The 144,179-nt window shown below is 35.8% G+C and overlaps 1 protein-coding gene and 1 pseudogene across 4 annotated transcripts; one reads left to right on the forward strand and one right to left on the reverse strand.

Moving 5' to 3' along the window:
• Positions 1 to 19,237: 19,237 nt before the first annotated feature.
• On the reverse strand, positions 19,238 to 87,450 carry LNPK (lunapark, ER junction formation factor). Of its 4 annotated transcripts, none has more exons than XR_008528214.1 (14): positions 87,320 to 87,450; positions 82,086 to 82,174; positions 80,508 to 80,549; positions 79,541 to 79,728; positions 69,738 to 69,796; positions 62,316 to 62,356; positions 51,697 to 51,780; positions 51,563 to 51,614; positions 36,086 to 36,298; positions 31,886 to 31,991; positions 30,612 to 30,682; positions 29,635 to 29,805; positions 21,550 to 22,659; positions 19,238 to 19,651 (listed from the first exon to the last, which is right to left on the reverse strand). XR_008528214.1 is itself a non-coding variant. In XM_054562519.1 (14 exons), exons 3-14 carry the CDS (start codon positions 82,110 to 82,112, stop codon positions 22,421 to 22,423), a joined length of 1,293 nt encoding a protein of 430 aa, XP_054418494.1. In that variant the 5' UTR covers positions 82,113 to 82,174; positions 84,773 to 84,827; positions 87,320 to 87,450; the 3' UTR covers positions 20,288 to 22,420. The 4 variants fall into 4 exon arrangements, 3 of the variants coding, with proteins under 3 accessions (XP_054418494.1, XP_054418493.1, XP_054418495.1); XM_054562519.1 differs by lacking the exon at positions 19,238 to 19,651 and adding an exon at positions 84,773 to 84,827 and having other exon boundaries at positions 20,288 to 22,659; XM_054562520.1 differs by lacking the exon at positions 19,238 to 19,651 and adding an exon at positions 28,044 to 28,126 and having other exon boundaries at positions 22,524 to 22,659.
• A 40,847-nt stretch (positions 87,451 to 128,297) lies between these two features.
• LOC129061907 (40S ribosomal protein S4-like) lies at positions 128,298 to 130,097 on the forward strand (annotated as a pseudogene).
• The last annotated feature ends 14,082 nt before the right edge of the window (positions 130,098 to 144,179 follow it).

A 144,179-nucleotide genomic window follows, 5' to 3' on the forward strand; every position in this document is an offset into this window, starting at 1 on the left:
TTATCTAGGACTCTTTCTTTTAGCCCCTCTTGATGGTAAGCAGCTCACCCTTTTAATCTGTTTTATTCAGCACAAAATATGAAACACAAAATAAAGTCAGTGATTGCCTTCCATAACTGCCGTTTGTTTTACCTTGCTGCCCCACTCCCACCCTGTTTGAATAGTACTGTATCCCCTTCACATTCCATTCTTTTTTTTTTTTTAAGATTTTATTTCTTTATTTTTAGAGAGAGGGGAAGGGAGGGGGAGAGAGCAAAACATTGATGAGAGAAACACTGATAGGTTGCCTTTCACATGCCTCCAACTGGGGACCTGGTCTGCAACCCAGGCATGTGCTCTGACTGGGAATTGAACTGGCGACCCTTTGGTTTGTCATAAAATGCCCAACCTACTGAGCCACACAAGTCAGGGCTGCATTCCATTTTTAATGAGGTTACTTACCTTGCATACCTAATGAGATTGTACAATATATAATAGATTCTCTTCTCTGAGATATGCCTGAGAGGGCAGCCTACTCAACTATTTTAAAAAATTAACCTTTTAACTGAGAGTGGTCTTAAGGTTGGACACAATTTTCATGCTGAGCTTTCAATTACTTAAAGATGTCAGCATAATATACATTTACACATACTAGTAGATTAGCCTTAAAAATAACCACTCACTAACTTTGCAAAAATAGTTAGTAAAGAAATCTCATTTGTTACTACATGTATATTGCTCTTGCTTATGTGTGTTAATGAAATACAGCCATGTTAATAATACAACCTGGAAAGTAAAGATTATAATTTTTAATGCATTAGTGTTACTATCAATTATGTGTGTTAATAAAATAAATACATGGAGGTACAATCCATATAGACCCTTCAAGTTTCCTTTCAGCCAATAATTGTTCTCTTCTCCTCACAAAACTTCTTACCCTAAGTGATAACACTGGCTACCTTATTGCATCTTCTTATATTGTCATCCCAGGAGGGAAACAGTAACAGAGAAATGACTGAAGTCTAGAAACAGAAAATGTAGGAGGAAAAAGCAAATGGCTTGGTTAGTCTAGCATTTGGACAAAAAATTTGGCTTTGCCTCATCAATGGGGTGGTGGTAGAGGTGAGGGGGGAAGTGGATGGTGGTTAGAGGTTAGGAAAAATAGGAAAAAAATTTCAGTTATTTAGACTTATATAGATCAAATGCTTATATTGCATTCGAAAGTAATATGAAAAAGAATTTTCATAAATCTTTTCTCCCTAAAATCCAGGTAATTTTGTATTATGGCACATTGCACTCTCAGATTCTCATGCACATTATTACCTACTTGATTAGTGTACTTGATTAGATGTTATACTGATCAATAAAGGATCTGTTTGTGGTGGTATCCAAGGCACTGGAAAACCCCTCTCTTAAGTCAAAACAACTTGGATTCTATTCTCAGGAAAGGAGTAACTGAAAGGAGAATCTCCTCTTGGACATAAACCATCTTGTCCATCTCTCTTGCAAAAGTCTCAGAAAAATTTAGCCTATTTACTAATATTCTGGGGTTCATGGATTACTGACTAGAGAATATTTACTGATACTCTACCAACTGCTAGGCAATGAGAATACAGCAAGAAACAAAACAGTCAGAAATCCCTGGCAACATGGATTACTTTCTACTGGGGGAAGGGGTACAGTAAACAAAAATGCAAAATATACAGTAAGTTAGATGGTAACAGCATTGTTACTGAATATTAGTGATAATAGTGAAATTTTAGACAATTTTAATGGAGGGAAAAAAGCAGGAAAGGGAAGTGTAGGGATATTTTAAGGAGCATGTTGTTAAGTCAGGGAAAGCAAGTTGATATTTGAGTAAAGAACTGTTGAAGTGACTGGAAGCAATAGGCTAGCCCATTTCCTCATCACTCTCCTGGGAGGGCCTGATCTAACAGCCCTAAACTACTTCCTTACCTGTGTTACCAAACATCTGGCAATAATGTCTGACAGCAAAATGTGTTAGTAGAAGTTTATACAGAAAGCATACTCTTTGTGAAGAGAACCATCACAGTGCATGAACTACATATAATAAACAGGAGTCATGAAAACTACATGGAAAAGGCATAAGGACTAAGGCAAAGGTTGATACCCACCTGAGATTCAATAGGAAGACATACAAAGTACTGGTGATGCAAGTTCTGAGTGAGCACAAGATGATCACAGAGGACGGATGTGAGAGGAAGTCAGGAGAGAAGGGCCACATAAGGTAGCTGACCAGTATGGGATCCTTTGTGGTGCCAGTACCTCTAACAAAAAGTTGAGTGAAAAAAGGCAAGCTGCTCATCAGTGCCTGGACATCTAGGAAAAGCCGAAGGAGATGGGAACGGTAGAAAGCAGCAATCCATACCCTTACCATCCTGGCTTCGGTAGAAGACCTAGAGGACTTCCATTCAAGATGGCAGAGCAGGTAAACACAACACTCACATCCTCCCACAATCATATCAAAATTGCAACTAAACTACAGAATAACCATCATTCAGCTGCCTGCAATCTAGCTGAATAGAAGTTCTACAACTAAGGATATAAAGGAAAAGCCACAGCAAGACTAGTAGGAGGAGCAGAGATGTGGAATGGTCAGGTCCCACACCCACATGTGGTAGATAAGAATGGGAAGGGGTATCTCAGCTGCAGAGGTCCCCCTGAGGAACAAGGGGTTCCAACCCCACATCAGGCCCTCAAGCCCAGGGTCCCAGTGCAGGGAAGAAAAGCCCCCATAATTTCTGGCTGTGAAAACCAGCAGGAGTTTAGGCTGAGTGAAATAGAGGGTAGCTAGAGTCCCAGGCAGTTCCTCTTAAAAGGTCCACACACGGACTTAATCAGACTCACTCCCTCGGAGCCCCAGCACTTGAATAGCTTGAAGGGTACCAGGGACATATGAGAAGGAGTTGAATTGTCCAGCATTAGGGTGAGAGCAGGGGACATATTTCTCCCAGACAGAAGTGCTGGCAGAGGCCATTGTTCCTTTGATGAACCTGCCCCAACAAAGGCAGTAAGTGGGCACATATCCGAGTCTCCATTAACTTGGCTGATGCTGTTGGTCCCACCCTGGTATTCCCTGAGACCTTGCCCCACAAACTTTTGGGCCCACCCAAGATGTCTCTAGTGGCTTTTCCATATGAATGGATTGTCTTGGCTCATGCTTCAGACTTTCCTAAAATCTCTCAAACAAGCAGCATCTGTCTTCAGCATGCCCCGTATCTATTGTTAAGTGGCTCCAGGCCCAGCACTAGTGGCAGCCAGCCTTGGTTCACAGCTTGGCCTATACTAGGCACCCCACAAGCCCAGCACAATTAGCAGCCATCTGTAGATCTGCAGTAGTTCATGGCACGTGGCCCTGGGCAGAACAGCAGCAGCTGACCTTGGCCAGAACCCTCCACCCCGGGAGGCCCCAGAGCCAGCATATCTGGACAGCTTCAGAGCATGTTGAAGCACCACCCTCCCACCTCCACAGTGACACACTCTAGGGGCAGCCTCAGCAAGCACCAGAACCCCCCTGAAGTCAGCCTTGCTCTGTAGAGTGGGCTGCCATACAGCTGAACCTCCACAGTAATTGGTAGTTAGAGACAGTCCTTACAGCCAATTGATCTGGGGATAAATCCCTTTCATTGATGTGCTAATAGCAATCAAAGCTCAAGTAAAACAGGAGAGTGTACACAGCCCACAAGGGGACACACCTGGAGTGCCCAGCTTGGGTGATCAGGAGGCTGTGCCACAAGGTGCTATAGGACATCAACTACATAAGGCCATTCTACCAAGCCCTACCTAAATCTACCTAACACATAGAAACAAAAACAGGGAGGCTGACAAAATCAGGAGATAAAGAAATATTCCAAAATCAAAGAACAGAACAAAACTCCAGAAAAAGACCTAACTGAAATGGACACAGCCATCTACTTGCTTGCTTCCATTTTGATACCGAGTTCAAAAGACTGTTTATAAGGATTCTCAATGAACTTAGGGGAAGAGTAGTTGAACTTAGCAAGATATTCAACAGCATAAAAAAGGACATGGAAACTATAAAAAAGAACCAGTCAGAAATGAAGGACACACTAACTGAAATGAAGAATAATTTACGGGGAACCAATAGCAGAGTAGATGAAGCAAAGAATCAAATCAGCAATTTGAAATATAAGGAAGAAAAAACACCTAATCAGAACATCAAAAAGAACAAAGGAATCCAAAAAATGAAGATAGCATAAGGAACCTCTGTGACAACTTCAAGTATACCAACATTCACATCACGGGAGTGCCAGAAGGAGGAGAGAAAGATGAAGAAATTGAAAACCTACTTAAAAAAATAATGACAGAAAACTTTCCTAACCTGATGAAGGAAACAGACATACAAATCCAGGAATCACAGAGAATTCCAAACAAGATGAACCCAAAGAGGCCCACACCAAGACACATCATAATTAAAATGCCAAAAGTGATAGTCAAAGAGAGTCTCTTCAAAGCAGCAAGAGAAAAGCAGTTAGTTACCTACAAGGGAGCTCCCATAAGACTGTGAGCTGATTTTTCAACAGAAACTTTGCAGGCCAGAAGATATAGGCAAGAAATATTCAAAGCGATTAAAAGCAAGGACCTATAGCCAAGATTACTCTACCCAGCAAAGCTATCACTTAAGTCAAAGGACATATAACGGGCTTCCCAGAAAAGGAAAAGCTAGAGGAGTTGATCACCACCAAACCAGTGTTATATGAAATGTGCATAGGTCTTCCTTAAGAAGAAGAAAAAATATAAAAATTATGAATAATAAAATGGCAATAAATACATATCTATCAACAATGGAATCTAAAAAAAAACCCCCAACAAAATAAATGAACAAGCAGAACAGAAACAGACTCACTGGTACAGAGAACATTTTGATGGTTGCCAGATGGGAGGGCAGTTTTGGGGGGACAGAAGAAAAAGGTGAAGGGATTAATACAAATTGGTTGTTGCAGAAAAGTCATGGGGATGTAAAGTACAGCACAGGGAATACTGTCATTAATATTCTAAAAACAGTGTATGGCATCAGATGGGTACTAGATTTATCAAGGTGATCACTTAGTTATATAATGTCTAATCACTGGGGTGTATACCTGAAACTAATATAATATTGTATGTGAACTGTAATTGAAAAATAAAAAATGAGTTACAAAAGTAGAAGACCTAGAGGTACAAAGAAAGTCAAAATGGAGGTTTCTTCATTCCATTCAAGAATTCCAAATTTCAGAGAAGGTAAGCACCTATATCAAAGGCACAGTGTCCTGCTAAGAATCAATTCAACAAACACGCACTGAGAACATACTGTTTGCCAAGCACTGTTCTACGTAGAGAATTGACGGTACCTAAGACACAATTAGTCTCTCAGTAAATGTACAGTCCAGGAAGAAGTCTATATCCTTTGTATAAACCAAACCAGCATGTGACATGTGCTCAGAAGAAAACATTTTGATAGACAAGAAATATTAGTTATTTTTTTAATGCTTTCACTGAAAATATTATCGGAAAGACAAATTTTTACATGGCACAGAATAAAAAATTTAGATGCTGGTTTTAGAAATTCACTTAGTATTAAAAACAGAAGTATAATTTATGTACTGAACAACTTATAATCATCTTTTCTGCTGTTGTCACAAATCAACTCAACTCTGCAAGGTGTCCCAGAAGAGACACAGCCAACAGTGGAAGGGGAAAGAATGCACACTGCACCTTACCCTGTGGGGGAGAAGCCAGCAAGCAGTACGATATTCTCGTTTCAGCTTCTAAAATAAAAGTTAACATCTCCAATAGTGTTTTGTAAAATCAGGGAAAAGTCAGGAGTAGCCATTCTTCAAGATATTCTTCAGAATATTAAACAAAAATATTACTATGGAACATTTTTACAGGATATTTTAATCATTTAAAACATACAAGGTAAAGACAGTATTTCTGTCTACAACATTTGCTATAGCTAGTCAACAACCAGCTATAACAAATGAGTAAGATTGGAGGTGGTGTGATACAGTGAGACATTTATAAATCAAGCTATGTTCCAATCCTGCCTTTGCCACTTACTAGCTGTGTGACCTTAGATGAGTTAATGAATTTATATGAACTTCAGATTCCTTAGCTATAGGATGGAGATAAAAATTACCTATTTCAAAGAATCTTTGTAAGGATCAAATGACAATGTGTATATGAGATGTCTTACAGGAGGTTGGGTATGTATTCTGTCAACTATCATTTTCCATTAGGAGACCAGTATATCAGAGTGGCCCCAGGTACTGCTATACATAATTAGATACTTAAAACAACTATGCATAAAGTAAATATTTCTATAAACTCTATTTTAAAAATACTATAAACTTACCTACCTAATCTTCTAACTCAGGAAATTCAGTTTCATCTCTATCACAAATTATCACAAATTTTCAGTTTGGAAAGCTAGAATCAAATTTTGCTATAATTGCTATCACAAGACAATTGTGGACCAAATTGCACTATAATGAATTACTACATACTGCATTGTGACTATTTCTAAGTGTTTATCAGAAACCAGATTTGGGGAATTATTTGAATATCCATAAGAAGCAGTCTCAATGTGAACTTAGTTGTAAGATTTCCAAGAATATATATTAAGGGAAGATCAAAGATTATGGTGAGATATTGTGTATAACAAAGCTATTATTTATTAGAAGATAAAATGATTGATTCATTCTTTTTAATTAAAGAAGTTAATGAGCTATATATGTTTTTATATGTGCTTATAAAGGGAGATGGAGAAAACAAGTAAATGGGGGAACTTTCATACCACTCTACAAGCTGAGTACACTTTATTTAAACTGCAGGAAGAAAAAAAATTAAGCCTATCAAATTCCTTCCTAATTTTTAAGTTCATGTCATTCATAAACCATTCACATTTCTTCTTTATTCCAGGGTAAAAAAAGGTCTCTATACTATTATTGCTTAGATACTCATTTTTTTCCCTCTTTATTTTAAATTTGAACATGTCAACACATTCTCAAGACTTTGCACATATGAAAATGTTCTGAATTTGGGAGTAATTGAACTATAAACTTGAATTTAGAAGTATGTAATAGTGATTTCTTGTATGATTCTAGGTTTTTTAATTTTTCCTTTAAAAATCAGCATTGTCAAAAGTAATATAAATTTTTAATATTCAATTTGGAAAATTAATAAAGATAAAAGTAACCCATATTTTATAAACCAAATATAGTTAGTTAAAAGTTGCTGTACTTCCTTTTTCTTTAAAGATCTAATTTGTTTTATTGAGCAATTCATGAATCAGGCAGCATCCCATCTAGCAACTTAAGGGCCTCTGAGGGATTGTACAAAATGGAAAGATGTTATCGGAAGAAGGCGGGGCAGAGGAGCTATTATATACAGAAGGAAAGATTATTTTTTGACCAAGACAGCTCCTTTGGAGGGGAAGGGAATGGCCAAAAATTTTATCATGCAGATAGGGTGGGAGTGGGAGGGGCAGATAGATAGGGTACAGGTGGGAGGGTCCATATTACAGATTATCTTACTGGCGCTTGACCAGAAATTTCCAGAGTGGTTGATTAAGATTACAGTTCTGGGAAAGGTTGAAACAACAATTAGGTCAGGTATTAAATCTAGGTTTGGTATCATGGGCTTTAGCACAAATGACACCATTGTGGACCTGCGGTGTCCTCTTGAACACTAACACTCCTGTCTATACCCCAGCCCCGCAAGCCTTTTTTTCAGTTGTGAAAACCCCAGTGTCCACAGGCCCAACACACAGGCAGTGCCCTCTATTTGGAACATCCAGCCCCTCCCCCTTTGCTTATTTAGCTCATTTATTTATTCATAATTTAATCATTCAACAAATACTTATGAAGCACCGAGTATGTGCCAAGTACTGTTTAAGTGGGAGGGGCAGCATTGAATAAAGTTAAATTTCTGTTCTCATAGAGCTTGCTTTTTCATGGGGAAACAGAAAAAAGTAATTGAACAATAACTATTGAAAAACTCAATGTCGAAATTTCTATGAAAATAAATAAAGCAGGGTAAAGGACTTGTGAGAGAAGATGACACTATTGGAAGAGGACCCAGGGCAGCTCACTCTGAAGAGGTGACACCTAGGCAGAGCACTGAAGTGAGAGAATGAGCCACGCAGGTAAATGGAGAATATCGCAGGCAGACAAGGCAGCAAGTGCAAACATGTGAGGAGGGAATATTCAAGGGTTGTCTGAGGCCCAGCCAGGAAGCCAATGTCACTGGAGTTCAGCGGGCAAAGGAAGGAGTGACAGAATATGAGGGCAGAGAGAGAGCCAGAGGCAGACCATGTACAGCCTTGCAGACAAAGGTAAGGAACCTGCATTTACTTTACATGTGCCGGGGAAGCCTTGGGAGGGTTTTGAGCAATCGAGGGAAATGATCCACTATGAAAGAAGCCCTCTGGTTGCTGTTGGATAAGAGAGAGTAGGAGCAAGAATAAAAGTGGGAAGCCAGTTAGGAGGCTGCTGTCGTGGCCCAGGCAAGAGACAGTGGTGGCCTGATCTACAGCACTGGTAGCGGAGATGAAGGGATTTAGGATATGTGGTCAAATGCTACAGTTGGCAGGATTTCCTGATGGACCGAATGTGTGAGAGTAGGATGACAGATGGCCTTTGCCCTGACTGACCTGCGTTCTCAGCTCTATGATTCTTCCATAGGGAAGGTCTTCTCTGGCATCCAGACTAGGTGAAGTGTGCTGTAGAAACGGGACATATCCTACATTTACAGAATATTAAACTGTAACCTGCACATTCCTGTCTTTGTCAGCACTGTATTTCTGTGAGCCATGCAAGTATTGATTCAGGTATGCTGATAAAATCTGCCAGGAGCCAGAGCCTCTATTCTGCTCTCGTCTATTTTTTCACACATACAGGAATGCTCATACCAACATGTGGCAAAAAATCACACAGGGAAGGTGCTATTATTAGCTCCATTTGACTCATGAGGAAACTGAAGCTCACAAAGTTTAAGGAATCTGTCTAAGGTCACAAAGCTAGAAGTGGAAGAGCTGGGATTCAAACCTGGATCTGACTTAGGCTGAGAAGAGACAGAGCACTCAGAGGAACAGAGGAGTCAGTTAAAGAATAAATAGGAGAAGATAGGACAAGTTCCTAAGTACACTCTATTCATCCAAAAATTTAGGCATAAATTTGTAATTTCTCTTTTGCTGTTTTACAATAGATGACTTCCCGTAAGCAGCAGGTGAACTAGGAAGGCACAAATCAAGTTATTTCAAAACCTAAACAGGCAAAGCAATCTTGAGACACCATATTTTTGGCTAATTCAGTGGTAAAATTAAAAACAAAACCCTGAAAACCACCATCAGTGCTGCTGAAATTATTGGAAAACTAGTTTTTGCCTCTTGTCAAGTGGCTGTATTTTTAATTCACACTATTTGTCATTTTGTAATTTATACATTTGTATGGTGATCTGATTAATGTCACTCTCTTGTACTAGCCTGGAAGCTACATGAGGGTAGGGCCTGTGCATACTTTGCTAACATCTAACATGATGCTCCTAGAGCCCATCTCAGTGCCCAGCACCAGTAGATACTCAATTTGTAACTGTTACATAAATGGATGTTGTTGTCACAATTAACTTTTTGGAAAGCAAGGGGCAATATATACCCATAAGATGTAATATTATTTGAATAGTAAACCCTGTGGGGAAAATACTCAACAAAAGAAAAAGAAAAACATGAAGATACTCATTTCTGTATTATCTATGAAGGTAGACAAACAACTACAGTCAGGATTCTATGCATGTGAATAGTAACATTCAACACAAAACAAAAAAGCATGTTCTCAGTCCAGCCATGTGAGTGAGCAGAGAGGAAACTGACATTTTTTGTTGATGGAACTAGACCCTAGAACTGGTGCTTACTAGCAGATTCCGGGCCCGGGACCACCCTTGACTGCAGCAGAAGTTGGAGCCTGTCCTGGACTTCTGCCCTACAGCATCTTGTGGTCGTCGGCCCAGGGGAAGTGCCCAGCAAATACCCACTGAACAGGAAGTTGCTATTTACGTCCTTCCACTCTTTGGTGATTGGCCTCCAATACCTCCCACTTACATCTACTCCCCAGTCAGTTAGGAAGGTCTATCAGTGGCAAATTGATTCATCTGTCCAACAAGCATTTGCTCAGGGCCTACTGTGTGCCCACTACTCTTCTAAGTGCTGGGTAAGAGAAATGACCTAAGCAGACATAGTCCTTCTCTAATGGAACTTACATCTTAGAAGAAGAAACAGGACTGTTAATAAATAGACACATATATGACCTCAGGCTACCCCCTCCTTTCTGTCACCTCCTTTCTGTCACCATAGTGGGACAGCCTTCAGATATTTTTGCTCAAAATCAGGGGACTGACAGCCGTAGTGTAAAGTGCAAATCAGAGCCCCTATATCCTGATTAAAATACCATCGAGGGCATTGTTTAAATTTCTTATAACGCACAAGCAGGCCTTCAGGATCCCCCTGCTTACCTCTCCTGCCTCCTCCCCAGGCACGCACACAACCTGCACACGGAGGCCTTTTCACGTCTGCCAGCCGCCTCTTTGTCCACCAAACACCTGATGAAAAAGGTGAAGGGGTTAAGAAGTACAAATTAGTAGCTAGAAAACAGTCACAGGGATGTAAAGTACAACGTAGGGAATATGGACAATAATATAACCATGTATGGTGCCAGGTGGATACTAGACTTATACATGTTATATAACTATGTAAACACTATGCTGTACACCTAAAACTAATATTGAATGTTAGCTGTAATTGAAAAAATAAATAAATAAAAATCAGAGAACAAAAACAACAGCAAACAAAAACACCTGAGTGCCTACGTGACATGCACCTGCCGGGCTCAGAGCCCTTACCCCTCCGGGAGAGTTTTCTCCTATGCAGCCGCATCTCCAGCTCCTGGGAGGTACGGCGTGCATCCGCCCGTCCTGCAGTTCTATGTGTGGACCAGTGCCGTCCCTCGGTCCCCTCTCTGCCAAAGGGCAGGCACCCAAGATTCATTTGTAGGGGGAATGTAAGAGTTATCACCGAATTCTAGAAACGACGCTAAGATTTCTGCACTTCCGGTGGGCGGCTGGGTTGGCCCCTGAGGCCAAGAGAAGCGCCGCTCTAGGAGCAGGGCTCCGTGGCCCGGAGGACCCGGGGAGGGGGCGGGCAAATTTGTTACTTCTTCCCAGTCTCTTTACATATGTGTACACACATATATGTGCATGTGTGTGTCCTTGCTTATGAGACCAGACCTAAATATACTGTGTAACCATATAGCCAAGTTTCTCTTACTATTAAATCACAAGCATGTTCTTACATTATTAAAAATTCTTTTAAAATGTTTAAATGCATTATTTAAACACTCTCCCACTCCTGAACATTTTGGCCATCTATTTTTTTCACTGTCCTATATAAATTATATAATGAGCCACATTGTACAATGCAACAGGTTTAAACCTAAAAAGCAAATAGTTGTACAAACTCAAACTCAAAATATATCCTGAAGGAGAAATGGAAGAGGAGATACTTGGGAAGGGAGTGAGACCAGGCACCCAAGCCCTCAGCATGCCAGAGTAGGAGGGGGAAAAATCTCATTACCACTTGACAGCTGCTCTGTGGTCTGTAAACAGTTAAGGGGTTCAATCCTCTTCCAATGAACAGAAGTTCATGGCTTCAGGTGCTACAGAGTGGCTAGTAATTGACTCAGGAGTCCAACCACAGTTTACCTGGGAGAAGCTTCAGGAGGCTAGGACGCCACACAGAGAACCTCTTTCAGACATTGTTTGGTTTGAGGATACAACTGTGTATATGTAATCAATTTATGAAGCATATAAGCCAAAAGGAATAAAGACTAAAAGAAATCTAAGAGAGAACAGTTAATGCATTACAACGATAGAATGCAGTGAAACAGATTTTAAAATTTTTCTCTTACAGAAAATAAGCAGATGTTGGTGAAACAAACTAATTTATGACATTATTACATGAACAGGAGTTTCAGTGGGGGAAGGTGGTAGAAACGAATGGAACAAGCTGGGGCAGTGGTAGAACTATAATATTTATAATATCAACATTCAGTAAGATACACTGTGATTCCTTGCAATACCACCATCTTATTTTTACAATTCAACTTCACTAACCTGACAAGTTTTAAACAATTCTCATATCTAAAAGTGATTATTGCTAAAGCTATCAGTAGTCTTAAAAACAAGCAAGACCCAGATCCAGAACTACGGTTTCGTTTTTTATACCAGTTTTGCCACTCACATGACATTGCTGCTTTCTATCTGGCATATAGCTTCCAGCCATGGGGATAATTTGAAGGGTTCTTTAATGCCCAAAGAAAAGGTACTTGAGATTCAATTGATTTTTTTTACATCATTAATCCCAATATTACAGTAATGTTAAGTAATATCTTTGATCGTTAGCTATTCTCCTAGAAGGGAGCTACAGCACGCCTGCTCTACCGACTCACGGGCCTTTGAAAATTAGGTGAGAGTCATGTATTCTCTTCCTGGAAAAATGTGCAGACACATATACAAAGTCCTGCAGAAAATTTCCAAAGGCATTTGGACTCCCTGACTCCCTGTTAATAACCTCTATACCAGAAAAAGAATTTATGAAGAAATAATAAACTGGCTGACTGAGAGGTGTAGAGGGAGATAAAGGAAAGATGAACAGTAGAAAAAAGTTTTTTGTTCTGGGTCAGACTTGGTCTAGGGACTTTCCCTATTCTTTACTTTTCACAGAAGCTCTGTGCACTACAGATTATTTTTTTATATTCAGGAAATTAAGGTTCAGAGAGGTTATATAACTTCCCCACAAGGTCATACTGCTGGAAAGTGGCAGAGTTAAAATACAAACCTGGTCTTTTAAGTCAAATGCACATTTCACTGTGCACTTCCTGTCAACTTACTACTTTTTCATCTTGGGACTTCTCAAGATAGAACTGAACGGTGAGACTAAATGCATCTACTCGATTGTGAACTCCCTGAGCGTCGTGTCAATGTCTCATTCATTTAATATCTCTGGTGCCCAGTACATCGGAGGCACCCATTAAAGGAGAAATGAGTGTGTGAATTAAAACACCGGCGCAGCAGCCCCACAGACACTGGCAGGAGCTATACTCGGCCCTGTGTCTGCCACAACTCGAAGGCCTTCCTTGTCAACATGAAACATTCCCTTGCATGACCCCTGGACACAGACTTCAATATATTTTAAAACATACATGGTAAAACTGTTTTGTTCAAAAACAGCATTTAATCCCTTTGAAAAATAAACTATTCCCAAAACACAAAGTAGCTTTACAACTATCTGCCTAATACTCTCAGGTCAGCGAGTAACATCTTTTGGTCGTAAACTACCACATCTAATGAAAACCAAACTCGTGTTGAAAATGAGTGCATAAATTAGGACTACTTCTAAAGACACTTAGTTTTTCAATTTTCATAATAAGAACTTAAATGCACTTTTGGTGTTTGCAATAATTGCTCTGAAGATGAAAACTAAAGCACCATTTCAATGCAGTAAAGGTAATTGCTGCATTTACTGCTCGTGCCACGTTGATGTATGACTATGTATCAAAGGTCATCCTTCTGTACTCATACATTATCAAATTTGAAAGCACAATATTTGATTCTGACCAACCTTTAAACTGCCCACAATGTTCGTGAAAAATAGATGGAGTTCTACCTTGGGTTTTTAAAAAAATGAACCCATGTTTCGGAAGCAGAAGGGTTAGGGAGCCAGTGGCTAGGTTAGATGTCAGCACTATGAATCTCATACTGTCGTAGCTTATCAATGAGGCCCAGTACAATGATCACAAGCTAAAATTGCTGTACTAATGAAGACAAAGGTCTAAAAAATTAGGTAGACCCAGCCCCTTGACAGAGGGCAGTGCCTTGTGGACAATAATGCAGAAATAAGGACATAAATCACTCTTTAGAGATAATAAAACCTATAATGCACAAATTGAATTGTTTACATGTCTATCGGAGGCACTGCTAAAAACAGAAGTGTCAGTCACCATACCTCTTGTTAGTCATCTGAACCGCAGCAGCCTCAAATTCAGCCACTTTATTAGAAGGCAAGTCATCTGCTTCCTACTTCTCCTCTTCTAACTCCAAGAACACAGCACTCTTGTCCTGACACACAATTTAGTAGTCTTGTGCCATCCTGACCTAAAAGGAGTGCTGGACATTCAGGTTTGCTTCAAACTATTACTTTCAATTGTTTGCTGGGTGGATAAATTGGTCTTATCAGAATCTACTAAAACCTGAACAGCTGCTGCTTGTCAGGGAGGGGAGTGGGTGGCAGGGTATGAGAAGGGGGAGGACATCAAGAAAGAGAAAATCCCCCTCCTCAGTAATGGTGGTGATTGTCCTTAAATAAATAAAACATCATTTGATTTCATTAAGCCCGGCCACAGGAGGTTGCCTTATTGGAAAGATCATACAACCATACATAAAGAATCCAGGGCTTCAAAAACCAAAAGTAAAAAATGTGCCAAAAACAATCCACAACATCCCCCCAAAACATGTTTCAAGCATATTAATTTTATTTTAGATTGTACTCGGTTTAGATTATTTTATAATATTCACAACATCCTAATCTGAAGATTCATGTATTCTTTGGCTGTGAACACTCATAATTGAGGATATAAGTTCATTCCCAAACTTGATTCCTTTTTGTTCCTAGGAAGAATAATTTTTTAAAAGGAAACAACTGTAATTTCATAAAATGTGTCAACACTTGGCAGATAGGCAAAGGTTTTAGAATTCTTGCTATAGACAGTAAGGCACAAGTTACTTGTTTCGCTTTCAGAAAAAAATGAATAACCTGGGTGACTATAATTCATAAAATATACCGCACTAGTGCAGGTTTTAATTATACTTGCCATGACAGTATACATTGTCTTCTAAATTTTTTAAGGCAAGTATTCAACTTTAAGGTTTGAATTCTTATGGCCTATATACTGAAAGCAAAAAAAATCTTATTGTGTGTATGCATGCTTTGTATGTATCCAGGCTCTACCACATAGTATCAAAAAGCAACTCTTCCCAGAAAATTCCTAACTTTATACCAGCTATAACATTAAATGGGTCATAAATGAGATAATAAACATAAAAAATAGAAAAAAAATCTTTTTAAATACCCCACTCCATAGGTAAGTAAACTATGAGACCGGGGGAGTGTAGGAATCAAGCATGGGAGCTTCTTAAACAAACTCGAATTATTTTATATACAGTTCAGAACCCTTGCCCAAATGATGAATTCATGTGAATTAGGAGAGTTCCTACACTGTAATACCACCCTAGCATATTGGCTCTTATGTCATCTCCAGTTCAGTTTATTCAATTATTGAGCATCTATTTCGGGGCACTAAGACAGCAAAAACAAATGACTCCCCCCTACCCTGAATGTGCTGAGAGTTGCCATATTCTCATCTCTTGAGCTAGTCCTTCTCACTTTCTAGTCCTAATTACTTTATTTATAGGAGTGTCAGATAGAAGTAGCACACCAACCACTACTAAGTGCTGACCGAGCCAGGTCTAATGCTTATTTATATGAATCTACTTTCTAAACAAACATGTAGCAGACACCATACCAGGTTTTAGTTTCATTATAATTTGTGTTGTTTTGTTTGAGGAGAGCAAGAGAATATAAAACTTGAGAAACATGGCCTACCTTCAGTTGTTTACAGTTAAATGAGGAGGGCTGATAATAACAAGAGGTAAGGACATTACAAGCTACATATAGTGTATAAAGTACAAGGGGAACAAAAAGCAAGTAACTGCTTAGGAAAGCTGAGAAAGATGTCACTCAGATTGCAGATAAAGCTAGGTCTTAAGGAAATGGAGCTTAACAAGAATAGCATCATAGAAGATCAATGCTGAGCATCTCTCAGAAGTGTGAAATATCTCTGGATATTTCCAGAAGTCTGGAAAAGTAATTTAATTTCTGAAGAGCATCCTTACATGCCACCTAAGGAGTCAGCAATCCACAAATGAGCGTTAGAATATTTTTTAAAATTTGTGTTTTAGAAAACTCTAACAGCAATGTGAATGACGGATCAAAATAAAAAAGAAGACAAAGGAGTCCATTGGAATTTGCCTAAATTATGAGTAAAAAATTTTCTGGCCCTTTCCCTACTGAATAATTCAACTAATTTGAGATTTGCAAAATTCCCCAAACTATAAAACCTGCACTATGACTACAGCAGTATTTCCCATTCTGCATGAGTGTGCACGTGCATGCATACTGCCTATTCAACAGATAATTTGTTTTCTATATGCCAGACACTAGGAATGTAATGATGAACAAAAACAGATATGGCCCTGCCTTCATATTATGAAAGAATTTCAAGGGGAGGGTGTATGAGTGGAGAGTCTGACAAGTGTTAGGCTAAGAGAAGACTGCCCTGATGAAGTAACACTTGAGTTATCACAAAAATATGAGAAACCCAAAAGAGCATTAGTCTATTTCTTTCAGCTACCAAAGGAGAGAGCTCATAGGTAGTGAAAAAGGCAAGGACTTAAAGATTTTAGGTTCCAATTCCATTTACAATATCCACAAATTAAGAGCTCTTGAGGAATTTTTTAATTGAGTTTATTGGGATGACATTGGTTCACAAAACCAGACAGGTTTCAAACGTACAGCTAAACAAAATATTCTCTGTGCACTTCATCACGCACCCATTACCCCAAGCAAAGTCTCCTTCCGTCTTCATCTCCTTTTCCCACCTCTACCTACCCCTACCCCCTCTCCCTCTATCACCACACTGTTGCCCATATCTATGTTTAACACACACACACACAAATTTAAATCGCTTCACCTTCTTTCATCCAGCCCCCTGCGCCTTCCCCCAACAGCTCAGTCTATTTCACGTATCCATGGGTTTCCTGCTTGATGGGATTCCATCTCCTCACACGGTTGTTGTGAGGACTATAAAGTACCTAGGCACTTACAGCACAGTGCCTGACCAAGAGGTATTCAAAAAATGTTCATTTAATTCCTCACTTTCTTCACCCTTCAAAATCAGACTAACTAGGAATATTTATTTTCATAAAAACAAATTATTTTTTCCAGTTTTCCTAAATCAAGTGCCAGGGATCTGGTAAAAATCTTTGGCAGCTGAAAATTTGGCTTATTCTCATATAATCCTGGAATAAGAACTTAAAAAACTAATTTATGAGGGAGATTTTTGAGAACACTTTTTAATCTTCTCAGAGTGCTTCCAACTTCTATCAAGTTTGCTGCCAAAGAAAAAAGGATGGTATGTTTTTTAAAAACCTAGAGACAAATACATAAAGCAGAAAATCTAGGTTTTAAAAAAACATCAAATAATATAGAACTATGTAAGTGGATAGTGTTTTCTTCTCCTATAGCCCATGAGTAGCTTTACCCACATACACCAGGATCTCTGGAGGAGAAAGAATGGAAAACTAAATGGCACCTAAGTTTCACACAAGGCAAACTGGAAAAGGGCAATTGGGGGGGTGCCTACTATCCAGTAAGTGCGACAACTTCTAAAAAGGCAATTTTTTAAATAGTATTAAAGTATAAAATGTGTATTAGTTTCTAGGAGGAAAGAAATTAGGCTGAGACAATAGTTTGTAGATTGATAGAATTTAATAAGGTTTTGATTCTGTACTTGTTTAATTTTTGTTTATATTCTAATAAAAGTACTTTTATATTTTTATATATTTATTTACCTAAACTCAGAACCTGGATATATTTACTTATTAACTGGATGGAGTTAATACACTTATATTTAATCATTTTGAAATGAGTCAAAGTACAAACTAAGATTTGGCGAACCAGCAATTCACAACCATCTCTACCTTGCTTCATCTTTACATAAGTACAGGAATTATTTTTAATAGCTCTTTAGTAGCTCATGAACTCTATGTAAGTCTCATAATTTTTACAATACAGTTATATTAGATAATTACACTACATTTTCTCCCAATTTCCTAAAGCAGCTGTTTTCCACAATTGTTTCAAAATCTATCCATAATTCTGTAAGCTATCACCATTCTTTGACCCTTTGACTGATTTGCACATAATCCAACAGGTAATATTGTAATTGTGTAAAGTAGTATTATAAGAGAAATTTTTTTCAAGTTTTAAGAGTGTTACATAGTTTCCATCAGCAGGAAATATAAGTAAACATGTTACATTTTTAAAGTAATTTTTAACATCAATATTGATTGGAGTGTAAAATTGGTGTTTCAATATAAAGCATCAGGCACTGAGTTGAGATCTGAGGTTCTGGCTTATCTGACATGTTAGTTATCCCTATAATCTTTTGTAAGTCACTTATTTAGTTTCCAACATTCAGCATAGAACATTTAATAAATATTATTAATTAAAACCTCCCCCCCAACTGTCACACACACAGGAAGCTGTACCTCTCCTGATTCAGTTACATTCTCCATAACAGTAATGATTGTGTTTAATGTATAAAACGAGAAAGACCAATTTCAAGAATAAAACGCATAATTGAACAACTAGCAGAATGGCCAAACTTGGGTTCTAACTGCAACTACTTCAATTTAACAACTATTTATTGAGTGTCCCTGTGCCTATGTGAGTGGGAGCACATCGCAGGCAAAGGAAGGGCATAAGGAGGTTGGGGAATTAGGAAAGTTTGCATATGCCAACCACAGAAAATATCAGCATAGCTACATTCATTGTGTGGAGAGGCAGCAGGGGACAGTGGCAGTGGCTTGTGGCGAGATATGCCAGAGGTAATTAGTATCAACATTATACAGGCTTTGTAGGCCATATCAGTAAATTTAGACCTCTTCCCAAAACCAAAGAGGAATCATTAAAGGGTTTCAGCAATGGTGTGGTGGTATAATTTAATCTCTAATTTTGAAAACTCATTCAGGCTACAGAGCACAGAATAGACCGCAAGAGCCAAGACTGGAGACAGGGAAACCAGTTAAGAGGTGGCTTTGAAATGATAAAGGCGTGAGTTAGAAGGCAGTACAACAGTAATTAATAGTAAGACTTCTGAAGTCATTTACCTGCATTCAAAACCCAGATTTTCTACTTACCAACTTGCTTATTCCCTCTACACCTCAGTTTTCTTTTCTATAATCCAGAGATAAAAGTCTTCACAGGATTGTTGCCAAAGAACAAATAAAATAATACACATAAACAGCATGTTGCTTGGCACAGAGTAAGAATGCAAATGTTTATTATTAATTGTTAATGGGACAGAAATGAGAATAACTGGAAGATGTTTAGGAAACAGAAATTGAGTTAAGATACAGGACAAAAGGGAAAGGAAATAGGCAGACTCTGGTTTCGGTTTCAATAGTGGCTCTATTGATGAGATGAAAAACACAGGTGGTTTGAAAGTTTTGAAGGTTTGAAGAAGATAGTGTTCATTTTTTAATATATTGCCTATTAGAGACATTCCAGCAGGCAGGTGAATACAGTGCTGAAGTGAAGGAAACAGATCAAGGCTGGAGGTGTGAGAATCGAGAGTGACAGGTGGTAATTAAATCCATGGAGGTTGATGAGAGCCTCGGAAGGGTATGTAGAATGAAGAAATACTGACACTACGTAGAAGCTATGCAACAGCAACATTTAAAGGATGGGCAGGGGAAGAAAAGCCTGCAAAAGACAGAGAAAAGGGGGAAGCTGAGACAAAAGAATAATGTGGGAACTCAAATCCAAAAGAAAAAGTGTTTGAAACAGAAGGGAGTGCTCAGCAATGTCAATACTTTAGAGCAGTGAGGTAAGGATTGAGAGCTTTCACTGATCTAGCAACAAATTATTAATTCACAGAATAAATGTGTCAAGCACTGTGCTAGGCCATGGAGATGCAGTAATAAGTAAGAAAAATAAGAGCCTTGCACACACCGACTTTATGTTGTGAAGATAGACTGTAAACTATTTAACAAAATACTTTATTTGGAATGGTAGAGATAAAGTGACATAATAGACAGTAAAAAGCTCTTTAGACAGTCCACTTTAGATAGAGAATTTAGGAGGGCATCTGTGTGAGGAGGGAAGGTTTAAACTGAGACCTGAAACAGGAAAGGGCTTAGCATGGTCAGAAAATTGAAAGAAGTCGTTGAGACTATAGCATATTGGTGGAGGAGGGATGGAGAGACAGAAACCAGATCATATTTTGTAATTATGCTGACAGCACAGTGAGAAAAGTTTAGATGATGACCTGTTAAGCATGTAAATAAGGAAGTTACGGTCACTCTCGCTAACAGAGCTTAGTTGTTTGCTTTCCCTCATTTGTACTAGCCTTAATAATCAGAAATAAAACATTTCACCACTCTTTCAACTATTAACTGTTTATTACAACAACATCAGAATAAACTTTTCTACTTTAAAGGGTACTATATGATTATGGCATGCTACTTGTTACATTCATTTTACTAATCCCCTTTTAGCCTTCTATATTTCTTTCAAAGATAATTCTCATAATATTTGCTTGATTATATCACTAAGTTATATTTCTCTGCGGTATTTTCAAGCAATGTGCACCAGAATTTGAGTGTTTTATAACAAGAAGAATGAGCAAGGTGTTACTAAAATCTGATGAAATTCATAAAAAAAAGATGCTATTCCATAGAGCTTATATTCCATAGTCTTAGGTTCGTATTTCCTTAATCTGTATAAGCTATACACATGTGTGTGATAGAAGTTGATGCAGAACACAATGGCTTGATTCTGAGCAGCTGAATTAAATGCTCATATTATTTTTTCATTTACTTATCTCCAAGAGGAAGAATTTACAGCTCTTTCATATTTCACAAGGTTATCAATAATATAAAATACTACAATTTACTTAATATCTATTATCAGGCAGTGAAGTAGGCACATTACATACATTATTTTTAATCATCCTCATATCCCCAAAATAGGAAGAATAGGTATTCTTCTTCCTATTTTACAAAAAAACAAAAAAACAAACAAACAAAAAAAACAGTCTTAAGAGAGATCACGTGACTTGCCCAAGACTTCAGAGCTGGAATTTAAGCCCAGTTCTGTAATCTCAAAAACTCTGGTCACTATACCATGATGCTTCAGACTATTAACAGATACATGAATTTTAAATAACAAATGTAACTTTATTAAATTTTTAATAAACTGTACAACTTAGAAATATTGGCTATATACACCATTCCTATATATCCCTGCTTTTGTCATAATAATTTGATTTCAATTTTTTTAATAATGGAGATGAGAGATAAAAGAAAGAAAACATAACCATACTGTATTTAAGGTCCAAGAATTACCATTATGGGTCAAATTTTTTTCCCAGTAAATCTTTAATACACATTAAATCCAATGAACTACCAGTAACTAACTGCCTATTCTCACAAAACTTATATATCTCTCAAAATTAAAAATTACAAATGGCGTATGATTTTCTGAATCAGAAAACCAAATCTCTGATTAGAATCTCTAAATGTCACTACTCGGAATTCAAAAGGTAACAAGTCTCCATAAAAGCATCATAATTTGCCCTCAGCAGTTATCGACAGATTTACCGTATTGTGAGCTTTTCCTAAGATTTTTCAGGTAGCTGTCATTCACCAAGATTCTGTCTGAAGAAGTCTAGATATTTAACAAAAAGAAATTACTGCCAGATCATCTTTATTTCCTTAACAAAATACACACATGAGCACAAAATTCACTTATAATATCACCATTATTTTACAAATATAAATAATGCTCAGAATTCAAGTACAGTCAAGGGCAGAAATATTTCCTATATGTTATTATGTAAACATAAGCTAATTATATACATTATGTGCCTTTGGCCCAGCTGCAAAATAAGAGACATCAAAAAGAAACACTGCACTTGACTCTTCAACTGCATTCTTACCCAAAATTTGTACCAATACCTAGTTACAGTTAAAACTTTCATACTGCTTAATGTAAATGCCTAAATAGACATTTTTCCCCCGGCAAATATCTTGAGAGTAAAAATTCTATCCATTTTTAATGATGAAGTATTAAAAATCTTAATTGAGTTTCATTCCTTAAAACAAACACTATTAGAACTTATTCCTAACCAAAGTTCTTCCTATGTCAAAATGGATATTATTTACAGGTCACACATATAGAAAACAAAAATGCTATCAGGTTTGTTTAATTTTAGAATGGAAAAATTTTCTAAAAGCTGTCTAAACAGTGTGGGTCTTTGTACATTCAAAAGGATCTTACTTTACTGATATCACTTGCTTTTAGTTTTAATACCTAGTAGATATAACCCTGACATATTGAAAGTTAGGCAATCTGAATTCAAATGATATCAAGCATATCCTTAGAGAAAAAAAAAAAAAGCACCACCTAAAAAGCAGTAACTGACATCAACAAAACTACAAATATCCAGTTGAAGGCACATGGAAGAATTTACTACATTGTCATCAAAGATTCTCCACTTAGTTCAGGATCAGGAATAGAATCAGCCCCGGGAACTGTTGGTTTGGCTTCATTCATTGAAGTTTCCTCATTCTCGGTCTCTTCTTCCTTCTCCTCTCGTTCCTCTGTGCCAGATGCTTCTTCAGTCACTCCGCTTGTCTGTTCTGTATCTGTTACTTTGTCCTCTGTCTGCTCTGTAGTACTATCAAAAACATCTTGTTCTTCTACAGATTCTAAAAGGACAAAGAGTCAAGACTTCAAAAAATACCCAAATGTTAAAACTGCTAAATAAGATAAGCAAAAGATAAGCACACACATACATGGACTAAGAAACAGTAGAATGATCTAAATTTTTTTAATTCTTTTTTAAAAAATCACTTATAATATATATATTTAACTTCCATTGGCATATTATATATGAATTGATATGAATGAAGGAAAAAAACAATTTGAGAGAAACGAACCCATAATATACTTTTATCTAAAGCCCCCTATTTTCATAAAATTTAGGAATTTTCCTAAAGATGCTTTTCAAAGCTGAATGTCAAATCAAAGTCCCAATAGAATCATGTGCTATGAGACAACAGCCTGACAAACAAAGCAAATGTATGAACTCTCAGATTATGTTTCCTGAAGGAACTGTCTCCCTTGTGCCCAGGCAAGCCTGCAGGCAATGTGTAAACGCATACCTTTGCCTGTTTGTAGGCAGTGCTATTTCCCACGCTGATTTACATCTCTATTACCCAAGGACTTAGAAGTCAGTCAGGATCCACCTTTTCCAAAGGCCTGACAAGCCTCCCCTCATCCCCACTGTGCAAGACAAATCCTCAGCATTTAAACCTCTGGGTCAGAATATGCTTCATATCTACAATGCTAGGGAGAGAAAGAGAAGGGTCTTTTGTCCCTGTCTCTATAATGGAAACTAATTAAAAAGTCTTGGTCCCTATCCTAAAATTTGTTCCCTTTAAACTTTTGAGTTTAATTAAATTCAAATCCCTTAATAATAACTTAATAATAACAACAATTTTATTAAAGTCCCTATAATTCTTTAACGTTGGGAGAATGGGATGGAGGAGGGAATGACAGGAGCAGCTTTGTTTTTATAATAAGTAGCAATTAATATTCTTGCTAGCAAAAATATGATTAAACCACATCAGCTAAGCAAATAAGCAGATTTACCCTCATAGATCTCTTATAAGATACAAGTGTTACTGATTCAAAATTTCTGGAGGAAAGACCAAGCTACATTAATAAAAAGCTCTAGTTTAGTTACTTGGATAGTACAATGTGCGTGTATGCATGCATGTTTTGATAAATAAATATAATTAACAGGTTTACAAAGAAATCATGTGCTATGTATACACACATGATAATGTACAAGTTTTATAAATTCACGGTTTTACCCTATCAGTTTTAATAAATACAAATCATATCTCACACACTGTGCCAAAACAATTTTAAAAGAATTATTTCTATAAACAGATATTTTAGAGTCTAGTTTACATAATTAATTGCAACTTTTTTCCAATTTTTATATATAGGATGAAGGGCCAAAATTATAGTTAAGAACATCCAACTTAATGAGGTTTTACTATATGAAAATGTCACATAATCACAAAAAGTAGTAAGGAAGAGTTCTCAAATTGTATTGTCCCAAATGTCACAAAAATGCTATTTTTACCTTAAAAGGAACTTAAAATGGCATTGCTGTAACACTTCAGATCTCACAAAAGTCCAAGGTAAAAAGCAAAAAATCATTTGAGTTTGTTATTTGAATGTCCCAGCGCACAAAGGAAAAGCAGTAACTGCAAATGAAATCCTGTTGTAGATCATTTCTGTTACGTGGGCAAGGTCTTTAGTAGAAAACTTCAGGAGTCACCAACCATTTGTAATTCTACCCTCAAGGAATTTATCCAGGATAGAATTTTAAGTCCAGAACAGAATTTTAAGTCATGGTTTTCCACAACTCTGGCCATAGAAAAATACTTACTTGCCAAAAACCTTACAATTTGTTATAATTTAGGAACCCTTCTGAAACAAACCAATAAAGCCACACAAAATGAAAAAAATAAAAAGCTCAGAATACACAACTCAACTTACCAATAAACGTGTTTAAGTGAACACAGATAGGCCCACATTGTTATATTCTGCCTGACAGACTTTCTCAGTACCTAAACAGGAGCAGTTTCAAAGCTCATGGTTTATCATATTAAACTTCTGTCATGTAACTATTTTCAGAAATAACATTGCTCCTCGAATTCATTTGATTGTAAAATTCTTGGATTTTAAAAATGCAGTTAATACAAAGGGCAGAATTACCATACTTAAATTTTTAAATGTCTATAAAGGTGAATAGTAAGAAATACCATTTGCTGTCATAATTATAAAATGATTTTATATACAAAGTTTGACCATCAATACTGTTATATTTCAGAGACCATATAGAAGACTGAAAATTGGGGAAATGATAGGTAGGGCTTAAACATAATCAAAAAGCCTGTTAATGACTACTTCTCTTTTCCCAGGTTACTTTGCAGAAAAGTAATTTTGATAGCAGCAACACTACAAAAAACTGGTTTGTGCCATCATGCCTATAATGCAGATATCGGCCAGTCTAAATGACATAACTATTCACTGTTCGAATGTCAGTGCTATTTTGTGAGTCATCCAAACAAGATTTAAGTGAACCAGGTGTACAAGAACAAAGAAATACTTACCAGTTTAATAACTAAACCACAGAGCTTTATAATATCATTAAGTGTATTCTAAAGAGACTTTATTTCTATGGGAAAGTATCATTTGCGTGTTCTAGTAAAAACAATTTTTTTTCCTGTGAAGTTGTAATTTAAAATAACTTGGTTGTATATTTTAAATACATTACAGAAGATGTCAACATTTGGGCATAAAATACTAAAAGAGAAACCAGCCTTTGGAGTCACACCAGTTTAAGACTAAAATTAAAACAAAATTAAAACAAAGTTATCTCAATGATCTAATTCCATCTGTAAGAAAATTCTGAAAATCAACTTTGGCATCTCTAATACCAAGAAAACAATACACTGCAACGTGATAAAACAAAAACAGCTCATGAAATTTCTTCCTGTCCCTACTCCTACCCCCTGCCCCACTCCCTCCCACTGCCCCACTCCCATCCCAGTAGCCTTAAGAAACTTTCCTACCAAACTGGCCTCCAGTTGTTTGGGAAAAGCCTCTACTCAGTGAGACAACTCAAAATCATAATACTGAGTATAATTGTAAAACTAATACCACTGCCTCACCTAAAGCCATACACATGCAAAACCATGTAAGGACATTAACTTACCTTTAGGATTTTAGTCTAGCTCTTAAGAGAATAATTTTCTCAGAAAATTAAATAATAGTCTGACAAAACAATTTCATGCATTTCTAATGGAAATATATAATTTTCACAGAAAAATATATGATTCTACTTAGATTATGCCTTTGAAAACTCCTCATATTTTGGTGAAATTCACTTACTTTATATTTTATTCCTTTATACAATAACCAAAAAGAATCTGCCTAGCTGATATATCAGTATTTACTATAGAGTATAAAACTTGCTCAAAGGAAACTGGTTACATTAAAATAGAAAAATTGTCTTTGAACTTACAAAAGTTATTACAAGATTTTTCTGTCTTAAGGAAAATGGCCAACTTATTTTAAGGAACAAGACATGGATTTCATCTCAAACTCAACCCAGTGGATCAATGAATAAACTTCAATTAAATAAGAATCATCTATAAGAAAATAGCTCATACTCAATGCAGAGAATACTATCTATCTATTTACCATTGGTGAACAAATCTATTACATGAGTAAGAATGTCATTATTATGCAATGATATAAAACTATTCAGTGAAGGTGGTTTAGAAAAGTGAATCCAAGGGCCAAAAATTCTCTATGTCTAAAGCATGCAAAAACTTACTACAGTTGTTTGTATCTTGAGTAAACTGTACATAATTAAATATAAAGATATAATCTTTTTAGATCTGGTAAATATACAGAACGCAACAAAATTTACATTATCAAATAGTTCAATCTCCAAGAGCATTGTAACAAACAATACTACAAATAGAACTTTCCCTAGTTCAACATAATCTAACAGTAACAGTATATTACTTAAAAGAAAGGAAGAGCAGAAATCAGACCTTATATAAATTGTACTTGTTATTTTTGAGAGCATTGGTTAGATACCATGAAGTTTATTATTAGCAAGTTATTTCCAGTTAAATAAAAGCTACTTTCTTTTTTATTTAATCCTTATAATATTTTTTCCATTACCATTTAGTCCCCTTATACCTCCTCCCCTAAAAGCTACTTTCTCCTAAAATAATTATATAAAACCTAGACAAATACAACTGAGGGATGAAAATAATACTGTTTTTCAAGCATGCTAGCCTAAAATCACTACACTAGTATACTAACAATGTAGAAACCTCATACTCTTTTACCATATTTACAGAAAAAAAATTGCTATATAGCAGGTATTTTGGAATGCATTAAAAAAAAAAAAAAGGCAAGACTGATAAACCACTTTAATGTGGCTTAACAGAGATTCAGGTATCACTGCACTATTCATTTAACCATAAAAGAGAGGAACCAAAAAGCAGTTCATCGCTTTGGCATACCATATCTAGTATACTCTTAGATAAAAAGAGAATCCATAGTCCTAATTTCTTGTGTTTCTCTAATACTCCATTACCAAAGCATTTTCTATACACAATTCTATAAAAAAATTCTAGAAATTCAAATAAGCAATTAATTGGGGAAGTTTCTTCTAGGTCTCCTTCTTTGATGAAAACTTTCCAAGATTTTATATGTTGTTCCAAAGGGTGATCCAAAAATTTCAAAAGCCTTTTGCCTCATCCTAACTGCAAAATCTTCCAGTAGCAGAATCAAGACAAAACAATTTCTTAGTCTCACATCATCTATTTTTTTAAAAGATATCTTCCATTAATTCTAGATTATTCATATAAATGGTTTTAGAATATCTGTTAAAAGGAAAATTCAGATGGAAGAAAGTTACCTTTTCTCTTCATCTGTAAAGTCAATAACCTAATCTATACAGCTTTTGCTGCTCTCAAGAAGCTATTTCAATACTTAAAAAATACAAAAATTATAGCAGGAAAGTTTTTTTTCAAACCTTAAGTTTCTTACATCAAGAATGTAGAAATCAGAAATCTAAGCCCTCAATTACATTGCCTGTCAGCATGGAGAGCAGATGATTGAGATGATATGATCTTACTTAACAGTTCAATCTAATCATAAAGATATGTCTCCACTCTTCAAAACAAATACAGCCTCTCTGTTGATCAGAAATCCTTCCAGTCATTTACTAAAGGAATCCAGGGTGGAGTTGGTAACTGTATATCATACTGTTGAGATAGGAGTCTTGGAAAAAAGTTCATTCAGTCTTCTGGAAAGCCAAAGAGAAGTAAAAGGTGCTCATAGCTATTTTAATGAATCCAAAGAGAAGTATGAAAAAGTTACTACTCTAAAGACTACCTTAACCAAATGGAACTGTTGCTTCAGATTCTAGCACTATGTGACGTTATCAGACCCTGCCTCAAATTTTGTCTTCACCTATTAATATTACCTTATTAGGGTTGAATATGAGCCAGTTAGACTTCATTCTGGAGATTTCAGACAGAAAATGAGGCCTCTGAGGTATTGCTCCTCCTAGATTAGATGAGAAGGAAAGATATAGCTGGGCGTTGTTTGCTAACTATCCGTCTTGGCCTTAGCAGAAGATACAAAGCATTGGACTCATTAGCAAGATTTTTATTTTGTTGGCTGATTTTTCTTTTTCTTTTTTCCCCAACTATTGGCTTTTAAATATTCATTTTAGCTTTCATAAGCAAGGTTACTAATGGAAAGAACTTCAATTTTTCCTCTAGGCATCTTCAGTATGAAACGCTTTCATTTTTCAGTTCCAAGAGGCTGCAATGGCCAGGCAGATGATTTGCATGTGACAGCATGCAGCTCAGAGCATGACTTAAGCAAAAGAAAAAATCTGGTAGTGTGTTTGGAGTTGACAGTTGATGCTGCAGACTTGGAGGAGATGAATGCATTGATTCACTTTTTGAATGTACAGGCCTCTTGTCATGGCTACCTGTATTTAAATTCATTCTGGTATTTGTTAGTAGGCCAATGGCCAAGCCCATCAACATAGGTACTATAGGTTCATTCTTTAAAGTTAAAAAAAATACACAAATTTTCATAATAAATGTGATATATGACAGTCACTATCTCATATTATTCTCAGTTAAAGCAATTTTGCCCAAGCAATTTTGCCCCACCCAATGCTTTTATAAAGAAATCAAATAGACAAAAGATAATCCCTAGAAATGAAAAGGATGAATATTAATTGCTTAATAAACTATGTGAACTAAACTTCCAATATAAATTTTTTCCTATACCTGGTATAGCACCAAAATATCATGACCTGTGTCATAATTTTAGCAATCTTCGTAATTCAGAGCTGCTTAACAGTTACTCATATTAACAGCAAGAAATAGTTGGCAATTAAAAGTCAAATCTTCCAACTCATCTTTTCCATTTTTTAGTGAAACTTCCTCAAGAATTCCTAAAGTAGAATTACTAAATGAGATCTAAAACCCCAACAAATTCTGATGAATTCTTTTTCTCCAAAATAAGGTTGTTTACATCAAGGCATGTGCAAGCAATGTTAGTCTCATGAACCAAGATAAATTATTTGTTTCAAAGGAACAGCAGTCTGATCAACAAACTCATCTAAAGGATGCAAGGATGACTTTTCAAATCCAAAGTTTCCTGCTTTCTGGTAACTTCTACCACTGCAAATTTTGTAAGGATTTTACCCTTAGAGTTGTTTCATAATTCTCATAACCTGTTTTATTTAAGTCAATTGAAAAAATGGTTCCATAAAAACATTACTAGTCAAATCTCCCAACAGTTACTAGAAGAGGTAACTCCATAAACAATGTTTACCTAGCTATTGCTGATTATTGCCTAACAAAGTATAACCTGTATTTTAAAACTAAAACACATTATACCAACCACATAGGAAACAACAGTATCAGAACAACAGCTGATATTTGCATGCTGCAAAACCTGATAAGTCCATTCTTATTTAAAAGCATTATGCTGTTATTGTTAAATAGCAAACATCATTAAGACACAGAACTTTTTAATTAACATACTCATACCTTCACTGATCTGATTCTCTGATGAAATCACACTTCCTGAGAGCAAGGGACCAACTGAACTTGGGCCGTCCACCACCTGCCTCTTCTCAAAGCTAAACTCTGGAAGTCTTGGGGCCTGGGGTCTGGTTTTTCTTGCAGGATTCAAGAAAAAACAGTAGGCACATCGGAAAGCTGCAGAGAATTTTTAAAAATAAACAAAACCACAAACTGAAGAAAACTCAAGGACTAATCTGATAACTCTCAAAATTACTTTTGCATTTAGTCAAAGAACCTTTCAAAAGTTATTTATCCCTTAGGAAATTACATATGGCTTTAGTAATACTATTGTAGGTATTCTAACCAAAGCTAATTTTAAAGCATACTTTCTTTTTCTTTTTTTTAAAGCATACTTTCTAAGTATTATTAGAATATTAACTTTAAATCAGAAAAGTTATGTAGTAGGTTAACTAATAACAGCAAAACAATATTAATAATGACCTATATGTATTATAGAAATTACATTTCTGGTCACCAGAATCATTAGGTATTTTTAAACCGAGAACCTAACTCATTTGCTCAAGAAAACGTAATGCATCATATTTGAGAGGTATAATAAATTTAGCACAATATCTTTTAATAGTGGCTACACATGAGAATCATCTAAAGAGCTTTAAAACCATGCTGATGCCTAGAACCCCACCCCAGATGATTTAAAGCAGACTTTTCATAGGTGGGCCGGGACATAATTTTTAAAAGCTATTCAGGTGATTCTGATGCACAGTGAAGTTTGAGAACAGCTAGCCTAGAGGTTATACATCATTATGAGAAAAACATGAGTTGTCTTTTCTGCTTCATTCTATGTTCTAAAATAAGGGCAATATGTCTGAACAATATATACAGAGACAGTACCAAAAGTAAAATGACATTACATGGGAACTGGCATAGAATGAAATATTTGAAAATAAAATGTTTAAATCTAAATGCCCAATAATTCTTACCAATGTATTCAAATTCTTCTTTCAAAGCCATGCCATTATGAGAAAAGCACTGCTGACATATAAGGGCATACCTATACCAAAAGGAAAAATAAACAAACAAGTTACAAATGCAAACAAAGCCCATGGGAGAGGCCACTTTAGCCATCACAGCTAATTTATATTTTAACATAGCTAAATATGTCATAACAGATTAGATGTTCTTAGTAAAAAATAAATAATACTCTCTAAACAAAGCAATAGCCAAAATTTCAACCGTTTTAAAATATAATTTATACATCAAATTAAAAACAAACTAAGCAACAGTCAAATGACTATATCCTTATTAAGTTTTAGCAGAAATATTTGGTAATAGAACACTTAAATTTCAGTGTTCCCTAAAGTATATTCCTGGGGATGATAGACCCCAAGTGTGTGGTCAGATAAGACTGAACCTCTTAGAGATTCATAGTGAGTATTCTTGTAGTAAAGAAATTAATTTTGTTTAATTTAGTCCAAAGATTAATTTCTGTACATCATAATTCCTGTACCTATCCCAGTTATGCTTAAACACCTTCCTCATTTTCTATTGACTCATTCTATTCTCTGTGTATGTACTTAAAAAAAATTTGTTCCTTTTAAAAGACATTCTGTTTTGAATAAAATACAATTCATTATATTAACTTTAAATTCTATTCCTTCATTAAATTGATAATATTAACCAATAATCTTGTCAAATATCTACTATTCTAAAAATTTTTTTACTACGATAATTGCTTCACTCACATCACACCTATCTTCCTACAATTACCGTAAGGGTAAAATAAGATAATAATTGGAAGAGTATTTAGAGACCTATAAGTGCCACATACATGTAAATTATCCTTGTGTTATTATCACCATCACCAAGTCCAGTACTGACATCTATAAAATGCCATTTCTTACAACCTATTAAGTTTTCACTATCAGTGTACTCTTCAAATATAGAAGTTTTAGTGAAATGAATCAATTTCTCTAAAAATAACCTTAGGGTAAGATTATAATATAGTAGGGTTACAATATTTTCTCTATTTTATATATATTTTTTCTACATTTTATCTAAACTGCTACTTTAAAAAACAATTGAATCTGTACTCTTTTGTAAGGCTATAATTACAATACTACTACATTCTGTTTTAAAGGAAGGAAACAGGAGCCACAAAACTACAGAAATCTAGTATGTACACACCCAACATATAAGCCATGGCCAATAAACTTTTTCTTGATTTTCATGTATTTACCACCCTGGTAAACATTACCTGTTTTGTGGACCATCACCAACTAAATATTCAACAATTCTATCCAAAGCACCTCGCTCTCGGGGGAGAATGGGTCTTGCTAAAGGTGGGCCCGGAGGATGAAGACCTAGTAAATAAATAAATACACAAGAATTTATCTATACAATTCAGTTACCAAGAAATGCCTATGCTTGTCAGAACTTAAATGATTTTAACAAAACAAAAATAATACCGATTCTTATAAATCTCTATAGAGGATTCAAATTTTCATTAGAAAGGCTGTACTACAAAATTGTGTAATGTGCACTTTTTGCCCAAATTTTTGAGGGAAAAATAAGGATGTGCATTATACATGGGTAGTACCTGAAATGCCTTGTATCTTTTCTTATGTTTTGTAATTATTTGTTACATAAAATTTCTTGTACCATAGTATGTTCCAAAAATGCTAAAATTCCTTTATAATACAAAAACAAGTACCTAAATATAAATAAATAAATAATTGAATTTTAAAATTAAAACAAAAGAATTTTTTCCTCAAAATTTGGTCCAAAACATAGGTATGCATTATACATGGGAGCACATTATATATGGCAAAATATGGTAATAAACATCTAAATAATCCAGGGTTCAAAGAGAAATTATAAAGTATTTTTAAATAAAAAAATTTTAACATATCAAATTATGATATGCAGCTGAAATAGTAATTAAAGGAAATTTTATAACACTAAATACCTATAACACTAAACACCTACCACAAAAGAAGATAGGTCTAAAAACCGTAATTTCCGTTTCCACCTTAAGAAACTAAAAGCAGCCCTGGCTGGCCTGGCTCAGAGGATTTAGTGCTGGCCCCGCAAATCAGAGGGTCACCAGTTCATTTCCCAGCCAGGGCACATGCCTGGGTTTCAGGCCAGGTCCCCAGCAGGGGGCATGTGAGAGGCAATCACACATTGATGTTTCTCCTTTCTCCCTCCCTTCCCCCTCTCTAAAAATAAATTTTAAAAAAAAACCTAAAAGCAAAGAGCAAATAACCAATGTAAACAGAACAAAAGAGATAATAAAGATAGAGAAAACAAATAAAACATACAAAAATAATAGAGAAAAACTGGTTCTTTGAGAAGATCATAAAATCAGTAAACCCCTAGCAGACTTATCAGAAAAAGAGAGAAAACACAAAATACTAATATCAGGAATGAGAGAAATGGCATAAATCCAAATTGTAAAGATATTAAAAGTATAAGGGTATATTATGAATAAATTTAAGCAAGGTAATTTTATGTAAATAATCACAAACCTAAAGGCTGCTACCAAGTAAAAAAGGGCAAATGATATTAAAATTATAGTTATTAGTAAAAAAAATTTAGGTTCTAGAAAAAGTTCTTACTATTACAAATCAAGTACATTTTTTCCGATTTTATTAGAGAGTTGTTTGTAATAACATTCCATCATTATCATAAAAAAGTAAACTTTAATGTAGACATTAAGTGTCATCTCTTATCATAAAATTTTCAAGTTAAATAAGCATGCCAAATTAGATTTTGAAAGCATTTAAGCTAACTTAACTTTTGGTGGAATATTTTACTTCCACATGTTTAAAATGATAATGTCCATTAATATATATAATGGACTCTGAATATATAAAATAACAATTTCAAATATCTTAAACCCTTTGCATCCTTAGTAAATTTTAAAATAACAGATCTTCGTACTCATGCTGTTAAGGATAACAGTAATTAATACAAACATCAAGAGCAATCATTGTAGGAATACTGGTCATTTTTACACAGCTTGGCAAATTATCAAGTACCTGCTGGTTATTAATTTTCAAACATATGGGAGCCCTGTGGTAATACACATTAAATTGATTGTCTTCTACAAATATGGCATAATGAAAAAAGTGAATTATTAATCTTCTCTACAAGAAATCACTTAACTCATTCATATTTTTGGCAATACATAACTTAAATACAAAGCCTTTTATATAGAAACTAATTAAAAACTTTAGTAAAACATGTTATATTGAAATGATCACGAAATTTAGGCCATTATTCCTTCTAACCCTAGTCTTATATGTGCAATACACTTATTACTGTATGTAAGTTGCTAAACTTTTATTTCTTTAAAACTAGTTAGATTCACAAATGTATACAATACATGCATTCTCACACAAAAAAATGTAATTTCATTAAACAACTAATAACTTTACAAACCATGGGTATCTCAAATCAGATAACAAGTAAAAGATGAATAATTTTTAATTTATTTTTTCTCAATTTCACAAAATATATGGCTACCTTAAGGGACATAATCATATGTCAAGTTTAAAAGTGCTTTTTCAATAATTGTTTTAAAAATTATGATTTGTATGTATTTCATTTGCAGCCAGGTTTCTTAATGTTTATAAATTAATAGTTTTCTAAAACCTAATGCTGCTTTTTTTGAAGGAAGAGCAGGAAAAAAAATCTACTGTAATATTAACATTTAGATTGTTTATTGATTTTATTACATAAATGCTCTGAATACCTGAACCAACTACTGACGTGCCTCAAAATCATTACAAATTATGTTAGTAATTAGTCATAAAAGTACCAAAATAATCTAAATTAGAATTAAATATCCTAAAGTAAGATAATTTACAATCATATTCAAGAACCCAGCATGAAAATCTACATAAAATAATGTGATCTGCTAAAGCAGTGAACTTCCAAGCCCCAATGACATCCCAAAAGAGAACTGCAAGGTAATAAAATCTATTACACTCCAAAAATGGGACCTTCCCCTAGTGATCTGTCACTCTAAAAAAGGAGAGTTCAAAGGAATGAAATAGTAGTAAATGAATATATTAATACGACTTTATGCTAAATTATCTGTCAGAAAATACTTAGGTCCTTTGACTTAAAAAAAGAGATAACATAATAAAATATAATTAAAATTTTAAAAAGATGACTTTCTTCAAAGACAATATATAGAGGGCCAACAGACATGAAAAGATGCTCAACAACACGAATCATCGGAGAAATGCAAAGTAAAACCACAATGAGATATCACCTCACACCTGTCAGAATGGCCATCATCAATAAATCAACAAGTGCTGGCAAGGCTGTGGAGAAAGCAGAACCCTTTTGCACTGCTGGGAGTGCAGATTAGTACAACCACTGTGGAAAGCAGTATGGAGATACATCAAAAAATTAAAAATGGATCTCCCTTTTGACCCAGCAATACCACTTCTGGGAATATATTCGAAGAAATCCAAAATACTAATTTGACAGGACATAAGCATCCCTATGTTCATTGCAGCATTATTAACAATCTCCAAGATATGCAAACAGCCCAAGTGCCATCAGTAGATGAGTGGCTAAAACAACTATGGAAATTTACACAATGGAATACTACTCAGCCATAAAAAAAGAAAATGATTTTAAAACTTTACAACAGGAAGGACAGACCTGGAAAACATTATGCTAAGTGAAATAAGCCCGTCAGAGAAAAACAAATACCATGTGATTTCACTTCTATGTGGAATCTAATGGACAAACTGAACTAACAAGGAAAATAGAGACAGACTCATAAACAGAGAGCAGGATGACAACTATTATGGCGGGGAAGGTTAGAGGGTAGAGGAATAGAGCAAAAAGGAAAAAGGTCTCACGGACATGGACAACAATGTGTTGATTTGCAATGGGGGGAGGGATATAAAGGGGTTAAATGGTAATGGAAAAATAAAATAAAATAAGTTTTTAAAAGAAGGCTTTAACACCAGTCTACATTAACAATGAAGGAATATTCTTCCTGAAATATGTTAAGTAATTTTCATGTTTAAAATATGTGAATGGTGTAGCAAAAAGCATACATTTTTAAAAAATCATAAATACATTCCAAAAGTGTTCTCTTTTATCCCCATTTTATAAAATCTGGAGCCATTCTAAAGCTGAATATAAAAAGATATGCTATACTGTTGACTACAGAATACTAAAAAATTTTATTGCCATTTAAACAAAGAAGCCATAACAGTTAAATGAGCTTAAGAAATAGGTTTCAGTATCACAAGGTGCCAGCTGTAAAGAGTTATGGCTAATTGAATATGGAACTCCTGCTTAATCAGATAACTGCTCTGCTATTTCCAAATGAAATGCCATTTCCATACTGTCTGAAAATGGCCCGTTTTATTGGTAACCGGAGAAAACAATATAAACTGTAAATAACATTAAGTGCTCTGTTTACCCATTCCAGGCACTGAAGTAGCAGGGGATCCAAGACGTCTCGGTAACACATTTGACGATAGGGCGGGAGTAACAGTTCTTTCTGGGGGTCCACCAGGGGCTGAAGTGTCCTTTGCTGGTCCAGGAGATCCTGGACCTTGTGGAGGAGGGCCCTGGCTAGAGCTGGCTGGGTTTGGAGAAAGGTTTCTTTGAGCTGCAGTTCGCTGACGAATCTCTGAGAGTAAGAATGAGAAGTATGTATGAGATTTAATATCCAATATACCACATCAGCCAATATCACAAGTATTACTTACATTTAATAAAGTTTTGTGCCACCAAAAGGGATCGGTAGGGCCAACCTGCTTGTAATAAAACAATCTATAAAATGTAACATTAAAAACTGACTATAACAGAGTACCCCATTTCTCACCCTACAAGTCAGCTGCATGTATTTACACAACAAGCTTTAATCTCATTCTTTTACTAATACTTTTTAAACTAAATTCAAATGAACTCATCATCCACTTATGTGTCATGTCCTTTACAGTAATCCTTCCCAATTTATGATAAAGTTTATCAGAACTAATGAAAATTGCAGACTTGTTTCAAGATAAAAATAATAGTAACTCTAAGAAATGAGTGAATAAGTATATTCTGGAATTATCAAATAATTTATGAAATAATCTAAGTAGTCATAGAAATGCTGCAAAAGCATTCTTTTTACTATTACTGCCCATTCGCCATCATACTATTGCTATCTTTTTTAGTAAATTTCTTTTTGCCAATACATTCAAAAAAGGAAAACTTCCACTCAGCATAATGTATCATCATAAGTAAATCTTATATTTAGTTGCAGAAATTACAAGATTTTCTGTAACAGGTTGGCAAATGTGCAACATCCAGGCTGCTGCCTCTTTTTTTTGAATTTTTACTGAAACACAATGATGCTCTTTTGTTTACATACTGTCTACGGCTGATTTAAAAAAGAGTTGAGTAGTTACAACAGAGACCATATGGCTCTCAAAGCCGTTTACTATATTTACTATCTGGCTCTTTACAGAAAGTTTTACGATCCCCTAACTCAATAACATAAAATTCAATTCTATCATTCCCCATTCCCACCAATACCTTACTTGAATGTTGATGGTAACATCTCAAGTAAAGAAGCACTTACAGCTTTTTGAATTCTACATATCACAATGAATTATTACAAATCTTGAAATAGTAAGCTGAAACTAAAGAAGTTAAATTTTAATTGGCGTGAGTGGTAAAAATGCACATTTTCACAAGCAAAATACTTTAGATTTGGACTTTATTTGACAGTTAAAGATTTTTATGAAAAGTTCATTGCAATCAAAAGTACAGCTCTAGCATCAGATTTCAATTTGCTACAATCTAATCTACTAGTTAAGAACCTGGGCCCTGTGGTCAGAAAGGTTTGGTTAGAATCCTGGCTGTTGCTACATTACCTCATATGAGTTAAAGTCATTAAGTCTATTCTTAATCATAGGATTGTTATGAAGATTAAATAAGATAATGCCTGTAAATTGAAAGCTCACATTTATTGAATACATATTATTTCATGTGATCGTGTTTTCACACAATTAAATATTTTCAAATAACCTGTTAGCTGTAATTACTGGAATCAACTAATTTTCCATTGATTCTTTTTTTTTTTCGAATGTGATGGGTTTATTTTAATTTGCTCTGATGCAAAACCAAAGACTCCACTACAGCAAAGAGATCAATGTATTAAAAGGTCATGAAAAAGTAGTGTGGGACACGCAGGACATGACGTACAAACTGGAAGAATGGGTTATTTCCTTTATAACAAGACACTACATTGTCACTGAGGAACACATGTAAAATAACACTGTGAGCCCTGGCTGGTGTGGCTCAGTGGATTGAGTGCTGGCCTGCGAACCAAAGGGTAGTTGGTTTGATTCCCAGTCAGGGCACATGCCTGGATTGCAGGCCAGGTCCCCAGTAGGGGGTGCGCGAGAGGCAACCACACATTGATGTTTCTCTTCCTGTCTCCTTCCCTTCCCCTCTAAAAATTAAAATAAAATCTTAAATAATACTGTGGAACTGAACTGAAAGGCAGCACAAATATAACAACTCCAGGCATGTCTTCCAGCACCTCCCTTAGGATGGACTTGCTATCTCTAGATGTCAGTGTGCAGGAGGATTACAATTTCTCAGAAAAATAAAAGGTTCACACTTCTGAAATTTCTGAAGTATTTGAAGGCCAAAACATAGTGGGTCATTTCTCTTCATCTCCAGGGAGAAACCTGATGCTTTATTCAAAACCCCATTAAGCTTCTAGCTCAAATCTCAACCCCAACTTGTGAACTCCTGCACTGAAGTTCTTTCCATTGATTAAAACCGCTAGGATCAGTTTGACTTCTGGTCAAACAGTCTGAGTATAACCCAGTCCAAGAAAGAGAAGTTGCAGAGAGAGAAGTTCTACAATTCAACTTGTATTTAGCAGTGATGCCAAAACGAGTGTTGTTACTGCCAGCAATACAGCCTCTACCCTAGCCACTCCATCAATGAATTGCAAGCATGTCATCATTATATAAATAGAACTGTCTTTATATTTGGTTGTTTTCGTGCATTTTATATAGAAAATTTCAGATTTTACCTGGACTAATTGTATCCTATTATCTCCTGCAAATTAGCTAGTCACTTAATAATCACACGGAATGTGGGAACAAGGAACGCCTTAAAAGGTAGTTACTCATTAGGGAAGGGATTAAATACCACAAAAGGTAGTGAGATCAATAAAATCATATTAAAACATTATCATTTAAATTAATTTTAAAAAACAAAGCATCAAATATTATAAAGCATTTTAGATGATTTTCAGATAAAACATAAAAAATGACATTTTCTTTCAAATAAAGTTTAACATTTATTAGACTATAACAAAAGCAGCTATTATCTTTTCACTTCTTGAACAAAGACTTGAGATTGCTTCCTCTGAATGTGCATTTCCCTGTGAAAATTAACCAAAGCACACTTTTTTCTTTTAATTTTTATTTTTTGTTCAAATACATTTGTCTCCACCTTCCTGCCACCACTTTCCCCTGCTCCCCTCCCCCACCTCCCTCCCTCAATCCTTCCCCACTTTGGCTTTGTCCAGGGGTCCTTTATACATGTTCCTTAACTTGACCCTTCCCTTCTCTTTCCCTGCTTCCCCTCACACTTCTAACAGCACTCATGTGCTACTGAAAGGTGAGATTTCTAACTAACTAGTAAGCAAAGAACATCATGTCTAGCATTCCGTAAGAGATTTGGTGTAATAACTTCTAAATTTTAATTTAGGCAGACAAGGGGTGGGAGGATGATATAGAAAAGGAGAGGAAAAGGGAAAAAACAGCTTCCTCATCTTCAAAGGAAAAGCAGGTAACAAAGACAGTATGATGATTACCAGAGGGAAAGAGGGGTTGGGGGCAGGTAGCAGAGGGTAAAGCAGAGATAAATGGTGAGGGAAGGAGACTTGGCTTTGGGTAGTCAATACACAATATAAAGATGATGTATTATAAAACTGTACACTTAAAACCTATATAATTTTATTAACCAATGTCACTCCAATAAATTCAAATATTAAAAATTACAATATCAATAGTTAAAAATAGCTAGGGTTACAATCTAAGTTTATATCTGGAAAAGTGTTATGAAATATTTTGGTAGTCTTAGTTTAAAATATCTAAGATTTCTCAACTTTTAGTCACTTGCCATTCACAAATGCCTTATAACTACTCTGAAAAGTTTCTAGTACTCACCAAATTAGTCATATTGGTTATAGTCAACATTTCTTGAATTTAAATATAAATATAACAGCATCATCCCCCACCCCACAAAATATTTACCAAGCATTTCACATCAATCTAGTATAGGATCATAAGGAGATTCAATAAAGTCAACTCTTTTTTTAAAGACTTTATTTATTTTTAGAGAGAGGGGAAGAGAAGAAAGAGGAGAGAAACATAACCCGGTTGCCTCTCGCATGTGCTCCCCAACTGCAGGCCTGGCCTGCAACCCATGCATATGTCCTGAGCAGGAATCCAACCGGTGACTTTTTGCTTTGTGGGACAATGTTCAACCAACTGAGCCATGCCAGTCAGGGCCCCATAAGGTCAACTCTTGACAGGAGGATGTTTTACCATCCTTATCAATGGGCCAATCAATAATTTGATAAAAATCACACTCATTAAATATGAGGACATGTCTACATTTTTAATTCAAAATAAAGCAAATAAAATCAAAATATGATTTAAAAACTACTACATTATGATAAACAAAAGGAGGAAAAGTTTAAAATAAAGATAAAACAGGATAGTTGCTGAAGCATAGACTGCAGGATCAAACTGGTTTGATTTAAATTTTAGCTCCACCCCCTTTATTAGATACGCATGCAGATTTTTCCAAGTTGATAACATCTATCAGTTCAGATTCCTCATAATGAGAATATTTACCTCTCATGGTTTTTATAAAGATTAAATGAGGTCATCAATGCAAAGAGCTTAGCCCAGAGCACAGAAAAATTACTTAATAAGCAATAACTAGTAGAAGCAGTACACATCTAAAGGTTCCAGAGATTACAATAAATCAATAGCTAAGCAATCTAGAATTTCTAAGTCAATTATTAAAATACAGACATCAATTTACAAATTAAATGTTTTCCTAAAGTTATCTGTGAACTTAAGTGCTTAAATTCATAATTTATATAAAAACTTAAATCTAGAACCCTAGCTTGTGATATTAAATAATTCTTGAAATAAATGTTCTATAATACAAATAATTGCCTCTTAATTTATCAGATTTTTTTTAAAGATTTTTATTTTTTCATTTTTAGAGAGAGGGGAAGGGAAGGAGAAAGTGAGGGAGACAAACATCAATGTGCAAGAGACACAATGATCGGTTGCGTCCTGCATGCCCCCAACTGGGGACCTGGTTTGCAACCCAGGCATGTGCCCCGACTATTACCAGATTCTTAAATACTGCTTCTTTCCATACTGGTAGAAAGTTTGTGTTTGTTTTGGTATTGAGCTCCCTAGTATGAAGAACACCAGACACTGTTCAGGAGGCATGGATTTTCATCCTAGCTGACAGCACCTGTGAACTAAAAAGTCTTTTGTCCAGTCTGGGTTTCAAATTTCTTTAAAGACGGTTGGCAGAACTACAAATACAGTGGTACCTTGGTACTTATCGTTAAATTGTTCCAGAACTCGTGACAAGTGCTGAAAGAGTGCTGAAACCCACCAGTATCCAGCAAGCGACAAGTGATGAAGCATTTTTCTCTTGTGGGGTGGCTCATGACTCAAACAAAAATTTGTAGCAAGTGCCAAACTCCCAAGCAAGCACCAAATGCTGAGACTTTTTTTCTCATCAAAATGCAACAAGTACAGGGTCTGAGGAGTTCTGAAGCTGACCAGTACCAAGGTATGACTGCACGATCCTCATTATTTTCCTTAGTACAGGCCAGGTGTTCTGTTCTGTTCTATTGTGTCTGTTCTAAGCCTCATAAGAAAAAATTTCAGTAAGTCTTAGTAATGAGAAAAAAAATCTTTATGCATATATGGAAACTTAAATTTAGGGTGAATCAGGCTTTTTATAAGTATGACTGAGATATAGTTAGGTGGGGTATGGGGATATATCTTCAGGAGAGTTTCTATTTTTCAATTTATATAAATTCAGGTCTCAATGTTTAAATTTATATAAATATAATATCCTTAACTAACAAAAATAATAAAGACCATGCATCTGACAGCTCTTCCTTTCACTTTCAAAATTTTCTGAAGTCTACATTCACTATATCATCTTCTTAACATCCTACTCATACCAAGCTCCTTTAAATACAGCTTCTGCCCTACTTCTGTACTGAAATTATTTTCTTAATAAGTTGATGGCTTTTTGTTAACAGAAATGACTTCATAACATCTTCCTCTCCATAGAGGCAAAGCTTTACGAAAAAAGAATAAAGAACTTTCTAAACATTTCACTCCTCAACACAACACAATCTGGTTTTTGTGGTCCTTTGTAGCTACTACAGTATCACCCACCACTGAACCATTGCTTTGGTTACATCACCATTACTGTTATTATCAGAGCTGCTCTTTATCAAATCCCTGTTATCTGCTAGGAACTATATCAGGTGCTTTATGTGAGTTTACTAATTTATGTTATATTTAGATCAACTCTTTTCAGTTTTCAAAAGAAACCAAAACTCAGAAACTAAGTAACTTGCCAAAAGTCTGACAGTAAAACAAGAGCTGGAGCTAAGATTTAAACCCTAGTTTTTATGGCAAGCAACAATGTCCTCACTCTTTTATGTAACACCTCAAATGCAACAAGAGGTTATAAACTTCTACTCATTTGTCCTCTATTTACTCGACTCTTTCCAGACTATGACAGTGGATGCCATCTCCACGACACTTCAGCTTTTTAGATGCCAGTTTAATTCTGCTTTTAACTCCGCTCATTCCTTCTGTCTTTCTCCTGGGCTCCTTTCTCCATCTATCCTTACATATTAATATTCCCTGAGGTTCTGCCACAGATCCTCTTACTCTATTTTCTCTTCCTGGGCAACTTCACTCACTGCCAAAGTTTCAACAACTGCTACCTATATATACTTCCCAATGATTCCTAATCTGTATCTACAACCTCAACGTTTTTCCTGAGCTCCTCATGAAATGATCAACTGCCTATAAACCACATCACCTGAATGTAATTCCCACTCAACAGATCCAAAAGCAAATTTATTACCTTTTACACAAACCTACTACTCCAATTCTTTTGTTCCTTACCTTGCTTAAAACACTAACATCTAACCAGTCACCCAAGCCAAAAACCTAGGCAATACTTTGACACCTATCCCACTCCGCACTTTCCAAATCTGATTGCTGCCATCAAGTCCTGTCAATCTACTCTTAATCTCTTCCTTTTTCAACTCCTTCAGCACAAGTTTACCTAGTGCAAGACTTTATCCCTTAATCTATGTTAGATGATATCCTAACTGATCTCTTTGTCTTCAGCCTTGCTCTCTTCAATCCATTCTCCACATTAAAAAAAAAAAGAAGAAAGCATTCTTTCTTAAATGCAAGCTTGATCTAAAATGCAAAGCCTCCAGTGGCTTTCTATATTGCCTGTAAGATAAAGTCCCATCTCCATAATGTTATATACAAAATCCTTCATAATTATCCCTTCCTCACCAAAACCCTACTGCTCTTTTTCAGGCATTTGGCACTATGTACAGTCCCTCTAGGTACCAAGTTGTTTCTCTCTTCTTGCCTTTGCATGTGAAGTAGACCTGAAGAGTCTTTCCTTCAGGTGTGTTCTCAAAGCAAATGGTTATTAAAATTTATAATGTACTGTGATTCGTGCTTACCCTCACTGTGGTCCTTTGCATGCTAAGAGTATTTACATGTGCCTGCCCCTTTTTAAACCAAGAGCTAATGGGCAAAAACTGCATTTCTGCAGTCCCAGGATATGGCAAGGTAACTGGCACAGAGTATGAGTTTTATAAAGGTCTAAGAAACAAATGTTTTCCTCCTGCATTTCAATATCAAATTTCCAACTGCTTACTACCCAACTTACATGATGTAGTAGTAGGCACAATAATGGCCTCCCAAACACATCCACTTCCTCATCCCCAGAACCTACAAATATGTTACATGCAAGAGGAATTAAGGTGGCAGACGAAATTAAGATTATTAATCAGTTGAATTTGTATTGCTAGCTGCACCGAGAATTTCAGCCTAACTTCAGTAGACCAGAACAAATGTATCTTCAAGCAGAAAACCTGCTTATCATACCTCTTACTGGCCTTTAGTTGAGTCTTTTTGTTCTGCTTTTTAAATTAAGAATACACTTTGCTTTATAGCTCTTTATCTCAATATTTACTTTTTTTCATCAACTTGATGATTTCTTTCTACTCTGGTTCATCTCCTACTGCTCTCAACTTTAAACCACCTGCACCTTTCAGTTCACCAAGGTCTCATTTGGTAAATTGCTATTTTATAACATTTAAACAAAACTCAGGAATTCAAAGTTTCCTTTTATTTTCTTTGGCTTAACACATTTAGTAAGCAACCACTATGAGTAAGGCACTACTGAATGAGATTCAGCACTGCATACTGATGTGGCAAGCAAAGATAATACAAAATTATGAAGTACATGCATGCAAGGTAAGTGCCATAAAAAAGGAACCAGCAAAGTACCATGAAGAGTTCAAGAAAGGGGCGATTAAACTCAGTGATGGTATGAAGAAAGGGTTCATGATAATGGTGGCATTTAAGATGAACAATGAAAATGGATGGGAATAGAAATGCCTTTGTTAACTGTATGAAGGTTTGTGTGGCAGTTTAAAAATAAGAGTCCAAAATTCTTTGATTTGCTGCCTATCAAATAGAGGAAAGACGATGTATAGGTCCCCTCCCTTGAATCTGTGCTTTGTTACTCTTTGACCACAAAAATATAAGTGTGCCAGTTTTTAGGACTACTTTCTGTCTCTTGAATTGCTTACTCTTAGAACCCAGCCACCATGTTAAGAGCAATCCCAAGTGTCCCCGCTAGAGAGGACCACGACATGAACCAACAGCCAGCACCAACTAGTTAGCCTGGTAAAACATCTTGGTAATAGACCCCCAGCCCCTGTCAGGTAGCGCCAATCAATATGGCATGAGCTGATTCTACCAAACCTGCCAAAATTACAAATTCATGAACAAAACAAATGAATGTTGTTTTAAACCACTTAATTTTGAGGTTGTGCTACATAATAGATAACAAATAATAGAGATATGACATGTAAGTAAAGAATACCCAAAAATAGTGAACTTCCTCTTTCAAAAGGTGTTTACCAAATTTTCTTAATCAAATGTACATCCCCCCCCAAAACAGGAAAATATGAAGTACCATTCAATTTGCTACCAAGGTCAAAAAAGATTTATGATTTCTACTGTAATCTTCCATATGTGCCATGGAATACAAGTGAGTAAACTCTAAAAACCTACTTAAATAAAAAGTTGTAATCTATTTGCTAGAGCCATTAAAGTTTTCTGCAATACGTATTGATTTCAAATTTAGCTGTGGCGGGATACAACGGACTTATCTTTTATTAATTTCATTAGTAGAGATGTAGTGTTATGCACAAAGGTAAAATAAAATGCATAAGTGGCTTCCTTTGAAAACAAAATATAGAAGGGTCTGTTTAGAATTTATTTCACCTAGCAGATGGCATCCTCCAATAAGCCTATCAGCCTCCCTACTTCAGTAATTCACTCCTATCTATGGTCATAATCTACTCGTATATCCTTGCCATTAAGGACAACTGCATGACTCTCAAGTTCAACAATCCCATTCTCGAACTACATTTAACTTCTCAAATATTTTGTAAAGTATCAGACAGTAAATGTTTTACACTTTGTCAATCATCCATGGTTTCTGTTGCATATTCTTATTCTTCTTTGTTATATTTTAGAACACTTTAAAAATGTAAAACCAATTCTAAGCTCAAGAGCCATATAAAAGAGACTTAGATCCAGATTTGCAGGCTATAGTTTGCAGACCCTTCTATTAATACTACCTTCCAACACCTTCTGACTATACATCATCCCCTTCTCATGGCCTTATTTCCCTCATGATCATCCTAGATTTCATAAAACAGTATTATAGTCACTCCCTTGTATTCACCTCCCTACCCCTTTATCAATTTATCCAATCCATTAGGCAAAATTTCAGCCCTGGTTAAAGCCAATTCTCTCCCTATTCCATGCCAGGTCCCCATACAGCTAAACACAACTCGAAAATACAACCATGCTTTAAATTCATGGCCATTAATTTGAAGTATATGTTAGTGTCCCCTGCAGTCCTACATTTTCCTAATCCATTTACTCTCTTACTCTCCTAGAGAATTATTTTATATCTTCTCTTCAAAACTCCAATATTTGCCCTAACCAGCATGGGTCAGTTGATAGAATGTCATCCCTCAAAGTGAAAAATCACTGGTTCAATTCCCAGTCAGGGCACATGCCTGGGTTGCAGGCCAGGTCCCCAGCTGGAGGAGTGAGAGAAGTAACCAATAGATGTTTCTCTCACACATCAATTTTTTCTCTCTCTCTTTCTCCCTCCCTTCCCTTCTCTCTAAAAATTAATAAATATTTTTTTAAAAAGACCTCCAGACTTCCAGTCAAATGGAGGCAATAGGTAAATACGGCTCGTCTCCTCACACAACAAAAGCAAAAATTACAACTAAACTACAAAACAACTGACACCCAGAACTGGCAGAAAATCGAGCTGTTTGGAAGTCCAACAACCAAGGAATTAAAGAAGTAACATTCATCCAGACAGGTGTTCGAAAGTCTGTGAAAGTGCCTGACATTATTGACGCATTTGAAGAGGAATCAGAAAGCTGGAAGTGAACAAACTGTAGAGCTGACGGATATGATGCTGACAAAAACTTCCCCACCATTATCACCTGTATCATCTTTACACAAACTTTAAAGAACTGAATAAAATATAATGTGAAGTTACATTTAGGGCCATAACGATGAACAATGATGCCTTCTGGAGCTTCCGGCAGTTCATCAAATTAAAAAATGAAAAAGAAAAGCATCTCAAGAAAGCATTTTTAGACTTCCAGCCAAGATGGAGGCATAGGCAAATACAGCTCACCTCCTCACGCAACCACAGCAAAGATTACAACTAGACTACAAAAGAAATATTACCCAGAATAGTCAGAAAAATCAAGCTGTATGGAAGTCCAACAACAAAGGAGTTAAAGAAGCAACATTCATCTTGATGAGCAGGAGGGGTGGAGAGGCACAGAGATGCAGAGACGCAGAATGGGCGGTCTCAGATCCACCTGTGGTGAATAAAAATCAGGAGGGATACCTCAGAGACAAGGGATCCCAAACCCACACCAGGCCACGCAGCCCAGGGTTCTAATGACAGGAACCTAAGTCCCCATAACTTCTGGCTATAAAAATCAGTGGGGTTTGGGACAACGGAAGAAACTGTGGTAGTCTCAGGAATCTGCTATTTAAAGGGCCCAAAATGGACTTAGGACTTATGCAGACTCCCTCCCTCTGGGTTTCAGCACTAGGGCAGTAGCTGAAAGGGCAGCAGTGGCATATAGGAGGAAACTGAAGTGTCTGGCATCAGTGCGAGCGCCATGGGACAGCTTCCTCTCTAACAGAACTCCAGAGGGCAAACAGCTGCATTGTCTGCTTTCTGAGCCATCTCCCCCACACAGAGCCACAGAGCTGCAATACTGTATCAGACTCCAGCAACCTGATTCACACAGGTTGCCCCACCATGGCAATTACCTCAGGCTCTGCCCCACCCAGCCTTTCTAAAATAGACCATGCTACTAAGACAGGGTGTCAAAGCAGCTCTACCTAATACATAGAAACAAACACAGGGAGGCTGCAAAAATGAGGAGACAAAGAAACATGGCCCAAATGAAAGAACAAATCAAAACGCCAGAAAAAGAACTAAACAAAATGGGGGTAAGCAATCTATCACACGCAGAGCTCAAAACACTGCTTATTAGGATGCTCAAGGAACTCATTGGGTACTTCAACAGCATAAAAAAGACACCCAGGCAAAAATAAAGGTTACACTAAGCGAAATAAAGAAAAGTTTATAGAGAACCAACAGTGGAGTGGATGAAGCCGAGAATCAGATCAGTGATTTGGAACATAAGAAAGGAAAAACATTCAATCAGAACAGCAAGAAGAAGAAGAAAGAAGCATCTCCCCTCCCCCCTCAAAAAACCCCTCCCGCAAAAAACAACAACAACAACAACAAAAAACACCTGGCAAAAAACACAGATAGGCTAAGGAGCCTCTGGGACAGCTTCAAGTGTTTGAACATTCACATCATAAGGGTGCCAGAAGGAGAAGAGAAAGAGCAAGAAATTGGAAAGCAATTTGAAAGAAAAATAAAAGAAAACCTCCCTAAGTTGGTGAAGGAAATAGACATACAAGTCCAGAAAACACAGGTTCTAAGAGGATCACACCAGGAAACAACATAATTAAAATGCAAAAGGTTGAAGAGAAAGAGAGAATCTTAAAAGCAGCAAGAGAAAAGCAGATAATTACCTACAAAGGAGTTCCCATTATTTCACCAAGCTATTATTATATGAAATGTTAAAGGGACTTATTAAGAAAAAGAAGATCAAGACTATGAACATTAAAATGGCAATAAATTCACAACTCTCAACAACTGAATCTACAAAACAAATTAAGCACACAAGCACAACAGAAACAGAATCACAGATACGGAGATCATTTGGAGGGTTATAAGCCATGATGGGGAAGGGGGAGAAGGGGGAAAAGGTGCAGGGATAGAGAAGTACACATTGGTAGGTACAGAATAGACCAGGAGGATGTTAAGAATAGACTAGCCAAAGAACTTATATGCATGACCCATGGACATGGACATGAAATGGGGGTGTGGGGGGGGGTGTCCAGGAGACTGCTAGAGGCAATGGAGGGTACTGGGTGGAGAGCAGCAAAGGGGGAAAAATTGGGACAACTGTAATAGCATAATCAATAAAACATTTTTTACTCCAACATCTTCCCCATCCTCATTAAGAAAGTAGATAAAGACAGAAGAAAATTCCCACCACCTACCAATATTTATCCATGTCTTCCCTCCTCACTATAGAAGAACTGTGCACACTCCTATCAAAAGCCACTCTTCAACTTGTACCCTAAATCCCATCCTTTCTTGCCTCAAGAAAAGTTCTCCAACAGTTGTCCCCATTCCCTCCTTCATCATCAAATATTCCAGATCCTCCAGGACATCCCTAGTAACACGCAAACATGCTATCATTTCTTTCTACAGCATGTTGACTCATACATGCAAATGCTTCTACCTCCAGCTACACATTTTTACACTGCCTTTTATTCAAAAGAATTCTCGCTTCAAATTGTCCTCAACATCTCTATTTCCGTACTTTTTTAAACCCAGCCTAATCAGGCTTTGCCCATTCTTCCACCAAAAACTGATCTCTTCAAGGTCGCCAAGGACTTCAAACATTGCTAAAATATCGATGGTCAATTCTTGGTCCTCAACTTACTTTGGCAGCAGTTTTTGTCACAGATGATCACTACCTTGAAATGCTCTCTTCAATTAACGTCCAGGACTTCACACTCCCCTGGGTCTCCTATCTCACTGACCACTTCTTTTCAGTTTCTTTTTCTGGTTTTCATTAGTCCCAACCTCTTAATGTCAGCATGCCCTAGGGTAGCCTTGATCCTCTTCCTTTACCACATTTATATCCTTGTTAACCTCCTCCATTCTCATGGTTTTAATACCATCCACATACTGATGATGCCCAAATTTGTATCTGTAGCCCAGATAATTCCTGTTTGCCAGATTCATACTCAACTGCTTCCTTAATATCTCCACTTGAATGTCTGCCTAATAGTCATTGCAAGCACACATATCCAAAATTAACTGTTTTTCACCACCTTACTTCCAAACAGCAGTTAATTACAATAAACCTGGAATAGCCAGGAATACTATATATACTCCAGAAAAAATTTTAAAAAAAAAAGTTATCAGCATCTTAATGTCAAAAAACATAATCCAATATACTCCAGAAAAAATTTAAAAAGAAAAAGTTATCAGCATCTTATGTCAAAAAATATAATCATCTCTTTATTCTCCACGGTGTCTGCACATGAGTTATTTAATACAGTCTTTTAAATGAACAATTCATTTATATATAACTAAGTGTTAATTCCCCAAAAAAGAATATTTAAAAGCAGTGCCACAGAAATCTAAAGCAGAGGGTCTAGCAATGATTTTTCTATAATTATGACATGACATCGGAAGAAAAAAAATTTATTTGAATATCAAAGCTTCTAAGGAAAGATAAGTTTAGCTTCTTGAAGGAACTTACGTTCCTTAAATATTAATAACTACTTAAGAATGGCAATAAAAGGATCATACATCTGTACTTTTTCAGTAAAAGAGAAAAAACAGATTTTTTTAAAGTAATTGCTAGTAAGAGCTTTCTGCAAAATACCACATTTTACAAATACACCCATTAAGATTATTTAAAAAGTATTTCTGGCCCTGGTTGAGTGACTCCAGTTTTGGAGGGTCATCCCACACACCAGAAAGAGTCCAGCTTTGATTACCAGGCAGGGCACATGCCTAAGTTGTGGTTTCAATCCCTGGTTGCAGTGTATGGGAGGCAGACAATCTATGTTTCTCTCTTACACCAATGTTTCTCCATCTCTCCTTCTCCCTCTCTTTCTCTCCTCTTCCCTCCCACACTCCCTCCCTCCCTCTCTAAAATCAATGAACAACATATCCTTGGGTGTCCCCAGTTATACAAAATACTACAAAAATTATAGAAACCTAGCCTCTAGGCCAAAAAGTGGTTTTTATAATTACTACAAAGTATAAATTGTAGAAAAATTTAAGCTGATTGTAAAAGTAGGAATTTCATTGCAAGTATCTATGCCTAATTTATATTAACCATGTGTACTTTCAAATCTATCAAAAGAGCAGGCTAATAAATCTAAAAACCAAAATCATACCTATGGAATAAGAGAAAGGGTGGGATTCTTGCCATATTGCTCTGCTATTAAATAATATAAAACTATTAGTACCCATAGTCTTTGTGGACATGCATAAAAGAACTGACTTCTCAAAGTTCTTTTATAAATGTCCACAACTTGTATAAAGTTAACTTTTATAAAGGTAAATGTAATCCTAACTTTATAAACCAGGCTACAATTCTGATGATTCATAAGAATAGATGTTAAACTTTTTTAAAACCGTATATTCTATAGTGTAACAAAAACCCTACACACTATATTACTATATTCTAAAAAAGGAAACGAAGACGGAAGCCAATGCAAACTCAAAAATATCTTTTCACATACCAGTCTTAGGAAAACTTCATGTAACCACTTACAATAATGACTTTTTAAAAGGTACATAACTAATGACATAACAGTGAAGATTTCATTAATAATCTGGCAATATAACCTCCAAAAGAATGAGTTAATGTTATTATACAGCAGTAATTCAGTGTTTCCTCATTTCTAAATAATTTTATTCCCTTTCTAAATAAGTGTTATTTTAGAAGCAATTTCAAATTTGATTAAAAATCTTCATTAAGTTTACCTCAAAAATATATCATAAAAACATTCAAAAAATTTAATAACAGATATTCCAAGAAATACAATTAAAGCGAAAAAAACCTTACAAAATATTGGTGAAATTACTTAAATTTCAAAAGCCAATTGTATATTTAGTCTCAACAGATAACATCTTTATCAACATAATCCTATAAAATCAAAAAAATAAATTTATTGCCATCACTCCAAGTCATTCCCAAATTACCAAATAAAAATTAACATAAAAACATTCTACGTAAGTTTTTATACACCTCTATCACACTTTTGAACTCACTTGGGCAAATATGGATCTTTCCAACAGCAGCAGCAGTTTCTACAAAGTTATTTACCTTGTCCAGGTCTTGCAGTTACAGCTGCTCCAGCAGATGGCGGCTCAAACTCCTGTCAATTACAATGATGTTAGTACGGTGACCTATTACAATGTGCAAATTATAATAAAATAGCAGTAATATCACAACCTTACCTTTGCTTTCTTTGAGTCTGGATCAAACCTTTCAAGAATTAATTTAGCCGTTTTATAAGTTTCTTTTTCCATGACTTCTTCAAGCTGAGAACAAAGATTTCCATAAATTGTCACATTTTAAAACACCCACTATTTATAAGTCCTATTCAAAAAGCGTTCAAGCATAAGGCTTAAAATAAACAGCACATAATATATCCAGATAGCATGAAAGACTTCCTACATTCAAATAATTAAAATCCAAATTTTAAAATAACTTCTAACCTCTAATATGTTACTTGTACTTAACAGTTTTACTGCAAGGAAATACCAAATATTGCTAATTGTTTACATATAATGAGGAGAATAATTACATGCACCAACTTCAATAATGGAATGTGCAAAAATCTATCAGCCATCATTATTGGAAGTTATTAGACATGACAAGCAAATGACAGGCAATTCCTCAGATTTATTTCCTCATAGCACTTAATGCTATTAATTTAAAGAAGGTCGTTAGCAAGAGCTTTACAAAATAAAATCTCTGTGCCAATTAACTGCTGTCAGCATCGATTTTAGATTATTTATTAGCAGAAGCAATTAGCTTGCTGCAAATGCAGTGAACACTCACTAACTGGGAGAACAGTCATGGAATTTGCTCAAATGACTTTAAAAGCTGAAGCTCCCCTTTTTTACTTAAGACTCAAACAACTTTAAAGGGAAAAAACATGAACATAGTAAGAACTGAAGTAAAAATTTTACTGAGTTCTATGCTCACACTAGGGACTGTAATTAAAACACTTCATAATTACAGCATTTTATTTACAATGCCCTCAAGACATTTTATGGCTTAATACATGGGTTTAATTTTAAAAGTAATCACTAGTAAAGTATCATTTTAGCAGTTATGGCCCAATATCAGAAAAAGTTTACCTTTAGTACAAGATAGTCATATTTATGACAAATAGCCAATGTGTAGAACAAAATGCTTTTACAATAATTGGAATGGGACCTTTTCCTTCTCAGTGACCACAGATAGCCACTTGGATTCATTAAATGTCATATTCCAAAGAACAGTTACTTTAAAATGCAACATAGAACACATTTACCAAATTAAAAATATGCTGCCACAATAATAGTTAATAGATTCCTCATTAAAAACTCAATTTAACATTTAAGAAGCTAAATGCTTAGATGAGTAATTTATTAACCTTGGTTTAGTGAAACTGAAACATTTTCCTAATTATTTCAAAAATTCTCAAGCAAATTGAATCTTCTGTTTCAAAGGAAATGCTTGCAAGTAATATCACTTTAGAGTTGGGGAAAAATAGAATGAGGGAAAAGAGAGAGAATACAAGAGGAGAGCCCAAAAATACCAGAATTATCTTCTGGAGGGCGGGCCCCTTGTAGTAGAGGCTTCCCCGACTAGGTGAGTGCTCTAGGAACCCGTCTGTGTCAGCGCACCAGCTGGCGCTGTTGTGAGAGGCTGCCATTAGGCTTCAGCAAATTTGTTTTGAAGACTCTTTCTGAGCACTTCCCCATTTCATGATATGTTATTTAAAAGTGCCCACAGTGTACTGAGTGTTCAGCAGTTTTTGATCAAAAGTGGCATGACCCCCATGCCCACCCTCCCTATTCACCCCATCTCACTCCCAAGTGACATTTTTTTTAATTTTCATGGATGAAAAAATCCCTCAAAGAGAAATGTTTTGCTGATGTGGAAGAGGTAAAACAAAAAACAGAAGAGGCACTAAAAGGCATCAAAATCAATGAGTTCAAAAACTGTTTTGAGCAGTGGGAAAAAAGTCTTGATAGGTACATTGCATCAAATAGAGAGTACTTTGAAGATGACTGAAGTTTAAACATGTAAGAATACACAATCTTTTATAAATAAAGTCCATTTTGGGGAATCCACCATCATATATGACTAGAGTATATCCCCCAAGTCAACACAATCTACATGGAGTATCAAAGAACTGAATCCCTGATCTCTACAAGTTAATTTTTGATGTTTTATTTTTTAAGTATCATTTATTTATTTTTAATAGCACTTTTTATTGTATTTTCCACATTACCATTTATCTCCCCATACCCACTTCCACCTCCACCCCACCCCCTTCGCCCCACAATCACTACACTGTACTCTGTCCATGAGTTTTCTTTTTTGCTTCATCCCTCCAATCCCCCAAAAGTGAAATCAGTCAGTCAGAGAGAAACAAATACCATATGATTTCACTCAAATGTGGAATGTAACAAACAAACTGAACTAACAAGCAAACTAAAGACAGATTCATAAACAGAGAGCAGGCTGTCAGCTCGGTGGGGGTGGGAGGATAATTTTTGATGTTGTAGACAAGTGTTGTGGCAACAAAACTTTGTTGTGATAGAAACAGTTTATATCTGCACAATAAAGTGGCCACTAAGCCATATATGATAAATGAATAGTTAAAATGCTGCTTGTGCAACTGAGAAGCTGAATTGTAATTTTATTCCATTTTAAACAACGTAAATTTAAAAAGCTACATGGAGTTAGTGGCTACTGATCTGGACAGAAAAGTTCTAAACTAAGACTACTGCTAGGTTTCAAAGATGATTAGATACAGATGTGATCTTTAAAACAACACACAAAACTCAAAACCAAAATACCACTTCATCAAATCATTCTACTATTTCCTGGTACATCATTCATTAAATATTTGTGTTTATGTCCATGTACATGTGAAGTACCTTAAATAAAATCAGTATTAAAATCACTGATATAAATCCATTCTACTTTTCTTTAGCATTACTTCTAGTCAAAATTTTTTACATAATAGCTTAATTAATGCATCTATACAACATTTTAAGTGAATAACTTGTTTTAAATAGACATTCTGATCAGTGAAAAGAACATACACTTGAAACTTTGAAGTCAGAACAGATCTGGATTCAAAGCACAACTCCATTCTTAATCAGCTAGAAATATTTGAAGAGAGTCTGACAGCCTCAGTTTATTAGAGATACTTTAAGAATTTCCTCCTATCACTGTTGTGCAATTTAAATATAATAATGTAGGAGAAAGAGTTTACAACAGTACTTAAACAACAATACATAATCTTTAATGATAACTCAATTATTCAGAATGGGTCTGAAACAAGCAGTGTTTCCAAATATCCAACATATATTAATCCCAGGATTCAGGAGAAATAAACTGCATTCCCAGAATTCCCTAAATTATAACTTACGCTGTATTTTTCACAATATTTTATATATTTTAAATAATAATGAATGATATAACAAAGAGTGAATTGTTTTTCTATGGTATGGTTATATTGAAAGTTTCAGTGCATTTTTTTTTATTTTATTTTTTCAAATACATTTGTCTCTGCCTCCCCCCCACCACTTTCCCTTGCCCCCTCCCTCCTTCCCTCCCTCAGCTCTTCCCCTTTGGTTTTGTCCATGAGTCCTTACTATATGTTCCTTGACTTTCCCCTTCCCTTCCTTTTCCCCGCCCCCTCCCTCCTTCCCTCTTGTCAGTGCATTTTATTTAAGAAAATACATGGTTATTTATTTGTTATGAATCATAATTTTGACAAGGCTATACATTTCAATAATATGTAACAATTATTTCTACCTGGCATAAACATTTCATCATAGAGAACACTAAAAGGAAACACTAAATGTCAAAAACAATTGATTTTGAAAGACAATTCTACAAATATTTAATATTTAATGTCTTAAAATGTTTAAATATACAAATTAATTGCTCTGTCCAATATTCTTGATTTTTGTTTCATAACACATATCCCAAATGTAGAAAAATGTCTTCTCTTTTGCATTGACTTTGGTCAAATTATTAAGAGTGTGCTCAAAGGCATCTTCCACTCAGAGCATTAGGGTACATGTTGCATAATTTAAACTCCCCTTTTTGCAACAGTAAAAAAAAAACTGTTTATGTTGATTTGGGTTTTGCTCTTGACATCAATATTGTTTTTACTAATTCAGATTTTATATCATTTTCTGATTTCACACAGCAGTATTTCACACTAATAGTCACATCTTTTCTCTCTGCATTTCTCTGTTAAAGTATTTACAAAGATCTGTAGCCTATGGTGAATATTCAGACACTGGAAAATGCCAGCAAACATGATTGGATAATATAAAAATGTAACATTTGAAACATCCAGTGAGGTTAACAGCCCTACACAGAATCACATGCTGAAATTGCCAATCTAAGGACATCCTTACTTTCAAAATTTATTTCATGGAATATGATTCACAGGATTTTGTACAAAGTATACTATGTGTATAAACTTACTAATATCTATTTGTAAGAATAACTCACCATTAATAACAGACAGGCCCATAAAACACACTTGTATCATGACCACAAGAGCAAGACTGACTGACTAATTAGATTGTTCCACTTTTCTTCTGCATGGTCCTGTTCTATTCCCAGAAATGTCCACATTAACCTATAGCTCCGCATGTCAGCATTCCTTGCTCTTCCTTTCAATTGACACTACTGGATTCCTTTGGACCAGTAATATCTGTAGTTGACTGTTAACCTTAAATTCTCAGAGAATTATAACACTTCTTCCCATGTTCCAAACTTTTCAACTGGTTTTTCTCAGGATTTGGTAAATTTCCTGAGAAATGCCTAACAGGAATTACCACATAGAAATACTCTTTTGGAAGAAGCATGGCATCTTCATGAAGCCATTTAAAGAGGTCATTTTGACTCTTGTGTTTTGGATCTTGATTTTTTAATTGTTTTGATAGGATGCTCATGGACGCAGAGGGATTATATATTGAACAGTGATTGTTTAAAATCTGTTTTTTTTTAAAAGAACACAAAATATGTAAATGGCAAAATATAAATATCCAGACTTAAAAGATTTTTAGATAACTAAAGATTAATTCTTAGCTCTATTTTAATAAGCAAAAATACATTAAGTTCTTAGATTTACAACATTGTTAAGATGTTACTCATTTTCCTAATTTAACTTTTTAATCAATTCATAATTCATTTTCATTGTTATAAATTACACTTTTACACATTACATTACAAATCTTCATGTTAAAGAGATGGATCACAAGGAAAACCACCTTTAATAAAATGTGAAATTGTAAATACAACTTGTATTCATTTTGTTAATTAAAGAGAAGGTTTAGGAGTTGGATAATTTTGACTGACAGGAAAACTGACAGTCATATTTCCTTCAGGCATTTCAACAATAAAAGCATTTTTAAAGCTCTAAAGGTAGAATTTATATTTAAACATCAATGAACAAGATGAGTTTTGATTATTTTTATATTTTGCTCAAAGTAATGTCCCTTCTTTTTCCTGGCATTACCAACACAAATCATTATCTAGCCCTTTGCTACTTAATAATTCACCCGTAACACCTATTGTTCTAAACAAAGTGTCAAGCAACTCAAACAAAGTAGCTTTGTTAGGGCTTGAGCAATAAAGGCCAGCCACTAGTTCTCAGTGGCCGCAGTACCATATGCAGCAACAATCAAGTCCATATAAATTGTGTTCCCTAATTAATAAAATGAGTCAGAACAGCCAACTTATTTTCCTTTAATCATATGGCAAGAAAAATGCCATACTGAACTATTCTGTAATACTGATGCTTCATGAACTGTTTCGATATACACAACTACTGAACCCAGAACAGAATTTCCCAACTGTCAGGCCTAGATGGAAGTATCTTTTACGTGGTGAGTCCTTCAGGGGCTATTAAAGAAGTAATCAATAGTTTGCTTTACCTTCCACAGAATTTTCCAAGTCTACTTCTGCTACTCTGTTGAGAGTTTTTCCACAATCATACCTTCTCCAAGATTCTGTTTTCTGGTAATGTCATGACACTGACATTGGGATGGTTCCTTATCACTTGGGATATTTTATTTTCTTCTTTTTTCTTTTGTCCTTCTCCTTGTCTTTTCTACTTTAATCAATATTGTCTCCATTTTGGTACATGTAGGGCTTGGCTCTGACCACCACTACGAGCTCTTTTTTTTAACATAGTAAATCAAACCAATCATATCACAAATTCTTTATTACTGAGGCCCCTCAGTATTTCCTCACTTTTTTTTTTTCCAGTTACAGTTTACATTTAACATTATTCTGTATTAGTTTCAGGTGTACAGCATAGTGGTTAGATAATCACATTATTTAGTGTTGCCCCTGATATTTCCAATATCCATCTGGCACCACACGTAGTTATTACAATATTATTGACTATGTTCCCTCGGCTGCACTCTATATCCCTGTGATTAATTTGTAACTACCCATCTGTACTTCTCAATCCTTTTACCTTCCTCACCCAGTCCCCTAACCCTCCTCTCCTCTAGCAAACATCAATCTGTTCTCTGTATCTATGAGTCTGTTTCTGTTTTATTTGTGTGTTTATATTGTTCTTTAGATTCCACATATAAATGAAGTGTTTCCTTAATTTGAATTTTGGCTGCTCCATTGTGTACAGAATATCAGAAATAAAATACAACATAATGAAAATAGTTCTATGTTTCAATTTAGGGCCATCAAAAACATTAATGCAATTTTGATAAATACCTCACAGACCACTGAAGAAAACATTAAACAAAACAGATAAGGAATCCTTTCAGAATTAAAGTTCCTTTATTTTTCAAATACTTAAAACTCTCAAGACCGATGTCTTTCATTACCAATTCACAGACCTATTTTTTTTTCAAATTAAACTCTTTATTTTGAGGTCATTATAAATTTGAATGCACTTATAAGGAATAAGAGACAGTTTCATGGAGCCAGTTTCTCTCAACAATAACATCTTGCAAAGCTATAGTACAATATCAAAACCAAGATATTGACATTGATACAATTCACTGGTTTTATTCAGCTTTCCCCAGTTTTACTTGTACACGAGTGTCTTTGGTTCTATGAAATCCTCCACAGAGCCAAAATAAAGAACTCTGTGACCACAAAAATTCTACTCATTGCCCTTTTATACCCCTTCTCCCATGCCCTCCCTATTCACCTCTAACCCATAGTACCACGAATCTGTTCTCCATTTCTATAATTTTGTCATTTCAGAAATGGTATATAAAGAAACCAACCAGTATGTATCCTTTTGCAATTGATTAGCTTTCTGCACTCAGCATATTTCCCTGGAGATTCATCCCAACTATAGCATGTTTCAACAATTCATTCTTTTTTATTGCCAAGTAATATTCAACAAGTAACTTTTTTTCTTTTATTGATTATGCTATTACAGTTGTCCCAATTTTTCCCCCTTTGCTGGCTCTCCACCCGGCACCAACCCTCTCCCTCTGGTGATCCCTCCTCCTTTGTTCATGTCCATGGGCCATGCATGTAAGTTCTTTTGCTACTGCATTTCCTGTACTGTTCTTAACATCCTCCTGGTCTATTCTGTACCTACCAACGTGTACTTCTCAATCCCTGCACCTTCTCCCCCTTCTCCCCCTTCCCCATCATGGCTTATAATCCTCCAAATGATCTCCGTATCTGTGATTCTGTTTCTGTTGTGCTTGTGTGCTTAATTTGTTTTGTAGATTCAGTTGTTGAGAGTTGTGAATTTATTGCCATTTTAATGTTCATAGTCTTGATCTTCTTTTTCTTAAATAAGTCCCTTTAACATTTCATATAATAATGGCTTCGTGAAGATGAACTCCTTTGGCTTTACCTTGTCTGGGAAGCACTTTATCTGCCCTTCCATTCTAAGTGATAGCTCGGCTGGATAGAATAATATAGGTTACAGGTCCTTGCTTTTCATCACTTTGAATACTTCTTGCCAGTCCCTTCTAGCCTGCAAAGTTTCTTTTGAGGAATCAGTTGACAGCCTTATGGGAACTCCTTTGTAGGTAATTATCTGCTTTTCTCTTGCTGCTTTTAAGATTCTCTCTTTCTCTTCAATCTTTTGCATTTTAATTATGTTGTTTCCTGGTGTGATCCTCTTAGCATCTGTGCTTTCTGGACTTGTATGTCTATTTCCTTCACCAACTTAGGGAGGTTTTCTTTTATTTTTCTTTCAAATAGCTTTCCAATTTCTTGCTCTTTCTCTTCTCCTTCTGGCACCCTTATGATGTGAATGTTCAAACACTTGAAGCTGTCCCAGAGGCTCCTTAGCCTATCTGTGTTTTTTGCCAGGTGTTTTTTGTTGTTGTTGCTGTTGTTGTTTGCGGGGGGGGGGGGTTGCGGGGGGGGGGGAGATGCTTCCTTCTTCTTCTTCTTGCTGTTCTGATTGAATGTTTTTCCTTTCTTATGTTCCAAATCACTGATCTGATTCTCAGCTTCATCCACTCCACTGTTGGTTCTCTATAAACTTTTCTTTATTTCGCTTAGTGTAACCTTCATTTCTGCCTGGGTATTTTTTTATGCTGTTGAAGTACCCAATGAGTTCCTTGAGCATCCTAATAAGCAGTGTTTTGAACTCTGCATCTGATAAGATTGTTTATCTTCACTTCATTTAGCTCTTTTCCTAAAGTTTTGATCTGTTCTTTCATTTGGGCCATATTTCTTTGTCTCCTCATTTCTGCAGCCTCCCTGTGTTTGTTTCTATGTATTAGACAGAGCTGCTTTGACTCTGTGTCTTGGTAGTGTGGCCTAATGTAGTAGGTATCCTGTAGGGACCAGTGGTGCAGCCTCCCTATCCCCCAAGCTGGGTACTCAAGATAAGCTTCTGTGTGGGCTGAGTACACCCTTCTCTTGTAGTTGAGACTTAAGTGCTCTCAGCAGGTCAATTTACCCAGGGATTTACCCAGGCCAGACGGCTGGTAGGCAACCAGCTGTGATGGCTGGGCCAGCAGCTACCTCCTTCCATAGCTTGTGGAGGTGGTTGGGTTGTGGTATACCAATGTGGTCTGTAATTGTCCACTGGGTGTGCAGGTTCTGAGGTTTCCCAAAGTCAGCCACCACCTGTGTTCTGTCTGGGGCCCTTGGGTGTAAACTATAAAGCGATCTGCATATGGCTGCTGCTAGTGCCAAGCCTGGGGCCACTCAGCGAGAGGCACCAGGGCTGGGCTCAACTGTTGCATGTTTGAGCGGATTTAGGAAGATGCCTAGCTCAGCCATTTATATGGAAAAACACTCTTAACAGTGGGTGGACCCATAACTTGGATGGGGCAGAGCCTTAAGTAATAATCAGGGTGGGGCTAATTGTGTGAGCCAGGTTGATGGACACTCAAGAAATGGTGCCCAGACACTGTGGCTCTGTGTGGGGGAGGGCTCAGAAAAGTAACAATGGCCACTGTCTGCAGTTCTGTCCAGGAGGAAGCTGTCCACCAGCTCTCACTCTGATGCCAGATACTTCAGTTCCTCCCCATATGACACTGGTACCTTCAACATACTGCCCTAGTGCTGGAGCCCAGAAGAGGGAGTGGGTCTGAGTAAGTCCATGCGTGGGGCCCTCCAAGAGGAGACACCTGAGAACCTTACAGTTTCTTCTGCCAACCCAACCCCCACTGGTTTTTAAGCCAGAAGTTGTGGGCACTTATTTTTCTGGCACTGGAATCATAGGCTAGGTAGTTTGGTGTGGGGCTGGGATCCCTCGCTCCTGAGATATCCGTCCATTTTATATCCACCACACATGGCTTTGGGACCAGCTTCCATGTTCCACATCTCCATGTCTGAGTCCCTCCATCCCTCCTACCCATCATCAGAATGTGGTTTCTTTAATTCTTTAGTTGTTGGACTTCCATACAGCTCAGTTTTCTGATGGTCCTGAATGACAGTTGTTCTGTAGTTTAGCTGTAATTCTGTTGTGGTTGTGTGGTTGTGTGAAGAGGCAACCCATCTTTACCTGCACCTGCATCTTGACCAGAACTCCCACAGAACTATTTTTAAAATTGATCTTATTGTAATAATTTATTGGTTTCATAAAATAATTGTTACATATTACATATTAGACTAAAATACATTGATCATTTGTATCTGTTAAATTTAATTAAATAAGTTTCCATATAACATGACAGTGCTATATCAATTATAATTTTCATACTTCAAAAAACAACAAGAAAAGTACATGTAAATTCAAGTCAAAAAACAAGTTCAATTCATTTATTAGAGGCTATCAACTTCTAAATATCTATGGCCCTTTCTCTTACTTGTGGCCCTTTTTCCAACATACCCAAAGAATGCATTTAACTGACTCCACAATAGTTACCCATGTAACCAGAGTTGCTGATAGAAAATGAAAAAGAAAAAAAGAAAAAAATTCTCTTCCCCCCTTTCTTCAGCCTTTTCATGTTAAATTTGTCTTTTACAACCTATCTTCTTGATTCCCACTCTACTAGCTTTATCATGTCAAGAAAACCTGATAACTGACATATGTAAGTGTTCTGTCCTTATTTTGGTCCTAATTAATAATCAATCTGGACATCCACCTTTTTATCCCTCTGTCTTATTCAGTCCTCCAGCATAATTTATTTACTTACTTCTCAGCTTCCAAGTGACATAGATTCTCAGGATCTCAAAAATCCATTGAACTACCTTTTCCTGTCAATCATTAACTAGCAAAAATATTCATAATTTAGCTTCATCATTAAAATGTGATCTAAAAGCATATTTGTTTCAAGAGAGTCATTACTTACAACATAAAACACTATTCAGGTCTTAATTTATTAGTTGTACATAGATTAATTTTAAATAAAAGTTAACTTACTATTTTTTTCTTCTGGGATTTTAAATCATCCAATGCTTCATCTAGAAAACAAGATTTAAACAAAGATAAATCAGATATTAAGATAACTTAGATATAAAAAAAATGTCAAATGATATTCATATTAAGCAAATGTAAGAAAACTTTATTTTAATATTTCTCACAGATCTGTACAGATAAAAATTATCTCAATCTATATATTTCATATTTTTGCCTATATTATATATTACAAGCTACGCAGGGAAAAAAAGTTGCCTTAACATAGACTACGATACCTTTCCAAATTTAAAAAATATATATATCTTAAATGTTTTCAAAAACATTACTACTATTTCTTCTTCCTTTCAACATCCCACCCAAATTTACAAAATTAGTACCAAATCTTTTATACTTTGGTAATAAAAATGTTCTCTTTGTTTTTAAGGAAATAAGTGCATAACATATTTTATTAAGTTAGTCAACCTTCAAGATATTGGAGCACTAATAAAATAAAAATCTTCTGAAAATCTATAGTATTATATCTGAGGAGGAACTTGGAAAACAAGGGAATACTAATCACTTTTCAAAATTAAACTTTTCTAAGTTTTTTATACTTATTTAGGTTATCATGGTGAAGAATCAATTCAAAAAAATGTAATTTATGAATGTCAATGTTACAAATGTATTTTAGGTCTCTAGTTTTTTTATAAAAATATTGAACTAATACAAATAGGAATACTACTCCAGCTGTAAAAAAGAGTTATAAGTTGATTTAAACATTTTATCACAGAGAATTTAAATAATTGTTAATTTTTAATTAAATTTATAAATAAAATCTTTTCATTGAAGTTGTGGGATAGCAAACATTTGAATATCCAATTCCAAGTATATTATATGTGTAAAAATCCAAAAAAATACGAAACTTATAGAGAACAGAACTTTAATATAAAAATTTTTTTCAAAATATAAGGAGCCTTTAATAAGCTAGCAGACTTATTAATAAATGGGGGGAAATCTGCTGATATCTTTAAACAGTCATCTTATTTAGGTAAGACAAAGCCAAATATCTAACTTTTAATCCAGAGGTCAACAAGCTTTCTCAGTAAAAAGTCGGACTGTAAATATTTTAGCCTCCATGGACCAAAAGGCAAAATCAAAATCAAGTAGGTAATTTGTAAAGCAAAAGAGAAATTTCCACAAACTTTTTGACAGAATTCAAATATAATAATTGAGTTCAATCTTTTGTAACATGGATTTACTAATTAAAAGAATGGAATCATTTTGGGGGTGGGGGAGGTGGAATAAAATTTCACTTGGTTGAAGTTCAAAGTTAGTGTTTCCTATCATCCAACTGATTACAAATTTTAATCTATTAATGTTGATCTGTAATGAGATTTTACGCACTTGATTTTTGAAAATGTTTTTCTACACAGATAGATACTGCTAAATACTAAAAGCAAATGATTTTTATTGAGCAAGTTTATTGTTTAGGAGGCATTTATAGAATTCTTTAGCTTGTCCTCTTGATATTTGCTTTTTATCATTTCATTACATGGAAAATTGATCACTTCTAATTAAGATTAGTGGAAGCCCCTCAACTGTACAGGTAAATGGATTTTGAAATACAGAAATTTCCTTTACACTTGTGGGAGCTCTGGAGAGAACTGCCTAAGCTGTAGTTGGAGCTCAAGTAATGTATCTGCTACAAATTTTGTTGAATGAAGATCTTGCTTCTTGTTTTAACCTCTCATAGCATTTTTTTTATTATTTTTTCATTATGATGTTATTTGTTTTCTAAATGACTTTATGGCTGTACAGATTTCACATATAGGATTGTTCTGTCTTGCAATTTTAGGTTAAAATTTATTAATAACCACTATGAAGTTTGCAGCAAAAGCTAATTTCCAAAGCCAGTCAGTGTTCAGTCACAGACAGTGGTTGAAGGTGTTTCTTCTCAGAAAAACTTCAGTATGGGCTCCAAGTTCAAAATATCACTTCTGATAAAAGTTCACGTAACTGATGATGGTTAAGTCTATAAGAGCAAAAGAAACTCCCCATTGACAATACTAGTTCAATAACACGTAAATTCAAATATGCTCTGCAAAGTACCTGCTGTTTAATAACACAGTGAATAACTATAGAATTTAAACACCTTGCAGAGGCGTCGAACCTTTTGGTGTCTCTGCACCACACTGGAAGAAGAGTTGTCTTGGGCCACTCATTAAATACATTGTGACACGTAATCACAAAAAAAAATCTTATAACATTTTAAGTAAATTTACGATTTTGTGTTGGGCCGCATTCCCAACCATCCTGGGCTGCATGTAGCCCGCAGGCCACAGGCTGGACACCTCTGAGAGTTTCACAAGCTTTGTAAATTAATCCAACTAAGCCTTTTTATGCTTCACACATATTTTTACTACCAACAGTTACATCTTAGCAGATTCCACTTCAATTTGCACTGAACTAGTGTTTTTTTTAATTTGAAATATTTTTCCACCTGGAGTTGTTCTACACAAGACTTTTCACAGAGGCTAATTCTTCAGTCACCTGAAGCTCAGTATTGAATCCTCAAATAAATTGAGTGGTATCTGTAACATCTGTCAACTCATGAAATCATTTGCCTTGTTTTTAAATTGACTATGTGGCTTCCAATGTTCTCAATTCTTCAAGCAACTGTTCTTGCCAAAGATTATTAGTCAAACAAATATATTTTCTCTGAACACATTTCTTCAGCGCAGCAATCAAATGCAATTTAATTAATTCACTGTTGGTAAGTGGCTTTCTTTGCTTCACAAATAAGCCACTCAGAAACATATTTTTATTGAAGTTCCATTTTCACTTTTTATTTTTATGAAAAAATTTTGCTATGAGATATTCCATTTTAAATGTTCTAATTTTTTGACCATTGCTTTTCTGTGAGTTGGGAATATCATGATAAGTACTTAATGATGTCAAAGTGTATTTATATTCTTTTAGCAGAGCTATAATGTCATTGCATAATAAACATGATGCTTTGTATTTTGTTAATAAAATCTATACTCCATTGTGCCCTAAAAGTGTAATATTCAAAGTCCAATTTTCTTTTCTTGTTTTTACATGATGAGTGTGCACTGGTAACAAAAAATAAAATTGTCGCAATACAGAAATACAGTTGGCACTTGAATGCTGTCAAATTTTAACTATATCACTGTGATTTGTCATGCATGCTGCCAACAGTCGGAAGTAGTGAGAATACCACATACAATCTGTCACAATTACTCGATTCTGCCATCATAGGATAAAAGCAGCTATACACAACACATAAATGAAGGGGCACGCTGTGTTCCAATAAAAACAGAAATTTGAATTCCATTAAAATTTAACATGTCACAAAATATTATTCTTTTTAATTTTTCTCAATGATTTAAAAATGTAAAATCATCCCTAGATTATGAGCAATACAAGGTGGTGGGCAGGACCTGGCTCACAGGCTGTAGTTTTCCAACCCTTAATTTAATATATATTAGGTCCAACTTGTAAAACAAAGGAAACGAAAGTAATAGAGAACAAAAAGCAAGGACATGACAAATAGCTTCAGGTTATATGGCCTGACTTAGGCAAAAAAAAAACCCCAAATGTGTAAGACTACAAGATAATCTTTTATGAAGTCTATTTTAAATGTACATGCAACACTTTATTCAAATTAATTAGTAAAAATTTTTAAGTGGAAGGATTCCTAAAATAAATTTTTATTTTATTTTATTTTTAATCCTACCTGAGGACATTTTTTTTTTTCCATTGCTTTTAGAGAGGGAAAAAAGAGAGGAAGACAGAGAGAAACATCAATGTGAGAGAAAAACACTGATCAGATGCCTGCCATACACCCCCCAAGACCAGGGATCAAATCCACAATCTAGGTATATGTCCTGACAGAAATCAAACCTGCAACCTTTCAGTTACAGAATAACACCCCAACCAACTGAGCCACACTGGCCAGGGCCCTAAAATAAATTCTTAAAGCAAAAATCCTCTTAAATAATAACCATACCCTGATGTACCTATTTGTTAGCTAAATACACATTTGAAGGAGAGAGGAAAAAAGCATATATGGCAAACTCAACATATAGTGATATAAAAATTTGTTTAATAAAAAAATTCACACAATTGATTTCCTTAGAAAAGTGTTTCCAAGGACTCTTTTACAGTGAGGTTTAACACTATTCTGTTAGTTCCATGAGGCCAAAGAGCGTATTTGTTTTAAACTTCTTAGTGTTCTCCCAGAAGCTACTATAGTATGAAATATAACTGGAAACAATACTATAAACTTAATTTCCTTAATCTGATTTTTAAAAGTAACAATATTTTCTAAAACCACATCAAATATCTTACTTGATGGTTAATCAGAAACTAGACAAAAATATCTGCTACCGCTACTTGAACTCAATATTATATAAGGTCTTAACCTATAACTAAGCCAAGAAAAATTTTAAAATAGAATTGAAGAAAAATTAGTACCATCAAACCACATGAGTATAACACTTAGCATTTTTTTACATGTAGTTTACTTAGCATGCTTTTACATGTAGTTTTGTTCAATACTTGGCAATAGTTCTGCCAAAACAAATATTTGTTTCCATTTTATAAATTAGGAAACTGAGGTTCAGAGAATTTAAATTTATTTATAGGACGAAACAATGGTGAGTATGGCTAGAGCAAAAAAATGAAAAAAGAAGAGTGGAAGGAGATAAAATTAGAGAAATGGCATAGCCAGAGTGTTGGGTTAAGAATTAAGATTTTACTCTGATTACAATAAGAAGCCATTCAAAAGTTTACGCAGAAGGGACACAGACCTGATTTATACCTTAAAAATAGACTGGTTATAAAGCCACTGTAGCACTGCAAGCAAGAAATGATAATGACCTGAATTAGAAATGTAGTAGTAGTAAAGGTTAGAAGTGGTAAGATTTAAGACAATTTTAGAGGTAATGATGATAGGACTTCGGGGAGGGGAGAGAACTGTATGTTAGAGTAAAGGGAATATGGGCCCTGGCTGGTGTGGCTCAGTGGACTGAGTACTGGCCTGGGAACCAAAGGGTCATTGGTTCAATTCTCAGTCAGGGCACATGTCTGGTTTGCGGGCCAGGTCCCCAACAGGTTGCCACACAAGAGGCAACCACACATTCATGTTTCTCTCCCTCTCTTTCTCCCTCCCTTCCCCTGTCTCTCAAAATAAAAAAGTATTTTTTAAAAATAATAAAGGGAATATGGATTCAGGATAGGTTCACCCCCACCACACTCCCCCCAGATGATTATATTGAAGCTGGATTGTATGTCTATAGGGAAAATCCAATATAAACAGATGATGAATATTAAGGGATAATTCCAGGAAGGGATAACTGCAAGAGCAAAGTTCTTGAGATGGGCAGAGTATTTATTAGAATCCCAGGCATAAGTGGAGGGTTTAGCCATACAAGGGATCAAAGTCATTTCTCCAGAATACCACGAACGACAACAACATACTGAATAACAGACAGAGCTAACTTGATATACGAGAAGTATTTCGTGGTGCAGGTGGCTGCCATCTGTCTGCGTACATCTATTTTCTCCAAAAAGTGAGACTATCAGGTGAGAGTGGCCAAGTATATTTTTGTGGGATTTTGTTTCTTTGTGGCTTTTGAATTTTTACTTGGTTGGTTAGCTTGTTAGTCTGTTGATTTTATTTTGGTTTGGTTTGGGGGCTCTGGTTGGGATTTGAGGAGAAATACAGTCTCAATGCTCTCAAAGAGAAAAAGGTAAATTTACTAGAGAACTATCAAATGGGACAGTATGGCAGTGTTGAACATACATTTAATGTTTGCAAACATAGATATTTTAAAATAAGTCTGGTGAACATGTTCTATGATTTTCCCCCACCAAATTTAGCTTTCCTTTTGCAGGCACAGATTAAGCACATAAATGTTTTTAACCAAGACAGGGTTTTACCAGTCATTGATTAAGCATATAATTATATTTAAACAAGGTACAGCTTGCCAGACAAGTAGACTAGGAAAGAGGGCAAAGAAGTTAAGAGAGTCTACAAGGGATGGTCATTGAGCTAGACCACAGAACCTAAACTGGGTTCAAATCATGAGCAAGGAGGACAGTTTGAAAGTCATATACCTGTATGATCCTTCTGGGGATCCTAAGTCAAACAAACAAAATATTTTTAAAGCAAATGATATTTATGAGATAACTGGAAATTTAATGCTTTTATATTTAATATTTTATGATATTAAGAATTCTTTTTAGAGAACCAAATGAACAAAGAGAAAAAAGCCGTCATAGATATGGACAACAGGTTGGTAGTTTCCACAGGAGAAGGGGCTGGGAAAGGGTCAAATATACGGTGATGAATGGAAATTAGGCTATTTCTACTGAGCACACAAATACTGAATTATAATGTACACCTGAAACTTATATAATGTTATTTAACTGTTAACCTCAGGACTTTTTTTCTTTTTTCACTGTTATAATGTATTGTTTAATTTTTTTTTAAGTCTGTTATGGATAGATATATTTGGGATATACCTTAGAATAATAATACAGAAGGTGGATAAGTAGGTGGGGTAAAAATGAAACAAATTGACCATGAGTTAAAGAGTGTTTAGACTGTACGATAGTATATGAGGGTTCCATACACTAGTCAGTCTACTTTTGTATATATTTGAAATTTTCTATAATGAAAAGTTAAAACAAGAAAAGAAAAAAGTCACATAAATTTTATTAAAAAATAAATCAGCCTATCTTTGGTTAATTAAAGCTCATAGTTTTAAGGACTGAAAAGCCTTAAAATCTGAACACATATAGATTTATTTTATGATAATTTATATATTTCAATACAAACAAAAGCATGGGTACTGTAAGGTCAAAGAGAAAGATGCAATTAATAAAATAAATCAAAAGATGTATAATCATATTTTATTCCATAATAATGTTTCCTATAAGATTAACTTAAAATATATAATTCCTCTTGACTTAAAGAAATGAATTATTTTGTTTTGTGTAAATAAAAATTCTAAATGAACAAGACAAATAAAACACATGAAAAACAAAAGCATCTTAATTATTCATGACCTTTTTTTTAAAGAACTTATTCTTTTTTTTAATTTATTGATTTTAGAGAGACGTGGGGGAAGAAATATCAAATTTGTTGTTCCATTTATTTGTGCATTCTTTGGTTGATTCTTGTATGTGCCCTGATAGGGAATCAAACCCACAACCTTAGGGTATCAGCATGACATTCTAACCAACTAAGCAACTGGCCAGGATCATAACTTTTCTAATACTTCACAGTAAACAACTCTTCAGTATTTACCACATTGTCATTGCAATACACCATTTCACAACCTACCATTTAATTATAAACCAATGCACTATGAGATGAGTTTTCTAATGCATTTATAAAAACTTAGAAATTAAACTTACTATTTCTTTCTGTTCTCTTGGAAAAGAAGTAAATAAGCACTGTTCTTATGCTCCAGATGCTACAGAGGAGACAAAATTCAGAAACAAAACATCATTAGGATAAGTAAATTAGAAGCCATGTAAGATGAAAACAAATACACATCTCCAATTAGAGTTAGATCCATTGTTTCCTTGATATGTTAAAAATAAAAAAGTATTCCTTTCTTTCAGAGACAATCAGAAATCTATCAGTGCTTTCACAGGAGAAGTTCTGACTCTAAAATCCATGGTCCTTCTGAGGGTCCTCTTAACTGCAAAATTGTCTTTGTGTACATGATTGCATTTCGTTATCTCAAAAGGGTCTATGAATGCCACAAAAGATTAGGAACAAATTTTAGAATCCCTTCTTACTAAGTAAGCATCAACTCCAAAAATTTGTCTATTCCCATGCATTAAGGGAAAAGCATGTTTTAAAAATCCAGAGCATTATACAAATGTAAGTTGTTACTCCTTCCCTATTATTTAACATTGGAGGGATCTTCTCTACTAAATAGAATTAGCTGTTGGGGCGGGGGGGGGGGGCGGCAGTGGGCGTGGGGGCGGAATCTTACCTTCAAAAAAACATTGATAAGTAAATTCAGCTAAACACTTCCTTCCAAAGACTTTATGAGGATAATTGTTTAAACCTGGCATTAGTAAGACAGTAAATGATATTTAAAAAATTTAAAAGAAAATCAAAGAATGATCCTAATCACAAGGTTGTCAAGGTCATCTTTTAAACTTAATGTAAAGATAGCAAAATATCTCTTTCTCAATAGAACATGACAAAAGAAGTATACAAACATTATTCATCATTTTATTAAAGAAATATATTGTATCTGGACATAAATTTAGATAAGTATGAAACTTAGTTCATTACTCTAAAATATCATTGCTATTCTTGAGAGTCAGCCTGCAAGGTAGTGGCAAATGAACCCTGTATCCTGGTGTTCACATCTTTGTGTAGTCCTTGCTCAGCAGTGTTGATCTGTGTGACCAATAGCATGTGGCAGAAGAGAGATTATGTCACATCAAGATTAGGTTATAAAAGACTACAGCTTCCATCTTGGGCCTCTTCTTCCACTATCTTTCTCTCTCTTGGATTACCTGTTCTGAGAAAAGCCAGCTGCTATGACATGAGGACATTCAGGGAACCCTACAGAAATGCCCAGGTGGCCAGGAACAGACGTCTCTGGCAAACAACTAGTGGGGAGATGAAGTCTGCCAACAACAACTATGTGTGAGTTTAGAAGTAAATTCTCCAGTCTAGGTTAAGCCTTGAGATGATGATAGCCCCAGCCAACAGCTTAACAGAAATTTATGCATCCTGTATGTAAATAAAAGATCCTGAGCCAGAATCACCCAACTAAGCAGCTCCCACATTCCTGCCCCTCAAGAACTGTAAGAAATAATAAACATTGGTTTAAGCTACAAAATTCTAGATAATTTGTTACACAGGAATAGATATACATGCTTTTTACATAGTTATAATTTATTTTTATGATCTGAAAACACTTAATAACCAGCACCAGATTCCCACATAGTAATTGGACAAGTACCCAAGCAGAAAAAGAAAAACAAAAAAACACCTGAGTATTGTCCTTATCAAGGAAAGGAAGATGAAAGAAGAGGTTAAAAATACTGCTCAGAACCCTCAAGGATCCTACAGCAGAATAATATTTCTCTACTTCGAACACACTGAAAACAATGGCAAGCTGAGAGAAATAATTTAGTTAGGAAAAAAGTACAGGGAAAGAAAACAGAGAACACACAAGAAAGAACTGTAGAGATAGTGATCAGAATTCTGTAGAAAATCAGTAATATTTTCTTAAATGAGCAGATACTTTTTTAAAGCATATGTACTTTTCCAAGTGTAAAAACTACAAGAATTAAAATATACTCCCTTACTTCAAAATAAAACTCATTAATCCCCCTAGGTGGACAATAAATTCTCCTTTTGGTTTTTATCAGTACTACTACAGGAGAAAATGAGCTATCAAATTTCTGTATGTCAAGTCTTCAAGACTTGAAAAGGTGAAACATATAAGCTGTTCTTTAAGGCTAAATTAAATAAAATTCTTTGGTATTTTTAAATAAAATCTAGGAAAAGAATTAAAGCACTTCATGAATCTATGTTTTAGTTATCCAGTGAAGGTTTTCCTCTCTGAATAATTACATATAATTTATGAAAAATGTGGCAACATATTCTGTGATACTTCACTGATTCCTACTTTGACAATAGTGACACAATCAACATTTCTCCCGCCTCTTCTTGGAAATAATTCAAACAACAATAAGAACGACAACAAAAAAAAAAACACCTTTCTCTTCTGGTAAAATTAAGGTATAGCTAAAGCCCAATTCTCAGAATAAGTGGAAGGGCTCCCAAAAGCTACGGAGGTCATGCAGGAGCTCAAAAGAATGGAAGCAGAGAAGGAAAACTGCTTGTCTCACAAAGGCAGCAAGATAAACTTCTCAAAATGTAAAGCCTAAAACCTCTGTATATAACAATGAAAATAAGATAACCATGCTACAGGCACAAACTTCTCAGTTTGGTTCCGAAATGACACAGAGAAGGCAAAGCTTAAAGAGAAATCATTCATTCTTTCTGCCAAAATTAACCCTTTTCTGCCAAACCACATAAGCCCAATCCAATTTCCTGAAATGTTTTTAGATGAGATGTAAATACTATGTAAAACTAAAAATGAAAAGATATATAGGTCTCAATACTTCTAACAATATTGACTATTTTGTCTATTTAACTATCAAAGCCTTAGCAAGGATAACCTCTACATTCAGACAAAAACAAAAACAGAAAACAACGATTTATTTTGGTATAAGAAATAAGGCAGAAATCAAGCTTTACATTTTATTTTCATCTATTTTTCAGTAAAACTCAACTCCATTTCCTCCCAATGACTTGAAATATCATCTCTACCATATACTAACATAAAAACCATACATAAAAATTCCTATTGGGATTTATTTCTGAATTCTGTGTCTCTTTCTTTGGTTTGTGTCTCTAAACACTGTACCAAACTTTTAATTAATAAAGTTTCATAATGCATTTGATGCCACGTACACCTCTTCTTTTCCCTCTCCTTTTTTTAGAATTTTGAAGACTATTCTTATGTGCTTGTTTTTCCATTAAAAATTATAGAACTGTGGTAAGATTTTTAAAGTATATTGGTATTTTTTATTATGATCACACATTTTTAAATTTAGAAGAATGGATCTCATTGCAATATTGAGTCTTCCCATTCAAGAATAAGATGTGTCTCTTAATTAAGTTTCAGTATATAATTCTTTAAGAACAAACTTCTATCAAATGAATATCAATATTCAAATATTTATCAATATTGCAAAAGGAATGCTTGCAAAATGATTTTCTTACCTACCAAAGTAAATACAGTTAACCTTTGAACAACACAGGTCTGAACTGCGTGGGTCCACTCATATGGTAATTTTTTTTCAATAAATGTATTTTCTCTTCCTTGTGATTTTCTTAATAACATTTTCTTTTTCTCTTGCTCACTTTAAGAATACAGTATAGATATTGTACATATAACATACAAAAATAGGGACAGGACCCCTTCCCCAGTTCTTTTGCTTAAAAATGTATATTAATCAACGGTATATATCATTGGTGAGGCTTCCGGGCAGCAGGAGGCTTTTAGTAGGTAAGACTTTGGGGAGTCAAAGCTAATGTGCATTTTTGACTGCACAGGAGGGGTGAGGGTCATTGCCCCTCACCCCCATGTTTTCAAGGGTCAACTGTATTCTCCTTGAGTAAATATCAGGAAATGTTCACAGATACTTACCTCTTTAAGAGCCAACTATAGTTGATGAGAGATACTTTGTATTCTTACTAGAGTGCCATGAAACAAACTTTTCTCAAAAAAGCTACAAATTATATTTGCTAAACTTTTGGCAAGATTGAGAAAATATCTGTTACATGCTAAATGGGAGGAGGAGAGTAAAGAGGCATAAAAATTATGTAAGATCAAAGCCCTATCCTCAAATCAGTGTTAATTTAGTAGAAGCAGTTTCCAACCCCTGTGCCACACACACTGGTATGCCACAAGAATTTTTAAAACATACAATACCTGACTATTTTAGTCAGGGTCACTGACCTCTTTTCCCTTAGATTGTCAAAAAGAAGTGACAACAGCCAACATGGCAATGGCTATCTGGTATGAATGAATTAAAATTATACCTCTTTTTTTATGTCAGATCAGCAAAACAAATGTATTTTTTGGTGTGCCACAGAATTTTCTTTTTTTGAAAGAGAGAGGGGAAGGAGGGAAAAAGAAAGGAAGAGAAGAGTCAATGTGAGAGAGAAACATCAATCGGCTGCCTCCTGCATGTGCCCAGATCAGGGACTGGACCCACAGCCCAGACATGTGCCCGGCTGGGAACTAAACTGACGACGCCTCATCCTCTGCGACAATGTCTAACCAACCGAGCCACAATGGTCAGGGCTACAATTTATTAATTAGTTTGTGTGTGCTGTGAGATGAAAAGGGTTGAGAAATGCTGTAATGGGAAAACAAGAAAACATGAAAAATAGGGACAGGACCCCTTCCCCAGTTCTTTTGCTTAAAAATTTCCCCCATAACCTCATTTATGAGACAAAAAGAAAAAAAAGAAACAGAAGGAAAATAATCTTCTGAGAAGGTCAACATTTTATGCTAATTGGTCTCTGAAAGGATCTTATAGTGAATGGAACTTCTAGAAAATCATACTCTGTAAGAATAAGGTATCCAGGAATAAAAGTCTGTAAGATTGCTTATAAAGTCAGTTGAGTTAGAGACAAAGCTTAATGATTGTTCACTCTTAGAAAACAAACCAACTCTCAATAATGTGTATCTGCTAATATGATGCAGAAATTTAAAAAAAAAATTTAACTGTAATCCATCTCTCTCCTCACTAAGCATAACCTTAATGACTCCTAGGAATCATTATATTTGTAACATAAATTCAGCATTATATTATGATTTCAGTTTCAGTTAAGAGTTGAAAAGATCAGAGACATACATATTATTGAATCATAAAGACAGAAAAACAATAGGTTGGATTCACAGCAAGTTCCTCCATACTACATCCTGAAAGCAAAATAAAGTCTCAAAGCATCATATGTAATGTACTGATAATCTACCACGAAAGGTAATTTGGAATAGTTATGATTAAGCCATATATGTTTAGCCTTGAATCCATGACCTCTCTGTCCAGTAAAAGCATTTGGAAAACTTGGACTGCAAAGATAGCAGTCACTTTTTTGTGGTTATTGGGTGGATTTCTAAGCTTTGCAATCAATGCATATAGTGATGAGTAAAGTAGTACATTTGATTGCCCCTTCTGCCTCCATTTCTTTAAGTAAACCCTGGTCCAGACCTCAAAACTTTTATTTCCAAAGGAAAAAGTCCAGGGATAAGCTTGGGCAATAACTCACATTACACACAAATGAAAATGTCCCTTGGTAAGTCTTCTTTCTATCTACCACATGTTCTATCCACTTTCATGTTGTTGTATTTTATTTCATGCTTTTTTGATTGCCATCTATCAGAAGGACAATTCTATTCTTTGTTCAGTAACTGGTCTATGCTTCCAAAAGTGAAAAGCTCACTGAAACAGAAGCTGCAGGAGTTGAGAACCAGGTCACAGATGCGAATGACACAAAGTGAGAAATGGCTCTGAAGTTAAACAAGCCAAGAAATAACTAGATGCAGAAGATGCAGAAGAGGCAGAGAACAAAGTATGAATCATAAACCTTCACACTCAGAAAAACAGAAAGAACTAAAGAAAAAACATTTTTAAAGAACTGCAAGTTTTTCTACTTTTAAAAACAATTAATAGACGATCTATTTGCCCCTCCCCCAAAAATGTTTTCTGAATCGTAACAGTAGAACCAGTAGATCACAACTTGGGGATAGCCATTAAAATGAGCACAGTAATGTTAATTCCCTTTCTGAATTTCTTTTCTCTCCTCTGTTTATGAAAACATAAAAGGGAAACAAGAAAAAGAAGCTCAGTATTATAAAATCTGCTGTTATACCTAAAATAAGGATTCCAAAAGAATTCAAAAGAGAAGGAAAATAAAATGGCAGAGACATTTATTTTATAATATGTACACGCTCAATTTTTGGCTCTTTTATGTATGTACAAAGTTAAAGTTTTATGAGCTCTCAGAGTTCCAATTTGAAAATATGCCCTGCACTAAAGACTAAAGAAACAAACAAAAATTTATACTAGTCACCCCAAAAAAAGGTCCTATCTCTCCCCCGTCAAACAAAAAAAACCTAAGTATCGCCCTGATTCTTCCTTTTCCCTCTTTTCCCTTCTTTGCCTCTTATTTCCTCCCACCAAGTTGTCTTAGTTTTACTTCCAAAACATTTACAAGTCATCTACTCATCTCCACTGCCACTGGGGCAATTCAGTCCATCTACCATCTTTAGATTAAACTTCCCTAACAGCCTCCTCCGCATTTCTACTCTTGTCCTCCTCTTACTCAACCTCTGCAAGTCAGCACACATGACCCTCTTAACCTAAATCTAACGCCATTCTTCCACTAAAACCTTTACAAGCTTCCTATTTCACCCAAAATGAAATTCAAACTTCTCTCCGTGATTCTCCATGATCCAGAGGCTGCCTGATTCTGCAAGCTCACTTTGTATCACTCTTCCTCTCCATTACACATTTCAGATAGAGCTAACGAAGTCATGCTTTCTCCTGCTTTGCAGCCTTTGCATTTTTTGTTTTCTCTTCTTGGAAAGAGCTCTCAACTCCTAAGTTTTGGTTCGGTTTGGTTTGGTTTTTAGGACTTGAAGAACACACTGATGTCAAAAATTCAAAAAGTACTGAAAGCATATGAAAAAAATGCTGTTTTTCACCAACCACCTAGAGAGAATTACCATTAATAATTTGAAGACAATCCTTTCCTACATCTCTCTACGGATATATGTGCTATTATATATGGTATCTATAAATCATATTCCATAAATTCCAACTCTTTCCGAGCTGGTTCTTTCTCATACTTTAGTTCTAAACTCAAATCCTACCTTCTCAAGAGACCTTCCAGGACCAACATAAAGTAGCTTATTCCTCTTTCTCACATCACCCTGCTTAGTTTCTTCATTGCATTTATCTCTCTCTAAATTACCTATGTTTGCTTCTCTTCATTTTTTATCTGACCAATTCCAACAGAATGTAAGCTACACGAGGCACAAATCTTTTCACTACTTTCTTAATCACCAGCATCTAGCCAACTACCCTAAGAGATTGTAAGTGCCCAATATTTTCTTAGTAAACAGATGATGGCTGTGATTAATATTTATTGGCTGCCAAATTCTAAATTTATATCTCCTCTTCAAATTTTTCTCCTGGGCTTCATACTCATACTTAACCATACCACTTGACAGCTTTATCTAAAGAAAATACAGGTGTTTTAGTCTCAGTGCATCACCAAACCTGCTTCTCCTGAGGTTGTTCCCTATTCAGATGATACTACCATCAGCAAAATTTCCCAAGCCATAAACTTGAGTTTTCTCTTTGATCCAATTCTTCCCTCTCATCCTATATCCAACTAACCAACATGAGCCTCTCCACATTACCTCATTTCTACCCCCTCGATCTTTTCAATCCATCATTGTTTCTCTTCCCTTCTACCAGCGCTCAAGTGCAAATCACCATGAATCATTTCTCCCCCAGAAAACTACAATAACATTTTAACTTGCTGCTCCAGACCCATTCTTATTCCCCTCTAATTTATTCTCTATACCACAGCTTCAATGTTATCTTTAAAATAACAACATAATCATGTCATATTCCTTCTTTAAAATTTTCCATGGCTTTTCACTACTTTTAGGTTAAAGCCTAAATTCTTAATCATGAACTAGAAGGCCCACAAGAAAGATCCCTTGCCTGATTATCTAGACTTTTCTCTATAATTCAGTCTTTGGCCTTCTTTCAATTCTTTAAACCTGCCATGTTCTATCCTGCTTCAGGACTTTCAAACATGCTGTTCCTTCTGCCTAAAATACCACCCACCATGTCCCACTACTCTTGATACAGAGACTCATTCTTTGGGTCTCAAACTCAAATGTCACTTCCTCAGGGAGCCTGTAGTAGGCAGAATACTAAAGGTAGCCCTCTCTTTCCCCAAGACTTCTATCTTCTGGTTATACAAATAGTGGTTTACTGCTGTGAAGAAATTTTGCAGATATAATTATAACTCAGATGATTTTAAAATAAAGAGATTATTCTAGTGGGCTTAATATTATCTGTTAAACCCTTAAAAACAGAGCTTTCTAGGTCCAAGGGCAGAATGAGAAGTCAGAGAGATCCCTCAGAATATGATTTCACTCATACATGGAATCTAATGAACAACTGAACTAACAAGGAAAATGAGGACAGACTCATAGACAGAGAGCACGATGACAGCTAGTGGGGGCAGAGGGGAGTTAAGGGGTGGAGGGATTGAGCAAAAAAGAAAAAAGACTCATGGACATGGACAACAGTGTGATGATTGCTGGGAGAGGGATGGTATAAGGGGACTAAAACATAATGTAAAAAAATACAATAAAGATTAAAAAAATAAAAAGTTGGCCAATAACCTGATTGAGTCTATAAGAAGATTCTTCCCACAGAAAGTCCAGATAAGACTCCACAACAGCTGATAACCTTGCTTTAGACCTGTAAGACCCTATACAGAGAACCCAGTCAAGCCATCTGTTCTCACTTTCACAACTGCAATACAAGAAATGGCTGTTGCTTGAAGCCAGTAACTTTGTCGCAGCAATAGAAAAATGAATACAAAGGCCATTCCCTGACCCCTACTTCCAGACTGTGTGAGGGCCCCTGTTAAATGATCCTAGAGTATTTGGTACTTCTCTTTCATAATATTCACCATACTTATTGTTTAATTTAATGTATGCAGTCCAAGATCTACAGTCAGGAATTTTGTATTTTTGCATACCGTAAAGCATTATAATCCAATGTCTGTGCAACTGGTACCCATAAAGGTTTGTTGATTGAAGGGACAAATTTTTTATTCAATTGTCTCTCAAAATTCTCAATCACAACACATCTTCTGTAATGTCCTATATTATAAAATATTTCTATCTTAAGGGCCAATTGCTTTATTTTTAATATTTACTTACTTTTAGAGAGAGGGGAAGGGAGGGAGAAAGAGAGGGAAACATCTATGTGTGAGGGATACACTGACTGATTACCTCTTTCTCTCACATGTCCCAACTGGGGACCTAGCCCACAACCCACAACTACGAATCCAATCAGCAACCTTTTGGTTCTCAGGCCCGTGCTCAATCCACTGGGCCACACCAGCCAGGACGGGCCAACTGCTTTATAATAGTAACTAAGAAGAAGAGAAGACAGGTAGGATGAATGGAACATATTCAGAATCATTGGGGCTGTTATTCTTTTTGTTTTACAAACCCTTCCTCACTTGCCTCTACCCACAATCTGAAATGCCCACTCCATGCCCAATATGCCTAAAGAAGCATGACCATCTTATTAGAGAATTACTAAAGATTGCCATAGAAAGCTATTATTACTAATGTAATTGGGTCACATTCCTCAACTATGTTGGAATGTAAAGAAAGATTTAAAACAGCATTCTACTTTTAAAAAATATATATTTTTCAAACTGCAAAACAAAGCAAATTTATTCAATCTGAGTCATTGTTTTTTCCTAATAAAAAAAGAATGAATACAAAAACTATCTGGTCAAAAAGATGAAAGGTCAACAAAAAGAACAATTTACTTACATCAATGGGAAAGCAAAAAATGGGAGTGTCATGGCAAGTCTTGCTGTAAATTCTTCGGGAAGATACCACAAGTATACAATTAAACATGTAAACAGATAAAGAATTGAGGAGTAAAGAATTAATCTTCCAACCCATAATTTTTGTAGTCTCTGATTTTTTTCCCTGAATTCTTCCAATGCTTTAATTTCCTGTTAAGAGAAAATCATTTTATATTATTAAATCTCAAACTTCATAAAGATACTAAAATGTCAACAAAAATTTTTCACATGAGAGGTTATATAGAAAGAACTTTTAAATTTCAATGAAATATAATACCTTAATATTTTAAAATGGAACAAAACATGAAAAACTAAAAGTAAAGTCAAAAATAAATAAAAATGCCTATTCTGACAATCACTTTTTTAAATGCAATATTAAGATACTATTTTTAACCTAGCAAACTAGTGAACATCAGAGGTATAAATTAGCATCAATAAATAGTATTTGTTAAACCAAACAAATAATAATTCTCCTGTATAAAGTCTATAAAATATCTGGCTATAAAAATAATTAATAAATATTGAAACAGTGATCTATACTACTGTCTTTCTATCTGTTCATTGATCTCACTATTCCCAAGGAATAGCCATTTTTAATAATCATAGAAAGCATAAAAAGCTGTGAAGTTTGCATACTAACAAAACTTGTTGCAAACTATCTTATAATCTACTTTATCCTACCTAGAACATTGATTTACACAACTCTGTACATCTAATTTCATTCAAACATATTTTATTACTTAGCACAGTCTTAAGTCAGTGATGGACTTTGGATTGTTTTGAGATCATGTAATATTAAAATTCTCATGCTTACTCTCTATCATCTCTAAATTCCCATACCAAATCCAATCTCCAAAATAATATATATTAAAATAATATTTATATAACACCTAAAATGAATTAAAACTCCCCAGAGGTAAAGAACATACCTTATCTATATTTTCCAGAACTTCTACAGTTGAAGGTTTTGTCTGTTATAGAAATAGAAACAAGAAACAGCATTAAAACCTCTTACTGCAAATTTAGAAACACCTTGATTTATACAATCATAAAAGAACACTTTAATCCAAAATTGTTTTTTCAAGTGCTGTCAAGCTTTATGTATTCCTGTTTGTTTATAAATAAGATTCAGATTTAAATAAAAATTATAATTATAAACAGGACTACATAAGATTAAATAAGCATTTTCCTACTTAACTTCCTTTTAGTCCCAGAAGTACTTTCAACTTTGATACCTCAATTTTTACCATCCTTAATCCCAACAGAACATATTTTTATCAAGAGAAACACATTTTCTTCAAAGAAAAATTTTCTTAGATGTGATGACCCTAAGAATTCATATATTAAAAATTCAAGACTAAAATTCATCTGATTTGCTACTGCTAAAAGTTCACTAAGGACTCAAAATCAAAATCAATAAAGCTACCTTTATTCTGACTTCCTAAAATACTTTTCTGAAGATCAGATTTTAAAAGGGCATCTAAGAATACTTCATTATAGCAGAGCTTATTTGTTAAAGGTACTTTTTATACCACCTAGAATAAAAACCAGCCAAAATGACTCATACGACACTTGAGAAAATGTTTACCAATCATATACTCAACAATCTAAGAGGGTAATGAATATCAATTCATTGTAGTTCCCACAAGAGTTGTTAACATTAGGTTGAACCATATGAAATTGCTATTTATGTAAGTCAAAGCTGTTGAATATTGGCACTGTTGTATGGTTCAACCTAATAAGAAAGACAAAGGAAGAACAGATAAATGTGATATTTAGGCAGAACTGTAAAAAGCGTTTTAAAGGGGGGCAGGGGTCAATATAATGCCAATCCAAAACAGAGCAGCTCCAGCAACAATTCAAAACTAAAGTGTGTGCCAAGCATTACTAAGGTAAAAAGGAGTCCAAAAAATAAGCTAAGTAATTTGTCCTAGACTACATTATCTCCTCTTATATTAGAGAAGAGCATTTACCAATATATTTTATATTTTTCAGCTCTAAAGCTAAGCTACTTCCTCTAAAGGCTTAACCAATAAAATCAGAGTGCATTTTTTAATTCTGTTTAACCTATATTTCCTAAAAGTATATTTAGTATAACTTCAGTAAATATTTGTGATAAGTTTTAAGCAAAAAGATATAGTCTATAAAAACATAAGTACTGTATAAAATACTAATTTCAACTACCTTTCAAGTAAGGTTGAATCTTAGGTACTATGAGAAGAAAACAAGATAACCATTTGTATGTGAATACATAAATAGAGAAATAAAAACAATTCATAAGTAAGAGTGAACTAACTCTGTTAAACAGAGACATTAGATACCTATATAGCAAGCAGAACTATTAAAGTCCAAATAAAAAACTAACTTATAAGCGAAAAGAAAAATGAGAGTCAGGGATAATATCAAACTACTACCCAAGTCTACACCACAAAAGAAACTTTTACAAAGAGCTTTATTTGACACTTTGGTTTTAGACTAAAAACTGGCTGTAAAGAAAAGTAACTTACCCTCCATCGAGAAAATAATCCACCCATCTTTTATTTGTAGAAACTGAGCACAATGATAAATATCATCAATTGTCCAACGGAATTCACAGCTAGAAATAAAGCAAGTATTTTAAAAATTCAAGTTACAACACATAGCCTACCCACTACAAAATTCAGAAGTTCTAATACTGCTTAAAAATACTACAGAAGATTAATTTCTTTGGGTTCCACTTAAGTCAAATTTTAATTTAGCCAGTCTTGGGATAGAGTCCACCTTTTAAAAAAAATCCTTTCTTCCAAGCTAGGACATATTTAAAAATGAAAATAAAGCTGGAAAGACTTTTTAATGGCAAGACATTTCAGAAATATATATTCATACCACTTCTCAATTTTTCTATTCTTTAAAGTAGGTTCCTTTTGTTTTCTCATAAGAAAAGTTCAGCTCTTTCCCAACTAAACTAGTTTTTGGAATAAAAGGTATTTTACAATGTTTAGGGGAAAAAATCACCTTATAAATAATAATAGAAAGCTAACTGGATTTTGAATAAGAATATAAGGATTTCAAGGCTACCTGTAGTATTGAGCAAATCACTTAATGTTTTTGAGCCTTAATTTTCTTTTCTGTAAATTAGAGTTAATAAGACCAACAATTTTCACAGGACAGCCTTCATTTTTTTCCATTTTACAGGTAAAAAAATTAAGTGAAAAGAGGTTTCGCGACTTGTCCATAAGAAACGTGGCCCAAAGCCACTCTATCTTCAGACTTCTTGGCTGTTCACTACTGTTGAACACCCAAATAAACATTTCTTTCTGAAATTAAGTCCCCCTCAAGTTAGTTGATTTTCATGTCAGCTCTCTGTATATCCCCTTTGTTTAACTGTTTTACTATTACTCTGAAATGTATTATATTATCATATATTTTAAAAATTTATTATTCTAAATCAAATTACCAGTCAATAATTAGAAAAATATTTATTCTTTTAAGTTGAACCAGGTTTTAGTTACATACTGCCAGTACATACTACTTCATTTCCATCAAAAAAAAAGTTGGGCAATAATTCTTACATTTTTTAAAAACCATAAATGTAATAAAAAGATAATGCCATGACCAAGTAAATACTCTCTGTGAAACTATTTATAGGTTTCAATTAGCATAAGCCATACCTATCTTGGACTTTCTTGATTAGAGAAGTCACAAAGAGCTTAATTATGAAATACTTTCACTTACAAAGTAATTTTTAGAAACAGAAGTAACTATAATCTGTCCTAAAATTTTCTGAGGTTTATAAATATAATGAACGCTAAAAGTCATATTTATGTTACAATCTAAATATTATTAATCCTTCAATATTAACTCAGTATTCAAATTTCTAAAATGCAGTTGTAGGAAATCCTGGAACCTTAATTAATGAAAGTATAAATTTCTGAGTTAAGACATTAAATAGATCTTAAAACCTTCTTAAGATGCTAAAAATAATCACCAAGAAAGGTGACTAGGGAGGGGAGATTCAGATGAACCACTTTAACTTGGTATTTTCAAAATACACATCCCACTATTTTGAAACTAATATATGGTATCTACCACAGTGTTTTGTATACAACTGACCTACATATCTTGGTCTGTAACAGAATTACATGCCTGCAAGTTAAGTTTGCAGCCATCACATATTAGAATTTTTAATATTTGAAAGTATTAACAATAAGGATAATATCAGTTAAACACTCCGTAAGCACTTACTCTCTAGCAGGCCTTAAAACAAATGCTTTACATGAATTTTATCATGCAGATACTATTATTGCTCCATTTTATAAATAAGGAAACTGAGGCTAGGGGAGTGAAGTAATTCATTAAGGCCCCAAAGACATTAAGTAGTAGAGTCAGACACAGCATTTTAGTCTTGATTTTTAAAAAATCAACCAGTTATTCTCAATAACATGAAATAAACCCTGCTTTATATATGAGATTGGAATATTTATATATAAAATATATGAAAGCACCTCTGACATTCTCAAATAGCTAGTAAACAGAGCTACTGAAGTGGAAAGTGAGTTATAAACACAAGAGACAGTGTTAGTACAGTGTATAATGTAGACCAATTTCTTCATTTGATTAACTTTGAATGCATAAATCTACATGGATGATATGCTAAATGATTTGCCAAAATCATGCAACTCCAGCTAGGGGCAGAACTGGCACTAGAAATCTGAGAGCACTTCCTTTACTTGTTTCTGTATATCACTTTTTAAATAAGTGTAATATGAAATATATGCATAAAATTGCAATTAATGCTGACTTTGACATTAATTATTTGCTTGGAAAATTGTTTTGATGTTAATGAAGCAAAATATGGCTTAGCCTTCAAGATCCCTGAAGCAGAGGACTGTGCTTTTCAATTTGTCCTCTAAAACAACATTAGGGTAACAGTCGTTAAATGCCATATCCATACTTTCAGATTCATAATCAAAGAACCAGTCACCCCTCATTGTTCCAGCAATTTTCCTATCAAATTCTGGTATTTGTTAAAGAAGCTGATTTACTATAATGCATGTGTAATGGAAGTACTTTCTAAAAGATATAAAAGCATAACAAAATTAAATAACTCAACTATTTCTTTATGGTTTTAATTTCACACCTCTTCTACTTTCAAACATCTTTTCCCTCCTTGCCACCCCAGTATCAACCCCAATTCCCGTGGCCCATTACTTACTATGAAACCTTGGGCAAATAAATTACTTGCCCTCTCAATTATTCGATATCTTCATCTGCAAAGGAAGACCAGTTTAAGGACCCTCTTAAATGTTCAAAAGCTTAAGTGACGTAATGCATTCTAAACTATTTACAACAGCGCCTGACCCATGTTAATTTCTCAATACAAACTGTTGTTTTAATCGCTGTGATCCTTGCTGTTTTCTAGGCCATCTCTGCTTCCTTTCAACACATAGAAATTACATTGGAACCAAATAACTAGCATTTCCTGCTGAAGTATAAATTTATTTGCTTGCCCCTGAATGGACAAATTGGCTCAATCTCAAGTGGCTTGTCCCCAAGAACTCTTCCATGAACATGTACAGAGAGTCTCTTTCCACTCTGATATCACAATGGGACCTGATATGACCTTAAGAGCAAGGCGCACCTACATGTTTCCAATGAATAATCATGCCCCCATATTATTTGGATTTTTTTTCCATTAACTGTAATTTACACTGAGGTTTGGATGTCAGAATTTAAAATCTTGGGGCATGTTATTTTTAAATTTTCAGCTCATTTTAAGTCATTAAAATAATGGAGAAGAGGCCTAGGTTCAAAATATGACTCAACTACATATTATGTATGTGATCTTAGGGAAATTAGACTCTCTAAGCCTCAGTTTCCACATTTGTAAAGTAGCAAAAATATCTATACTTCACAGAGAATTACTGTATGAAATAAATAAAATTGGGATAGTGTCCAACAAATTGTAAGTGTATAATAAATTGTAGCCATTGTTATTGTTAGTACCAGAAAATAAATGTAGTACAGACAATACTTCTAATCTAAAACACATTTCTTTCTAATTTCCTTTAAAGAAAGAACCTGTTTCATAATTTTAAAACTGGAAAATAAAATTGCAGTTCGTATTTTAATTGCTATTGTATTGCTCTCATTCTCTATAGTATAAAAAAGTAAAACAAAATGCTCTTCAGACTCTTCCATTAAAATAACATGTAAGCCTTTAACGGCAAAGGAAGTTTAGTTTTATGCTTACCAAGTTTGAAACTTAAGTAGAAACTATTCAATCACTATCAGTAGTACCTCTACAACACATTGTACTATTCAATTAAGTGTACTATTCAAAAAGTGTACTATTCACTTTTAATTTAAGATTAAAAGTGATTTGTTCTAGAACTCAAACTTTCACATATCATAACTGAAAAGGGAATTCTGAAATATCCTAAACTGCCACATTTATTGCTTAAAAATAAAGCTCTTGGAAAGAATTACACCTCCAAAAGCATTTTTACTATATGATGAATAAGTTATGGTCTTCATGGTAAGTCAATGTTCATTCTTAACTAAATACTACCAAAAATAATTTTGGTTACAAAGACTTCAATATGAAGTTATGCTAGCCAATGACTTCTTTTCTTTTTTTTTTTTTCAATTAAACAACATATAAACACATTAACCATATTGGGCTGACCTCAGGAGATGACAGAGAAACTTAACATTCTAATTTTAAATGCATCACTCATATTTTGTAAAATGTGTTCAAAAATCAACTTGGTCCTCCTAAAAATTTTCTAACTATGCGGACTGCTGAGGACAAGAGATTAGCCGTTCCCTGCCAGTTTGAACATGTGCCTGAGACCAAGCATATTCACATCCACACAAACCCCTGTTGAACAGGGTCAGTTTTGTCAATGGTGACACCCAGGGCACAGAGAAAGGAGAAAACAGATGACACTACGCACCACAAACCAGAAGCCAACTAGGAAAGGCAGAACTTGGAAAACTCAATGAGTCACAGGTTTTACTTAGTAGTGTGAGGAACGATCAGCAAAATAACCAATCCCAATTCTCTCTCAACCCCCATACACAATATTAAAGAATTAAAACTACTGATGTAGTTCAGATTTGCTCTTCTTCTGCCACACGTTTGACAACTAAGCAAACCTGCCTTTCCCTCCACCCCCTACACCGCCCACCACTCCTCAAATAAGGACAACAACTGTGCATAGGCTTCCCTAAATTTCACATAATCCACGCCCACACTTCTGGGCCGAGCAGCGTGACACTGACAGTTTTCGGTCCCTCCCGATCTTCCCAACTCGTAGCGCCTCGGCACTACTCAGGACTTGGGTAAAACACTCGAAACGATAGCGTGGCGTAGGATCTTCTGACCCTTTGCCTCCACGTAGGTGGGCCAAAGAACCGATGCTCAGCTCACCCCGGTCACCCCCCGCCCCCCGCCGAAATCAGGACTGAAAACCACCACCCTTGGGGGGAGGAGAAGAGAAAGGGGTCTCCAGCACTCCAGAACCACCCCTGCCATTGTGCAAGGAAATGAGAGGGACCAGAGAGCGAGGCTGGGTCAGCGCGCAGCCGGCATTCAATTTGTTGAGCCGCCACCGTGGAGCTCTTAGGCCACTCAGCATGGGGCAGAGACGCCTGGGAGAGGCTAGCGGGGAAACCGAGAGCGTACTTCCCAGAAAAAGGCTCAGCGCGCCTTCCCTCTGCCGAGCCCTCCAAGTTGCCCTCATTTTAAGCGCTCTACCTTCAAGAAGCGGGCAAAGCCCGGCGCTGGCGTCCACCTCTGCCAGCTTCGGGCGCCACCGCCCAGCCTGCCTCCAGAGCGGGTAGCAGCTTCCACTGACAGAGACTGGCCCTGCCAATTCCTTCCCATCAAACCCCGCGCTCCCGCCGCCGGCCAATCCGCGCCGCGGCCGGCGCGCGCCGCTCTACTGTCACGTGACTGTGACAGGGGCGGGCAGTTGCGGAGGGCGGCCGGGCGGTTGGCTCGGGGACGCTCGCTGCTGTGACTTCACCGTCAACTGGAGTGCTCCTCGTCGCGTCTGAGAGGTGTGATGCTGTTTATTTCGACTACAGCCGATACAGTTAATTCTAACTCTTCCTCTACCTCCTTTTCTTTTAAAGCCCATTCTGCAAATCTCATTGGAAAAAGAAAATCCCCGAAATTGGTCCTATACCACCGTGAGAGAGGAGAGGGGTTGAAGGTGGAGGTGAGTGCCTCTGGAACGTAGTTTCCCCTGAAGAGTCGCGTAGGGGCTGTCATCCAACCAGCAGCAGAGCAAGCTGGTAATGCACATACTGGAAGAGGCTGGTTCCCAAAGAAGCCAGTGGAGAAAGTTCAGCCCAGTCTCCAGAAGTGCTTGAGACTCTTATCAGTCAGTAACGTCACAAAGAGTCATTTGATAACTGCACGCTTACCTCACCCGTGTGTGGTAAGCTCCAACTGCCAAAAGAGGTGATTTCACACTAGATAACAACATAAACTGAGCTTTCTTTCTTAAAACTCTTACCTTAAAAACACCTTTCACAGGTCCTGCCTGACGCGTGGGCCCACAAATAAACCACCCAGCCAACATTTGCTTCCGATTTAAAACATCGCCTAAAGAGCATTTAATTGCCTAGCCAACTGGGAATGACAATCCTAAATAACAAGACAGTGGAACCACACAAGGTAACGTAGAGAAGGGTAGAGAAACGTCAACAAAAGCTTTTGTCATGTGTTATCCCTACAACATGTTTTTCACCCCGTGTGCAAACACTTCCATGGGATTTTTCTATTTTAGTTACATACACATTCTAAAATTTTTTTAAAGTTGCTATGATCTTTAAAGAGTAAAATTGTTTCAATAGGCAAACAAAGAAAATAAACTGGACATAGCAGTACCTAAAGGGTATGAATAATTTACCCTGGAAGTTACCAGATAATTTACGATGGAGTTGCTTCTCCTAGCTCCTAAAATCTTTAATTACAGAATGAAGGAAAGGGAACCAAAATTTACATGTTGTGTACTCTGGGTCAGGCATTTCACAAATCTAGAAGAAAATGAAAACAAGCATTTCACCTATTTTGATATAGAAATTTAACCATTTTGTTTTTCAACCTTTGCTATTTCAAAGTTTGTTTGTTTGTTTGTTTGTTTGAAGGCCTGTGCAGTTATGCGGATACTGCATCTCACCTCAGGAAGATGTCTTTTCCTAAGAGAATAGAAAATGTCTTCTACTTGCTAAAGATTTATTCTCTAGTTCTAATTGAGCCATCAAGGTCTAATTGTAAAGTGGAAGAAACAGGAGGTGGAAGGCAGAAGAGCTAGCTGGATGCAAGAGATTCCAAAAACCTTTTCCAGCAACAAAATTCTCTAGGTAATTGCTCTGTAAGAGCAGAGATTTGGCCTGGTAAGGGGAGGGAGAGAAGTCCTAAGTCATTCTTCTAATCCTCCCAACAAACTGTTAAGGTAAATATTATTTTTAAAATGAGGAAACTGAAGAATAGAAAGACTATGTCTATTGTTGAAGGCACTGTACCACTGCCACCTCTATATTAAGTGGTGTTTGTCAAGCACAGTGAGGGAAGATATTAGAAGCTGAACTATCAACGTGTGCACTACATAACTGGACTGCGGGCTACAGGGGTTCTTCTAAATATTTTTTAAGGACAAGACCTTGTGTTAAGTGCTGAGGATAAATAAATAAAACAGCTGCCTTAAAGCAACTGACTCTAGTGAAAGAAACCTTCAAGAGAACAAAAAATGCAACATAAAATGAATAAGTACTGTGACAGAGACAAATGTTCAAGAGATTGGAAAATGATAAGGCAACATCAGCCAAAGGTGATGTGGGAGAGCCAATGAAAGTGGTACTTTAGTTGTGTCCAAATATTAAAGAGTTATTCCCCACTAATCCTAAACTTATCCTGGGATAGACTCTTGGGAAATGAAATAGGAAGAGCACCAGAAAAGATGAGAAAGGAAACAAACTAGCCAAAGAGATTTTAAAAAGTCTAGTTAAGTAAGTGAGCCACATGTATCAAGAGAAATAAATGAAAGTTACTAGAGACAGATGCTATGAGGGCTTGCAGTGGGATTATTCATTGATTCATTTTGGAAAGTTTAGGAAAGGCCTCTTTGAGGAATTAACTCTGGAATGGAGATCTACAGGATAAAAAACTGAAGAAAGGAGAAAGGGAAACAGGAAACATCTTAGGTAAAGGGGTTTTTTCATAAGGAATATTACAAGCATGATGGACTGAAAGTGGGCCATTGTAGCTAGGGCATAGATTGCAGGAAGAAGGTTCTACATTGTGAAGCACTAAGACCAGACTAAGCAGGACCTCACTGGCCATACAGAAAACCTTCACTTTTTTGTTGAGAATAAAGTGGGAAGAGGATTTGATCTGATCAGATCTGGGTTTTGAAAAGATCATTCCAGCTGCAGAATGAGAATATGAACAGGGCCAGCATTGGACCAACTAGGATTTGTTGGTGTGGTCAGTGTTCATAGTAGTTTAAGTGGACTGGTGCAGGAACAAGGAGATGAAGACAAGTTGAGAAAATTAAACAATTTAGGAAATGAAATGTTAGCTCTTGGTGATGAATTTAAATGAGGAGCTGAATGGGGACTGGAGGATTGAAGAGTCAGAGATGGCAAGAGGATTTCTGTCAGGCGCAGTGGGTAGATAGTAATGCTGTCACTGAGAGGTGGGAACACTGAAATAGAATTGGGTTTGGGAGAAGATGGTTATTTCAATTTGAACACGTTGAGTTTAAGACATTTTTGGACTGCAAGGAGAGGTGTCATGTAAACAGATTATGGATCTTCAGCACTGAGGAAGAATATGGACTGGAGGAAAAAATTCTACAATTTGTAATCCTTTCTACAAGGTACTTATTTTTTTTCAAAATGCAGTTACTTCAAACCTTTTAAGTACATTGCAAAAAAAAAAAACAAACCAGAAAATAAAAAAGTAGAAGTCTCTAGCGCAGTTCCCCAGACTTCCCTGTGAATCTCCTGGGGTTGGGGATTTGTTAAAAAAGGACCCCTTCTCTGGAAATTTTGATTCTATATGTTTGGTATGGGGCCTATGAATTAGAATTTTTAACAAAGCCAGTGGTGGGAGTTTCCCTGGACCATGGTATGCAAACACCAGAGGCCACCTGCATGAGAATTACCCAAGGTGCTTAGTAAAATATAGATTCTTGGGCCCAGCAGACTAAAGTCTCTAGCGGTATAATGGATGGGAGGAATGGAGAGAGGAACATTGTACACAACCGGGCAGGCCACACCTTCACCCTCTGTCTTTGACAGAGGTATCGTAGGCTCACTGCCAGGAAATTCAAAGGAAGGCTGTTATCCTTTGCTGGATGATACATGTATAGGCAGTAGGCAGCCTTTGAAAGCTGCTCTGATAACAGCTTTCCAGGCCTCTTACCCAAGCCTCTGTCCCTGTTCACCAAAATGGCACTCAGCCCACTCTGATGCTCTTTTTCCACCACTTCCATCAAACCTCATTCTTCCCTCCCTGGCCTCCCAACTTCTTATTGTTAGGCTCCACATATACCTCTGATCTTACCTCTAAGTTCAGTGGGTTTTGTTTTTTGTTTTCTTGATTTTTGTTTTAGCTAATCCGACCAGGGCTAGGAAGGAAATAGGTCAAATTCTATGTTTCACTCTCGGAAAACTTTGGAAGTGTTTTGTTTTTAAAGACTGAATTGTTCTCCTTGTAGTCTTACTATAACAACTTTAAGTCCCTATGAGGCACTGTAGATGCTTCTAACTAGAGGAAGAATCAGGAAGAATGGGGAAAGAAGGATATTAGAATTCTTTTTTGTTATGGTAAATATAGCAAATACAGAAATGTTAATAAAAACGGAAGTGTACTACTTAAAGACTACAATTTAAACACTCATGTAACTCCACTGGGTCAAAAAGTAGAACATTACCAAATCCCCAAAAGGCCCCAATGTGTCTCTTCCCTTATAATCCCCAAGTAGCTAGAGATAACCACTATTTTGATTATCAAAGTATTCACTTTCTTGCTTTTCTTTGTGGTTTTACTGCCTAATTGCTCATTTTTAAACAATATAGTTTATGCCTGTTATTGCACTCTATGTAAGTGGAATCATAGAGTAAGTTTTTTTTCACATTTTAAATTGATCAATGTTATGTTTTTAAGATTCAGCCATGGGATATGGCTGTAGTTTATTCATTTTCATTGCTTAGATTACTATGTTGATGGAAGCACCATAATTTATCTATTCTATATTCTACTATTGATGGACATATAGGCTACTTCAAGCTGTGGACTATTATAAACAATGCTGTTTTGCATATATGTTTGTATGTTGGAGCACATAAACACAGATTTTTATGGAATCTTTACCTTGGGATGGAATTGCTGGTTCAAAGGACATGTTTACCTTCAGTTCTACAAGACCATGCCAGACTTTCTCAAAATGACTGTACCAATGTATATTACCAACAAAAATAACATATAAAAGTTCTTGTTGCTCCACATCCTCACCAACACTTGAATCGTCTGACTTTTTAAAAAGATTTTACTTATATATTTTTAGAGAGAGGGGGAGGGAGGGAGAAAGAGAAGGAAAGAAACGTCTATGTAAGAGAGAAACATTGACTGATTGCCTCTGGTACATGCCCCACCCAGGGACCGTACCCTAACTGAGAATCAAACCAGTGACCTTTCACTTTGAGGAAGGACGCCCAGCCAACTGAGCCGCATTGATTAGGGTTGTCTGATATTTTAATTTTTGCCCATCTAATGGATGTGTACTGCCAACTTATTTGACACTATTTTGCATTTCTTATTATAAATGAAGAGTGGAATTTTTTCATATGAACATTGGCTCATTGTTCAGGTGTTTTCCCATTTTTATATTGGGTTGTTTGTCTTTTTTCTTATCTATCTGTATTAATTGGTTGTATAGTGTGGAAACAAGTATTTGATTGATTAAATGTGCTACAGATATTTTTTCCACTCTGTGGCTTGCCTTTTCACTCATTTAGTAATGTTGTTTGATGAAAAGAAATTTTTAATGGGCTCAAATTTATCACTCTTTTCCTTTATGATTAGTTATGTCCGTATCCTGCTTAAGAGATCTTTTCCTACCCTAAGGGCACATTGTCTTATAAAATTTTATTGCTTTGCTTTTCAAATTGAGTTCTACGCAGAGCTGAAATTAACTTTTTTTTTAATTATTTATTTATTTTTAGAGAAAGGGGAAGGGAGAGCAACATCAATGTGTGAGAGAAACTTGATCAATTGGTTGCTTTGCACATGCCCCCAACTGGGGATCTGGCCCACAACCGAGGCATGTGCCCTGACAAGGAATCGAACAGGCAACCCTTTGGTTCATAGCCTGGCACTCGACCCATTCAGCCACACCAGCCAGGGTTAAAATTAACACTTTATATATTAAGAAAGTGAAACATCTGTAGTCCTCACACCCCTCCACCTCCTACCAATGTAGGAATTTTTACCAGCACCAATTATTAGCAGGTCGTTCTCTCCCCTCTATCCTGCAATACTATCTTGGTCATAAACAAAGTAGTCATATGTGTGTGGATTTGTTTGTGACCTTGCTATTCTGTTCCATTGGTCTATTTTTTTTTATATGTTGCAAAATTCAATATGCTAATATTTTTTAAGACCTGGGAAGTGGAGAACTCTCATGAATAAGATTGATCTGTAATTTTTCTTTCTTGAAATGTCCTTCTTTGAGTTTGGCATCAGTTATACTCAGCTAGCCTCATAAAAAGAGTTGGGTAATATACACATTTTTTTCTCTCTAATGTCATTTTTACCCATTCTCATCTCCAGAATAAAATTGTCAAGAATACCCCAAAAATTTATATTTTTATTAACAGTTATCTAATTGTGTGTATTAATTTAAGGGAGAATAATATTCTACATGAGTCTTCCCTTCCTGGAATATGGTATGACTCTACATTTGTTCAAGTGTCCTTGCATGTTTTTCAAAATTTTTATTATTTTTATCATGTAGATCTCATACCTTATATTGGGCAGAATTCTAAAGATGTCCCTCCAAGATTTCCATCCCCTGGTTAATAAATAAAACACTAGTGTAGGGCCTTGGCCAGTGTGGCTCAGTTGGTTGAATCATTGTCATGTAACTGAAAGGTTGAAAGTTTATTCCCAGGCTGAGGACATACCTACATTTCAGGTTCAATCCTCAGTCTATGGGCTGGTGTGTGGCATTCCCAGTTCCAATGCATACAATCCTGGATGTGGGCACTGATCCCGAGTCTGGGCACATACAGAAGGCAACCAATAGATGCTTCTCATGTAGATGTTTTCCCCCCTCTCTAAAACCGATGGAAAAAATGTCCTCTGGTGAGGATTAAAAAAAAAACAAAACAAAACACTAGGTACTACTGTGCATGACAGTCACAGATGTAATTAAATGTATAGATTATCCTGAATAATCTAGGTGGGCCCGATCTACCTAGAGTGCAGAGAGAAATGTTCTAGCTGGAGTCAGAAAGATGTGGCAGAAGAAGGAAGCTGAAGAGAGAGAAGCAGAAAAGAGGAGGTCAGAGACATTCAAGGCATAAGAAGGACTTAACCCGTTATTACTGATTTTGAAAATGAAGGAAAAGGATCATAAACCAAGGAATGTAGCCAGGCTCTAGAAGCTGAGAATGCCTTCTGGCTGATAGCTAGCAAGCAAATGGAAAACTCAGTCCTACAACTCTATGGAATTGAATTCTGTCAACAACAGAATGAACCTAGAAACAGATTTTCCTTTGGAGTCTCCAGAAAGGTACATAACCTGCTGATACCTTGATTTCAGCCTTGTGAAACACAACAGAAAAACAGGTGAGCCACAATTGCCTAGATTTCTGATCTACAGAACTGTGGGATAATAAGTGCTATTTTAAGATGCTTAAGCTGCAGTAATGTGTTGTGGCCAAAAAACAAAAACAAAAACTAATATATACCTTTCTTATTAAGCAAGGATATCTTTGTTGGCTCATCAAGTAAGCCTTTAAGTAGAATGATACAAGGAAGTTCACACTACTTAAATAAACCCTATGGCTAAGATTGTTTCACCTTTTAGAATCCAGACTAAAAATGCACATCTAAGTGAAGTGGCACTTAAAGCTACTCTCAGCTACCTCCTGAAGGTGGGTTGGGTAGACAAGACAGAGAATACCTGGGAGAAAAGGGACAAGTTAGAAAAAGGACAGCACCAAAGTCAAGAGCTCATAGTGCAGCAGAATGAGCAGTGTGGCTCCTCAATCTCTGCTTGCTCACTTCAGTATAAACTCATCCATCACACTCTCCTGAAGCAAATGTGTGCTAATTTTGGTTCCCATGTTCGGATTAAAAAAAAAAAAAAAAAAGGAAGTGAAGTCTAGACTGCTGTGAAATAACTTTGAAAATAACAATGTACTTTGATATAGACATCTGTCAAGTTTAATATTAAAGATTCCTATTATCATAAATAGTGCATAATTCCAGAGACCATTTGTATCTGAAAGGCATGGTTTAATATTTGAACACAAGATATTCTGCATGTACACAATTCCATGTTAACTCAATGTAGTTATTGAAAAAGAGGAACATTTTCTTCATACAATGAAAAAAACAACTTTGATTATTCTGGAAAATATATATATAAATTAAGCAGGTTAAAATAAATTCTTGGCTTGGTGCCCAGTACTTCCAAAAGATGGCATTCTAATGCTACCTAAAAAATAATGATACACATGACAAACCAGGTAGCTGATGAAACTCAAATCTCTTGGATGCATGTAAAGCTTACACATAAAATAAGGAAGATGTAGCTTTAGCTAAGTCCTACTAAGATTTATTGTTAATAGAAGTCACAAGAGTACATGACGTTTTACAAAGCATAAAATATGGAAGATGAATTTTCTGCCCTGAGGAGCTTAGTAAAACATGTGTAGGCAATAGCTAACAGGAAAAATATTAAGTCGTGGTGATTTACAAAGTGATCACCAATGGAAGACTGGGTATTTAAAAAGATGTCCTTTAAAAAGAGAATTGGAAAATGCCAGGGAATTGGATAAAAGACAACTGTGAAAGCTCAAAGAATGGAAAAGGGATGAGAGAAATGAAAGACAAAGTTCTAAGAAATGAGGAAAGAGGAAGACAAAAGTCGATGAAAAGACTATGCTGTGAGATACAAATCAATACACAAGAAAGAAGGGAGGATTGATATGCTTGACAAACCTCTGAAATTAGAAAACTTAAAATCCTAAGTGTACAACTCATTTATTATAAAATTTAAGATCTAGTTTTCCCAAACAGTAGACATTAAACCAAAACCAAACCTCTTGTTCAAGCCTATTATTCCATCTATAACATGTATATGTAAATAAAATTCCATACAGATTTGTGTGGGGCTGAATTGTGAACAACTTTAAAAAGGATAGTTATTTTTGAGCTACAGTGTAATAGGAACTTCACTTCAGAAGATATATTCAAAAGCACTAGTTTTCTTTATATATACAAATGTTCTAGAAAAGTCCCAATGCTAAAGCAGTACTGAAATTAGACCTAATATTAGACCTACAAGAGACCAATTTCCTGTACAGTGTATGCAGGACCCATTTCCAGGCACTACCACTGTGGACACAGAAGCTAAGTAGACTTCTCTTTATTCCCCAAATGTGTCATACTCAGAGAATTATCTGTTCAAAATATTTTGTCAAATGCATTTTGTGCATCTATTAAAATGATCACCTGGTTTTTCTTCTTTACTGAGTAGATATGATGAATGATAGTGATTTTCAAATCTTAAATCCTGTACAAAACTGTATCCATAAGTATAATAGCTCTCACTGAGTTCTGTGCATCCTTCTAGTGAATGATCAAGCCTGAATGTGGTTTTGAGAATCCATCTGAACTTGCAGTTGGTGTCTGGAGAACTGTACCATCAAACTTCACAGCTTAGCTAACTCTAGGTGTCACAGGCGGGCACTGGTAACCAGGTTCTTGGTGATTGTGGACAAAGAATTGAACAGAACACAAAAAGAGTTTATAGCAGAAAGAAAGCAGATTTATTAAGCAATAGTGCACTCCACAGAACACAGGAGCAGGCCAACCCTGAGTGGAGGTTGACCTCAGGGGCTGGAGGGATTCTATTCCTAGAGGGCGATATTTCCTGGCTAGTTTTGGTGGGGTTTTATTGTGCGTGTACAAGTAGTTATATTACTTTAAAGTCACTGCACATGTGGTTTCCCATGATTGTCCTTGATCGTCAACCAGGGAAGGAGGTCCCACAATGTTAATTTATGGTAATTCTATTATAATGAAGCAGGGGTCATGTAGCATCTTCCACACAGGTGCATTCATGATTCACCATTATTCAGCACTTTTCCAGAAAGCAGGACCAACCAGTCTTAGAAGAGGGTCTCTGCCCTGTATCAATGACCTTTATATTAGTCATGGAGCACCCCCAGAGTTTCCTCCTTCCTATCTGCTGCGTCATAGGTAGAATGCAATCAATTTATTTAGGCCCAAAACACAAGTCTCATCTCTCCTTCTATAGGTGATAGTTATGATGTTATTTCATGGTTTTTTTCTTTGTTTTGTTTTGATTGATTTTCTAGGTGGTTTTGTATTTGTCTCATGTTCCTTTTAAAGGTTTGTCTGAGTTTTAAGATTTGTAGTTCCATTCTCAAAGCCTTGGTTATGGAACTCTGTGTCTCCCACCGTGATAAAATAAAAATATATATTTGAACTTTGTCCCCGGTCCTGGCACAGAACTCATATAGCCCTTGCAATCTCCTATATAAAAGTGCCTTTGTCATGCTAAGAGATGACTGTTGCCTGAGGGGCCTCTCTAGATAGTTTCCGGATAGGAGCTAATCAATAGAAAGACCAAACCTTGATTAGAAGCTTAAAGTTTTCAGCCCCATCCCCCAACTTCCAAGAAGGGGAGAAGGGAAGGCAACTGCCAATGGCGAATGAGTTAATCAATCATGCTTATATAATGAAATTTCCATTAACACCCCTAAACTATGGGGTTCAGGGAGCTTCAGTCTTGGTGAACACATTGAGGTGCTAGGGAGGTAGCGGGTCTGGAGAGGGCATAGAGCTCTGTGTTACTGTCTCTCCCCCACACCTTGCCCTATGTAGCTCTCCCATTAGGCTGATCCTGAATTGTATTCTTTATAATAAACTTAGAAATAGTAAGCAAATTGTTTTCCTTAGTTCTATGAACTGTTTGAGCAAGTCATTGTACCTGGGGGAGCAATGTTATGGAAACCCCTGATTTGTAGCTAAGTCAGAAGTGTAGATAACTTGGACTCTCAGTACTTGTGAGTGGCATCTGAAGTGAGGGCAGCCTTATGAGACTGAGCCCTTAAATCTGTTGTCTGCTGCCAACTCCACAGTTAGTGTCAGAATTGAATTGAATTGTAGGATACCCATATATGTCCAGAGTTAGAAAATTGGTTGGTGTTCAGGAAAACCCACACATTTGGTGTCAGAAGCCTTGTGAGTAAAAACAGCTTAACCACACATGTGCAAGTCAGTGTATGGCGTTATGCTGACATATCACAGAATTTGAGGATCACCTCCAAGTCTCTTTCTCCAGGATTTCTCCCACATTCTCCAGCCCACAGGGGTCCTTTGCCCTGATCATCTGATGGGATTCCTGAAAGATAGGATTACTCTTAAATTCCTAGATGCTCATGCTGCCTCACAGTTCTTAAAATTGGGGTCACTCATGGGGCAAGGCAGAGAGGAAAGAAAGAAATTCTCCCTACTTCCTCTGGCTCTAGGATCTCTTTTCTCAGCTCCTCTAAACAGAAAGACAAGAAACCCACTGTTTCAGCTATACCATGGGCCAGGCCTCTGTATGCCATAAATGAGTTTTAAAGGAGGTATAAAAGAAAAAAGTTTATCCCCACACTCTCCCGACCACTGTACCTCCTTTCCTGGTCTTCTGGACAGAAAGATAAGATTTCTCTAGGTTTTAGCTGTCTGTAGTATGGATGCCCCAGGTGTATCAGGGACCTACCTTTAGCTTAAGACCATGAGCAAAAGCAGGGAAATAATGGGAAACTCACCCCCATACAACTCACCTCCCTAGGTTTTGACTCCTTTCCCTAATCTGCCTACTTTTCTTAACTTTTCAAAGTCCTCAGATAATTGCTTTTTTATTTTGTCTAGAGTTTTCAGTTGTATTTAGCCAAGAGATAGTCTTCGGTGGGTTTAGTGCATCTTGGCCGCTTCAAAAGTTCACCCTGCATACTTTTTAATTGCCTCCTCCCATGACAATGGTTTTGTAATGTCATTTTCTATAAAGAATAGAAGATAATTCAGTCTTTTGATTGATTAAAAATTACATTATTTACCATTTAGGAAACTATTTCAGCTTTGAATTAATATTACATAAGTTTTTAGAATGGGTGTCTAGGAATTTAAGAGTAATGTGTGAAAAGTATTACTATCAGGTTTTAGGAGTTTTTTAAATAGGTGTACTTACTATTAGATATAGGACTTTTAAAATTTCTTTGTGTAATAATTAATTTGAAATGCTCTTTGAATCAATGACAGTTTTTACCCCTCTGTGTTGTCCTTGTTGTAATGGCATATTATGAGTTTTATATTGCTTTTTTCAAAGTATTCATTTTATGTCAAATGAACAAGTTCTTTGAATTCTTTTCCAATGTGTTTATATGACTCCCTCCTCTCATTAATTGGATTAGCAAACAATCCAAGAGCTTATTCATTACTTCTATCTGAAATGTATTTCTTCCTTCTAGTGAATTCCTGCTTTTGATGATGATTTGAAATCTTTCTTGTTACAAATACTTCTTGATATCAGAATACTTTCTATTGATTTAATTGCTTATCTTTTTCACTTTTGTTTCATATAGCCTTAATTATTTTTTCTGAATTTTTTTCTCAGTTCTTTACAAATAGATTTAAAGATGACAAAAGATTGTCCCCTTCATAGAATTCAAATAACATGGTAGTAATTTCTTAAATCTTACAGAAACATTTCAAAGTGTATTTCTGAATTACAGTTAAAATATTGTATTTGATTGTTATCACCTTTGAATAAGCTTTTTGCTTTTTTTGTGTTGCAGTTTTTCTTTCAAATCTTTGAAAAATATATTTTAGAGTCCATAAAATGTCCTTGACCCATGTTGCAAGACTTGAACAGCTTTATAATGGACAATGCATTATATTACATTTAGACCTTTTTTAATCCAAGTTAATATGTGTATGTAAAATACTCCATTTATGAGAGGAACCTGAAAGGAAAATAACTGTTGTAAAATGCCAACGTGGTTAACAACTGTGGAGGCAGCTTTTTCTCTTACCAGATTAAAGAAATGAGCTGCACATGGTGTACATCCTGCACACTTATTAATATCTTTAAAGAGTGCTAGAAGCCCTTTTCCTCACCTTTCATAGCAGCCATGTTGTTGGACAACACTCCATGAATGTTTTCAACCACAAGTTACTATTGTCCAAAAGTTATTCCACATTGTTGAATAAAGCCACAGGCTGATTTTCAGTCAGTGAAAAAGTTTAAAACTATACAGTTTTTAGTCACAGCAGTAGAGCACAATAATGGCCATCTAATCAGTGTTGGACACATCCGGCATAGAATCTACAATAATGAAGCAATATTTGGTGTCTGGTTTGTTTATTTATTAACCTCTTTATTATGTGTATGTTTTCTGGATATTTCTGTTTATTCTTCATAAACTGCTACTTTTTTTTCATTTGGGGTATTTTTCCAAGTTCTCATGCAAAAATGAATTAAATTTAACAATTATTTATAGGATTCCCATTAAATTTATTTTTTGAATCATGATCATTATTTTCATCATGACCCCTGAAAATTCCTTTAAAAATCTAATAACATAACTACTCCTTTTAGCACTTCAAAATAATATGGAATATTCTTTTGTAGCTAATTTTTTATTTATGTGTAATCTAAGAAGAGATCATTGTCTTGTGCTCATACAATAGTCACAGCTTTTTCATTACAGTGATTAAGTCTGAAAAACTGTCCACTATAAGTAATGTCTGTCTCGTTGAAAATAACTTACAAATATTTATGACCCTTTTTTTCCATTGGAATAAACTAGCTAGAATCTAAGAGTATGACTATTTAAAATACTTTTGAAATATTTTTGATAGATATCTTTTTAATAAATACCTCCTTTGCTCATTTCATATTCTGTTGATTCTATATAAATATTATTGGGATCACGAGTTTGAAGAAAAGGTCTGTAATTAAATTATTAAATGACATTATTACTTTTTGTAACAGGCTATAATGAAACACCAGTCCTTATTAAAGTCAATGAAGTCACCAACATGAAACTGCTGCCAACCTTTGTTGACTATACAAATTGTATTTTGCTTTACTAGTTTCTATTTCTTCTGCTTTTTCATTTCCTTTTTGGAAATATCCTGATTCTTATAAGCTTTATCTTTTCTGTTGTCATTTTAATTGTATTTTTTTGGCTCTCATGAATGCTTTCTTTTCTGCATGACTTTGACGCTTTCAGTACACACTCCAATATAATACGATAATTTCTGAAGCTTTTGTGAGTCTTCAGTTTAAATTTTTGGCTCCCAAAAGGATAATTTCCTCCAGCTATATTTGAATGTTAGAGTGATCAATAAGCCTGAATTTTTTTTAATCCTAAAATTAAAACATGCAAAGGAACAATTCAAATGTATTTTTTAATTTGCTGCTATGTTGTGATGAGCTGGAAAACTGTGTAACCAAATTACTTATATTGTGTACATTGATTTATTGATGAATATATGTAGGAGTTTTGTCTGCACTTTGTTAGTGGCCACTTTGAATGCCTAGTCCCCTGAACCACCAAACTTTGTCAGGATAAGATGAGTCAGTTAGACTAAACTATCTCATAATACATTGCAATGCAGAAAAATGCACAGAATGCTCATTGTTTTAGTGTTGCTACAGGTATGTGCTCTACAAACACAGGAATTCTGATAAACTTTAATATGCACAATTCCCACATTAAAAAAGAAAACATTTAAGTCATATATAATCACATATGCTGCATTATCAAGTACATTAATGACAGAAAACAACTTTTCATTTTACTAGATGTTAATGAATACTCAATCTTCCACTTAAATTGTACTCATCTGATGACTGAAAGAATTTTCCACAGAGTAACTTCCAGCTCCATACATTGCAACCTTGTTTTTGCTCCACTAATAACCTATTTTCACTACCCAGATACCACTCATTTTGTGATAGTCTCTGGCCTTGCACCTTTACACCATCATACTAAGTGAATCAGCAGAATGGGCAATTGGAATATGCCTAGAAGATATTCTTACCCTGAGAGGGGTAGTAATCACCACAAGAGTGACTGTAAACTATGTAAATATATTGCACTAAATCCAAAATAGTCTATCTCCAAATCAACTGCCCTTAAGCCGGATCCTAAAAATGCTTGAGCAATTGTAAAGCCACCTAGCACAAAGGGAAGTGTGATGGAAAGCCAAAAGGGAACTACACAGCAACCTCCTCTGATTGGAATTACAATATCTTACTAGGGCAAATTTTGAAAAAAAAGATATGATCCTGTGAACACATCATTAGAGTCCCTGTCAAGAAGCTTTGTAAGTTTCTTCCAAGGAGTTGTGACACATTGATCTCCCTAACTTCAAGGTAAATCTGTCTCTGGACATTACTTCAAGGCTTTATCCAAAATTCCCCCCACTGCCTGGAATGTCTTAGCCTTTTTTCTACACCTGGCAATCCCTACTCTTCTTTCAGAGCTTGATTCGAATGTCAATAATTTCCTGAGAAAGAACCTAGAATATTGGAAAGAATTTGGGCTTTAATAAAATGTAGATCTACGTTCTAATCTTGGCTGGGTCATATGTTATTTGTGTGTCACAAATTACTAACTTCTTTGAGTCTCAATCTCTTCATAAAATATGAAATATATATATATGTATTGCTAACTTGTAAGAATTTTTTAAAAGTTAGCATTTCATCAATTCTATTTTTTCTCATTTTACTATCTCACAATACACTATTAAGAACATTGAGAAAATGGTGCTTAAGAGAGGCTTTATTTATTTCTCTTAACATTTTATTATTTTGGGTATCAACAGAACTGGAACTAGGGTAAAGTGAGTGAGGCATTTACCTCAAGTCCAAAATACAGGAAGGCTGTCAAAAAACTAAGTAGTCAATATAAACAGTATTTTAATTCAATATTATTAAAAATCTATGATGAACAAAATATCAGCATTTTATATAAAGATATCAGTATTACTGGGTTTTTTTCTTTTCTCTTAGACTCTAATATGGCTCACATTAGTACTGGTGATCAAAACCTGATGAAAGAATTTGGATTTTTTTTTTTTGTAATTGTTCATAGTAAATTTGAATTCTCTTTATATTCAGTTGCTTTTACAGATGCCATCTTTCAACACCTCCAAAAGTAGTTCTCTAGCATTAAAGCTTGAACCTCCACACAATGATATGAGCAAATTCTTTGTTTTACCTTAGAAACATGGTTTATGCTATTAAAAAGTGCTTCCTGTTTTGAAAATATTTTAATAATTTCTATTAGAGAAAACTTCACTCTAGAATACCTTACTCCCTGTTTTCTCACACTGAAACTATTTAAATTTCACTCTCAACCTTTTACAAAATGGCTTATTTCAGAGTACTTCAGAGACTTTATGCTTCCTATAGACACTCTGCATATAAATCAGTAAGTTATTATTTTTCCATCTAAATTATTTAGCCAAATATACTTATGCCTATTTCTCTGAAATAATGGAGTAACACTCTTCAAATATTCTGCCTGAGATGTGCTCTGTAATGTGTATTCTTATATATTGTTGGTGGAAATATAAATCAGTTCTTGTTTAAGATCAATCTGAAAAACTATAGAATTTGAAATATGCATGACACATATTACTTTTATAATTAAAATAATACTTTTTTAAAGAAGTAGGGTTTTTTTCCATTCTATCCTTCTAGGTAAAAGAGTACAGGGTCCCTGGCTTCAAGGACCTCATACTTTAAGGAGGAAGTAGAAAAGAATATCTTGTAATTTTTATGTAGGGTGATATTTTTAAATTATTTTGAGGTGTGCTTTCATATTTTAAATATTAATAACTCACTCAGAAAGTATGACAGTCTTAAAAATTTTGAAATTGCCTTAATTCTACACTTTGAAATTGAAGGTCATTTTATATTAAATGTAAATAATATAATAATACACTATTCCTCAAACTAAGAATAAATGAGTTGTTATACTATTTCTTGTATTTCTATTTTTAATTATTTTTGAATGGGTAATACATGCATATGATACAAAATTTAAAAGGGAAAAAGGTATATACAGTGAAAATTAAGTCTCTCCTCCACTCTGTCCTCAGGACTCACAGCTTCCCTGCCTATAGACAACCACTGTTGCCAGTTATTGGGTAGCTTTTCAGATATCTTGTCTAAATATATGATCACTCTCTCTTTAAATTTTTGATTTTTATTTTTCACAAAGTAGTTCTTCTATACACTATTCTACATATATCTTAAGAATTAATTCTCAGTCTTTTCAGTGGCTGCATTATATTCAATTGAAAAGATGTAGTATTCTTCATCTAGTCTTTATTGATGAAGATATAGGTTGTTTCTGATATTTTTACAATTACAAACTATGTAGCAGCCTACAACCTTCTGTATGTGCCATTTCTTTGTGTGTCAATATACATCTGTAAGAAAATTTCTAGAAATGGAAATGCTGGGTTAAAGGATACATGCAACTGTAATTTCAATAGATATTGCTAAAGTACCCTCTATAGAAACTGTACTAAATCATAGTCCCACCAGTAATATGCCTCTTTCCTCATCATGGACAACACAACATATGATCATATTTAAAAATTTTTTGACAGTAGAACAGGTTTTTTCATTAATTTTATTTCATTATTGTTGACACTATTACAGATGTCCTCCATAATAATATCCCATTGTCATTTTGTATTTTTCTAATTATGAGGGAGGTTGAACATCATTTCATGTGTTCAAGAGCAACATTTACTTTCAAGATTCATTATATAAAGAGTGGTCAATACTTTCCTTCCAAATTTGACTAGATTTTTTTATTATTAAAAGGAAGAATGGCTTCCAGGCAACGTATCTCAAACAGATTGTTCCCTAGAAACAAATTTGATTAGATTTTTTCCACTAAATGAAAGAAAAACCTTCTATTGAGTTGCAACTTTGTAACATCTGTCATTAAGAAAGAAAGAAAGATAGATAGATAGATAGATAGATAGATAGATAGATAGAGAGATAGATAGATAGACAGATAAATTATTATTAACACCTTAGAATATAAAAGCAGGGATTTTCTCCCTTTTCTGTAAGAACTCAAAAGTTCATCTTTGGACTTATAACAAACACGTACAGTTTCATGAAAATTATCTGTTAATAAAGTTGGATATCCCCACAATATGTAAACCCTCAATTTTAATTGTTTTTCACAATCCCATGACAAAATGCAGAATATGTATATCAATAAAAGTTTTTCTTCAAAACTACAGCTGTGATATTATTTAGCTATTAAAATTCAAACTTCCAAGATTTAGAAAGTGTCTCTTCTATATTTTACTTCTAAAAAGTAAAAGTCTGTCTTTAGTGACTTCAAACATGACAATTGACAAGGAATATAAATATAGTATAAATTTAATGCAGTATTTATAAATAGCATTTTACCTTGTTGCTAGATTTACATCAATGTAAATATTATTAAAAAATCAAAAAGTAATGTTTCTGTATGTTCTGTGACATTCCACTATTGACATTAAATTATTATATTTTCATCATTACTGTAGAAGTTAAATCTTACTAAATAAAACCTAGCACTTGAAATGTATCAAAAACCCCAGAACTTTTCCAGTTAGCTTGTATTGATCATACAGAAATTAGTATTTCAGAGTTCTAGGTACAAAATATACTTCTTAATATCACTAATTTGAAAATTGGTCTTTCTAATCCTACATCTCACCCTACACCATCAGCCTCACCCAGAGAAATAACTCAATTTACAGATAAGAGACGCCAATTAATCAGTTCGGCTAGTCACTGGAGTGAAAGATGTCTCCACCAGATTCCCTGTTACCCTGTATAGTAGCACAGACTCCTGAAATTGAAAGGGAGCCAGCTCAAGGAATCGTTTAATCCAGACCTTTCTCTTCCTGCAAGGCTCTGCCTGAAATGTCTAAGACAGATTGTTTGTCCTTAAAATTCACTAGGGACAGAGATTCCACAATATTACTCTGGAGCCTTTTCTCATGTTTAATCACTATTACTGTCAGGTCAGTTTAAGCTCTTTCCTGCTAGTTTTCCCTCTGCAGACATGGAAAACAGTTGGTCAGCAACCTCTCTATAATCACCTTTCTAAGACATAAAGGCAGTTACCAAGGTCCCCTTCAACCTTTTTTTTCAAGATTATATAATTTATCTTCTGTCCATTTTTAATATATCAATATTTTATCTCATTAATCATTTGTATTTCTTTTCATTAAACTCTTTCCATTTGCTTTATATCACTCCTAACAGTGTTGCAGTAAGTTCTTTAATTGTAATGTTTTTTTAAATTTTAATTGTTGTAGGGCAAGGTAACTACACTTATATTTATTCACTAAATAAGAACTCATTGGGTATTTTGGGCCAACAAGAAAAAGATAGGCAAACTCCTGCTCTCATACAAAATATATTCTAATAGAAGAAATCAGGAATAAATTAAAATGAATCTATAATATAATATAATGTTATGATAAAAATAAGGCATCTTATATTAACTAGAAAAAGGCTAGGCTGCTGTACTAGATATCCAACAATAATTCAGTGGTTTGAAGAAGAAGGTTTTTGTTATTGTTGTTTTCTACCGAACAGTCAGTGTGACTTGTCTGGATCATCAAGTTCAGCTCCTTGAAGTCATTCAGGGACCTCAGTCCTTCTATCATGTTTCATTCATATCTTAAGGTTATTGCCATTACCTTTACTGTATAAGCTGGGTCAACCTGAGTTCCAGCCAGAAGGGAGGAAAAAAGACAGTATGGGTGAAGCTGTCCTAGGCCCAGAAGTGGCATGAATCACTTATACTCCATTCCATTAAAGAAAGACAGTCACAGGGCCACACTTGGCAAGGGAAGCTGCAGTCATAGTCTAACCATGTGCCCAGGAAGAAGAGAATGGATTTGGGGGGACCAAATAGTACATTGCAAGCACTATCAATGTTTTCCCCAACATCCTCAGATCTCTTTATGTAGATTTATCTCTTTGTGTGTTTCTTCTATCAACAGCAAACATCAAACTATTTTTCAGAAGAAGCCAACACTGGAAAGTGCCAGCTAACTCTCTTACCCTCTGGTCAAGACAATCCTAAGGCATGACTTACATTCCAGAGTTCCCGTGCAGGCAAAAGTTGAAGCAACCCTCTACGGGACTTGGCCTGAGATTCATCCTTGCTTGGCTTTATTCTCTTTCCTGCCCTGCTTTCCACATCCCCTTACTGGTTTTCCTTGGGAGTGTTTTCTTATAAATCCCTTGCATATGAATCTTCATTTGATGATCTGCTTCTAAGGAAGCTAATCTAAGACACAAGGTAAGGGGTTAAAGATGCTAGATCATTTTTAGGGCCGTCACACAGAAGATCGTGCTCATCCGTACATTTGGACAAGTATGAATGACTTAGCTCATAACTATCACCATTACTATGGGAAAAATACCTAAAATGCATATTTTTATTATTTTGCTAGGGTCAGATTCATATATATAAATTTAGCTTTTGTGATATGCATATTCACAACCTGTTGCAAAAGTGAAGGCATCTGGATCTTATTCTATTTTATCAAAATAAGCTTCATAAAAGTAATCTAATTAGATTTTTGGAGGTAAAGGAAATACAGTTAAGTGAATGGAGAGAATAAGCAACAAAAATGCTCAGTGTTACTGAGCACTGGATAACCCAATAGGGACTCAGAGCATTGCAGAAACAGGATGGATTGAACAGTGACATCTTTCCGTGGACCAAATGTCATTTTTTTGAACAAGGGCACTGACAACTGAACCATAAAGGAGAATAATTGTGGGGTGGGAGGGAAGATCCCAGAGGGAGCGTTTGGCAAAAAATTAGCTGATTTAATTTTGACTTTATTCGTTGTAACTATTTAAAATTCTATTCTGTGATCCCAATTAATAACATGAAAGTTTATGTCGTACAGTATTTTTACAATTTTTAAAATAGTATTTTATAATAATATTGTAAAATAAATTATTTTTCAATAATATGTAAATATTAGCCTTGTGCGTTGCAGAATAACTAGGTTTCATATGAATAATTCACTCAGTAAGATAGAATTTTTTAAAAATAGGTTTCAGTTCAAAGTATCACCTTTGATAAATACAAAAATCAGGATACAGACACTAGTTAAAGTAAAATTAACTTACCTTGAGATTACCATCCTACACATTTTACCCTCTCAGGTCCTGCAGACTTCTCTCAGAACTTTGTGGCTCTGATCACAGTTACAACTGTACATTTATTTTTGTGCTTATTAATAATGCTTGTCTCCTACACTGAACTATAAATCTATAAGGGCTATTTTTTGATCATTATATCTCCATCATCAAATACAGTGCCTGACACTGTATGTTGGTACTTCATTGATGAATAAGTAAACATTAATGAATATATAGACAGAATAATTTACATTACATTTCAAATAATAGAATCTTTACCATCTAAATTACAGGATACAATCATTATTATTTATTAATGTGGAAATCATACAAAATGGATAATACGAATGATTCTTATTCATAAAAATGCAAATAAATTATATTCAGTAGAATGCAATTAATTATTGCTCTATGCTAGAGATTTTCAACCCGCGTGCCGTGGAACACTGGTGTGCCACAACACTTTTTAAAACATGCAATACCTGACTACTTAGTGAGGGGCATTGACCTCTTTTCCCTTAGATTGTCAAATTAAAAAATGACAACAGCCAACACAACAATAGTCCTCTGGTGTGAATGAATCAAAATTATACCTATTTCTTTTGTCGGATTGGCCAAAAAAATAACATTTTTTGGTGTGCTGCAGAATTTTAGTAATTAGTTTATGTGTGTGTGCCATGTGATGAAAAAGATTGAAAATCGCTGCTCTATGCGTAGATCAGTTTTTGCATCTACCCCTAAGTGTATTCTAGCTTTCCGTACTGTCCACGCGGTTGAGGTTCTTTGGATTCTCTCTTGATTTGCTAATAACACTCCAGTGGTTCCCTCATTAATTAAAGCATTAAATAAAACATTTGATGTGTGTTCATTTTACGTTCATATCAGTCATGATTTTACCTTCTAGAAATTGTACTCTAATCTTAATAATACCTTAAAAAGATCTTAAATAATGTTAATAGTTTATCTATGTACACAAAGATATATTGAGAATGGAACAAATGAAGATCTCTGTGCTGCACTTGAACATAATAAAAAAGTGCAGGAACTGAATATCTTCCTAACACATCTTAAAGAATTTTACTAGTCAAGCAACAGAAATTTGTAGAAGAATTATTCATACATGTTTTGCTTTCTATCATTATTATTAATTGGTATAACCACAAAGTACTAGCACGCACTGTATCATTGGGGCCCTGCTCCACCATCCTGGGATTTGCATATTAGGGAAATACTTTCACAGACACCATCCATGTGGATATTTCAAAATGTTTCTGTTTGCAGTTAAATTCATTCTTTCCTTTTCTGTTTTCTTTGGTTATTGTTATTTCATTCCATTTTACGTACTTTATAACTGAAAAATTACTCAAAATTGAAAAAAGAGATAGTTCAAGCATTGGAATTTCAACTTCATACATGTTTCAAAGAGTGCAAAAGGTTGTATTTCAGGGGGGTACTAAAATTACATATGATTCTTTTTTTCAAACAAATACCACGAACTGTATCTGCTAATAAGTTTTGCCCAGCTTGGAAACCAAACTCAGCCGTGTAGTATGAGAATGCCAGATATACGACAATAAATATTTTTGGCATAGTTTCAAAGCTACATAATGCCAGACATAGACATGTAAAAGTAATGGCAAGAACTACAAAGATTATAAAAGAAATAAAGTCACAGTTCGTAATTCATATGATTATGTTCAATAGCAGGCTTAGACAGCTTTTCACATAATAAGATCCACATGTAAAAGCATCAGCTTATTTTACTCAGAAAAAGATAACAAATATTAAAATGGCTTTTAAAAGTAAAATTTTGTTGAGAGCTTGTAAATGTATTTTTGCAAGCTGAAGGAGAATAACTTAAATTGGGTTTTTTTTGTTTCTATTTAGATACTCAATGTTTGCTTCCCTTTTTGTCATGCAGAAAAATTAGGTAATAAAAGAAAATGCAGTTTCAAAGACTGGACCATCTTTTAAATATTGTCACTATAATCTGTGTATTAAAACTGGAGTTCAGGAAAAACACCATTCCCTTAAAGTTAAATAAATTGTGCATTGCATTTAGAAAAAGTATGAAGGAAATGTAGTTGTCAGATGTTCAAACCTTGATTTGACTACTGAGTACAGATTACAAGGCTCAAAGCCAAAGTGAATAAAATGGTCCAAAACAATTCCATTGCATCTTCCATTGCAAGGTGAATATGTCCAAGGTTGTCTTTTTTTTTTTTTTTAACACAGGTATTCTAGGAATACTTTGTTCTACTTGAAATATTTTATTTTAGACCCAGAGAAATCAAACTAAACTGAGCTTTGGTGGGTTTGATTTCCAAAGATAAAAGAAGCACACTTTTGTGTTTTCCTTCTGTTTAATTTATGGATTAGAAGTGGTCAGCCATGAGGGTGGGCTAATGAAAAGCAAGACTAAGGGGAAATGCTAGTGAAAGAAGGATGGAAGAAACTGTAGAATCTGAGATAAACTGTCAGTCCCTTAGGCAAGATAAGCCAGAACACCACAGTGCCAAGAACAGCTAGCTCAGGTTTCAGGTCTCAGTCACAAGCAATACTGTGAATTGAGGTTCATTTTTTAAAAAGGAATTTTGCCAGGATAGAAAATTATAATTTTGTAGGTGAACTGAAAATAGTCACTTTTCATGATTTTATATTAAATGTAATAAAATATGTTTGTTAATACTATAGGTCTATATTGTACTGAATTTTTATTTTGTTGTTTAAAATATAAAAATGCTTTTGTTTATTTTCAACCCAGTGAAATTTATAATGTAGGGTAAGTTATGTGGCATTTCATTTGTCAACTATTATAAAAGAAAAATATAATGCTTTGCCAACACTGATTTTTCCTAGTTCCAAATTTTGCATGACATTTTTAAATACCCCTCTAGCAATGCAACGTTTCTGTTGAATACATGTATAATACATTGGAGGTGATGTACACTGCTACTTAGATGTGGATGAAAACATTTTTTACAAAAAAAGACACTTTCAAATTGAGTTCTATGTCCATTTACACATGTATCCCTTTAATGGATGTTGAGAGTCCTGATTTAGAACTTTTAATAGGCTCGTTTACATTTTGCAAATCTCTACCTTTGAAATAAAAACGCAGTGATCCACCCATCTGCAGACAATTAAGACCAGCAGCCAAGTATAAAAGGGTGGAGAACTTTTAATGGGTGTTTATAGATTGGAAGCACCGACCCCCTCTTAAATGAAAGAGGCCTAAGAAGAAATAGTAAGTGTTAAGGATAACCATGAAATTCATTTAACCCCCCAAGCAGAAGATCTGTTATCAAAGAATTGGCAGGACTCTATTCCTTCCAACTTAAGGTTCTTAGCTTAAGTACTTAGCAAAAGTACTTAGAAAAGAAATATCTTATTTAGAAGTGTTTTGATTATAATTTCTTAGCTGCTTTAAGGTCAAAACACAAGCCCACAGGAAGACCAACAGTAAGGTATGTGATATAAAAACAAATATTTCCATAAAATCTTTGCCCTAGCAAAAAGAGAAATTCTTAGTAGGTTTAAGGTGGGAATTTAGGGAATAGTATTTTTTTACAGGAAATACTGGTTAGGCGTTTTATATAGGGGGTTCTGCATTTGTGAAGGGATAATTTGCTCTAAAATATGTGGGCAACCAGCCTAAATTCTCTAATTGAGTAGTTTGCTCATAACCCCAGGCCATTAGGTGAATGTAAACTGTTACAGGCTTAGTAAGAAAATAGTCCCATTAGGATTTTTGTATTTGTATGTGGTTGTGGGTTAGAGTAACTGTTTCCAAAATCATGGATTAATGAAAAGCTCTTTTTTCTGAGTTTGCAAATACCAGCTTTGAAATGCTCAAAGTCAAATTAAGGCAAGGATTCTTTTTTTCCTTGTTGTTGTTGTTGTTGTTTTTTACAGTTAAAAAAATTTTTACAAGATGAAGTCTCAACTCTACGTTCCATTGTAAGTTTTTGAAGGAAAATTAGAGCTATGTAATTGACTGGTTGTTAATAACAAAGGAAAACAGGCATATTTTCTTTGATACTATCATTCAAATACTTTGTTCACATCCTAAAATTTCCATCATTGACAACTGCCAAGGAACCTGATGTGCCGGAAATGGGTATGACTTTTAGACATGCAGAAATAGAGACGTGCAGAAATTCAAGAAATTTCATGTATATGAATTTCATTTGGTACGCATGCTGCATTTCAGCTTTCTATTTCTGTGAAGGAGAAGACAACTTTATGTGCTCTTCTCGCATCCAGTCTTGGACTCCTATCATATTTCCTTTTTTATTCCCTGATTCCTGTTAACTCATCACATTGTATTTCTTACTATGCATAGTATACTTCCACATCCCAGAGCAAGGCAATGAATGAACCCAAAATAGATGTATATTATTTCTTAAATCAATAACTGTAAATGCAGAAGAAATTCAGTCAAAGGAGGAAAATATCTCACCAAACATATCAGATAAATTTAATAGACATTTAAAATTGAGATAATTCATCTGTTTTTTTCATGTTTCTAGTTATCCTTTGAACTTGACTCTAGCGCTAATAAAGTCATGGGTAGTATTACATTAAATCTTTTAAAAATTGACTTACACAAGAACTTTCTTCTTAGCAATTAAATAAGAAACAAAATCACAGAGCCCAACACCAATCTTTTACTTCACCTGGGGCAGTCAATGCTAGGTGTTTTCGTGGACCGTTTAACTTTTTACTCAGTCAAGTTTTCTCTTTTCCATTTTAAAATTTCTTATTTCAAAACATAACAGTAAAGAAATGTCAAATATGTATTTGCCTAAATAATTTAGTTGACTAAATCAGAATAAAGTGATATGGAAGGAAATATTTTTAAAATACAATTTAAAAAGTACATACTAAAGTAGAATTGTTCCGAAATGATTTGTAAGAAGTGGAGAATTAAACTGATATATACACAGGAGTATGTGAAGAAAGAAGGAATTTTAAGAGGCCCTTGCTCTACTGTGAAGGTACAGATAGCTAAACTCTATCTATGCCTTAAAAGAATGTCCTAAAAATTTTCAGAACAGTTTGATAGTTCGGAATAAGTTTCTGGAAAATTTTCTAAAAGATATAACAGAGACTATATATTTATTCTCTTCTTTGGATTGAGATTGAAACTGGAGTACTCGAATAATAAATTTTGGACAAGTTGAGAGATGAGATTTGCTAAAAGGATTGATGATAAAGGAAATACAAATTGACCCTGGTAATAACCAAATGGAAAAGAAGGATTTATCTTCAGAATTCTTCCCTTAATTTCTCATTTTTAAAAATAGTAATAAAATAATACTATAGACAAGAAAAGAAGTGATTTAGATTCTTTAACTTACCAGTTTGCCTATATTTTAAATACCAGCATAACTGTGAATTACAGTTAGAACAGAATGAAAATGGAGGCTTTCATGGAGAGCAAGCCTACCTGGAGTGAACAAAAGACACAGGAAAATGATAATGATAGCTGAGAACTAACAGAGAAAAGAAAACTCCGTAAATATAAACATAAAATTAGAAACTATCTGCATGTAAATATGACTCAAGAAGATCCTAGATGATTTGTTGCAAGAGATACAGATAGCATTTTAAAAGAATAAATATGCCATCCCACTTAGTTCCATTTTGTATGTACGGTAGCTTTAATAGTTTTTATAAATGAGAAAGAAAAGATGCAAGTTTGTTATGACACAATATCTATTTTATGAGAAAGAAAATACTCCAAGTCTAAATATTCACTCTTCAGCAGGATGACAGCTATGGGGAGGGGATAAGGGGGTGGAGGAAACAAGCAAAAAAAAACAGGACTCACGGACATGGACAGCAGTGTGGTGGTTGTGGAGAGGGGCATAGAAGGGGGATAGATGGTAATGGAAGAAATACAATAAATATTCACTCTTTCAAATTTACTAAAATGAGGTCTTAAATGGGTTCCTAGCAGTAAACTGTAGAAGTCAGTGAGATGTCATTACAACATTCTCTCTTTTGCAAATGTTTGAAAAATTCCATAATAAATATTTTAAAAATGAAAAAGTGGATTTCTTAAGGTTTGAAGAGCAGATAAATTGGTATTTGCCAAGTTCCTATTTAGTAATTAAAACTTGGAAAATATTGTGGAATTTCTTCTCTAGGCAGGATTTGTTAGGGGAAAGAGAGAATGTGGTGGGTGTCTGCTTTGTCTAGTGACAATGTAACAAGAAGGTGGAATGAGGCAGAAAGAGAAGTCAGAAGGGAGGAACAAGGCAGCTGTTTTAAGCTTGGTGGCTATTTTAATATTACAAGACTTTGTTCTTCTGATGCTTTACCACCTCATTAACCTATGTGTCATTTTGAAGTATTTTGCCATGCTCTGATGATTAGAGACTTGCTCACTAACAACACAACATTTTAAATGCAAGCTCTTCCCTGGAGTCGTGGTGAATTAATTTTCAATTAGTTCTCATTAATGAACTTCATTTTTATGGGTCTAATTGCTGTCCCAGCTTCAGAAAATTTAGCAAGCACTTTGATGGGGTTGGAGGAAACCAGCTATGGGAGTCAGGAATATCCTGGGCCCTTTTCAGAAGACCTGACTTCAACCATTGTCCAAAACAAAACAAAACAAAATGTCTAAATTATAAATCAAACACATACCAATAGAACCCGTGCATCTTTTCTAGGGTCTTCAGAGGTAAGTCTCACTGCTAGCTGCACCTGGTGCTTATCTTATACCCCAAAAACAGGCCAAAGAAGGAAAAAGATTAGATTTAAGTAGAAAAATGTTCCAGGCAAGTCATCTACTCTTTCTATGCCTTAGATTTCTCTCATGGAAAAGATTTAGTCCAAATTGTCTAGATCCAGATAATATGAGTCTATAACACTTGGCAATAATCACAAATGAATCTAATACAGAAAGACAAACTACATAGTAAAATCAATGTTTGGGTTACTGAGACTAGGAGCCTGAGTAACATGCCCACAAACCAAAAACCCTAGCAGTTTCTAAGAGAGTGATGTTCTTGTACCAAGACAAGACAGTTTCTATGTTCCTTCCATTTCTGTTTTTAAAAACCTACAACTGAGATTGGTGAGATACCACCCACAGCCCAAGCGTTTGCCTCTATAAAATTTAATAAACATTTTTCATCCCCATGATTTTTCCAAGAAAAACTGTTTGTTGATAGCTTAATCCTTTGGTGCTTGCTGTTGAGGAGGCACACATTTTAATATACACTATGATTTTAGAATTAGAAAATGTATTTAATAGATGAAGGGTATGTCTTAGTTTATGGTGTGAATTCTTTCATACAGAAGCAATTATTTCAGTATTTTTCATTAGGTATTTATTGAGTGCCGATTTTTTCATAATACTGAGATCTTTACGATAATATCTAAAAAAAAATCCAAAAAACTAGAGGATGCGGGATCCTATTCTGGTGAAATGATCAAGTAGTTAAGATGACAGAGGAATGCAACAGATAAGTAAGTACACAATAATGCAGTAGAAGTTATAAGGGGAAATGCTCAACGCATGTAAAACAGAATCAATTACGATGGCCATAACCCTTTGCTGGTGATTTATTGTCTTTACTTCTTTCATCAGAAGCAGTTTCTCTACACTGCTGATCATTTTTCTTTTGAAAATAAACTCAGATTTTAATTCTTTGTAAATGAGTGGTATCTTATAGACAGAAGAATGTCCCAGCGTTCAGTTTTTTGACCCAGAAAGGTGTAAGAATAAAATTGGGGATTTTTATATGATGATGTAAGGACAATGACTTCTATGTAAATCAGCAAGAAACTGGAAATGTGAAACATTTCATTATGTCATTTTCTTTTAAAGATCTTGATCATCACTATGCAGATTATTTACAATCCATAAAAATATAAAAAGAATGATAGATAATAAAACTGTACAGGATCATTAAATGTACAGGAATAAAACTCAGAAGAAATAAGTGATCCATTAGTTAATGTAGTGAATTAAGGACAATTTATCAATGCATTTAGAGATATTTAATCTTGAATAAACATATGTATTTTTAACAAAATATTGTCTAATCGGTTACAAACTTAAGATCTTAAGCCTGATGATGGTATGGTAGAAACTCAGGTTTTAGAATCAGATAATTTTAATTAATCCCATTTCTGACATTTATAAACAGGGCAAGTTTCGTAACTTCTCCGAGTCTCATTTTCATTATTGGTAAAGAACAAATAACTATAGTGAGGATTAAGTGATAATCACTCAATAAAAATGAACTAGTGCGATGATATATACTCAGCTGAACATTTGAAAGCAAGCAAGACTCTCTAGGAGGATAAGGAAAGTTATCTTACAAAGTCATCTCATTAGTGAAATCAATAAAATATTGTAATTAAAAACCACCAGGAAATTTGGAGACAACAAAATAAGAATTATGTGATGCCATTACTTAGTCTGCATGGTGGCCAATTCAAAAAAATTGATGAGATATGGCCAATTTCCAATTCTCAACTTCTGGCACAAAAATCAAGGATTTAATATTATTTTTAAAAAGATTTTATTTACTTAGTTTTAGACAGAGGGGAAAGGAAGGAGAAAGAAAGGGGGAAAAACATCGATGTGAGAGAGAAACATTGATATGAGAGAAACATCAATTGGTGGCCCCTGGTCCGCACTCCAGCTGAGGTCTGAACCCACAGCCCAACCCTGGCATGTGCCCAAACTGGGAATTAAACCCATGACCCTTCGCCTTGCAGGATGACATCCAACCAACTGAGCCACACTGGTCAGGACAAGTATTTAACATTATTTTGCCTCCATAATTCCACTGAAAAGCCCAATTATTGGGTCCTATCTTCTGTCCTAACAGGGCCTAAACTATCCTGAGTTAAAATCAATGATCACATACATGCCCTGTGCCTTCCCATGAATAAAACATAAGTGTATATGTATGTGGTTTTATTAGATCAGTTGGAAAAATAAACTCCCTTGCAGCCAAGCACCTGTTTTCTACATATTCTGATATGGAAACCATCAACTCCCTTAAAGGAACCACTGTGAAACTGGCCTCCACCTGCATTGTCCTAACTCAATAATTTTTCCTTACATGACACATCTCTTTCCAAAACATTAAAGGCCTCCTCAGGATCTCCCACTTTAGTCATAATGTTCTTATAAGATCAATGATTTTTATTACATTAATTATATTTTAGACATAGGCACAGTATAGAAACTGAAATTCAGATAGCATTACCAGAAGAAAAGCAATGAGAAAGAACTGAATAAAACTTTAATTCTGACTATGCAAGATACTTTTTAAAAAAAATAAACCATTTTACCTTTGGTAAAACTAATAGCATGTTACTGTCCCTATTCTAGCCTAATAAAATGTCAACTTCTTTGTTTCCATTTTTTCTGAAGCAATAATAAACATACATAGTTTCAGAAATTGACAAGTTCAAAAGGATATGCTCCTCTTGCTGATCCCCTCATTAAACTTGATTCTTAAATAAGAGGCCCTATACAGTCATGAACACTATAAATGTAATTTTACATTGACTTACCTGATACTAATATAGATAGTTTAGTATATTAAATCAGAGTAAATGAACAAGTAGAACATAAGTTACTGTCTTTTGTGATTTTACTTTTGAAGAGAATATCTAGTACTAAAAAGAATCTATTGTATTATTTAAAAACTTAAAGAAAAGTTCTGAAAACTTTTTCACTTAAGGTACTGTTTATATGAAGTCAAAAGTAGAATTGAAGCAAATAACATAAACACCTATTCTGCCAGAGCCAAATAACCAGGATTCGCTGTAGTCAGACGGTGGTAATTTGTATTTCCGTAGGTGGTCCTTCAGCTTTGCAAGATGCAAGTGACTTCTGAAGCACAAAGCAGTATAAATCTGTTTGACTTAGTCTTAATGTTGAAATCATCTCATCATATTCTATTTCTTTGAAATGTATGATCCAGAACTAAAAGCTTCATACGTGTGGCAATTTTTGTTACTTAATATTCATTATAACATTTCATTATCCTTAAACTCTTTAAAAGGATAAGTTCCCTTTAAGTTTAATGTAGAAATAAGAGGACCTGTGGAGAAAAGAAAGGATGATATTTGCCCATAAGGCATTATGAGTAAGGACCCTGTCTTCATTCTTGAGTGCATCAGTATTACATTGCCTAAATGTCTACTAAGCAGTTTGAGCTTTTTGTTGCTGTTGCTCCTAATACATATTATCAAACATCTAGATGTTTTCTTAATAGATTTTGATTCCATAAACACCACATTTTAAATTCATATAAATGTATTTCAAATTATTAAAGTACAGCTATTTAGATATTTTATACAAGAAAGCATATGTTAAATAAATACAAGTAATTGTGCTCAGATATCATACGAGCACATCAAACATTTATGGTACTCAGTTTTAAAAGTTAACAATTTAATACCATTTACTGTTGTTTTATATAACAAGTAATTTCTTCAGAGTTAGTCACCTCTATTTTTTATACCCATTTTAATAATTACACATTGTATGTAGTATGAATAACCCCCTTAAAACCTCTTTCTCTGAATGTTATTTGGAAGGTAAAACAATTAACACAGAAAATTATTTTTAGTATACTTTGCTTTGAACTTTTTAAATGTTTCAAACATACTAAATTGTTCCATTATTAACTATTAATTTTTTTATATTTATATGCATCAAAATTAGAATATTTCTGTTTTAACAGGCAGAAACCAAAGGAAGCAAAGAAATGCACAATTAAACCAGGAAGATATTATGTCGCCCAACACTCAAATACCACAGGGCATGTTAAGAGAGCCATTAAACAGATTCTGTTGTGTTATGATGACATATAGTAGACTTCCAAAATTAACAGAGTATTTTGCTGTCCACTGGCTTGTATTGAAGCCTTAATGGGGTGTGTGTGTGTGTGTGTGTGTGTGTGTGTGTGTATTTGCTAGAAGGAGGGCCTTAAAATGTCTTCTTTTTTTGATAAATACTTCTGAGAATTTATGAAGCATTAATCTCTATTAGATAGGTGATTCCAGTTAAGAAAACACTCAGAAATCACATTTCTTCTGTTTTCCTTATAGTTCTCTCCTCACTCTACTTATCCTCTCCTTGTTTGTTGGGGTAACTTTCTTCTCTTCCTCTCAGTCAAACTGAATTTTTTAAAAGATATTTTCAAAATAGATTAGGGAAGACATACTCTTGTTCAGCTGTGATATCTGTTTCTCATGCCTGACTCAGTAAGTTGTGCATCACCCTTGACCTTTCACACACGCTGCGACTTCTCTGATTTTATTCAGGACCCATAGGGTTAGCTCTGCCTGAGCACACCCTTGACATCCACAGTGGAACTGGAGTCACTGTCACTTCACTTCAGCTTTATAAAATATTCATTTTATCTAGAATGTGTTCGCTATATAAATCAGATTTCAATATAATTCCAAAATATGGAATGTATTTCTAAACCTTAAGGAAAAACATAAAATCTCATCTCAACTTCCACATAGCCAGGTCAGTATGTGGCACTGTTTTAAAATGAAATGAAGATTTTCAGAGTCTTATAAACGCAACTTCAATGTTCATGTATACAGTTTCTAAATACTGATTAGGATACTCTGTGTCTCTCATAAACCATGGTAGGGCCTCCTCCAAACCTCCACCCATTGCCATCTGGGTCTGAAGCATCCATGGGGTCATTCGTTCTGCCAGGAGTGAAATTTTTTTGAGGGTGTTATATTTAGATTTCTGAAAGAGGTGGCAGTAATACCTAGCTTTATGCCCGTCACTTACTTCCAACAGGGCCAAAAAACACTACATATTTTGAGATCAATTAATTACTCTCTCTTTTTGGTTTAGAATAAACTTAGTGATGCAATCTTCAAGACCAGGGATCTTGGTGAGAGATTCCAGCTGTGCCAAATTCCTCCTTCACGTGGTGTAACACGACAAAGCACAGGCACAAGCTCACCGGGCAAGGGATAGCTGGGGTGCTGGTTGCCTCTAGCTGACTTTTTCCTCCTGGGGCCAAGGGAAGACTGAGACATAGCATATTTGAGATCACAGGCCCCGGGTTGAGCTGGTCTTGATTCAGATTTCACACATTGCTAGCTGTATGACTTTGGGCAAGTTAATTAAGCTTAACTTTCTCCTCTATAAAACAGTTAATAACCACATATACTTGATAGGGCTTCAATGTGATAATGCAGCGGTGTCCAACCTTTTGGCGTCTCTGGGCCACACTGGAAGAAGAAGCGTTGTCTTTGGCCACACATTAGATACATTGCAACACGTAATCACAAAAAAATCTCATAATGTTAAGTAAATTTACGATTTTGTGTTGGGCTCCATTCATAGCCATCCTGGGCTGTGCGTTGGACACAATGTTTGTAACGTGTTTAGCACATGGTGAGCACTCAGTAAGTGTTGGTTATTACTATTTCATTCATTTATTCAACAAACACTGAACACCTCACTGCAAAGCATTTTATGGATGGAGAAACTGAGGCACAGAAACCTGATGCAATTATCCAGTTACTGTTGAGATAGAACCGGAATACCTAATGTCGATTTTTATCTCACCAACTTAAGCCCATTATTTTTTAATGTGATGTTAAAAACCCAACTTAAATTTAGGAAACAGCCAGCAGCTTCTCAGAAAATGAAACATTTTAAAGAAAAGTCTATTTCTTGCTTTGGTGTTGTGATGACTATAATGATTTTAAATACATCTAAAACGTGTTCTTGGGCAGAACAAAATAAGACTGAGATGTATATGTGATTCACACACACACACACACACACACACACACACACACACACACACAGAGCCAACAAATCTTTAAAATGCACAAAAATCTATTTCATTGCTTTACCTGTGTCTCGCACAATCTAAAAAAATATGTCTTTTTGTCAATTAAAGGCTTAGGATTTTTATTTCTTTGTTGTACATATTGTCTTCATTTCTTCACATAATGAGATTCTTATAAATTTTAATCAATACTATATAATGTAGCAAATAGTCAATAAGGACAAACAATGGGTGAGGGACAAGAGGAGAAAGAGTCCCTTTCCACTGATTTATTTTCTCAAATGAGTTCTTACTCCCAGAGACTGCTTACAATGTGAAGTTATTATAATAAATAGATTAACCTATATTCACCCTACTAAATACTGATTTTAGATTCCCTATAGAACAAATATTACTTAAACTTTTAATTTTCATTTTACTACAGAATTGAAATTTCAAGCTCTTGTAAATCCAGAATAACTTAAGAATGAATAAAAGACTATGAGATGAAATCAAATTAAATGTAAATGTCTTCATATATTCTAATAGAAAGCTAAACATATGATACTTGGGTTGTTTGCCACAACAATGCAAAAATATGTTTATGTTAAAAATGATAAAGTCAATAATTACTTAATGCAGTCACTAAAACACTTCACTGTTTATTCAGAACCAACTCAACAGTAAGACATTTTCCCACTGAAAGCACAGAAATTAATTACATTAAGGCTGACCAAAGAATTTGTCCAAATTTAATTAATGCTATATAGGTGGATTTTCTAAATATATTTAACCAGAATAGTGAGGTTTGATGGGATAAAGTAGACCCACACTTCCTTATATGAATATTTCAAAGTGTCGAAACTTGATTTTTTCTGAACTCCTCTACTTGAAAACTGTATCAAGTTAATATGAAAATAAACTTTGAAACAATCAGAAGTCAAAATGTGTATTTTGAATGACAGCAGTTCTGCTGGCTAATAATCATTTCTTTAGCCTATATAAAAACTTTTTTATGATTCCATGATTGTGCATCTTTGATGCAGGTAATTTATTATTGGAAAAGCAAGATAGTCCTGGTCTGTCTAAGTACATTTAAAATTTACTCTCCTGTGAGATGTAACCTTGATAAGAAAAGAAAGTGGAAGTGAATATTATTACAAAATGACAAGACTTTTTATGCAAAACTGGCATTTGACAGTGTCATTTACAATAACAGTGAGTCTTTTAATCTATGTAATTCCTGGAGTATGTTATCTGTTGTGCATGGTACTTACCAGTTTTGGGTCACAGTGTAACAAGTCTGAGCTTAATATCCACTTTTATGTTCCCCCTCCTCTGCTACACCAGCAGTTTTGAAGCTGATCAAAATAAAATTCTCCTTATAGAATAGGATTTGAGATGAATCCATTGATTCATTTCACATATTTTTATAGAGCGCCTATTATGTGCCAGCCAGGGACCTGTGCTGAGAAAAATCCATAGTCCCTGTTAGAATCTAGTGGAGGAATAGGACTTCTAACAAATAATCACACAAATAAGTATATAATTTAAAGATGATTACATGTTATGAAGAAAAATTATAGGGTACCATGAGCTACAACAGGGAGACTAATTTAGTTTGGGAGATCAGGAAAAGACTTTCTGCAAATTTGACATTTAAGGTGAGAACTAAAGAAAGCATGTGAGCTGGCTGGGCAATCCAGTAGAGAAATAGAGTAGACTTTGTGATTACCTCCTTCTATACCGCTTCACCCTACATGCCCCTTACACATGTAGTATTGATATATGAACCACAGGTCTGGGTTGGTATACAGAGCCTGCCCTCATCTCAATGACTGGGCCCTGATTGGTATGACCATAACTCCTTGTTATAATGATTGGTTCAGAGATGGACTGGCCTAAGCCAATCAGTATAAGACAGACTTCAGGTCAACGTGATTGATTCTTAGTGAGCATATGACCTAAACTGAAATAGTCAGAATGATAGTCAGGGCTTCCTTTAGAAGGTGGAAAGGAAAGAGTTGCTTTCTCTTCCTGGATGTGAACAGGGACACATAGCTCAGGGGCTAGCAGCAGCCATCTCTCCACCAGAAGAACATCCAGCTTGAAAAATAAAGCTAACATATGGGAGAGAACCTGTGCAATCACAGTGAGACGCAGCTCTGATGGTATTATGAACTGCAAGTTAAATCAACCACTCGCCCATTCAACTTGAGTTTTTGTTAATGGCTACTAAAAAACATTCTGTTAGAGGCAAAAAGGATTCTTGGTAGAGGAAATAGTCCATCTGAAAACCCTAAAGCAGGAAAGAGTGTGATACAATGTTGGATACTTCTTGTTTCCAAAATAGATCCATTCCTTTGCCCCCTAAGAACATTAGGTTCCTGGTCAACTCCAAATTATGCTCCTACTGTTGTCTCTGCCTCTGGTATTTTTTTCCACCTGCAATCTGCCTATCAATTCCTACCCATCCTTCAAAGTCCTATTTAAGTACTTCCTCTTTCTCCATAAAGTCTTCTCTAATCATTCTTACCAAAAATAATACCCTTTCTTCTTACTGATCCTAGCCAATTTTTTCCAATCTCAGTTTCAACCTCTGCTCTATCTCTCAATCTCCTCTCCCCAACCTGCTCTCCAACATACTTTTGCAACTACATGCCTTTGCCCATCATAATTCCCTCAGCTTTGAATGAGCCTTCTTATACCATCTATTGAAATCCTATATACCCTTCAAATATCTTCCTGTGTATAGTCAGGGCTTCCTTTGGAAGATGGAAGAGAAAGGAAGCCCACCTCTTTTGGAGAGCCTTCTCTAATCCCCTAGTAGGACATGAGCATGTCTGTTTCTCCCAATAGATTGTCCTTTCTTGAGGACAGGGACTATCTTTTATTCAACTTTGAGTTCCCATTGCATTACTAGAGACACTAGAGACAAATATTCATTTAATGAATAATTAAATAAATGGATGAATGAATGAATAGATGGACAGATTCCTCTAAATACATATTTATATGTGTGGAAGTTCTTAGGAAAAAACATGTAATTTTTCAATCTCCTCAGTACATAGTGGAATGTACATGCATATTGTAGGAACTACTATATTTATTAAATGAAAAAACTTACATATGAGATGCTAGAATTTCAATAATCAGAAGTATGAGAATTTAAGCATACCTGTGGTTGATGTTTTTCTTTCATTCTAAATTGGAAGCTATAGAAGGTCATTTAGCCACTTTTCCTTTAATGTCAAGAGTTAAGCACATTCTTTGCTTATAACATAAATCAACAGAGCTATTACTAAAGTCTCTGATGTACAAAAGATAGGAAGCTAATAGAGACCAGAAGTACTGTTCAAGTGATTAAGCACTAAATTTTGGTGAATTTCATTTAAATAGCAAATAGCTTCAGCTATAAATACTGGACTAAAAGAACTAAAAAACAATGTTTATGCCCGTCAAGAGATGTTCTTTTGAAATGGCAAATACTTTTACACTGAGAATGTCTTTCAGTGGATCACATTGGAAACTTGTTTTATCATTTTCTTTAGGGTTAGTAGCCTCAGATTTTTTTGATTTTTTTAAAGATTTTATTTATTTTTAGACAGAGGAGAAGGGAAGGAGAGAGGAAGAGAAACATCACTGTGTGGTTGCCTCCTGAGCGCCCCCAACCAGGGATCTGGCTTGCAGCTCAGGCCTGTGCCCTGACTGGGAATCCAACCAGCGAACCTTCAGTTTGTAGGCCGGCACTCAATCCACTGAGCCACATCAGCCAGGGCAGTAGCCTTAGATTTTTGATACTTTAAGACTTTTGGTGCCACTCATGAAATGTTTGGAAGGAATATAATTGGTACAGATTTTTGTAATGACAATTTGATGTGATCTATCAAAATGTAAAATATGCATAACCTTTGATCTATTGCATCCACTTTTAGGAATCCATCCGAAACAAAAACTCATACTGGAACACAAAGAAAGATGTACCAAAAAAAGTTTGATGTTATATTGTTACTGGTTAGAGACAACTTAAATAGCCACCAGTATGGGAATGATTATATAAACTGAAGTATTTTGATACTACATAACACAATGTTGCTGCTAAAAAGAATAAAATGAATTTGTATTTATTGATATGGGAAAATGTCAATGATAAATCCTTGCAGAAACTGGATGGTGAGTACTTACTCTTGTCTCTACTTTGAATGCTTGAAAAACTCCATAATACAAAGAGTTTTTAAATATAGTCTAGAATTTCACTTCTGTTTAAGATCTAGAAAGCTTCAGGAGATTATCACTCCCATCCTAAGAATAAGGAAAAGCCAGATAAACTACAAAATCATAATTTTTCTTGACTCCATTAGAGACCTGAGTACACAAAGCATCTAAATGAACTAAACCCTTAAGAATAACAAACCCCTCCAAGGAAAAAAAAGGGAACACATGAATTTTCACCTTTGGCACAGCATGAAGGAAGGGATGGCCACCATTAAGGTAAGTAAGAAGAAAACAACTAAATTTTTTTCTTTTTTTTTTGTTGTTTATTCTATTAAAGTTGTCACAATTTTTTCCCTTTTGCCCCCCTCCACCCAGCCCATCCCTCTAGCCCACAGTCAATCCCCTCTCTGTTGCCATAACTAAACTTCTAACAAATTTTTAGAAGCTAAGTATGGGCTAGTACATTATTTAGAGTAAATGGGAACCCTAGACTCCTATGAGGAACATTGTATTTATTCCCAAACTCTTATCCACAAAGAGATCACAAGAAAGATTGGGAGAGGAGCAAGAGATAGGTTAGAGTCCCTTTGGGGGCTCAGGCATGCAAACAATAATCAGCTCCCATATGGAAGAGGTATGAAACACACAGCCCACCTCCCCAAAACCATCTCTCATACAAAGCAATAGCTTTGAGCAGCTAAGGGAGAGGAGAAGCGTTGCAAAGCCTCTCATGCAGCGACCCAGGCAAAGATCCACTGCTTCTTCGGAAAGTCCTGTTCCCTAGGGGACAAGCTACAAAAACCTACTGCGCCTCGTATCCTGCAACAATACAAAGCAGAGGTCTTCTTCAGATGAAGGAGTAACAGGAAACTCTCATCTGCTCAAGGCTCAGTATAGATGTCCTGAGGTCCATTCATAAGTTACATATTTTTTTAAAACTACCTTAAGTTACTAAGATTATCTCTTCTGTTAAGGGTCATTTTTATGTATATGAAGTCGTCAGATAATCACGGAGAATTTTGCATAATCATGGAGAATCCAGGCTTGAGAGGATACATTCTCTTTGTACCTAAAGAGGACCCATAAAACTGATGGTGATTATGTCCTTAAGTTGAGAGGACTACGGTTTAGGCTGCATATTTAGTATTATGAATTTAGCCAATGTTTGTTTCAAAATACACTCTTAGACTGAGACGTCGATCCAAAAAACCGTATTCCTGGTTCACCTAGCTGACCTGTGAACTGTTTTATCTGACATCTTCCTGCCCTTCTGCCTCAACGCCTCAAGGCATTTCTTCATCCCTCCTTCAGCACCCATCATAACTGTGTGTGTTTGTTCACTGGTGCTATTTTTAATCCTATTATAGTAATTGCCATTAAGCTGAAATTATTTCTCTGTCTCAGTGAATAAATGACACATGGGAATATTTCTAGGCAACAAATTGTCCTTTACTTAGACATTTTCTACATCCTAATTCTTGATGAACTCATCTTCCTTCTTAAAACAATATTGTATCTGAGCTAGAAGAAAAGTGGGAGGACATCTAGCCCATCCCCCAAGAGAGGCAGGTCAGCCAGTTAATGGCAGAGCCAAGATAAAAACCCCAAACCTCCTGCCTCACTACATCATTGTGAAGTGATTTTGAAAAATCAAGTAGCTGTGCCCATCTCTATATTATAATTAAAAATATCAAAAATGTGTAAAAATGCCATGGTAAAGGCTTTTATGGATGAAAGTATTTCCAGAAACCCTGAGAAAAGAAGCTATGTTAATCCAGAGTTGTAGCAGCATTCATTATTATTATTATTGCTGTTATTCAAACAATTGAATTGTTTTAGTTAATTTTAATATTGTACTCTGGTAGATTAAAGGTGGCCTCAATTTTTTTTTTGCTACCCTCCCCTGGACTCTGGGCCTCAGTGACCTGCATGACTTATAAAATACAGGAGAAGTAAGGTGCAGAAGTGAGGCTTCTGAAACTAAGTCATAAGAAGCCGTGCAGATTTCACCTGAGACCCTTAGAACATTCTCTCTGAACACCCTGAGCTGTCATATAACAAGTCCAAATTTACAAATTAACAACAGCAACAAACTAACCAAATTTTTAAAATGGGCAAAGGACTAAAATTAAACATTTCTCAAAAAAAGATATACAATTGCCAATAAACACATGAAAAGATGCTCAATATCTTTAGTCACTAGGAAAATGCACATAAAAATCATAAATGCATATTAAAACCATTTCACATCCATTAGGATAATTATTGTCCAAAACACATAAAATAAAAAATGTTGGTGAAGATGCATAGAAATTGGAATGCTTATGCATTGCCAGTAGGGATGTAAAATGGTGCAGCCAATATAGAAAATAGTTTGGTGGCCCCTCAAAAAGTTAAATGTGGAATCATCATATGATCCAGCAATTCCATATCCAAAAGAATTGAAAACAAGAACTGAAATAGATATTTATACATTCATGTTTATAGCAGCATGATTCACAACTGCCAAAAAGTAGAAACAACCCAAGAACCATCAACAGATGAAAACCTAAACAAAATGTGGTATGTATACATGAAATATTATTCAACAATAAAAAGAACTCTGGCTTGTGTGGCTCAGTGGATTGAGTGCCGGCCTGCAAACCAAAGGGTTGCTGGTTCGATTCCCAGTCAGGGAGCATGCCTTGGTTGCAGGAGGACCAGGTTCCCAGTAGGTGATGCTCAAGAGGCAACCACGCATTGAAGTCTCTCTCCCTCTTTTTCTCCCTCCCTTTCCCTCTCTAAAAATAAATAATAAAATATTTTAAAAAACAAGAAAAAGAAATGAAGTTTTGATACATGCTACACATGGGTGAACCTTGAAGACATTATGTTAAATGAACTAAGCCATAGGGGGACTATTAAATGATTCCACTTATGAGGTGTCTAGAATAGGCAAATTCATAGAGACAGAAACTAGATTAAGGTTACTAGGGTTTAGCAGAAGGGTGAGTTATTGTTTAATGGGTAGAATTTCAGTTGGGATAATGAAAAGTTCTGGAAATGGGTAGTGGTTGTACAGTTTTGTAAATGTACTTAAGTCACTAAACTGTACACTTAAAATGGTTAATACTGTAACTTTTATGTTATACATATTTCACCACAAGAAAAAAATTGGCAAACTGTGTCATACATTTTTTCAAAAAAAGAGATGGAGGAGGAGGACGAGGGAGAAGTAAGAGAGGAGGAGGAAGAAGAACAGGTGAAGGATAAGGAGGAGGAGTGGAAGTCATCCCAGTCCTAATACCTTGATACAATCATTGGAGTAGCCACATGTGGTTGAAAGACCCAACTGATCCTGACCTTTCAGCCATCCCTGCATGAGCCAAGCATGTGAGTGAAGCTGTCTTAGGACCTCCTGAGTAACCTGACCTCCAGCTGATTACCTGACTGACCTCAAGCAATGTCATTTGGAACTGAGGAATTACCCATCTGAGCCCTTCCTTGTTCCTCAAAATCATAAACATAATGAAGTAGTTGCTGTTTTACACTGCCAGGTTTCAGGATAATCTGTCACACAGTGATAGATAATCAGAATATAGAGCTTCTACTTACTGTAAGAAGATTAACCTAATGGTGGAACTAAAAGAGTGGTATTGGTAATAATGTCACTTGGTCAAGTTTTTGGACGTTGAAAAAAATGTGGATGGTGTACAACACTGAGCTGTCTCACCTAGGGCAGAGGCAACAACAATCTGCCTTAAACATTGTATCCTAGGTTGCTGGTAACCTAACATCCTTTACAGACAAAGGCTAATTCAGTCATAAATTTAAAAGATTACAGACTGCATTTTGTTTTCATTCAAAATGTGGGAAGGAAGGAGAATGTCATAAAAAGTAAGATTATTCCCTTTACTAAAATGACAATAAGGAAAATGATACTATTTTTCCACACAAAAATATTATTATTTGGTGCTACTTGTCAAGTTTTAGAACTCCACTTGAGTTCTAAAAGCTACTTCCTAAGCTTTTATCCTAAAATAGGAGGGTGAACAGGCTTTGCTGTGCCTCTAAAATGAAGGTTGCTCCTTGGTGCCCCAGTGGAGAGAGGTGTCTCTATTTGAGGTAAAAATGAGTATTCCTACTGATATTCTATGAATGATGTATTGTAGCAGATGTCAGAAAGCATGCATTCTTTGTTCATTTTTACCCACCACATAACATGGTCAGGACACATGACCCTCTGGAAGTCAGTTTCCTCATCAACAGAAAGGGAATAATAAATTCTGCTGGTTAAACTGACCAGTGTGTTTCTCCTTGTCTATCCGCTGGTTTCTGTAAGTTGAGAGAATGTCTCCCTCTCATCATTTTCCTACGGAACAGACTTAAGTATGCTCCAACAGGAGATGAAGTAAAGAAGATGTGCATACAACAGTCCATCAAGATTGATGGCAAGGTCCAAACTGCTGGAACATACCCTGCTGGTTTTATGGACGTCATCAGCATCAACAAAACTGTAGAAAATTTCCATCTAATACATGGCACTATAGGGGTGGCTTTGCTGTTCATCATTTCACATCTAAGGAGGCCAAGTACAAGTTGTGCAAAGTGAAAAGATCTTTGTGGGCACAAAAGGAATCCTTCATCTGGCAACCTGCGGTATTCGTACCCCCTGTTACTCATCAAGGTGTACAACACCATTCTGGTTGATTTGGAGACTAGCAAGATTATCAGCTTTCACACTGGTAACCTGTATATGGTGCCCAGAGATACTAATATGGGAAGAATGGGTGTGATCATCAACAGTAAGAGACACCCTGGTTCTTTTGATGTCATTCATGTGAAAGATGCTAATGTAACAGCTTTGCCACCTGGCTCTCTAGCACTTTCATTATTGGCAAAGGCAACAAGACATGGCCTTCTCTTCCCTTAGGAAGAGATGTCCACTTTACCACTGCTGAAGAGGGAGACAAGAGACTGGTAGCTAGAACAGATTAGTGGGTTAACTGATCTCTAGGTGACATGACAGGAAGAGCCTTCACGTTTAATTAAAAATAATAGAGCATAAATAAATAAAATATTGTGTAACCCAATGCCCGGAAACATTATCATTCCTTTCACAAATGCTTATCATATGCTATGTTCCAGGCATTCCACTTGACATTAGAGACACCAAAAGAAGTTCAGCATTCCAGATAAAAGGTGGTGGGTGGAAGAAATAGTATTCAGTCTCAGCTCAAGGAAGAAATGGGGTGGTCAGTTTGCCTTGGAAGAGAAGAGATTCAAAAAGTAAATAACTTGAGCCGAGTCTTCAAGGGTAATTTGGCACTTCATAAAGGTAAGACACAGGGAGTGGAGAGTGAAAAAAAAAAAAAGACATCTCCAGTTGTCCAGCACCCTGGTGTGTAATATTTACATGTAAAGGTATTGATGTAATTAAGTGGGAAACTCTGTTTGGTTACTTCTGTGACATCAGTGAGAACCACTTTCCTAAAAGGGCTTGGCTTATTTTAAAAAATAGTTCAAAAGGATGGTGATAATACAACTCAACTAACATCAGCAGCCGCTATTTATGATATTCATGAGTTTGATGATTTCTGATCAGACAAGCAAGCTGCCTCAGAATATTCAAAGACTGTAATGTGGCAGATCATCTGGGTTTGTTGTGTGTAGTCCTGGGTTAAAACTAGGATCAATGAGTGGAAGCCATAGAAAAGGCAGATTTCAACTCAACCAGGGAAATAGCTACCAAAGAGGCTATTACTAAGATGGACAAAATGACTGCTGGACGAGGTAAGTTTTCCAGTTTTTAACCATTTAATATTTTCCTTTGTAATAGTTTTTACCCCAAACCACTTAAAAACTAAGAACAAGAGACAAAGGCAGAATTTAAAGAATTCTGATTCTTTAAGAGTTTGTTACTCCTCACACCCACAGGTACACCTCTGTTTCCTACAAGACCAACAGACAAAAAAGAAGGTAGGTAGAAGCTCTTGACTTGTAGATAAATACAACCTTAAGCAACTCACATTGAGTTCAATTGGAATATGCACAGCAATACATAGGGGGTTTCTCACAAAACTCTGAGACAAAAGTGGTACTTTAAGCTTCTGTGAGGCATGGCTTACTCAAGGTTTAGAGTCTCCTTTTCTGGTTGTAGAGTTAGGCTGGTGCACAGACTACCAGTTCCAGCTGGCAGTCCCTTGCTTGAGTGGTTCTTGTCCCCTGCCATTCATCTATGGATCTACTTACCCATTCGCTTTTTATTCGGAGTCCCTTGCTTTGACAGATGGTTTTAACTTCAAATTACAAATAATTTTCTCTCTGGGTACAATCTCAGTCCCTAACTTATGTTTAACATTTTAGGTAATAGCTTGCTTGCTGTTCATCATCTTCAGCAATTTACAGATTTAAACCTACAGTGTGTATGTGTATGTAAATACATATATGTTCTAATACAAATAACTTCCTGCTTCATTATTTTCACACATGACATCCTAAACAGAGGAGTAGAAAAGAGGAAGCCTCCAGTGAGCTGAGGAATATTGAAGAGCCTCCAAGGGTCAGGTGGGTAGTTAAATCAGATTACCTGGAATTTTTCTCATAAATCTAAGAATCTGTGACTCTCTGATAATTAACTTTAGTTGTGAATCAGCCTTGAAAGGGGACTATTTCCCATATCTGTCTCTCAGTCACAAGTTATAAATCATCATGGTTGGCTTACTGAGATCCGTGAGTCGATGAGAATGGAAGAGTCAGGACACAAATGAAGTGATTGATTGACTGTTCAATTGCAGCCAAGATTACAGAAATTAGTAAGACATGGTCCTATGCTAAGAAAGTTCATTGTCTAGTAGAGGAAACAAATCCATTCTAGATCATTTTGGAACAATGTGGTAAATAAAATGATTTTTTTAATGTGTACAAGATGTCACAGAACCAGAGATGAAGGCCACCCAGGCTATCTGGGGTAGGGTGCAGAATTTGAAAATCACCTGGAGGAAGTGATTACTAAAATTGCCTTTAAAATAAAAATAGATTTATGCTAGCATATAGCAGATAAAGTGCTTCCCAGACAAGGTAAAATTAAAGGAGTTCATCATCACCAAGCCCTTATTATATGAAAGTTAAGAAAAAGAAGATGAAAATTACAAACATTAAAATGACAACAAACTTACAACTATCAACAACTGAATCTAAAAAAAACAAAAACAAGCTAAGCAAACAACTAGAACAGGAACAGAATCATAGATATGGAGATTGTTTGGAGGGTTATCATCTGGGAGGCAGAAGGGGAAGAATGGGGGAAAAGGTATAGGGATTCAGAAGCATAATTGTGTAGGTACAGAATAGACAGGGGGATGTTAAGAACAGTATAGTAAATGGAGAAGCCAAAGAACACATATGCCTGACACATGGACATGAACTAAGAGGCAAGGAATCATTGGAGGGAAGGGAGGTACCAGGTGGAGGGGGGAAAAGAGGGAAAGATTGAGACAACTGTAATAGCATAATCAATAAAATATAGTAAAAAAAAAAAAAAAAGAGTGTTAAATCTGGCAGACACCCAGAGACTGGGTTTTATACAGTCCCTTGATTTGGGAAAGAAAAAACAAGTCCAAAAAAGAGAAGTGTGTTGCCTAAGGCAAGACAAACACTGGCTAGATACTAGCACAGCCGAGCTGAACTCTCAGGCCTCCTGCTCCCAGCTCACGCCTCCAGTGTGCATGCCTCGCGTTGTCTGATTTCTGCTGATCCAAGAGAAGGCTACAAAATCACTTGCCTTTGACCTTCAGCTAGAACTTAATTATTCAATGACTGTTTTTTCCGGGTCCACTTGACCAGTTAGTTAAGAAAAGAACACTTTGAGCATGAACAAAACATAGGAAAATCTAATCATGGAGAACTGTTCATGGCAGAGGCTGCCTTGGCAGCTGCGCTATAACAATAGACATCTCTTATCTTATGCCTCATACCCAGCAAGGGGTTGGCTGAATCACTCATGATCTCATTTTTATTTGATATTTTAAAATAGAGATATAATTCACACACAGTGGAATGTACAAATGTTAAGTGCACAGGACAATGAATTTTGACAAACATACCCCCCCATGTAGCCGCCAGATCTTGCCTGCCCTTCTCGGTCAAAGCCCCCCTCCCGCAGGTGCCACAGTTCTGATTTCCAGCACCATTGATTGACTTTACCAGTAAGAGCGCTTCCTAAAAAAAAAATAAAAGCTGTAGGGTAGATTTTTCTGTGTCTGACTCCTTTTGCTAATGAATTTTAGCATCATGTCTGTGAGATTCAGCCATGTGGTTGCTGTTATCAGTAGTTTTTTTCCTTCATATTGCTGAGTAGTATTCCATTGTATGAATATACCACAATTTGTTTATCCATTCTTTAACTAGTGGATATTTGGGTTATTTCTAATTTCTGGCTATTTTGAATAAAGCTGCTATAAACATTCTAATTAATCTACTTATAATCATGTTTTCATATCTGTTGAGTAAATACCTACAAGTGAAATGATTAGGCCATCTTTATAACTTTATAAAGAACTGTCAAATAGTTTTACAAAGTGGTTTTATGATTTTGTACTCCCACCAGCAATATATAAGATTTTATTTCTAATTGCTTCAGATCCTCACCAATAAAGGTGTTGTCAAGCCTTTTCATTTAGCCACAAGACATTTTTGGTATCTGCTCACATTTTGGAACAGTCTATTGTTATGGAGAAATGTCATACATTTACTAAAGTGTTGGATGTACCTATTACCCAGCTTCAATAATTATCACTTCATCGCCAGTCTGGTTTTATCTCCATACCCATCTATCTCCTCCTTGGGATTTGAAGCCAGTCCCAGATCTCATATTTCATCCATAAGTATTTCAGCATGTATCTCTAAAACACGAAGACTCTTTCTAAACCTAACTAATATGCCATTATACTTATTTTAAAAAACAGTAATGTCTTAATACCATTAAATATTCAGTTGATGCGCAAATTTCCAATTCTTTCAACCATGTCATAAATTTTTTTGTGCGATTTGTCTATGCAAATCAGTATATACATAAATATATATATTACAATCAGTTTATATGTCCTATAAGTATCACTTAATTCAAAGGTTCCCCTCATTGTCTTTTATTCTTTGCAATGTTTTTGTTAAATAAATTGGTTTGTCCTCTTAAGTTTCCAACAGAGTAGATTTTGCTGGTGAATTATTTAACATATTCCTCTGTCCTCTAATTTTTTGTAAATTGTTATTTGGACCTAGGAACTTAATCATATTCAGGTTCAATTTTTTTAGCTAAACTACCTTATACTTGGTATTGTGTTCTTCCATTAGGAGGCACATAACATCTGCTGTTTTGTTTTGTTTTTTTCTGTCATCACTGTTGATGTTCAATGCCTAGATTATTAATTCATTTTGGGTTGCAAATGATATTTCTATTCTATTTTCTCTCCATTTATGTGGTGAGATACTTCTATAAAGAGAAACTTTCTTCATCTACTAATTGGTTACCCCATGGTACAGTACATGTAAGAGAGGTGGAATAAATTCTTAATTATTTTCCTTTATTTACCAATTTTCAAAATAGTGGGTTCTCTAGTATTCTCCAATAATTACCAATTAGTTTGGGGTGCAGGAGGTATCATTAGGATAAACTCATATATTTAAACATATTTGGTATATTTCAGTCCATTGCTGTTATTACCACTTTGGTGATAATTTCTTTCTATGAATCAGGAAGTGCTTAGTCCACTGACAAATAACTTTGAAAAACTTTACTGTGCTTCAAGCTGTTTTTACTTTCTCTTTCATATGTGGTTGTCTTTTTCATTTAAGTAGTTACATAGTACAAGGTTGTGCTGAGAAGAAGCAAGATCTTTACAACAACATCCAACATCACTCACTCTGTCCTGGCCCATCAGGAAAGAAAGTCCCCCTTTCGTGGACTTGGCTTGTGTTATTATATAATAGAGCAGGGCCACCCAGAAGGTTACTAGAACTTGAGCCTTATAGCAGAGTGGTTATTTACCAGAGCCCTAAACCTAACTAGTTGGGTTCAAATCCGGGCCCTACCTGTCAAGCTTGGCAAGTTATTTTTACCTCTTTCTGCCTCATGTTCCCCACCTGTAACACAGAGAATAGTAACAGTACCTCAAAAGAATGTTAGGATGATAAATGACCTAATAGATGCAAAGCACCATTTGCCTGGCATATGGTGAGCCCTCAGTAAATGTGCACACTTATTACTGCTCTCATCATTCAAGCTGAACCTGTATTTCCTTTAGGACTTGCAGCCCTACCCATGAATATGCTTGAAACCTCCGATGCCTGCTGGAGCTCTCAATCTCCAATCTCTAATAAGGAAAAAAAACACAAATTAGGTGCATGAGTAAGAGACAGTTGGACCATGGCATACATTAACCTTCACTAGACACAAGAGGGGGAAGAAAGCTGTGGTTCTCACTGGACATTCTTTATTTTTTTTTATCATTCCTAATTCATTTTTCCTGGGGGATCTTATGTGCCATCTGGGACTACCTATTTCGATAAAGACTTTGAAAAGTATTTTCAAGCACATTTTCTCACATGATCCACTTAACAGTCCTGGATGGGATTTATTATTTTCATTTGACAAGGTCACAAAATCAATTAGAGGCTCAGCAGAACCATTTCACAGCACTTCTCTGCTTTCACCATCATGAACCCATCTTCTCATCCATTTATTTATTCACTTAGTAACTATTTGTTGAGCATCTATTTTTTTTGTCAGGCGTTGTTCTAGGACTAGCAAGTTGTTGACATCGCAGTGGATGTAGCAGGGGTGGTGGGGAATCACACAGACAAAAATCTCAGCCTTCATGGAATTTACATTCTGATGGGAAGAGACCAAAAACAAACAAAAATGGATAGCATGTCAGATACCAATCAGTGCTCTGGAAAAACATGAAGCAAAGAAGGGTAATAGGGAATGTAATGAGGCAATAGAAAGGGGTTACAGCTTTTAGTGACTGGTCAGGAAAGGCTTTACTGAGAATTCGACATTTGAGCCAAGTGAAAGATGAGGGAAGAACCTTGCAAATATTTGGTGGAGGAGTTACTAGGCAGAGAGAAGTGGCAAAGGCAAAGGCCCTAAAGGGGAAGCAGGCCTGATATGTCCTAAAAATAGCATGGCGGTCACTACAGCTACAGTGGAGGCAGCAAGAAAGAAAGTAGTATCAGAACCAAATTGTTTAGAGCTTTGTGAATAATTGTAGAGCCATTAATTTTTATTCTGAGTTAGATGGAATGCCATTGAAAGATTATTATATAATCCTTATCAGGAAGTGAAATCAATAATAATACACAATGCTAAAATAACCTAGCAATTCCATTCTAGTTATTATACCCACCAGAAATGTACACATACATGTACCAAAACATATACAAAAATATTCATAGAAGCATTATTCAACATCGCTAATAATGGGCTACAACCTAAATGTCAAACAATAGAAGAACAGATAAATACATTTTCTTTATGAATGTCTATTTAAATGATGTTTATTAAAGAAATAATAATATGGAAAAATAAAATATCTGTGATACCTACCCATGCACAAATCTCTGTTGGGCACCTCCTATTGTAAGCCACTGTTAGCCACTCTCAAATTAATTATTGGATTACTATTATTATTATTATTATTATTATTCCACATTCGGCAGACCTTTGGGGAAGGGTGTCTTAGGTCTCCTGATAAAGTGGCAGTAAATTCATCATTCTGAGATTAAAGACCTAATGCTAAACCCATCTGCAGTCCAATAACCAGGCAATGATGATGGAAAAATCTCAAGATAAACATCTTTCCTTGAGTGCTCGGATCCACTCAAGCTATTAACAAATATCTTCAATGTAGCACACCTGAATTGGACATCTTTATCAGAAAATATAATCACTAATAGATGGTAATAACTATAAGAAAATGTATGAATTTAATGTAAATTTTTAAAAATTCTACAGGGTTAATTAAACCCTGACCAGTGCGGCTCAGTTGGCTGGGCATTGTCCCACAGAGCGGAAAGCCTCCTGTTCAATTTCCTGTAAGGGCACATGTCTGAGTTGAGGATTTGGTTTCCAGTCAGGGTATGTATGAGAGGCAACCAATCAATGTTTCTCTCTCACATTGATGTTTCTCTCCCTCTTTTTCTCCCTTCCTTCCCCTCTCTCTAAAAATAAGTAAATAAAATATTTTAAAAATAAAATAAAATGCTGGTTAATTGAGAGTAGACTGGCTAGAGTACAAAAAGATTTCACATTTTCTCAACTGACTTAAAATCAAACTTTTTTTTGCCTAGTAAAGGGCCAGTAAAGCATCTGGCATTTGAATCCCATCTTCCAGAAGACAAGCTGGCATAGTGAGTTTCTTTATTTTAAACTAAAGAATATACAGAATAGTTCATTGAAACCATATCTTCAGTTAAAGTCAGACTGTATTAAGGCCAAATTATGTTAACTATGGCATGCTTTAGTGTTATAGTCTACAACTTTTTTATGTATTATATGTGAATATTCGTAGAGGTCCATGAGATGTGTATTATAGTGTCAGGAACATTTCCTCCCTAAACCAAGAGGAAGGCCACAATAGAATCTAAACTCGGATGGATAGGGACAAAAAGATAAATGACTCTGGAAAATACTCAGGGAAAAAAAAGAAACTCAGAGCTTAAAGTAAGCCACAACCTCAGCTTTCTAATTCTGAGACAATAGTGGGGAACATCTGTTTACCAGTTAAATACACTGCCATTTGCATGAGGGAGTATATTTAATGGACAAAGCATTAAGATCACTGAAGGATGACGTTTTGTTTGCAGTAATGTGTGACTGCACAGCCTTTCCAGTCAGCACTCATGTCCAACATAACTGAGTAGCCCTGTGAGCCATTACATCAAATTCTTGTTGCTGAAAGCCTGGGTCTGGCCAAGGAAACAAAGCTGCTCTGGATAGTCCATACTGTAAGTTCCAGGGCCACAGAGCAAGTAGAAGCTTCTCCTTGGAAATATTTAAAGCTGAGGTGTCACAAAATCTAAAATCATGAAAATTAACAAACTAATGGCTTTGAGTTTATATGGTTATTTCAATCATTGTTTAAAAGAGATAGAACCAGAGAGAACATTCCTAAACACCTTCACTAATAAATTGTCGATGTTTAAAGAACGATTACATTATGAAATGGAAATTAGCTGTTATGATTAAGCCATATGGCTAATATAATTGATTGGTTCATATTTTTAAAAAGAGGGAAAACATAATCCAAAGAAACACTGAATAGGTTTTACAAAATTAACCAGAGGTGATACATTCTGTTTTGCTGGACAGGTTGGGATTTTGTGCAGAACAGAGATAAAAAAAACCAAAAACAACTTTTGTTATCTCCAACTGTAAATGGAAATTATGAATACAAAAGTTCAATAATTCAATTAACTTTTAAAACACTACACAAAAGGGAAATTTGCATGTAGACATGCAAAATAAATGTACACATATGCAGGACAAAGAGAAATTAAGATGAGAAGCTCTACAAATATTCCCTTCTACAGTTGATAGCATGAGGAAAAAAATGGTTCTGTTTTTTCTCCCTGTTTTAAAAGTACACTTCACTAACTGCAGTTGTATCTTATTTTGACCATGTTTTATCTGCAGCTATCCTCTAATAGGTGACAATTTCCTGCATTGTTACTGGGAAACATCCTCAGGCTTGATGGAAATATGTTTTAAGTTTTAAAGTTAAACCAAAACAGGCTTGTCCCTTCTCATAACTGAGTGTCCTGAACCCCCTCCCTGAAATTTATGCTAGACTGCATGTCTGAATTAAACCTTTCTATTGATCTCTCACCCTGAATGAAAATAAGCCCTAATCATTCTGCATTGGAAATGTCTGCTTCGGTTTTGTTTTTGGATTATTATTGTTGTTATTATCTTTAGTGATTTTTAAAATTTATTTTAGAGAGAGAAAGAGCAAAGGAAAGAAGAAGAGAAGCATCAGCATGTTATTCCACCATCCATCCATGCATTCACTGGTTGACTCCTACATGTGCCCCAACTCAGGATTGAACTTGCAACCATGGCACACAGGGAGGCCGCTCCAACCAACTGAGCTACCTGGCCACTGCTGTTTTTAAGTATTTTCCTGGGTTGCCAGTTCAAAGTGCTTCAATACATATTATTTCCTTTAACTTTCATAAAGATCCCTTAAAGAAGGTGTTATTATCATCATCATTTTCATTTTACAGATGAAGAAATTAAAAATCAGAGGATTTAGTGAATTTGACCTTATAGTATGGAAAGACCAGAAAACAGATTACTTCTAAGCCACACAATTTCACTCAACCATATGCAAAGAGAGTTTTGTTAATTGTTTTTATTTGCCCTTTGAAATGAGTTTCTAGGAGGTGGGATGGTTAATGTTGGCACTTGGGTGGTTAAGGTAAGGTTGATTAATTTTTTTTTTAAGATTTTTATCAATTGCCTCAGGTGCTGTGGCTTCAGTGAATTGAGTGCCGATCTGCAAACCAAAAGGTCTCTGGTTCAATTCCAGTCAGGGCACATGCCTGGGTTGCAGGCAAGGCCCCCAGTTGGGGGCGTGAGAGAGGCAACCAACCACTGTTTCTCTCACACATTGATGTTTCTCTTCCGTCTTTCTCCCTCACTCCTCCTTTCCCTAAAACTAAATAAATAAAATATTTAAAAAAATAGATTTTTAGAGGGGGAAGGAAGGAGAAAGAGAGGGAGAGAAACATAGATGTAAGAGGGAAACATTGCTTTGTTGCCTCTTGTATGCACCCCAACCAGTCACCAAACCTGCAACAGGCTTGTGCTCTGACTGAGAATCAAGCCGGGAAACCTTTAGCTTGTACGACAATGTCCAAGCAACTGAGCCACACAGGTCAGGTCAAGGGGTGATTAATATTTTAAAAAATAATATTTCACACCAAACAGACAGCAGACACATATGAATCTATGACCCATAGTTATGGGAGTGAAAAAGAAATTTTCTTACCCTGGCTGGTGTTGCTCAATGGATTGAGCTCTGGCCTCAAACCAAAGGTCACCAGTTTGATTCCTAGTAAGGGCACATGCATGCCTGGATTGTGGTGGGGGGCAATTGATGTTTCTCTTCCTCTCTTTCTCCCTCCCTTCCTTGGTTTCTAAAAATAAGTGAATGGAATCTTTTTTAAAAAAATCAAAAGCCTTGGCCTGTGTGGCTCAGTTGGTTGGAGTGTTGTCCAGTAAAGGGAAAGGCCATGGGTTCCATTCCCAGTCAGGGCACAGTACCTAAGTTGTGGGTTCTGTCCCCAGTTCTGGAGCATATGAGAAGCAACCGATCAATGTTTCTCTCCCACATTGATGTTTCTCTCCTTCTCTTTCTCCCTCTTCTTCCCTCCCCCTCTCTCTAAAAATCAATGAGCATGTCTTTAGGTGAAGATTTAAAAAAATCAAAGAATTTTTCTCAAATCATTTCAGCCAAAGCCTGTCTGGCATTTTTGAGCCCCTCAGCTTACCTTTGACCACATTCTCCTCTCCTGTGCCTCACATCTGCAGATCCTGAGTCCACTGGGTCTTATCCTGCCTGCCTGTTAGGGTAGGGGAGAAAGGATCTTGGGTTTGCCCTGATGGTGCATAATGGGAAATGACATTTATGGAGTGCCATCTATAAGCAAGGCACTGTTTCTATGTGATGTGAAATAATGTGTGAAATCCTTATGATCCCTCATTGAGATAGGACTATTACTTATCCCTATTATACAGAGAAGGATACTGAGGAAGATTAAGTGACTTACTCAAGGTCTTACAACAAGCAAATGACTCCTGGATGTGGGAGCTGCAGATTTGGCTGAGAGGTCCCCAAGGGCCATTTTCAGACACATGCTGTTTCACTACAGCTCTTCTTAGTGTTGGCCTGGACTTGGTACAAGGTTCTCAGTGCAGCCACTAATGGTGGGGTACAAAGCTGCGAAAGGAAGATGTGGGGGGAGTGTGCCCCAGGGGCAGGTGTTTACACAGGCACTTGTGTTTCCATAGTCCAAATCCTCATTTACTGATGATCTTTAAAACAGTATGTTGTGCTACCTGGTAGCAGCCTCATGCGTGTTGTGTTTACCATGTCTCTTTCTCTCTCTCTCCCCCCCCCTCATTTTTTTAAAGATTTTATTTATTTATTTATTTTTAGAGAAAGGGGAAGGGAGAGAGAAAGAGGGAGAGAAACATTGATGGGTTGCCTCTTGTACACTCCCAACCAGGGACCTGGCCCACAACACTGGCATGTGCCCTGACAGGGAATTGAACCAGCGACCTTTTGGTTTGCAGGCGAGCCACACCAGCCAGGGCTTGATGAGCTGTAGCAAAGAAGCAGACGGAAATCCTGGGCGTCGCCAGACTTCCAACTTGTGCTGACACTACCATGCGGCAGCGGGGCTTGTGTGGGCGCTTCTCCCCGAAACAACAGAGTACCACGGGTTGTGTGAAGTTCAGGCTCCCGGAAAAAAAACATACTCCCCAGTCCCAGAAACACCCTGGCACCTGGTAGAACAGTTCCTGCCCCCCACCCCGGGTGCCGGCCCATTGAAAAGTTTAGCCCACACTTCTCAGTAAACCCCCTGTGCTTCTGGGCATCCCAGGGGAAGCTTCTCTAGCCGCAGATCCCTGTTCCTGGACACCAGCGCTGCGGGGCCGAAGGTTGGCACGTCCATTGCTGGAAAGATGCTGCGGGGGCTGCCCGCCCAGCTCCAACTCGCCACAGGGCCCGCCGGCCCGGCGCCCCATTCCCGCCAGGCAAAGGTGGTTGACACCCAGCTTCTCCGACACTCGCTTCTCAGCCGACCCAGTCTAGCGGCTGCAAAAGACCTTAGGTCTGGGGGTCCAGGCCGCACCCAATAAGCCCTCGGCGGCCGCTGTGCTGGCGGCTGCAGGCCCACCGAGACACCACCTGGCTTAAGAGATAGGAGTGCCTCTGGGGTCTTAATTTCTGTGTGTTTTTTTTTGGGGGGGGGGTAATTTAATTTTATTGTTGTTCTGTTACAGTTGTCCCAGTTTTTCCGCCGTTGCTCTCCCCCGCCCTGCCCACCCTCCTCTCTCACAGCTCTGTGACCTTAATTTCGGCTTCGTCAAAGAAAAGGGGAGACGGAACCGAAGGTAGCGAGGGACTAGGAGTGACCATCGGGTCCAAAACTAGCATTTATTTTCCTATCCTTTCTCTTGAAAAGAAATCCTCTGGCCCTACAGGGTTACGAACACCCAGAGACAGAGTTGTGCGAGGGACGGGAAGGCCTTAGTCATTTTCGCCGGTGTCGCGAGTCTGGAAGCCGGTCTTTCTCCATGTCAGAAATACCCGGGTCCGGTCCGCCGTCGTACCCCGATTCGGGGCCAGGCTCGGCCGGCCGGGGGAGAATACAGGCACCCGGGCAGGGCTCTGCGCGGTCCAGGCACCCTGCCAGGCCGCTGGCCCCGCCGTAATGCGAGCCTCTCGCGGCGGGGCCCGGGTCCTGCATCCTGACCCGTGCGCACCAGTTCGGGAATGGAGGACTCTCAGCAGGGCATCTCGCCGCTTTTAGAGCCAAATCCCTGGGGCTCTGGGCCTCTGACCCTTCCCCACCCGCCAGCCGTCCCGGCCCGGTAGCCCCCGGAAACCGCGCAGGCCGCTTTGCGCTGGGAAAAGCTCAGGTTTGCGAAGCAAGGGGACGGCGGAGATCAGAAATGCAGCTGCTCACCTCCCCAAAGCGGAGCTGGGACTCATGAACCAAACGTGAGGTCCGCCACTTCTACGTTTTCAAAGTTTCCAATGCACAGAATTAATTCTGGATTCTAACTCCATGATAAACGCCAACGACCTAAGAAGACATCTGTAGGTAGGGCGTGGGTAATGCCAACCAGAAGCAAGCCTGATTACAGGCTATCGGGAATCTCTAAGGGGGACAGATATAGACGTCCTTTTTTCCACACCCGGGAAACTAAGGGTTCAACAGAAAATTCCCAAAGCTTAAGCCTGTACTTTCCTGGCACAGCTGGTGGCCCCAGGCCTGTGGGTCAGCTGCTCTGCTCCTCCTGGAACCCTCCGCATGGCCCACGGGCTCCCATTCATTGGGCGTTCCTTCCTTGCTTTCCTAGCCCTCCACACACACATCTAACTGTGTTTTAAAGATATGGTCACTTCACTAGGCGACAGATTGATGGACAGTTGGTGGCAGCCCAAAGCCACTGTAGTCAGCTGGATCCTTGTACCTGAGACCTGCCCTCTGCAATGACCAAACACGGCCCCAGTACTGCCCATAAATTTCAAAAGAGGCTACAGAGGCTCAGACTGGAAACAGACAGCATCCATGCCAAATCTCTAGTCAAACTGGCTTTTTCCTGCAGGCCACACACAGGAACAATAGCTATCAATTGCTACAATAGCTATCCTTTACTAACTGCTAACTACTTACCAAGCAAACTTTAAAAGGCTTTATTTTTTGGAGCAAGACTCAACAACCCAATGAAATGAGTCTTATTATTATACCCATTTTACAGATGAGAAAATTGAGATGTAGAGAGATTAATATATCAGTTACCTTAGTTCCAGCAAGAAAAGCCCAACAAACATCCTGCTGCTTTAATTTTAGAAGATAGGATGGGGATAGTGCTGGTAAGGGAGACAGAATGTATCCTGCAGAGCTCAACTAGGCTCCCAGATCTTTCAGTTCTCCCAGACCACCCACCAACAAACTAGAGGATTTTCAGGGACCTTGCTGGAGGCGGGCAGGGCAAAAGGAGGCAGGACTCTGCTAAGGATTTGAGCCTAGGGACAGACTCATCTCATCTGGATTCTAAACTTGGCTCTGGACGTTTTAGTTGTTTAACCTTGAGCAAATTGCTTAACCACTTCAGCTTCTAATTCTCAGCTATAAAATAGGAATAATAATGCATAGCGCAGGTGGGCAATTCTTAAGATCCTTAATAGTAAAAAACTTACTTTTTCCTCTTCTTTTCTCTTCTGTTTCCTCATGCCTAGCATGGTGCTGAAGACAGTGAATGCTCAAAAGAAGATTTTTTGTTTTTCCTTTCTGC

Source organism: Pteronotus mesoamericanus, unplaced genomic scaffold, assembly GCF_021234165.1.
Source record: "Pteronotus mesoamericanus isolate MK-2021 breed Mesoamerican mustached bat unplaced genomic scaffold, CSHL_Meso_final scaffold_651, whole genome shotgun sequence".
Taxonomy (NCBI): Eukaryota; Metazoa; Chordata; class Mammalia; order Chiroptera; family Mormoopidae; genus Pteronotus; species Pteronotus mesoamericanus.

Excerpts from the sequence above, each read along its gene's own strand:
- LNPK (XM_054562518.1), bottom strand. The coding sequence starts at position 82,112 with ATGGGTGGATTATTTTCTCGATGGAGG. Across the intron at positions 62,357-69,737 it reads CAAGAGAACAGAAAGAAATA|ATGAAGCATTGGATGATTTA; the intron begins GTAAGTTTAATT and ends CTTGTTTTCTAG. Across the intron at positions 29,806-30,611 it reads AGAAGAATTTGAATACATTG|CTTTCCGATGTGCCTACTGT; the intron begins GTAAGAATTATT and ends AATTCTCTGCAG.